This window comes from Muscardinus avellanarius (assembly GCF_963383645.1).
Source record: "Muscardinus avellanarius genome assembly, chromosome: 17".
Classification (NCBI taxonomy): domain Eukaryota; kingdom Metazoa; phylum Chordata; class Mammalia; order Rodentia; family Gliridae; genus Muscardinus; species Muscardinus avellanarius.
Window position 1 is genome coordinate 49414595 of NC_137803.1, and position 144179 is coordinate 49558773.

General features: G+C 40.2%; 1 protein-coding gene across 4 annotated transcripts; it reads left to right on the plus strand.

Annotated features, from left to right (window-relative positions):
- Nucleotides 1-18285: 18285 nt before the first annotated feature.
- Nucleotides 18286-78556, plus strand: SS18 (SS18 subunit of BAF chromatin remodeling complex; the record flags this gene model as incomplete). Of its 4 annotated transcripts, XM_080714277.1 has the most annotated exons (11): nt 18286-18354; nt 20255-20331; nt 32507-32591; nt 50501-50654; nt 55623-55844; nt 64800-64967; nt 65839-65943; nt 69501-69593; nt 70302-70424; nt 74169-74302; nt 78530-78556. In XM_080714277.1, the coding sequence occupies 11 exons, from the start codon at nt 18286-18288 to the stop codon at nt 78554-78556; spliced, it is 1257 nt and encodes a 418-aa protein (XP_080570403.1). The 4 variants fall into 4 exon arrangements, with proteins under 4 accessions (XP_080570403.1, XP_080570404.1, XP_080570405.1 ...); XM_080714278.1 differs by lacking the exon at nt 69501-69593; XM_080714279.1 differs by lacking the exon at nt 55623-55844.
- Between the last annotated feature and the right edge of the window lie 65623 nt (nt 78557-144179).

Below are 144179 nucleotides of genomic sequence, written 5' to 3' on the forward strand. Positions count from 1 at the left end.
CCAAAGACAATGTAAACAGAGTTAAAAGTTACTAATAGAATTGGATAAAATATTTCCAAATGCTATATCTGAAGGTATATTAATATTCCAACTAGAAATCCTAAAAATTAACAACAATAAAGGCAAACAATACAATTTAGAGATAGGTAAAAGACTAACATAAATAATGAATCTCCACAGATAACCAATCTTAGTTGTCTGTTGGATGGAAACTCTTGTTTCTCTGGTTCTGGTGAGTGTTACCTATTTCTTCTTTGTAGTTAATCTCTTTGAGTATTTTCTCTAGCGCTGGTTTTGAAGACATAAATTCCTTCAGTTTCTGTTTGTCGTGGAAGCTTCTTATTTCTCCATCTAATTTGATAGAAAGTTTTGCTGGATAGGAAATTTTTGGCTGGAAGTTGTTTTCTTTCAGAGTTTGGAATATGTTACTCCAAGCCCTTCTGGCTCTCATGACTTGGTTTGGGAAGTCTGGAGTGATTCTAATTGGTTTGCCTCTGAATGTCAGTTGGCCCTTTGTTTTTGTTGCCTTTAAGATTCTCTGCTTGGCTTCCACATTGGTCATTTTGACAATTATATGGCGTGGGGATCCTCTTCTCCGATCCTGTCTAAAGGGAGTTCTATAAGTTTCCTGGATCTGTGTATCAACCTCTTGCTCTATATTTGGAAAATTTTCTGTTATTACTTCCTTGAAGAGATTGTTGATCCCTTTGGTATCACTTTCTTTTCCCTCCTCTATTCCAATTATTCTTAGGTTAGCTCTCTTAAGATGGGCCCATATTTCTTCAATGTCAGATTCCTGCTGTTGGATATCTTTTTCTAGATTAGAAACTATGCATTCATTTTTGGATTGCTCATCTTCTAAGAGCGAGATTCTGTTCTCCATGTGGTCTAATCGGTTGTTTGTGCTTTGAATTGAGGCCTTTACTTCATTAATTGCATCCTTTATCTCTTTTTGGCTCTCTCTGAGTTCTTTTCGAAGCACCTCTATTATTTCTACAGTTATTTTCCTGATTTGATCTTCTAGAAATCTCTGATTTTCAGTTTTATCGGGTTCTGATGTTGTGGGGTTGTGGGCATTAATTGCTCCAGTATTATTCCTCTTTCCCATGATTTCGGAGGTTTGTGCCTTCTCTGGGTTCTTCCCTTGGGTCACTATGGCTTCACTTAAGGTGCTCTGGATCTCGAGTCTGTATTATCTCAGACCCTACTACTCCTTTACTGGGTTGTATCACAGAGTCTCCGACCCAGGGAGTCGATAGAGGCTGCTTTAAACTACGGGGGGTGCCAGGTTGCACGCTCTCCTATGGTGTGATATCTCTGCCACCACCACTCCCTCACTGGGTCAAGTCCCAGGAGGCACAATACTGGGATTTCTCCTCTGTGGCCCGCAATTTGACTCTCTGTTCTTGAGTACGTAGATGTAGCTGTACTGGACTCGGTGAATTCACTGCTGCTGCCGCCGCCGGTGGCAATATGGCGCCTCTGCCACGCCCTCGGCCATGAGGCTGGCGTATTTTTTCTTCTCTGGTTTTGATTTCTACTCTGAATCCCTGCAGCGTGTGCTGAGCTCAGCCACTGGGAGCTTTAAATGCTGTCTGCGCCGAAAGATCCCGCCTGGCTGTTCCACATCAGCTCACCTCGGCTTGCTCAAGCCGTCCGCTGAGTTCGCCGCTGCCGCCGGCAGTATGGCGCTGCTGCCGCGTCCTCGGGCACGTGTGTCTCCTCTGTGGCCCTGAGCTCTGTTCTCAGTCCGCTTTCTCTCTGGAGCCTGGTGGTTTTTTTGTTTTTCTGGTGATGGTGTTTTCTGGCTATGAAAGGCGCTCTTTTTGTGGTAATGGAGATTGGTTGTTAGCGGGACTCTTAAGCCCCGCTTTTCTCGGTCGCCATCTTCCCGGAAGTCCTAACACCAAGTTTTAAATCATCTCAATTCATGATGGGAATAAATCAGTGGCTGCTAAGCTATAGTCAATAGATCTTTGGAGGCACATGAAAAACTTTTAAGGGATTCACAACATTAGAGCCTATAATAATAATACTATGCAATATTTATCATTTCTCTACAGGAATATTTATACTGACAGTACAGAGGCAAAGGTGGCAAAACTATCAGAGCCTTAGCATGAGTCAAGGCAGAAGTACCAAGCTTGTACTAGTGTATATTCTTTTCCCCTCAGCATTTATGGGGGAGAGAGCCAATTTCTTTTTAAATGTCTTTCAATAAGCATCAAATTAGTAACTTTATTGTTTTGACTCTTGAATATCCATCTTCTTTTTATCAGGGGTGACAAAGTGGGAAGTATACATAAAGCACTCTGACTTCAAATTAAGATACTTAGTTGAAAAAAAAAAAGCACTCCTGTAAATCTTTTGAATTGCAGGCTGAACCAGCCCCTTTCTCTTTTGTACTCCATAGAATGACTGACAAGTTGGTTAGTCAGAGTTAGCTATTTAGGCAGACATTTGAAAATGAGTAAAGGAGCCTGTCACTTCAGAATAAACAACAGATACTAGATCTTACCTGCTTCCAAAGTTAAAATTCAATCATTTAATAAAAAATTAGGATTTTTGAATACTTTTATTCATCACCATGAAATTAACAATTTCACCGTATTTAAATACTTTTCCACCTAGGCTTGGTGTTGCACACTTGTAATTCTGGAACTTGGGAGGCTGAGACAGGAGGAAACTAGGTTCCAAGCCAGCTGTGGCAACTTAGGGAGGCCCTCTGAAACTTAATGAGACCCTGTTTCCAAATAAGAAATAAAATCAGGCTGGGGTATAGCTCAGAGTTAGAATGACCTTGTGTTCAATCCCCAGTGCCACACAAACAAAAAGACTCTTCCGATGAGATTGATGGTGATACTAACAAATGTGACTTTTGTTTTTTTTTAATCATAAAATAGTGCTTATATAATAAAAAAATTATTGGTGCATTATAGTCATCATCTTAATGGAGTACAAGAGGGTAGAGGCATGCATCATCCAATTAGCCCTTACCCAAATCTCACCCCATTTCCTTCCCCTCTCACCTTCTCATGTTTGGCTTAGTGATTGACTTTGATATGTTTGTTAGGCTGCATCATGTACATTAGGGAATTTCCCTCTTTTCCCCCTCCTATACCCCTCAGTTATTAGGGAGAGCATCCAATTTCTTATTTTTTTGTGACCGACTAATCTCACTTAGCATAATGTTCTCTAGTTTCATCCATTTCCCTGTAAATGACGTAATTTTTTCTTTATGGCTGAGTAAAAATTCCATTGCATACATATCCCATAGTTTTGTAATCTATTCATCTGTTGATGAACATCTTGGCTGGTACCATAGTTTGGCAATTGTGAATTATGCAGCTAGGAACATAGATATACATACATTAATTTGGTAGTTTGGTTTCATTCTTTTGGGTAGCTACCCAAATGTGGTATTGCTGGATCATTTGGTAGATTTGTTCCCATTCTTCTGAGGAAGGATTCTCCATACTGTTTTCCAAAGTGGTTGAACTTATTTGCAATCCTACCAGCAATGTACTAGAGTTCCCACTTCTCCACATCCTCACCAGCATTTGTTGTTTGTGTTTTGAATGATTGCCATTCTAGTTGGAGTTAGGTGAAATCTCAGGGTAGTTTTGATTTGCATCTCTCTAATTGCTAATGATATTGAGCAGTTTTTTATACATTTATTGGCCATTTGAATTTCTTTTGTGAAGGATCTATTTAGTTCACTTGCCCATTTTTGATGGAGTTATTTGTTTTCTTAATGCTGAGTTTCTTGAGTTCTCTGTATAGTCTAGATATTAGTCCTCTATCAGAAGAGTAGATGGCAAAAATCCCCCATTTTGTTGGCTCGTGGTTCAGGTTATTGGTAGTTTCCTTTGCTGTACAGAAGCTCTTCAGTTTAATGCAATCCCATGTATTGATCTGCCTTTAGTTTCTCTTACCTTTGAGGTCTTGTGGAAATTTTTTGCTTGTGCCTATGTGTTGCAGTCTTGGACCTATGCCCACTTCAAGGAGCCTCAAGGTCTCAGGTCTAATTTCCAAGCCTTTCATCTGTTTTGAATTGACTCTTGTGCAGGGTGAAAAGTGGAGTTTATTTTCATTTTTCTTCACATGGTTAATTAGTTGAGCAGACTATCATTTTTCCAGTGTATGTATTTGGCCCCTTTGTTAAAAATCAACTGGAGTTAAGTGTGTGGATTTGTTTCTGAGTATTATATTTTGTTTCATTGATCTATGTATCTGTTTGTGCCATTACCATACTGTCTTTATTACTATGGTTTTGTAGTATACTTAATGTCAGGTATTGTGATTTCTCCTGCATGTGTGTGTGTGTGTGTGTGTGTGTGTGTGTGTGTGTGTGTGTGATACTGGGGATGGAACCCAGGAACATTCTACCTCCAAGCTATACTCCCAGCCCAATTTTTTATTCTTTATTTTGAAACAAGGTCTCACTAAGTAGCTGAGGCTGTCTGCAAACTGTGATCCTCCTGTCTCAGCCTCACAAATGCTGAGATTACAAGCATGTGTCACCAAGCCTGGCTGGTTTTTTTTTTTTTTGTTGTTGTTGTTGCTGCAAACTACTTTGGCTATTCTGGTTTTCTTTGTTGTTCCAAATGAACTTAAGGACTGATTTTTCTCTGTCTGTAAGAAATGACTTTGCTAATTTAATGGGGATTGTGTTTAATCTGTAAATCACTTTTGGAAGTATGTCCATTTTGATGATATTTATTCTGCCTATCCATAAACATGAAAGATCTTTCCATCTTCTAAGGTCTCATTCAATTTCTTTTTTCAATGTTTTATAATTTTCTTTATAGAGATTTTTTTATCTCCTTGGTTAAGTTTATTCCTAAGTATTTTATTGTTTTCTGGGATACCCTGAGTAGAAGTGTTTCTGTATTTCTTTTTCAGTGGATTTATGGTTGATATACAGAAAAGCTTATTTTTTAAGATTGCTTTTGTATCTAGACACTTTGCTGAACTTATTGATTAGATCTATAATCCTTTTGATTGAGTTTGTTGGGTCTTCTAAGTATAGTATCATGACATCTGCAAATAGTGAAAGTTTTAGTTCTTCTTTTCTTATTTGTACCTCTTTGATTTCCTTTTCTTGCTTTATTGCTCTGGCTAGAATCTCAAGTACTATATTGAAAATAAGTGGTGATAATGGACATCTTGTCTTGTTCCTGTTTTTAGGGGGAATTCTTGCAGTTTTCCCCATTTAATATGATGTTGGCTGTGGGTCTATTGTAGATTGCCTTTATAATGTTGAGTTCTGTTCCTTCTATTCTGATTCTCTATAGTGCTTTTAGCATAAATGGGTGTTGTATTTTGTCAAATGCTTTTTCAGCATCTATTGAAATGAACATATGATATTTGTTTTTGGTTCTGTTTATGTGATAAATTACATGGATTGATTTTTGTATGTTGAACCAGGCTTGCAACCCTAGGATGAACCCTACTTGGTCTTGGTGTATGATTTTCTTGATGTGGTTTTGAATGCATGTTGCTAGTATTTGTTCAGCAGTTTTGCATCCAAGTCCATCAACGATATAGGCCTGTACTTTTCCTTCCTTGAGCAGTCTTTATTTGGTTTTGGTATTAATGTAATGTTGGCTTCATAGAATGTATTGGGAGAGTCATGTTTCTTTCTATTTTATGAAATAAATTGAGGAATATCAGGATTAGCTCTTATATAAAGATTTTATAAAATTCACTTGGGAGACCATCTGGCTCTGGGCATTTCTTTGATGGTAGGCTCTTTATTGCTGCTTCAATCACTTTGATTGCTATTGGTTGGTTTAAATTTTCAGTTTAGGAAGGTTGTATTTGTCTAAGAGTTGTCAGTTTCTTTCAGATTTCCCATTTTGTTGGAGTATAGTTTTTCAAATTAGTTTCTGATAACCCTCTGGATTTCTACACTGTCAGTGGTGATATCTCTTTTTTCTTCTCTTATCTTTATAACTTTGATTGATTTTTCTCTTTTTTTGGTTAAGTTGGCTAGTAGTTATCTATCTTGTTAATTCTTTTGAGAAACCAGCTTTTGGTCTTGTTGATTTTCTATATTGTCTTTTTATTTTCGACTTTGTTGATATCTGCTCTGATTTTAATAATTTCCTGTTTTTAATAATTTCCTATTTTCTACTGGCTTTGGGGTGAGACTGTTCCTGTTTTTCAAGAGCTTTGGGGTGTGTCATTATGTTACTATTTGGTGATTTTCTGTTCTTCTTATGTGAGCACTCAGTGCTATGAATTTTCCTCTTAATACTGCCTTCAAAGTGTTCCAGAGGTTTTAATATGTTGTATCTCTATTTTCATTTGTTTCTAGGAATTTCTTTCTTTCTTTTTTGGTGGTACTGGGGATGAAATCCAGGGGCTTTCTACCTCCGGGCTATACTCCCAGACCTATTTTATATTTTATGTGGAAACAGGGTCTCACAAAGTTGCTAAGTGCCTCACTAAGAAGCTGAGACTGGCTTCGAACCTGTGCGATCCTCCTGTCTAAGCCTCCCAAGAGTGGGGATTACAAGCATGTGACACCACGACCAGGTAGAAATTTCTTGATTTCATACCTTACTTCTTCTATGACCCATTCTTCATTCAGCAGTGCTGTGTTCAGTTTCCACATGCTTATGTGATTTCTTTGGGTCTTCTTATAGTTGATCTAGTTTCATTCCATTATGGTCTGAAAAGACACAGGGTAGTATGTCACACTTTTTGAATTTGCTAATGTTCACTTTGTGGCCCAGGATGTGATATATTTGGGGGAAGGTCTCATGAGCAGCTGAGAAATATGTGAACTCTGCTGTAGTTGGGTGGAATATTCTATATGTGTCTAACAGGTCCATTTGTTTGATGGTGTTCTTTATGTCTGAGGCATCTTTACTGGTATTTTGTTTAGAAGATCAGTCTAACGGTGTGAGAGGGGTGTTGAAGTCTCCTAGTATTATTGTATTGGGACTTCAGTGTGACTTCATGTCACAAAGAGTTTATGAAAATAGCTGCACTTATGTTTGGGGAATAAATGTTGACTATTATTATTTCCTCTTGCTGGATTTTTTCTTTTATCAGTAAAAATATGACCTGCTTTGTCTCTTCTAATAAGCTTGGACTTGAAGTCTAACTTGTCTGATATCCTAGTTACTAGTCCTGCTTGTCTTTGAGTTTCTTTGGCATGGATTACCTTACTCCAGCCCTTTACCTTTAGTTTATGACTTGTAAGGTGTGTTTTGTGCAGGCAGCAGATAGATGAATTCTGGTTTTTAATCCATTTAGCCACCTCATGTCTTTTTATTGGGGAGTTGAGGCCATTTATGTTCAATGTGATTATTGAAAGCTGATTTTTAATTCTTAACATTTTGAGCTTTAATTTCTGTTTGAGGTAGTGTTTGTTCTTCTTTGATTAGTTGTTTGCTTGATTGAAATTCTTGTTTCTCTGGTTCTGGCATGTATTACTTAGTTCTTCTTTGCAGTTAATGTCTTTGAGTATTTTCTCTAGTGCTGTTTTGGAAGATATAATTTCTCTCAGCTTTTTGTTTGTTGTGGAAGATTTTTATTTCCCCGTCTAATTTGAAAGATATTTTTGCTGGGTAGAAAACTTGGGGCTGCAAGTTGTTTTCTTTCAGAATTTGGAATTTGTTACTCCAGGCCCTTTTGGATTTCATGACTTGGTTTGGGAAGTCTGGAGTGATTCTAATTGGTTTGCCTCTGAGTGTCACTCGTTCTTTTGTTTTTGCTGCTTTTAAGATTCTCTCCTTGGCTTCTACATTGGTCAGTTTGACTATTATGTGGCATGGTGCACCTTTTCTCTAATCTTGTCTAAAGGGGGTTCTGTAAGTTTCATGTACCTGTGTATCTAACTCTTGTTCTATGTTTGGAAAATTTTCCAATATTACTTCTTTTAAAATATTGTTGATCTCTTTGGTTTCACCTTCTTTCCCTATTCTATGTCTATTAATCTTAGGTTATCTCTTTTAAGATGGGCTCATATCTCTTCAATGTCTAATTCATGCTGTTGAATTGTTTTTTTCTAAATTAAATACTATGTGTTCAGTTTTGGAATGATCATCTTCTAAAAGCAAGATTCTATTTTCCATGTAGCCTAATCTATTGTTTATAGTTTGAATTGATGCCTTCACTTCAGTGATTGCATCTTTTATTTCTTTCAGACTCTCTAAATTCTTTTGAAAGTCCTGTATAATTTCTACTGTTACATTTTTTATTTATCCTTCTGGTGATCTCTATAATCCTGTGTTGTCAGGTTATGTTATTTGGTGTTGTGGGAGCTCATTGTTTCCTTGTTTTTCCTCCTTGTCATGATTTCAGAAGTTTGTATCTGTTACTTTGATAGCTTTCTCTCAGTCTCTAGATGTCAGATGGCATATCCAGGGGCAAGTTTTGTTGTATTCAACAGTGAAGGTTGAGTGAGGAGGGAAGTGAAGTCATAAATGCAAGAATAGGGTAAAGCCACAGATAGGATCAAATAGAACGAGAGTGTGAATTTGGTAAGGTAGTGTATAGTAGAGATTAGAGATAGTGAATATGTAGTAGTATTCTACTAACCAATGTAGAGTATTTAGTATAGTGAAATGAAGTAAATTTAATATAAGGCAAAGAAGAGAAAAGAAGAGAGAAGGAAAAAAGAAAAGGGATGGAGAGAAGATAGTAGGTATGTTCAAGGGAAGCAGCTTGGGAGTGCGGTTGGGAAGAGAGCAAGCAAACAAGCATACACACTCACACATACAAAAAAATAAGAAATGAAAAACAAAGCAAAAGAAAAATAATGCAACCCTACAGATATATGAATATTCAACAGACTGGGCCTCTGCAGTCTCCCTCTGTGCAGAAACTGAGTGCCACCGGCACCTTTCCTGCTGCAAACCTGGTTCTCTTGAGTCTTTCTCAGTCTATGCAGATGGCCAGTATCAATGGGGCTGGCTCTAGTGTTAAGTGTAGGTCACCCTCCACACTGTCTAAGGATGTGGAGTCTGAGCCTCTGCCTGCCTGTTTAGGTGGCAGGTGCTTCTTGGACCAATCTCAATGTAAGAGTCTCGGGCTGGTCTGGTCTGACTTATCCCCCATTCACCACAATTGGGTGGTATGTGGCGATCCCAGAGACACTATACCATTTGGATCTAGTGTTAAGCATAGTGAAAGCATTTTCCTCCACATTTTCCATTAATGCAGAGCCTGAGTCTCTCTGAGTCTCTGCTCAGGGAGCAGACTCCACCCCACCTTTTCAGGGTTAAACCACAAAGTCTCTGACCCAGGGAATTTATCGTGGCTGCGGGAATCCCTGGGAGCACCATGTTGGATGTTCTCCCATGTGGACAATGGGTTCACTTACGATGGTGTTGAGTGCTGCTCTGGATCTCTGGAGGGTGTGGTGAGCTCAGCCATCACTGCTGCAAGTTGTAGACAGTGTTTGCACAGGAGGAACTGATGGCTTACAATTCGGATGATCTGTAGCCACTTACATCATTTCAATTCATTGGTTGTTTTCCTGTGACTCTCTGAAGTCAGTGTGTTAAGGCAAGATGGTGCCTCCATAGCACCCATGGCCACAGCCTTTTTGTAAGAATGCTATTTTTAAGGTAATGATGTTTGGGTGTCAGTAGGATTGATATGCACTGCTGACACATATCCTTTGGTTGCCATCTTCCCAGATATCTGATTTTTTATTTAGTACATTTGCAAAATATACATAACTTAGTAAGCCTATATTTTCCAAAAACTAAAAGCATGATACACAATTATGCATAAATGATTAATGGATACACAATTATGTATCCATAATTATGCATAAATAAAAAACTGATGTGTGTGTGTGTGTTCCTTGGGACTGAACCCAAGGGCATTCTACCTCCAAGCTATAGTCCCAGCCCTATTTTATTTTCAAAAACATAATCCAAATATATGCTGTTTGCAAGAAACTCACCTTACAGCCAAGACATTCACAGACTTGCTAATGGAGACCAAAAACAGGCAGGGGTAGCAACGCTGATATTCAAAAGAACAGACTTTTAAGCTAAAACACATCAGAAAAGACAAAGCAGGGCACTTCCTTTTATTAAAAGGAACAATCCACCAAGAAGATGTAATGATAGTAAATGTTTATGCCCCAAATGTGGGTGCAGCCACATTTGTAAAACAAACCCACCTGGACATCAGATCTTAAATAGAACCAAATATAATAATATTGGGAGACTTTAACACACCTCTCACACCACCAGATCGATCTTCAAGGCAAAAGATGAGTAAAGACTTCAGAACTAAAGAAAACTATAAACCAAATGGACCTAATAGACATATTCAGGATATTTCAACCAGGTTCTCAGCAGCCCATGGAACCTTCTCCAAAATAGATCACATCCTGGGCCACAAAGCAAGCACCAGAAAATTCAAAAGATGTATTATAATTCCCTGCATCTTTTCAGACTACAATGGAATGAAAGTAGAAATCAACAACAGGAAGACCAAAAGAAACTATTTAAATACATGGAGAGTGAATGATACACTACTGAATGAGAAGTGGGTAAGATCAGAAATAAGGAGATAAAGAAATTTCTGGAATTAAATGAAAATAGGGGGGCCCTGGGCCCCCGACCCTGGGCGGGTGGGCAGGCGCTGGCGGGGCGCCCCTAGGCAACCCCCTCTCCACCTGGAAGGACCCCGTGGTCCAGGCCCCCGGACCCCGACCCTGGGCGGGTGGGCAGGCACTGGTGGGACGCCCCTAGGCAACCCCCCTCTCTACCCGGAAGGACCCCGTTGTCCGGGCCCTCGGCCCGACCATGGGCGAGTGGGCAGGCACTGGCGGGGTGCCCCTAGGCGACCCCCCTCTCCACCCGGAAGGACCCCATGGTCCGGCCCCAACCCTGGGCGGGTGGGCAGGCGCTGGCGGGTCACCCCTAGGTGACCCCCCTCTCCATCCAGAAGGACCCCGTGGTCCGGGCCCCCGGCCCCGACCCTGGGCAGGTGGGCAGGCGCTGGCGGGGCGCCCCTAGGTGACCCCCCTCTCCACCCGGAAGGACCCCATGGTCCGCCCCCGGGCCCGACCCTGGGCGGGTGGGCAGGCGCTGGTGGGGCACCCCTAGGCGACCCTCCTCTCCACCCGGAAGGACCCCATGGTCTGCCCCTGGGCCCGACCCTGGGTGGATGGGCAGGCACTGGCGGGGCGCCCCTAGGCGACCCCCCTCTCCACCCGGAAGGACCCTGTAAAAAAGGAAAAGAAAAAGAAAAAAGGAAAATATCAGAGAGGGGTCAAGGAGGTGGCAGACACCAGGATACTGGAGATGCAGACAAAACTTATCCAAATGAACTGGAATTATTGGAAAAATTCACCGCTAAGGAGGACTGTTTCTTCTCTACACTGTTAAGAATCTTGGACATCACCTGTAAGGAGAGAGACTTTAACGGAGACCAAGGAGAAAGGCGGTCCTGAAAGTGGTCTCCGCGTTGGCGGTGGAGACTTGTATTCAGGAGGAGCAGAAATCGGAGCCTACCAACCTTATTTTATTTTTTTTTGGAGAAATTACACCAAAGGTTGAATGCTACCGTCGTGCATGCTTAGGAAGACTGGACAACATTCAGAGTGGAAAAAGAACTTGGGAAAGATTTGAAATGGTGGAGGCAGTGGCAATGGCAGTGGCCAGTACTCAGGGGAGGCAGAGATCTGATGCATTACACCTGGAACCTTTGAAGTAATGACCCCAGAGGCAGAATGCTACCACCACCACACACCCTCGAGAATGTGGGACAAATAGTTGGGCAAAGAGGGTGCTCAGATTAGAGCCTGCCGAGGGTTGAGGCCGGTGACGGACACAGCAAAGCTGGGATCGGAGCCTGCTGTGAGGCAAGGCCGGTGCTGGGGCGTCCAAGGCCGGGATCGGAGCCTGCAGAGGGGTTAGGCTGGTGCCGGGGCCAACGGCAGGCATTGGAGCCTTCCGTGAGGCAGGGCCGTTATTGAGGCCTCCGAGGACGGGATCAGAGCCTGCTAAGGGGTTAGGCCAGTGCTGGGGACAGCGAGGCCAAGATCAAAGCCTGCCACGAGGCAAGGCCGGTGCTGGGGCCTCCGAGGCCGGGATCAGAGCCTGCTGAGGGATTAGGCCGGTGCCGGGGCCACTGGCCGGCATTGGAGCCTTCCGTGTGGCAAGGCCAGTGCTGGGGCCTCCGAGGCCGGGATCGGAGCCTGCCGAGGGGTTAGGCCGGTGCTGGGACCAGCGAGGCCAGGATTGGAGCCTGCCGTGAGGCAAGGCTGGTGCTGGGGCCTCCGAGGCCGGGATCGGAGCCTGCCGAGGGGTTAGGGCGGTGCCGGGGCCAGCGAGGCCAGGATCGGAGCAAAGAAATGTGTGTTAATTGGGATGGAACCCAGGGGCATTCTATCCTCGAGCTACACCCTCTGCCTTATGTTCTAGTTTTTATTTTGAAACAGGGTCTCACTGAGTAGCAAAGGGCCTCACTAAGTAGCCCTAGTTTTTATTCTTTATTTTCAAACTGGGTCTTACTAAGTTGTGGAGGGCTTCACTACGTAGCTGAGTCTTGGCAATCCTTCCGTTTCAGTTTCCCAAATGCTGGGATTACGGGCATGGGCCACCATACCAGCTTTTAATTTCTTACTTATTGTCAAGTTCACCCATAAATGTTACAGTGGAAAACAACATTGTATTATTTTCCTATTGCTCTTCTAACAAATTATAACAATTCAGTGGCTTAAAATTGTATTTTTGCAGAGCATGGTGACACTCCCTTGCAATCTCAGTTCTTGGGGGGGCTGAGACTGGAGGATCACACGTTTGTGGCTAGCCTTAGCTATCGAGCGAGGCCCTCCACAGTCTGGTGGGAACCTGTTTCAAAATAAAAGAATAAAATATAGGTCTGGGGGTGTAGCCCAGAGGTAGAGTATCCCTGGGTTCAATCCCCAGTTCTGAAATAAATAAATAAATAAAATAAAATTGGATTGGGAGTGTAGCTCTGATATAGAATGCCTCTAGTTTCAGTCCCCAGTGCCAAATATATATATATATATATATATATATATATAAATATATATATATATATATATATTTACATATTGATTTTTAGTTTTTCAGGTCAGCTATCTGGGCTAACATGAGTCACCAGCAAGCTGGTAGTAGCTACTCAAGTCTTGGCTGACATTATTCCCCACTTAAGGACATAGGAGACTTCACTGCATTCACCTAGATAATCCAGGCTCATCTTCATGTTTAAAAGTCATTTGGCTAGATGCCTTAATTCCATGTGGAACCTTAGTTCCATTTTGCTACGCAATCCAACACAATCACAGTTTCTAGAAGTTAAGAGGTGTTATCTTTGTGGGGATGAAATTATTTTTCCACACTCATTCATATAGAAATCAGTTAACAGACAATATCTCATAAGCTTTCCTATAAATCATGAAGCAACTCAAGAACAGCTTTATTCTTTTACTAAGGTAAGAGTAACCATACATCATGGTGGAGAACAGGCTAAATGAGAGAAAAAAAAAAAAAAAAGAACATTTGATCTTTAAATTCTGGTCAGAAAATTTCCCAAAGGTAAACTGTAGTATCAAGTACTTTGGATCATTTCTAGTCTTGAAATGTACATTTTTCTCATTACATTTTTATGTACAAATCTTATCCTTGTAATTTACAACATCCCATGTGTTTTTACATATTTTATCTGTTAAATTGAAACAACCTTAATTAAATAATCTAATGTAAGGCAATCACTAGCATACTGGCTAGTGCATAATAAATGCTAAATACATAATTAAATACCTACTGAGGATGTAGCTCAGGGGCAGAGTGCTTGCCTAGTATGCCCAAAACCTTGGGTTCAAGCCGGGCATGGTGGCGCACGCTTGTAATCCCAGCATTGGGGAGGCTGAGACAGGAGGATCAAGGTTTGCAGCTACTACTTAGTGAGGCCCTTTGCAACTCAGTGAGACACTGTTTCAAAATAAAGAATAAAAAATAGGGCTGGGGGTGTAGCTCTGAGGTACAATGCCCCTGGCTTCCATGCCTAGCACAAAACAAATAACAAACAAAAAAACTTGGGTTTGATTCCCAGCACTACAAAAACACAAAAATTTAATACTTTTTTTTTTTTTTTGGTGGTACTGGGGTTCCTGGAAGCCCTTCTACCTCCGGGATACACTTCCACGGGCTACACTCCCAGACCTATTTTTTAACTTTTTTATTTGGAAACAGGGTCTCTTACGCCAGCACGGCTGGCTTCAAACCAGCGCGATCCTCCTGTCTCCGCCTCCCAAGCGCGGGGATTACAAGCGTGCGCCACCACGCCTGGCTTAATACTTTGTTTTTAATAGGTTACATAGGGTACCAGTTTTTTTAGGAAAGGAAGTGATATACAGAAATGATCTGCCCAATATTATGCCATAGGTGAAAGAACTGGGAACTCTAAACCAGTGTATTTTTCATATTGAGAGGTTTAGTTCTGGCTATACATAGACACTCTTTTTTTTTTTTTAAAGCAATACTTTTCAATATTACCAAACTTCAAAATATAATTGATTCACTTCAACCGTAATTCATTCATTTATAATGTAACAAGAGTTTAATGCCCCAGATAGTCTTTGTTATATTCTACTTTGAATGAAATTTTCTGGAGTATTGAAAATAAAAGTCTTTTATGTAGAACTGTGAAAAGTGATTTGTTCTGCCTGGAATAATGATTCTATAAATATATAGATGTGTGCTGCTCTCCTTATAGTCTTAGAATCTGTGGAAGCCACAACTCAAATTGACTCATCAAATGCCACAGAGACTGTGAGCAGAAATATTTTGAAAGATATTACCTGAGGGGTTTTGCTCTGAGCCCAATTATGGGCTGACAGGCTTGGTCTATGCCTTCCCAATGTATTCTAAGAATTTATGACAGCACAGGGACCTCAAATATCAGCAAATTTGGTAGTATAGATCTTCTATTAACTATAAAACAATAAGTGTTGAAGAAATTCTTGTATACTTGCCTGTTCATTTTGGGGAGATTAAGATAATTTTTAGTCTCATGATTACAGTTTCACTGAATATTGAACATATTCCAGAAGCACTTTACCAGTTCATTCAAATATATTTAGGGAATATAAACAACTAAAAATTGAAATATTTGAAAATCCAACAGGAACAGTTTCTATTACTGCACCATCAAACATTATTTCCATTTCAGTCTGCCAAGTCAATCTACTTTAATCAGTGTGAAAAATCACTTTACATTCATTATTGTGAGTAATCAAGACTTGTTAACACAAATTATTTTATAAATTATTTTACTTGTTCCGAGTTATTTCATATGTCTGTAGGATTTTTCCAAAAACTTTTACCTCTTGGTTACATGACCTTGATTCCTTTTTCAGATGTCTTATTCCAATAGCTGTCTTAATAACAGGGCTGATTTTTCTGGTTGGAGACATGGATACCTGAGGAACTTATTTAAGTCCCTACTGTTGTTTTCCCGGGTTTAGTACAATTTTCCATTGCTTCCTTAAATGCTAGAGACTGTTATCCTTTTCCTTCCTTTTCTCTCAAGACTAAGGTGAAGTAAGACAGGATTTACTGTGTTCATCTAAGGATCCCCTTAGGCTGGGCCGCCTCCACCATTCAGGCTTCCTTCTTTCTACTTTGCCAGGTAAGGCTGATAGGGTAAAACCAATGAAGTTGGAAGGTGAGTTAGGGTTCTTTTATTTTGGGGGGGCAGTAGGGGTGGAATGCAGGGGTATTCCACCTCTGAGCTATACCCCCTGCCCTTTTTTTTTTTTTTTAATTCTTTATTTTGAAACAAGTTCTCACTAAATTGCAGAGGGCCTCACTAAGTAGCTGAGGCTGGCCTGGAACCTGCGATCTTCCTTGTCTCAGTCTCAATACTGGGATTATAAATGTGTGCCACCAAGCCTGGTTCGATTTGTGTGTGTGTGTGTGTGTGTGTGTGTGTGTGTGTGGTACTGGGGGTGGAACCCAGGGGTCTTCTACCTCTGGGCTACACTCCCAGACCTATTTTATACTTTATTTGGAAACAAGGTCTCACTAAGTTGCTGAGTCTAAGTAGCTGAGGCTGGCTTCAAACCTGTGTGATCCTCTTGTCTTAACCCTCCCAAGACTACAAGTGTGCACCACCATGTCTGGCTGGAAATACTCTCTCTCTTTTTTTTTTTTTTTGTACTCAGGATGGAATCCAGGGGCATTCTACCTCCCGGGTACACCCCCAGCCCTATTTCTTAGTTTTTTTTTTTTTTTTTTTTTTTTTTTTTTTTTTTTTTTTTTTTAAGCAGGGTCTGAGTTGCAAAAGGCCTTGGTAAGTAGCTGAGGCTATGGTGAACCACCAACCTGCTCCTGTCTCTGCCTCCTGGGATTACAAGCTTGCACCACCAGGCCCGGCCTTGGAAATATTGTTAATAAGACATGTTCTTTTATACCCAGTGCTGCACTCACAGGAGTAGTGGTGGACAAGAATTGGCTTCACTTCTGAATTCAATAGAATTTTTTCAATTTGGCAGATGACATTCAGTTCAAACGTACCAAAGTGTTTTCTTCCAAGGATTAGATTAGTAAAATTATTAAATTGCTAATAATTTTTACCATTCTAAGGGAGTATAAATTTCCCTCCCTTCCTTCTGGGAATGGCTGCAGGTTTTTTTTTTTTTTTGGTGGTACTGGGGTTCCTGGAAACCTTTCTACCTCCGGGCTACACTCCGAAACCCATTTTCTACTTTTTTAATTTGGAAACAGGGTCTCTTAAGCCAGCGAGGCTGGCTTTGAACCTGCAGGATCCTCCTATCTCTGCCTTCCAAGCGCGGGGATTACAAGCGTGCTCCAGGCCCGGCTGGCTGGAGTCCTTTAGGTCTGTTAAACATATACAGGACTTTCTACATTAACTCACTTAAATGCCAGGTCATTCTCTCATTTCCTTGCTTGCTACTCTTTTTCTCTGGAACAGAGGTCTATTTAGGAAAGTGGGGAAGACATGTTCAAGAGAGTATATGAGGCCATCTTAATAGGGAGAGAGCCGCTGGTCTTCCTTTGGACTTTGCATTTATGTATATTCGTTTCTGGTCAGAATATAGATTAGAATATAAGATCCTTGAGAGTAGGTTTGAGGTTAAATTGTATCACAGGTACCTAGCAAAAATTCTGGCACAAAATAACATATCCAGATCTGCTGAATGAATGAGCTCTTCTTGAAAAGCATTTATTTGAAACAAACAGAAGCATTTTTTGATTATGTTTTTTATATAAACCGAGGTTGACTTTTGAGTCTCATTAATGTTGAGTAATAGTCTATGTAAACTTTGCCTTTGTGTATAGAAGTGTAACTTAACAGAATTATTATTATTATTATTATTATTATTATTATTTTGGTGTTGGAGATTGAACTCAGGGGCATTCTCTACCTCTGAGTAACACCCCCAGACCGATTTTTTTTTTTTTTTTTTGCGGGTTTGGGGATGAAATCCGGGGGCATTCAACCTCCGAGCTACACCTGCTGCCCTATTTTTTAAATTCTGAAACAGGGTCTCCCTGAGTTGCGGATGGCCTCACTAAGTAGCTGAGGCTGTCCGCAAACAACGATCCTCCGGGCTCAGCCTCCCAACTTGCTGGGATTACAAGCGTGCGCCTCCACGCCCGGCTTCTACGGAATAACGTGAAAACCCCAAACATCTTACCGACATCTGCCCAGCATCTTTAGTCGGCTGGCAATCGTCCCCCCACTTCCCGTCCAGGATTCGAAGCCTCGGAGCCCGGGCCTCGCTCACAGTGTCTAGGTGTACGACGGGGAGTGACGAGAGCGAGCCTTATCCCAGAAGAAACCCCAAGACGCCGAGCTGGGGAGGGCCGCGCCGTCCTGCGAAGAAGGCGCGGCGGCGGCTCGGCCTCCTCCCCCGGCCTCCCCCTCCCCCGGCGGCCTCCCCCTCCCCCGGCGGCCTCCCCCTCCCCCGGCGGCCTCCCCCTCCCCCGGCGGCCTCCCCCTCCCCCGGCGGCCTCCCCCTCCCCCGGCGGCCTCCCCCTCCCCCGGCCTCCCCCTCCCGGCCTCCCGCGCGGCGCGCACTTCCTGTGACAGGGGCGGCTGGGCGGCGGCGGCGGCCCCACTTCCTGAGTGCGGCGGCGGCGGGCGCGGCGCTACCATCCGTGCTCGGGGGCGGCGCTGCCGGGCGGCCGGGCGGGGCGGCGGGGCGGGGGCTCGCGGCCCGCTCTCGCCGCCCCCCGCGCGCGTGGTCCCGCCCGGCGCCGCCCAGACCCCGCCCCCCGGACGCGCCGAGAGAGCGACGGCGGCAACATGTCCGTGGCGTTCGCGGCGCCGAGGCAGCGAGGCAAGGGGGAGATCACGCCCGCCGCCATCCAGAAGGTGCGGCGCGGGCGGGCGGGCGGGCGGGCGCCGCACAAAGGCCGGCGGGCGGGCGGAGCGGGCCCCGGAGCCGCCCCACCGTGCCGCCGGCGCCGCGGCCTCCTCCTCGGCCCCGCAGAGGCCCGCCAGGCCCCGGCGGCGGCGCCGGCGGACTCGGCGGGCGCCGTTCAGTTCTCTTTATTTATTTATTTATTTCGAGACGAGACCAACGCGGCCGACGAGCGGCTCGTGTCGGCGTGGTTAGGTCCCGGGCGTCGGTCGCGGTCGGCGGAGCTCGAGGAGGTCCTGGCGGGGTACCGTGTGGCTCTTGGAGAACAGGAGAGCGTTCTAAGGACTGTTTTTGGCGCCCAGGGATTGTGTGTATTTGGTAGTGTTATTAGGACAGGCAGCCCCTTCCCCCGCCCCCAAGCAAAAGGGCAGAAAAGTCACAGTAAATGTTAAATGGATTTTTTTTTTTTTTTGGTGTGTGGTACTGGGAACAGAACCCCCAAGGGGTCTTCTAACTCTGGGCTACACCCCCAGATCATTTTTTTTTTTTTTTAAATCTGGAAATACTGTCACCGTAAATTGCTGAGGGCCTAAGTTGCTGAGGCTGGCTTTGAACCCGTAGTCCTCCTGTCTCAGCCTCCTAAGTACTGGGATCACAGGCAGGAGCCACCACACCTGGCTGGACCTTCATTTCTAAGGGCTACATAGATTAAATTATTGAGATGCCTGACTATGGCTTTGTGCTTTATGCTTTTATGAATCCTGGAAAACTGGGACAGTTTAGGAGGAGCGTCTCTGGTCTCTCTCTGAAAGCTCTTGGAAACTTAAGAGGTTTGTTCAGGATAGAGAAGCTGGCGCTAAAACCAACTGCCCTTTTAATTGCTAGGATCATTCCTCTTCCTCAGTGCTACTTCACTTAGGTAATTATTTAATCCTCAAAGCCAAGATTGCTTAGAATTACCAGAAGGATAAATTGATAGGTTTTTGCTTTAAAACTCTTACGACAGCGTATTCATAAGGTAAACTCAAAGTATTTGTTAAAAATTATACGTGCATAAGCATTGTATTTTATGATTATTATGCCATATTTGGAGAATTGCAAAACCATGTATAAATTTGGAAGCTCTACAACTATCTCAAACTTCTTGTCCTGAAGTTTTCGTGTATTCGTTTTGGATGAGGACAGGCTTCTCCTTACTACTACAAAGTGGCAAAGCAAATTTAACATTTTGTCTTAACTGGCTAAAGCTACTATTAAGATAGTAAAGGTAATTACATGTTTGAATGCAAAAGAAACAAAATTACCCTTCGGGGTTTCAGTTAATAATTCAGAGAGAGGGGGGGAGAGAGGGGGAGGGGAGAAGGAAAGGGAAAGGAAGAATTGGAAGAAATATTAAAGAATTATTGACTACACATATCATTCCCAAGGTATAAAATAAGATTTTTTTTTGTGTGTGTGTGTGTATGTGGTGAGCTCTAGTATGTATAGCAAAAGACCTGAGTGGATTCAGTTTTGTATACATCTCTAGAATTTGAAGGAAAAAAATAATTACTGGAAGTATTGTGCTAACAAGCTGTGTATTGCATATTATCATATGAGATTGAGAGAGTTTAGCATGTGTGTGTGAGAAGGAGCTAATTCATTAATCTCCCTTTACAACTTATTATTAAAGTGAATCTAAAATATTTTGTAACAGTAGATAGCAACATTAACAAAGAGAAATTTAAAGAGAATTAGGTTCTTGTTCCCATGCCTGCCTAAATGATTTTATACTCTATAAGGGTTGTTTTGGGGTGGCAGTATTTTATTAGGGGGTCCACTTTAATGTTCTATCAGCAGTTAGTTACCTTTCCTCAAGTTTTTGTATTTGATGCACTTGATTTACAATAGCTGTTTCTAATTTTATTTCAGATGTTGGATGAAAATAACCATCTTATTCAATGTATAATGGACTATCAGAATAAAGGAAAGACCTCAGAGTGTTCTCAGTAAGATTGACAAGAAACTTTTTTTGTATTCATTTCTTTTTGTTGGTAGTTTTTAGTTTTTCTGTTAATAACTGTTTAATTATGAAGTGTACACTTTAGTGTTTTTAATATATTCATAGAGTTGTACAATGTCATGCAGTCAATTTTAAAGCATTTTCATCATACCCACTTCAAAAAAAACTTATACCTTGCAGTCATTTCCCATTCTCCTCTCTAATATTTGACCCCTAATTATCTACTTTCTATTTGTATAGATGGGCCTTTTGGAAACATTTCATATAAATGGGTTCAGAAAATGTACGGTCTGTTTGACTGCCTTTTTTTTTTTTCTGTACTGAGGATTGGACCCAGGGCATTCTACTTTTGAGTTATATTCCAGCCCTACTTTAATTTTTAATTTTTTTTGGGGGGGGGCAGTACTGGAAATTAAATCCAGGGGCATTCTACCTCTGAGCTACACCCCTAGCACAATTTTTTTATTCTTTATTTTGAAACAGGGTCTCACTGAGTTGCAGAGGGCCTAAGTAGTTGAGGCTGTCCTTGAACCGAAATCCTCCTGTCTCAGCCTCCCAAATGCTGGGATTACAAGCTAGTCTGGCTACCACTCCCCACTCCAATTTTTTATTTTTTTATTTGTTATTTTGAAACAGGGTCTCACTAAGTTGCAGAGGGCCTCACTACTTGGCTGAGGTTGTCTTTGAACCACTATCCTCCAGTCTCAGTCTCCCAAGTACTGGGATTACAAGTATGCGCCACCGTGCCCAGCTTGACTGACTTTTCAAATGCTGGAATGTTTTCACGGTTCATCCATGTCGCAGCATGTATCAGGGCTTCATATTTATCACCAAATAACTTTTAATATTGCATTATTTATCTATCACTGGTGGATATTTGGATTGTTTCTGCTTTTTGGCTCATAATCCTGCTACAAACATCTTTGTACAAGTTTTTGTGTTTTTATTTTTTTTCTTTCTTTGCATTACTGGGGATTCAACCTAGGGACAGTCTACTTCTTAGCTACACCCCTGGCCCAAGTATGTATGTATGTAAGTATGTATGTATGGATGGATGGATGGATGTATTTGTGGTACTGGGGGTGGAACCCAGGGGCTTTCTACCTCCGGGCCGTACTCCCAGACCTATTTTATATTTTATTTAGAAACAGAGTCTCACTAAGTTGCTGAGAGCCTCACTATCACTAAGTTGCCGAGAACCTCACTAAGTAGCTAAGGCTGGCTTTGAACCTGCCTGATCCTCCTGTCTCAGCCTCCCAAGTGTGGGGATTACAAGTGTGCACCATCGTGCCCGGCTTCAATTTTTTATTCTTTATTTTGAAACAGTCTCACTGAGTTGCAGAGGGCCTCACTAAGTAGCTGAGGCTGGCTCTGAACTGTGATCCTCCTGTCTCAGCCTCCCCAAGTACTGGGATTACAAATGTGTACCACCATGCTCAGTGCTTGTGTCTTGATTTTTACAAAAGAAAAATTTTCTTTGTGAGGGGGACAGGTGTCAAGTTTTTTTTTTTTTTTTTTTTTTTTTGTAATTTTTACCTGGCATTATAAAGACTTCAGATTAGTTATATCTGTACATATGTAATCTATTTAGTTGAATATGTACTACATAGACTATATATGCTATGTATACTGCATATACTACTATAATGCATATGTACTACATATACTACATTCGACATATGTAGTATACTGTATATATAAGGATGACAGAGCAAAGCTTATGTTTAATAAATAATTGGTTACCATTTATATGGACCAAACCTTGTTTTTTCATTATTATTCTATCATTATTTAGGAAAAAGTTTTACATATTAAGATAAAGAAGTACCACCACGTGTGTGTGTGTGTGTGTGTGTGTGTGTGTGTGTGTGTGTTATAATATTTTGAGCCGGATGTGGTGGCACACGCTTGTAATTCTACCATTGGGGAGGCTGAGACCAGAGTATCTTGGTTCATGGACAGCCTCAGCTACTTAGTGAGGCCCTTTGCAACCCAGTGAGACACTTTTTCAAAATAAAAAAATAAAAAATAGGGCCGGGGGGCCGGGCGTGGTGGCGCACGCTTGTAATCCCCGCTCTTGGGAGGCAGAGACAGGAGGATCGCGTAGGTTCGAAGCCAGCCGCGCGCGCTGGCTTAGGAGACCCTGTTTCCAAATAAAAATGTAAAAATAGGTCTGGGAGTGTAGTCCGGAGATAAAAGGGCTTCCAGGAACCCCAGTACCACCAAAAAAATAATAATAATAATTAAATAAAAATAAAATTCTTGCTGGGCGTGGTGGCGCACGCTTGTAATCCCCGCGCTTGGGAGGCGGAGACAGGAGGATCGCGCAGGTTCGAAGCCAGCCGTGCTGGCGTAAGAGACCCTGTTTCAAAAATATAAAATAGGTCTGGGAGTGTAGCCCGGAGGAAGAAGGGCTTCCAGGAACCCCAGTACCACACAAAAAAAATAAAAAAAAAATAAAAAAAATAGGGCTGGGGGTATAGCTTGGAGGTAGAATGCCCCTGAGTTTCACCCCCAGTACTGGCAAAAACAAACAACAAAAAAAATAGGCGGTGTGGCGGTGGTGCAGCTCAGAGGTTGAATGCCCCTGGGTTCCATTCCCAGTACCGTCAAAAAAAATACATACATATATACATACATATACATATATACACATATACATATGAGATAAGTTCACACTTAATAAATACAAAGTTTTTTTTTTTTGGTGGTACTGGGGATGAAACCCTTCTACCTCTGGGCTACACTCCCAGACCTATTTTATATTTTATTTGGAAATACGGCCTCTTAAGCCAGCAAGGTCGGCTTCAAACCAGCGTAATCCTCCTGTCTCCGCCTCCCAAGCTTGGGGATTACAGGCGTGCACCACCACGCCCGGCGTATTAAATACAAAGTTTTAAAGGTAGTACAAAATATTTCTATGTGTTTTTTACTGAAATTCCTCAAATGAACATATTGGGCCACTTTTTCATTTCTTCCCCATATTGTTTTTCTGAAACATTTAAGGATTATTGCAGATATATATATATATTTTTATGGTACTGGATATTGGACCCAGAGGCATTCTACCTCTGAGCTATATCTCCAGACCGATTTTCTTATTTGGAAACAGGGTCTCACTAGGTTGCTGAGAGCCCCACTAAGTTTCTGAGGTTGTCCTTGAATTTTTGATTTTCCAGTCTCAGCCTTCAATCCTCCAGTTTCAGCCTCCAAAGTACTAAGATTACAGTGTGTACCACCACTCTTGGCTTTTTCTTTTAGTAACCTCAGTGTTTCCTAAAAAAACAAGGGCATATTCTTAAACTGCTAGCATATAATTGTCATCAAAATACAGTACTATCTAATGTGTGTGTGTGTGTGTATGTGTGTGTGTGTGTGTGTGTGTGTGTGTGTGTCTTACTGGGAATTGAACCCAGGGCATTCTACCTCCTCCGAGCTACATCCCCAGCCCTATTTTTTTTTTTTTTAATTTATTTTGAAACAGAGTCTCACTAAGGGGAGGAGGGCCTAAGTAGCTGAGGCTATCTTCAAACCTGTGATCCTCTTGTCTCAGCCTCCATACAGGATCAGCTGTGCATTTACTTGGCGTGGCATGTCATTATTCTTTAATCTGGACCTGTTCCTTAGTCTTTTATCCTTCACAATATCAACATTGTGGAAGAATATGGACAGTTATTTTTGTGGAGTGTCTCTCGTTTATGATTGGCTGTCCTTTATTCATGATTAATTCACCCTGTGTACTTTGGGCAGCATTACCATAAACGTGATGTCCTGTCCTTCTCAGTGCATCCTCAGTTTGTGTCAGTATTGGTGATAACTGATAACTTAGTTAAGATACTACCTGCCATTTTCCCTACCGTACAGTTGTTATAATTATTATTATTATTAATTTTTTTGTGGTACTGGGGGTGGAACCCAGGGGCATTCTACCCCCAAGCTATACCCCCTGCCCTATTTTTATTCCTTATTTTGAAACAGGGTCTCACTGAGTGCAAAGGGCCTCACTTAGTATCTGAGGCTGTCTGCAAACCACAGTCCTCCTGTCTCAGCCTCCCAAATTCTGGTATTTTAAGCATGTGTCATCATGTCCGGCTTACAGTCATTATTTTTCCTTTATAATTCGTAAATATCTTGCTGGGGAAATAACTTGAGCTATACAACATTATTTTTTATATTTAACACATTAACTTTGATATCCACCAGTGATTTTTTTTTTTTTTTCCTGCAGTGCTTGGGATTGAACCCAGGGGCATTCTACCTCTGAGCTACTTGCCCTAGGCTTATTTCCTTCATTCCTTGCTTTCCTTTCTTTCTGCAATACTGGGGATGGGACCCAGGGGCATTCTACCTCTGAGCTACACTCCTAGCCCTATTTTTTATTCTTTATTTTGAAACAGGGTCTCTCAGAGTTGCAGAGGGCCTTTCTAAGTAGCTGAGGCTGGTTCCAAACCTGTGATTCTCCTGTCTCAGCCTTCCAAGTACTGGGATTATAAGCCTGTGCCACCACGTCCAGCCATACCTACTCTTTTTTTATCATTTATCTCAAAAAACCTAAATATTTGAATGGGATTCAACCCAGGGGCATTCTACCTCTGAGCTACACCCTAGCCTGATTTCTTATTCTTTATTTTGAAACAGGGTCTCACTAAGTTGCAGAGGGCTTCACTAAGTAGATGAGGCTGACTGTGAACTTGTGATCTTCCTGTCTCAGCCTCCTGAGGATTAGGATAAAACAAGCTTGTGCCACCATGCCTGACTTTTCGGTGATTAAAAATTTTTTTTTTTTTTTTTTTACTGGGGATTGAACCCAGGAGCATCCTCCCTCTGAGCTACAACCCCAGTTCCATTTTTTATTCTATATTTTGAAACAAGGTCTCACTAAGTTGCAGAGGGCCTTGCTAAGTGGCTGAGGCTGGCTGCAAACCTGAATTCTCCTGTCTCAGCCTCCCAAATGCTGGGATTACAAGCATGTGCCACCATGCCCGGCTCTCAACCAATGATTTTGGCCTGAAGTAGTTTTTATTATAGTGCTTTTCAAATGACAAATCCATCATTCCATCTAGATTTATTTGGAACTTTACACTCTAAGGAAGACATGTCTCTTCTTCCCTATTTAGTATTTTATATTTATCTGAATGGATGCACACATTTTGTTTTCACTAGATTTATCATTTGCTACACTAATAATAATTTTTCTAATTATTCCAGGTTTGGCCACTGGGAGCCCCTCTAGCTTTCTTGAAATATCTCTATTATTTCTTGAGTATTATTTTGTACCACAAAATGTTCTAGTCTTTTTTTTTTTTTTTTTTTTTTTTTTGCACTAGGGATTAAACCCTGGGGTATTCTACCTCTGAGCTATATCCCCAGTCTATTTTTATTTTTATTTTGAAATATGGTCTTACTATGTTGATGAGTGTCACTACTTGCTGAGGCTGTCCTCGAACCTGTGATCCTTCTACTTAAACCTCCCAAGTACTGGGGTTACAACGTTGTACCACCTCACCCTGTTCAAAATGTTCTGGTCTTACCCTTTACTTTTTCTGTAAAGTCTAGAATCACCCATTTCTCCAAGCCCTTGTTTTTTTTTTTTTTTGTTTGTTTTTTTTTTTTTTTTTTTTTGGTAAGGATAATATTTAGAAACTAAGACCTAGGTGCTAGATTATCTTATTTTCTAATCTTTTTATACATTTTGAATTTTATATGGCAAATTCCATTTATATATATTGTTTTTTTTCAGTGAATCTTGTTGGTATATATTTAAAAAAATAGCTGATCTACTTCTCTAGTTTAATTGTGGATAGTCACTAGTAATAGAAGATCAGTATCTGAAGACAGCTGTGGATTGATCAAATTTGGGAAACACTGATTAATTTTTAGAGCTAAGGGATTTTATGTCATAGGACATGCTCAGATTCTTATTGAATCTAGCAGTACATCTTATGAATAATAGGTGTTAAGAACCAGAATAGTGCTTCCAATGTGAGTCAGCAAAAGTTGTAATGATTTATTTTTTATATTCTCAACTTTCAGGTTCATGTGACCATTTTCCTTATCCTCTGCATATTGGGGTACATCTGATTTTCTCACATGTGTTGATGGATATGGCACTTAAATTGATTTAGGGTCGAATTTAAAACCTTTTTTTTTTTTTTAAATGGGCTCTTGCAAGCCAAGTGTGATAGGGCATGATGCTTGTGATCTCAGTACTTAGAGGCTGAGACAGGAGGATCACAGGTTCGAGGAAAACTTCAGCAAGCCTGAGACTTTCAAAATAAAAATAAAGTAGGGCTGGGGGTATAGCTTCGAGATAAAATGTCCCTGGGTTCAATCTTCAGTACCACAAAAAAGAAAGAAAAAAGGAGATGGGTCTCTGTATATTACCCAGGCTGGGTCTAAATCCCTGGGCTTAAGCAATTCTTCTGGCTTAGCTTCCTGAGTAGCTGGAACAGTAGGCTAGTACATCCAGCTTTTATGAATTTAATTTTGTTTGTATTGTTCAGATATTCTTTTTCAAGCTGTCAGGATTGGATTGTGAATAAAGAGAAGAAAAGTTTTCTCCTTTCAACTTTAATATATATTCTTACTTCTCATAGTAGGAGAAGCAAAAGGAAAATAAAGAAAAGCTTTAAGAAATTACAACCATTAGGAAATTGATACATGAATTTTAAAAATTACTTGGAGGTGATAACTTTGCCTAAAGCAATGTTTTGTTAAAAGTAACAATTTCATGAAGGCAGCATATGCATTGTAAGATTTAGAAAACATAAATATGTTAAAATAAGAGCTCCATATTCCTCCACCCAAAGATGTTTACTGGTAATGTCTGTGCAGGTATTGCTCTCACGCGCACACACAGACACATACCTCGGCATACCACGTGTTGCCTCCATCTAATCCAGGTCCATGGTCTGAGCCGCCTGTGGACTCATCCTCCTCCCTTTACGCTTAGGTATTCTATATGTGAGAATGGACTATTACTATTATGCTGTTACGGAATTTGGTTTCAACATTTCCTAAGTCAACCCTATATTTACTTCCATTACCTCTGGTGTTTTGTATTTTAGGATGGACCAACATTTTCAGAGTGTTTTAAAATAATTCTGAAAAAGAAAATTAGTACTCGTGATTTAAGGGAATTTAATTTCTACTCAGGATGGTAACTTTTATAAAATGTATTTCTATTGTCTAACAAATGTACTATTTATACCTTGTAGATAAAGTGTGTGTGTGTGTGTGTGTGTGTGTGTGTGTGTGTGTGTGTGTGTGTGTGTGAGATTAGGGATTGAATTCAGGGGCATTCTAAGTCTGAGTAGAACCTCCAGCCTTATTTTTTTATTTTGAAACAGGGCCTCACAATGTTGCTGAGGCTGGCCTGGAACCTGTGATCCTCCTGTATCAGCCTCCCAAGTAATGGGATAAAAACAAGGGCTACCACAATTGGCTTAGGGTTTTTTTTTTCAACATGAATCTGAACTTTTCAGATTATATTTTTAATTTTATCAATAAATTATATATTAGTTATTTTATATAAGGTAATTGATGTAGTGGCTCTTAGTGGAATCTTTCAGAGGTTCTTAATAATCATGGGTATTTGAGATTATCTGTATTTATGATACTATCATCATTAAACATAAAATGTTGAATATATTTTATATCTGCCACTAGATTATAAGATAGTTTCCAGCATAAAGATAAGGTGTCTGGGCGGGCGTGGTGGTACACACTTGTAATTCCAGCATTTGGGAGGCTGAGACCAGAGATCGTGCTTTGTGGACAGCCTCAGCTACTTGGTGAGGCCCTTTGCAACTCAGTGAGACCCTGTTTCACAAAGTAAAAAGATTAAAAAATAGGGTTGGGGGTGTAGCTTGGAGGAACAATGCCCCTGGGTTCTGTCCCCAGTACTGGAAAAAAAAGTATCAAATCTGTCTTGTATCTATCCTTAGCTTATGTATTTGATTTTCTTTTACTAACATATAATACTTTAGAAATAATAAGTCTCTGTACATTAAAAAAAAAGTACAGTCAAGGCCAGGTGTGGGGTTTGGTAAAACATGTCTGTAAACCCAGAACTTGGGAGGCTGAAATACTAGGATGGCAGGTTTGAAGCCAGCCTCAGCAACTTAATGAGATTCTGTCTCAAAATAAAAAATAATAGGGCTGGGGGTAGAGCTCAGATAGAATGCCCCTGGGTTTTTTTAATTCCTAGTACCAAAAAAAAAAAGAAAGAAAGAAAGAAAAAACAGTCATGTGTTGCTTAATGATGGGGATACAATCTGAGAAATGCATCATTAGGGAATTTGTCATTGTAAAAATCATGAATGAACCCAGAGACATTCTACCTTGGAGAGACACCTCCAGCCCCATTTTTTATTCTTTAATTTGAAACAGGGTCTCGCTGAGAAGGCCTTCTCTGCAAAGGGCCTCACTAAGAAGCTGAAGCTGTCTGCAAATGGTGATCCTCCTGTTTCAGCCTCCCACATGCTGGTATTACAAGTGTGGTCCAGCATGTCTGACCTATGGCCTATTTTAATTTTTTGTTGTTGTTGGTACTGAGAATTGAACCCACAGGCATTCTACCTTCAAGTTAAACCCTTAGCCCTATTTTATTCTTTATTTTGAAACGAGGTATCACTAAGTTGCAGAAGGCCTCACAAGTTGCTGAGGCTGGCTGTGAACCTGCGATCTTCCCGTCTCAGCTTCCCAAGTATTGGGATTACAAGTGTGTGCCATCATACCCGGCAGGGACATATACTATTTAAGTGACAAATATAACAGTATAGAACAAGAAATTAAGTTTTCAGGAAAATGTTTAATATTTTTATTAACATTTTATTGTCTTAGCTGAGTCCAGATTCTTCTCTATTTGCATTTTAATGACCTATACACACGCTTTTAAATGAACATGAGTATATACTTGCTTAACTTAATGTTTGTCTTTTGAGCCTTGTTTTATTTTAGAGTAGGCTTTTTTTTTTGTTGTTGTTGCAGTACTGGGGATTAAATCTAGGGACATTCTACCTCTGAGATACACACCCAGCTCTGTTTTTTATTCTTTACTTTGAAACAGGGTCTCACTAAGTTGTAGAGGGCCTCACTAAGTAGCTGAGGCTGGTTGTGAACCTGTGATCCTCCACTCTCAGCCTCCCAAGTACTGAGATTACAAGCCTGTGCCACCACGCCCGGCAGAATAGGCTTGTGTGAATGAATGCTGTGAAAACAGTGCTATTTTACGTAAAACATATCAAAGTTAGGAAAGCTCAATTTAAGCTGGACATGGTCATTGCACAGTTGGAATCCCAGTACTTGGGAGGCTGAGAAAGGAAGATCTCAGGTTTGAAGCCAGCCTCAGTAACTTAGCAAGGCCTTCTGCAATGTAGTGAGACTCTGTTTCCAAATAAGAAGTAAGCCGAGTGTTGTGGCGCATGCTTGTAATCACGGCGCCAGGGAGGCAGAGACAGGAGGGCGCAGGTTCGAAGCCAGCCGCGCGCACTGGCTTAGGAGACCCTGTTTCCAAATAAAAATGTAAAAATAGGTCTGGGAGTGTAGCCCAGAGGTAGAAGGGCTTCCAGGAACCCCAATACCACCAAATAAATAAATAAATAAAAATAAAGAATAAAAAATAGGGCTGGGGGTGTAGCTTGGAAGTAGAATGCCCGTGGGTTCCCCCCACCAGTACCGCAAAAAAAAAAAAAAAAAAGATTTGATGGTTGGGAGAAGGTTAAGGAAATGTCTTCAAATTAAATTTACTCCACAAATGATCTGCATTTATAGATATTTAAAATGGAAGAGATTTTAGAGATCTGCGTTTCTCTTCTGTGTGTGTGTGTGTGTGTGTGTGTGTGTGTGTGTGTGTGTGTTTTGTGTGTGTATGACACTGGGGATTGAACCCAGGAATATTTTACTCCTGAGCTATATTCCCAACCCTATTTTATTTTTATTTTGCTAAGTTAATGAGAGTCTCGCTGTTACCTGAGGCTGTCCTTGAACCTGTATTCCTCCTGCTCAGATCTATTTCAACTATATAATCTATTATATCAACTATAATAATCTATTATTAATCAAATGAGACTTTAAGAGTGAAAGATTAGAGCTGGGCCTGGTGGTACTTGGGAGGCTGAGACAGGAGGATTGCAGGTTCTCAGACTTAGTGAGGCCCTCCACAACTTAGTGAGACCCTGTTTCAAAATCAAGAGTAAGATAGGGCTGAGGGTGAAGCTTAGAGGTAGAATGCCTCTGGGTTCAATCCCCAGTACTAAGAGAAAAAAAGTGAAAGATTAGGTTTAATATTATTTCAACACTGGCTATTTAGGTACTAATCAGCTTAATACTTTTTTTTGTTGTTAAAAAGTCCTAGATAAATTCTTAGCAAGATTTGGTCTTGACTAAATGTGGTGGCTTCTTGCCTGTAATCCAAGTACTGGGGAAGCTGAGACAATAGGATCCCAGTTTCAAGACCAGCCTGAGCAACTTAGCTCGACTCTCAGCAACTTAGTAAGACCTTGTTTCAAAACAAAAAATAAAAATGACTGGGGTGTAGCTTAGAAGTAAAATGATCTTGGGTTCAATCCCCAGGATGACACACAAAATAACGATTTGGTTTTATTTCTGATGGGGCTGTCAATGGTCCTTACAATATCTGAGTATAATGCAACCACATTAATACTCAGAGAAAAGGAAATTTAGATGTGTGGACTTTGAAATGAATTATGTGTTCTAATTAAAAATATCCGTTTGGTTTTTCAAAGGGAATCCTGTATCTTTTTTCTTTTTGCAGTGCTGGGGATAGAACCCAGGGGCTCATTCATGCTAGGCAAGCGCTCTAACACTGAGCTACATTCTCAGCCCTTGGAGTCCTATATTTTAAGTTCTATTAAGACCTTTTCAGTAATGAAATAGTTCAATAGTGGTTGTCAGTAGTGCTGCTTGAAGAATTTAAAAATAATAATAATGAATAATTGATGTAATATAAGTATTTTTTGATCCTTGTTTAAGGCTTATCAAAAATTGTATCATGTTTGATTTGGTACATGTTGGCCTGATGATTTGGGGCAAGTTTCATTTATCGGTTTGCTATATGCATGCACCAAGACTGAACACTGGTAATTGGATCATGACTTTAATCTAGTTTTATCTTCATTTACTCTTAAAATTATGAGGAAAATTTAGCCAAACTAATTCATAAATAAGATTACAATAAGCATTTTTAATCATATGGCATCAATATTGAGAATTTTTTAAAGTTAATCTGCAGTGGTTTTAGTTTCCTATCTTTCATCTCTGTGTTTTAGAATATCTTTTTTTCTGTAATTGGAGAGTACGTGGTCACTTTCTTCTGAATTTATTACATTCTGATAAATGAGTGTCATGGTATATCCACAGCGGGCTTAAATTATTGGTGATAGCTACAGGAATAAAAAGGGGGAAATGTGTGATCCCGTCTCCTGTTTGTATTCAGGTTTGAGGCTTTTGGCAAAAGGAAAATGGCAGAAAGAAGGGGTTAAGCATATTTTATCAAATTTCTTCATTTTAATTTTTTAAAAAACTCTAATGCACCTATGTAAATGAGGATACTACCTATATCAGTTTTCCCATTTATTAGGTATTCAGTCTTGTATAAGTTAACAACCTCTAAATCATACTTTCTACATCTGTAAAATGGAGAAAAATAAGAGCTTCTTCCTCATAGTGTTGGTTTGAGTATTCAGTGATATATGTGCATACAAAACAATCATAACAATAGGTAGCATGTAGGAAGATTTCTATTTTTTTATAAATGTTTATTATTATTAATTTTTTTTGCGGTACTGGTGATTAAACCCAGGTGCGTTCTACCCTCAAGCTACACTCCCAGCTCTATTTTATTTTATTTTTTATTTTGAAATAGGGTATTAAGTTGGAGAAGGCCTCACTAATTAGCCAAGGCTGGCTGTGAACCTGGTATCTTCCTGTCTCAGCTTCCCAAGTACTGAGATTACAAGTGTGCACCACACGCCCGGCTTAAATATATTATTTATTATTTGAAATTATTTTGCAGAGGAAATAGGAAAAAATAAATTGCTATTCATGTTTAGGCAACAATACTTTTATCAAACTTCACAGATGATTATAATGTTGTAAGAAAATTATTTTTAACATTGTTATTTGTTTTGTTTTAATAGGTATCAGCAGATGTTGCATACAAACTTGGTATACCTTGCTACAATAGCAGATTCTAATCAAAATATGCAGTCTCTTTTACCAGCAGTAAGTACCTTTAAAATAGCGTGACATCTTTATAATTATATGGTATAGCATAACTTTATTAATTTTTGAGTTTTGTTTAGTAAATCTTGAATTAGTCTGAGAACATGAAACTATTCCATGGTACCTAAAAGCTTTATTGTTTTGCTCATATTTAATTCAAATTAATTCCCCTAGAATCATTTCTGCTTCAGGAAGTTATGTCCATTCACTAATCTACCTACTTGTTTAATTTTTGATTACATAACTCATTTGTTGATGTATCTGGAATATTTCACAGCAAATAACATATCATATAATTTCACTGGCAGATACTTCAATATGCATTCCTAGTAGGAAGGACTATTATTTATTATTCAAAATAAAATTATGGTTAATTTTATTGGTAGAATAATAAATTATCATAATTTTATTAACTTTTTTTTTACTGTATTGTGGATTGAACCCAGGGGCTTACTACCTCCAACCCAAAATTCAGCCCTACTTTATATAAAAAATTTTTTTTCTAGTGGTACTGGGGATGGAACCCAGGGGCATTCATTCTACCTCCGAGCTATACCCCTAGCTATATCTTCTTTTCTTTTTTTCTTTTTTTGCAGTACTGGGGATGGAACCCAGGGACAACAGCCCTATTTTTTTATTCTTCATTTGAAGCAGGGTCTCACTGAGTTGCAAAGGGCCTCACTATGTAGCAGCTGAGGCTGTCTGTGAATGGCAATCCTCCTGTCTTAGGCTCCCAAATGCTGAGATTATAAGCATGTGTCACCATGCCCGGCTATTTTTTAAATTTTAAGAGTCTCCTTAAATTGCTGAGAGTGGCCTTGAACCTGCAATTCTCTTGTCTCATCCTCCCAAGTACTGAGATTACAGATAAACCACCATATTTAGCATAATTTTTAAATATTTTATAATGCCTACTACCTATAATACCTACTGTTTTTATTTTTTAATTTTAATTTTTTTTGTGTGTGTGGTGCTGGGTATTGAACCTAGTGGCATTCTACCTCTGAGCTATACCCCAGCCCTGTTTTTTTTTTTTTTTTGGTGGTACTGGGGTTCTTGGAAGCCCTTCTACCTCCGGTCTACACTCCCAGACCTATTTTTTTTTAAATATATTTTTATTTGGAAACAGGGTCTCTTAAGCCAGCGTGATCCTCCTGTTTCTGCCTCACAAGCGTGCGCCACCACGCCCGGCACCCCAGTCCTGTTTTTTATTCTTCATTTTGAAACAGGGTCTCACTAAGTGTGTAAGGCCTCACTAAGTAGCTGAGGCAGGTTGAGAACCTGTGATCTTCCTGTCTTAGCCTCCCAAGTACTGGGATTATAAACCTGTGCCACCATGCCCTTCTCTTTTTAGTTTTCATCATTTACCCCAAAAACCCTAAATGTTTGAATGCCTCAGAATCCAAACACAATCTATTCTTGGCATTGTTTGGTGTATGTATTAAATTTTTTTCAATCTATATCAGTTTATTTTTTTCAGTCTCCATTTACTTACTAGAGAAACAGTTATATGCTCTTACAGATTTTCTCACATTATGAATTTGGTTGATTGTATTCTTGTGATCTTTTAACATGTTCCTCTATTTCTTATTTTATGTAAACTCATATTTTGAAGACAGCCTTGAGCCAGTTGTGATAGCACACGCTTGTAATATCAGTACTTGGAAGGCTGAGACAGGAAGATCGCAGGTTAGTGGCCAGCCTCAGCAACTTAGTGAGGCTCTCAGCAACTTAGTGAGACCCTGTTTCCAAATGAAAAGTAAAATATGACTGGTTGTGTAGGACAGAGGTAGAAGGCCCTGGGTTCTATACTTAGTACCACAAAACAAAAAACAAAAAAAACAGGAGAGGTTTAATTAAACTTGGGTTTAGTTTTGGTGAAGAATATTTCATTGGTAGTATTGTGTATTTCCTTTTGTATCACATTAGAGGGAACATGTATGGTTCCATTTTTTATCAGTGTTAAGATTGTTCAGTGGATATTTGTTTAGTACTGGGGGTTGACCCAGGGGCATTCTACCTCTGAGCTACACCCCCAGCCCCCCACCTTTTTTTTTTTTGTTGGGTCTGGGGATGGAACCCAGGGCCATTTAACCTTTGAGCTACAACTACCCTGTCCTATTTTTTATTCTTTATTTTGAAACAGGGTCTCACTAAGTTGCAGAGGGCCTCAGTAAGTATCTTAGGCTGTGAACCGTGATCCTTCAGTCTCAGCCTCTCGAATGCTGGGATTACAAGCGTGTGCCACCATGCCCGGCCTTAATTTTTATTCTTTAATTTGAAACAGGGTCTTGCTAAGTTGCAAGGGGCCTAAATAAGTAGCTGAGGCTTGCTTCAAACCTGTGATCCTCCTGTCCCAGTCTTCTAAGTACTGGGATTACAAGTGTGTGCCACCATGCCCGGCTTAAATATATTATTTACTATTTGAAATTATTTTGCAGAAGAAATGGGAAAAAAGAAGTGTGGTTGATGTTTACGAAACAATGTTTAGGTCACATTTTTTTTTTGAGACAGTATCATTCTATATTGCTCAGGATAGTCTGGAACTCCTGAGCTCAAGTGATCCTCCTGCCTCAGCCTCTGAGCACTGGGAGTACAGGTAAATGCCACTGTGCCCAGCTTTGATTTTTTTTTTTTTTTTTTTTTTGGTGGTACTAGGGATGGAACTCTGGGACCTTCTACCTCCGAGCTACAACCTAGCCCTATATTTTATTCTTTATTTTGAAGTGGTCTCACTGAGTTGCAAAGGGCCTCACTAAATAGCTGAGGCTGTTCTTGAACTGTAATCCTTCTGTCTCAGCCTCCCAAATGCTGGGATTACAAGTGTGTGCCACCATGCCCACCTGATTTTTGTTTTTAATATGTTTAAATTCATAGCAATCATTCTTTATGATGATCATATTATCTTCAATCAGTGGGAGCCTCTCAATTTGGCTTCTGTACCCTTCTCATGTGACTGGTGTTTTTTATTTTTATTTTTATTTTTATTTTTTTGCGGGTCTGAGGATGGAACCCAGAGGCATTCAACCTCCGAGCTACAACCCCTGCCCAATTTCTTATTCTTTTTATTCTTGAAACAGGGTCTCACTGAGTTGCGAAAGGCCTCACTAAGTAGCTGAGGCTGTCCGCGAACCGCGATCCTCCAGTCTCCGCCTCCCAAATGCTGGGATTACAAGCGTGTGCCACCACGCCCGGCTCCCGACTGGTGTTTTTTAAAGCTGCTTTGTTTTTGGGATTTGAAAGTACTAAAATCATTAGTTTTCAAGGTATCATTAAAAAAATTTTTTTTAGTAGATATTTAGAGATATTTGAATAGTTGGGAGAATTCACTGTACTGAATTTTCATGGTTTCTAGACCTTTCTAGTGGATAAAACTAATAAATACATTTTTTGTAAACAATCAAAAAGTTGGGCATAGTGGTGCACACTTTGAATCTCAGTACTTGCGAAGCTGAGACAGAAGGATCACAGGTTCAAAGCCAGCTTCAGCAACTTAGCCAGGCTCTCAGCAACCCATCAAGACCCTGTTAATGAATAACAAAGTTGGGCTAGAGGTGTAGCTCAGAGGTAGAATGCCCCTGAGTTCAATCCCCAGCACCAAAAAAAACAATCAAGTACCGATATGTTAGTAATATTTTTACTCCAGAAAAGGCTTTTTACCTAGTTTTGATTTTATATATTAGTATCTTCTCTTAATTTAAAAATCTTTATATTCTTTAATGGCATTACTGTTGTTGCTTATTTGCCTTATACAATTTTTTTTTCTTTCTTTTTTTTACTCTTTTTGAAATAGGGTTGCTCTCACTAAGTTGCGGAGGGTCTCACTAGTAGCAGTTAAGGCTGGCTGCGAACTCGCAGTCCTCCCATCTCAGTCTTCCAAGTACTGGGATTATAACTGTGTACCACCATGCCCAGCTCTGCTTTTTATAACATATAAAATATTTTGTGTAATAATACCTAGATTACCAGTAACGGTAGGTTACTTGTCCTTAAGATATATCCTTTTGGGGGTATTTAATCAATACATTTTGTTTTGAACTTGAATAGTTTCTTGAATTATAAAGTTGTAACCTACTTTCTTCTCTGTCTTCTACTACTTTTGTAGAATCTTGCTTTGCATACTATTTTGCCCCCCTTTGTACTTTTTAAGAAGAAAGGATTTGTGTTTTCATATAAAGTTAAGGAAAGAACTTTTCATAAGTCTTATTGTTATTATAAGTCATGGTGATGGTAGCCAGTGATGATGTTCTGAGGATAAGCAAAGCTTCAGAAAAATAGGAACTGTGTTCCTGTTTGGTAGCTCCGGCGATGTTAACTGTTTTCTCCTATGAAAGCTTCCATCTTTGGCTTGGAATGATTTCTGTTTTCCACTCTGACTGTTCAGCTTATTATCTTTAAAATGCTCATCAATTGTTGATTTGTCATTCTCAAAAATGTTCTCACTGTATACACTTTCTTGGGAGATTTAGTTTCTACTCTTGGTTTCCTGTATTCTTGACTTCATTTGCAACTATAAATTTTCCAAATATAGGTTTTCTTGCCTGTGGGTGAGACGTGAATTCAGTTTTCATTAGGCATATGCATTTGGGTATTCCACAGGCCTCTTAACATAATATAAACAAAATTCACTTTTCATGAGCTCCACTTTCGCTGTTCTCTGTAAGAAGAAAGGAAAGTTACAGCCTTTATTTTCATATTTTCCATTTCAGGTGAGTATGTCAGAAAAAGTTGTCATCTCAGACTTTTCCCTTTTCTTTCACCTGCCCACAGATTGGTCTCCAAGTTTTTTTTTTTTTTTTTTTGTACTGGGGATTGGACTCAGGAGCATTTACCTCCAAGCTATGCCCACAGTTCTTACTAATTTTTTTTTATTTTGAAATGGGATTTTGCTAAGTTGCTGAGGGTCTTAGTAAATTGCTGAGGTTGACTTCAAACCTATGATCCTCCTGTCTCAGCCTCCCAAGTACTGGGATTATAATTGTGCACCACCATGCCTGGCTGCCGTAAACCAACTCAGTCCAAATGGGGCGCGAGTCCACTCGCGATCGAGAATCTCAGAAAAGATGGGGAAGGATAGGGTGACGTACTGCAGCCTCTTATCTGCAGCGATTCTTTCGAATAAGAGGCTGCAGTACGTCACCCTATCCTTCCCCATCTTTTCTGAGATTCTCGATCGCGAGTGGACTCGCCCCCATTTGGACTGAGTTGGTTTACGGCACCTGGCTTTTTTTTTGTACCTGGAATAATGCTGCATGATTAAAGGTATCTAATTCATATATTTGATATTAAAAAAGAAGGCCGAACTACAGTTGGAATGTCTTTGAAATGTTTCCTTTTGAGATTCAGTACAAATCAGGAATCAATTCATCTGATACTGAGATGAGGAAGGCTATGTTGAGAAACAAAGGGGTAAGCTATATAAAAATGTTGATTTTTAAAAAAAATTAGCGTATTGTAATTACATATCATAACAAGTTCCAGCGTGGTAGAAGCACACTGCACCTGTCACGTGTTCCCTCTGTGTCCCACCCATGCCTCCCTCCTTTCCATAAGTAATATTTTATCTTTTTTTCTTTTTGCCGTACTGGGGATGGAACCCAGGGACATTCTACCTTTGAGTTACACTCCCAGCCCTATTTTTAATTCTTTATTTTGAAACAGGACCTCACTAAGTTGTAGAGGGCCTCACTAAGTAGCCGAAGTTGTCTGCGAACTGTGATCCTCCCTTTAGCCCAACTCCCATATATAATATTAACATAGGCATTTATAACTTCATATATGAATATAGAATTGCAGAGCTGTTTTCTTCACCAAATCTCCCCTCCCACCTCCCCAACTCCCTTCTCAAATCTCCTTTCACTATTCTTTCAGTATCTCCCCTATTTATCTGAATCTTTCTTTCTTTTTTTTTTTTTTTTGGTACTGGGGATTGAACCCAGGGGCATTCTTTCTCAAGCTACACCTCCAGCCTGATTTTATATTCTATTTGGAAACAGGGTCTTACTAGGTTGCTAAGAGCCTCACTAAGTTGCTGAGGCTGGCTTTGAACTTTGGATCCTCCTGCCTTGACCTCTGAAGTACTGAAAATAAAAGGTTGCACCACCACACCTGGCGATGAAATTGTTTTGTTTTCCAGTTTCTCTCTAACTTATACATATAAGTGAAAAATTATGGGCCTTCACTTTCTGGAACTGGCTAATCTTGCTTAGCATAATAGTCTGTAGTTGCATTTGTCTTTCTGCAAATGGACTTGGTTCTTTTTTCTTCTTTTTTTTGGGGGGGTGGTACTGGGGTTCCTGGAAGCCCTTCTACCTCCGGGCTACACTCCCAGACCTATTTTTATATTTTATTTGGAAACAGGGTCTCTTAAGGCAGTGATGCTGGCTTTGAACCTGTGCGATCCTCCTGTCTCCACCTCCCAAGCGTGGGGATTACAAGTATGTGCCACCACGCCCAGCCCTGGACTTGGTTCTTTTAAAAATATAAAATGAAACTTTTTACATGTAAACAAATTCTGAAGTATATTTCCAGAAACTTTAAAACAGCCACAGACATACATAAACACATTTTGACTATTTAAAAATAAGGTAACAAGCTGGGCATGGTGGTGCACACTTGTAATCCTAGCATTTGGGAGGCTGAGAAAGGAGGATCGTGGTTGTGGACAGCCTCAGCTACTTAGGCCCTTTGCAGCACAGTGAGACCTTCTTTCAAAATAAAGAATAAAAAATAGGGCTGGGGGTGTAACTCGGAAGTAGAATGTCTCTGGGTTCCACCCTCAGTACAGGGGGGAAAAAAAATTCTGTAATCAATCCCGGCAGGGTGGTGCACACTTGTAATCCCATTACTTGGGAGGTTGAGACAGGAGGATTGCAGGTTCAATGCCAATCTTGACAATTTAGTGAGGCCCTCCACAATTTAGTAAGACCCTGTTTCCTAATAAGAGATGAAACAGGCTGGGGATTTAGCTCAGAAGTAGGATGTCTCTGGGCTAACTCCCTAGTGCCACACACACGAAAAAGAAATGCTCCAATCAAAAGAATACAGGTAGGCATTTTACAATATAATACATGCCAAACTAGGCATGGTGGTGCATGCTTATAATCCCAGCATCTGGAAGTATGAGACAGGAGGATCGAGATTCAAGGCCAGCTCCAGCTACTTAATGAAGCCTTTTGCAACGCAGTGAGACCCTGTTTCAAAATAAAGAATAAAAAATAGGTCTGGGGTTGTAGCTTGGTGGTAGAATGCCCCTAGGTTCCATCCCGGTACTGCAAAAACAAAACCAAACACATGCCAATTAGGAGGCATGATGGCACCTATATTTTAATCCCGATATTTAGGAGGATCCCAGCCTTGGCAGTTTAGTGAGGCCCTCTGCAGCTTAGTGAGACCCTATTTCAAAATAACAAATAAAAATAAGGCTGCAGTTATAGCTCAGAGGTAGAAGGCCTTGGGACTCAATCCTCAGTATCACACACAAACAAGAATAATATCTGCAATAGAATTTTTAAAAATCACAAAATAGTGTTATTTATTTATTTATTTATTTATTTATTTATTGTGATACGGGGGATGGAACCCAGGGGCATTTTATCTCCAAGATACACCCCCAGCCCTATTTTTTATTCTTTATTTTGAAACAGGGTCAGAGGGCCTTGCTAAGTAGCTGAGGCAGACTTCGAACCTGTGTGATCCTCCTGTCTCAGCCTCCCAAACGCTGGACTTACAAGGGTGTGCCACAACGCCCGGCTTATTTTGTTACTTTTTATTTATTTTTTATTTTTGCAGTACTGGGGATGGGACCCAGGGACAATCTACCTCCGAGCTACACTTCCAGCCTTATTTTTTTAAATTCCTTTTTTGCATTACTGGGGATGGAACCCACGGGCATTCTACCTCTGAGCTATGCCCCCAGCCCTATTTTTTATTCTTTCTTTTGAAACAGGGTCTCACTGAGTTGCAAAGGGCCTCACTGAGTAGCTGAGGCTGTCCACGAACCGTGATCCTCCCATCTCAGTCTCCCAAATGCTGGGATTACAAGTGTGTGCTACCATGCCCAGCTTGTTACCTTATTTTTAAATAGTCAAAATGTGTTTATGTTATGTCTTGGATTTTTTTAATTTTCTGAAAATATGCATAACAAGTTTTAGAATGGATGCCACTTGTATTTTTTCTATTTTTTATAATGATCATATTACTTTTGTGAGTTAGCCAAATGGGTATAGATATAACTATAAGTATACATAAGAAGTAAAAGATTATACAAATGTATCTCTTTTCATGGATGGAATTATTAAACCTTAAGAAAACTGAGTCCCATCTTGCCATATTTTAGGAATGGATTGCTTTTCTTCCTTTTTTTAATCTTATTGTTTTTAGTTCTGGGAATCTTAACTCATCGTGCTAAGCACTTGCTTTCCACTGAGTTACAATCCCCAGTCCTTTATTTTTTGTTTTTCTTCTCTGAATTATAGAGAATTTCTGTCTTCTGGGAAGAGTTAAGCTATTCAGCTTAGTGGGAGAGGATTTGGGGAGGGAGGTAAGGAGGGGAAAAAGGAGACTTGATGAAGGAAACAGTTCAAATAATGCTGTATTTATATATGAAGTTACCAGTGTCAGTTGTGACTGTGGAGAGCAGGGTGGGATCAGAGGGAAGCACACCAAGCGCTGTGCGCATGTCTTTATCACCTGGAACTTCATGGTGTGTAATTGCAGTGCATTGGTAGGAGTATATTTTTAAAAGATTAAACGAACGTGGAATGACCAGTAATCAATGTCTTTGGCTTGGACATAGTTAGGTTTTCAGAACGAGATAAAGTGTAATGTTAGGTTTGTTATGTTGGAAATATTTGCTATTTCACAAAACAAAGATTGGGGGATCTGATACAAAAACACGGGGAGAGTGTAGTTAGTAGGTGAATATTATGGGCCCTGAACACTTTGGGAATTTGTATAGTCATCTTCCTGCAAAAATAAGTGGGGAATATTATCATTGTAAAAGTTTATCTGTTCAGTTTTTATGGTATGGTGAAGTTCTCGGGTAGCTCTCTTCTTTGGGGCAGAGATGACATGATGACAGCTGATAAGACTGTTGTGTTGATGTAATCGGTTGGGTAGGTCTATAGCCTACATAGATTCAAGGCTTCCCTTTACAACCTCTGGGAATTGCTCATGAGAGTAAGTAAGGATTAGAGGGCATCTTCCTAAACAGTTGCAGATACATGTAGAATTCATTTTGGGGAGATTAATTTAGGACTCTAAAGAAGTAAGGCATGTATGATAACTGATAAAGTTTTGCAATCTTGTATTGGTTGGCTTCTTTGTTTTTGAGTACGGAAGCTATTGGCTTTAGAAAGGTTTTCATATGTATCTCCTATTTTGAATAATTTATTTTTCAGTCTTCTGTTTATTTTTGTGTGTGGTTTTAGTGCCTCCTTGTGGGGAACTATATTAATGACAGCTGTTATAAAGGTAGCTACACAAATCAAGGATTATTAAGCTAAAAATTGTTTAGTGGTGATATGTTTATATTAAAAGAAACAAGATAATTTTATAGTTGGAATTATTTTTAGTATTAGCAAATCGTTTAAATTTAAAAATCTATTAAACGATTTACTAATGTCTACTATGTATCAGGCTATAGTACTTAGATACTCTTGAAACATTTTTGAACACATTACATAAATGTTCTTACTTTCTTGGGTTTTCTATTCTAATGAGACAGCCATAAGTAAGTGTATCGTGTAGCATGTTGGAAGATAAGAGTTCTGGAAGGGAAAAAGCTGAGCAGGAAAATTATATGGGATCCTGGGGCAGGGTGGGGTTTGAATATGAAATGGAGTGTTCAGGGAGATCTTGTGGGGAAGGTGGCATTGGAGCAATGCCTTAACTTGATGCAGAGGACACAGGTGGTAGAAAGGTCCTGAGGTAAAACTACGGCTTGTTAAAGGCACAGCACAGAGGTTGTTGTGGCTGGAGCAGGATAAACAGTTAAATAGGTAGTGTGAGTTTATGGGCCACTGTTAGGACTTTGGCTTTTATTCCGAATTTGTAAGCTGTTGGAAGATTTTGAGCAGAAGAATGAGTTGGTATATTTTAACATGTTCACTGTGCCCTCTGTAGAGAATATAACAGAGGAGAATGATCAAAGTAGGGAATCCAGTTAAGAAGACTTAACTTGTAATAACACGAGAGATGTGCTAGTGGCTGCAGAGTGGTGTTGGAGGTGGGGGTAGGTGTGGTCAAATTCTGGGTGTGTTTTAAAGGACATGCAGAGAATTTATTTGTTGCTTGAAAATGTGGGCAGACCACTTTTATTTTTCAAAACTCAGGTGTTTAAAAATATTCACATGTACAACATGCAGTGAATTCAATGTGGGGCAGTAATGAGAAAAAGGAGTTACAGAGGAGTCCGCTGCTTTAGATGAGTAGGGAGAGACGGGTGCACTGTCACTAGGGTTAAGATGGCTTAGAGGTAGGTGGTACCAAAGATCTAGTAGACTTCTACAGGGAGATACAGAGGTGGAATAGGCAAGGTTTACAGTTAAAGGCAGTGTAACTTGCTATAAGTATACTGGTTCCTAATTTAATTTTGAAATGTTTATATTTTAGAATCATTTTTCATTCAAGTATTTATCAAGTGCTTCTATTTGATTCTAGATGATTGGAAGCTCCAATAAAAAAACAATCGTGGGCCTAGTTCTTAGAGAACTTAACATACTGCAGGGATGACAGTCATTAATCATACACACACATTTGAAAGGACAACTGTAGTAAGTTCTGTGGGGGAAGGTTTCCTGGGACTGTGGGAGCAGACGGTGGGACTTGATCATTCTGATAGGGAAAGTTTTCTGGTGGACTGGGCAGGAAGTAGCATTTGAGGTAGAATTCACATAAAATAGTCTGTTCATTTTAAGTTTATAGGTAGACAAGCTTTCACAAATCCATTTAACTGTCACTACAATCAGGTTACAGAGCAATGCTGTCACTCCACAAAAGTTTTTAATGTCCCCTTCCAGTTCAGTTTTTAATTGGGCTGTCCTTTTTCATTGACCTGTAGGTGCTCTTCATGTATTTTGGAAAAAGTCTTTGTTGTGAATATTTTCTGCTACTTTGAAAATTATCTTTTTTGTTAAATGATGTCCAATGAACAGAGTTTCCAATTTACATGAAGTTCACTTTGCCAAAAGTTTTAAGGGATAATCTTTTCTGAATCCTGTTGAATAAATTTTTCCTTTGTCAAGGGCATAAGGATATGCCCATATTTTTTTTGCTAAAAACTTATTCGTATTCCACTGAAATTAAATTTATGACCTGAGCTTAAAAAAATCAAGGTACCTATTATATTCAATTGATTTAACACCATTTATTGGAAGAACCATTCCTTAACCATTGAGTATAAGTTGTTTTGTTGTTATTATATATTTGGGTTGTATCTCAACTGTGTACTATATTTCCTTGGTCTGTTTGTCATTGCACCAACTGTCTGTCTTAATTATTGTAGCTTATAATAAGTCTGCATAGCTGGAATTGTTGTTTTTCTTTAAGATTGCCCTGGCTCTTCTAAGTTCTATGCCTTTCTCCATAAATTTTTAAAATCATCAGGCTACTGGTGTGTGTGTGTGTGTGTGTGTGTGTGTGTGTGTGTGTGTCTAGGGATTGAATCCAAAGTCATTCTACCTTTTTTTTTTTTTTTTTTTGGGTGGTACTGGGGTTCCTGGAAGCCCTTCTACCTCCGGGCTACACTCCCAGACCAATTTTTTTTATTTGGAAACAGGGTCTCTTAAGCCAGCGCGATCCTCCTGTCTCCGCCTCCCAAGCGTGGGGATTACAAGTGTGCGCCACCACGCCGGGCCTCTATTCTTATTTTGAAACAGGATCTCCCTAGGTTGATGAGAATCTCACTACTTGCTGAGGCTGTCCTTGAACCTGCAAACCACCTGTCTCAGTCTTCTAAGTACTAGGATTACAAGTGTGGGTGGGCCCCTTGCCTGGCCTGCTGAGATTTTAATAGGGGTTGTATAGAATCTCTAGGTCAATATCAGAGGGTTCCCTGAAGGTAGAATGCCCCTAAGATTCAATCTTCAGCTCCCCCAAAATAAATAAAAATAAAAACTAATGGCAAATATAACATTTGCTGAGGCTGTCTGTGAACCACGATCCTCTTGTTACAGCCTCCCAAGTGCTAGGATTCTTTTTATCTCTTGATGACTGTATAGATTTTACTTTAATAATGTGGTGTATTACATTGATTTTCAAAAGTTAAACAGATGGGTGTGGTAGTGCAGGCTTGTAATCTCAGTACTTGGAAAGCTGAGAAAGGAGGATGGCAGATTTGCAGCCAGTGTCAACTACTTAGTGACGCCTTCTGCAGCTTAGTGAGATCCTGTTTCAAAATAAAGAATAAAAAAATAGGGATGAGAGTATAGCTCAGAGGTAGAATGCCCCTGGGTTTAATCCCTGTTACACACACACACACACACACACACACACACACACACACACACACACACGTAAATCAGCTTGCATTACTGAAATAAAGTCTTGATTATAATGTATTCTCTCTTCTTAGGATGGATTTGATTTGCTAAATATTGTTTAGCATTTTTATGTATGTTCATGAGAACATGGACTATAAATTTTCTTTTCGTAGTATCCTTGTCAGGCTTTCATGTCCTCTCCAAGAACTGGGAATTGGTCCCCTTATGTGTTCTCTGAATCATTGCAAATGAATAGTGTTAGGCGTTTATTCCTTACTTGTTTAGACATGAAGCCTTAGTGAAGCCATTTACATCAGGAGAGGTTTTTTAGGGAAGATTTAAATTATGAATTAAACTTTTTGTGTGTGTGTGGGTCTAGGGATGGAATCCAGGGGCATTTGACTTCCGAGCTACATCCCCTGCCCTATTTTTTTCTTTTATTTTGAAACAGGGTCTTACTAAGTTATGGAGGGCCTCACTAAATAGCTGAGCTGTCCATGAACTGCGATCCTCAGGTCTCAGCCTCCCAAATGCTGGATTTCAAGCATGTGCCACCACGCCTGGTTTAAATTCAACTCTTTAAAATGGGATTGTTCAGATATTCTCTTTTTGTGTTAGTTTCATAGGCTATATTTTTCAAAGAATTTGTCCATTTCATATAAATTATTAAATGCATTGTCTAAATTTGTTCTTAATGTTCTTTTATTATCATTTATTATCTGTAGAATATGCTGTGATTGACCACCCCTTTTCATTTCTCTACAATTTGAATATTATTTCTTTTCTCTGGATCATTCCCACTATGGGGTAACAGTTACTAATTTTCTCAAACAACCAGCCTAACAGCTGTGTGTGTGTGTGTGTGTGTGTGTGTGTGTGTACGCACACATGTGGTGCTGGGGATGGAACCCAGGGACATTCTACCTCTGAGCTACCCACCCAGTCTTATTTATGTATTTATTTAGCAGTGCCTGGGATTGAATCCAGAGGCATTTTACCTCTGAGCTACACCCCCAGCCCTATTTTATTTTTATAATTAATTAATTTATTTATTTATTTATTTTGCGGTACTGGGGATGGAACCCAGGGGCATTCTACCTCTTGAGCTACATCCCCAGTCCTATTCTTTATTTATTTTGAAACAGGGTCTCACTGAATTGCAAAGGGCTTCACTAAGTAGCTGAGGCTGGCATCGAACCGCAATCCTCCTGTCTCAGCCTCCTGAGTGCTGGGATTGCACATGTGTGTCATCACACCTGGCCTATTTTCTTCTTTATTTTGAAACAGGGTCTAACTAAGTTGCAGAGGGCCTTACTGAGTAGCTGAGGCTGGCCTCGAATCTGCGATCCTCCTGTCTCAGCCTCTCAAGTACATGGATTACAAGCGTGTGCCACCAGGCCCAGCCTTATTATAGTTTATTTTGAAAGAGGGTCTTACTAAGTTGCTGTTGCTGGTCTCAAGCCTGCAATTCTCCTGTCTCAGCCTCCTAGCTACTGAGGTTACAGGTATGCTTCACTGTCCTTGGCTTGTATGTATCTTTATACTCTTCTTTGTATTTTTTCTTTTATATCTCTCTGTATTTTCATTTTTGTGTAAATTTCATCTCCATTCCTCTGTTTTGTTTTTCCTAATTATTGATTTCTTAATTTTAATGATTGCATTTTGTAGTTCTGGAATTTACTTTGACTTCCTTGTAAGAAATCTAGAACTGTGCAGAAATTCTACATTTTTCCGGCAGTAGTGCTTTCCCCCTTGACTTTCAAAAGTCTCTGGTAACTCCAAGATGTGAATGGATTACTTTCTTTTGGTCTATTGAGTGCTTCTATTGAAGTGCACTGGGCCCTGCCGGGTGAAGTGGTTTGTGTGAGGCTGGCGAGAGACAAGCGTGAGAGAAGGGAGGTGAGCTGGAGGCACACGGTAGCTCGCAGGTCACCGCGTCGCTTTCATACACGCCTGGCGGGGCCTTTGCTCATAGGACCCCTTGGGCCTAGGACGAGGGTCAGACTCAGTGTGGAGGTGAGGTGTCAGCCAGGACAGGCTCACCAGGCTTATGCCGTTTGGATGGAAGGTACTTGGGCTGCTGTTTGGAACCAGGCCTGAGACCCTGAGCTCTTGGCATAAATCGCATTTTTAAATTATTTACCATTCTTGGTTGTCTATCCTTTTTTTTTAATTGAGATAAAAATTCATATAAAATTACATTTCATATGAATTTTAGCCTTCAAAAATATACAATTAAGCTGGGCGTGGTGGCGCACGCTTGTAATCCCAGCATTCAGGAGGCTGAGACCGGAGGATTACGGTTCAAGGGCAGCCTTGGCTACTTAGTCAAGCCCTTCGCAACTTAGCAAGATCCTGTTTCAAAAATAGAAAGACTAAAAAATAGGACCGGGGGTGTAGCTCAGAGGTAGAATGCCCCTGGGTTCCATTCCCAGTACCCCCCCCAAAAAAAAAAGTATACAATTCAGTGAGTTTTGTGCAAACATCACCACTGTCTTTATTTTAGAGTACTTTGTCACCCCAGAAGAGGCTCAGATCTGATGTCAGTTGGTCCTGCTTCCCTTCTGCACCTTCGTTCCTTGGTAACAACTAACCCACTTTGCGTCTCTCAGGGTTTACCAATTTGGGGCATTTCATATAAATGAAATCATACAATGTATGGCCCCATTTGTGTCTAGCTTCTTGGCATATTTTCAAGTGCATCCAGTTGTAGCACATATTAGTTCTTCATTCCTTTTTATGGTTGAATAATACTCAATTCTATTTATAGACCACATTTTTAAAAATATACTCATAAGTTTGTGGACATTTCCCTCCATCTTATGAGTATTATGAATAATGTCATTGTAAACATTTGTGAATGTGTTCATTTCTCTTGAGTATATAAAGAAATGGGATTGTCAGATCATACGGTAACCATATACTGACCTTTTTGAGGAGTTGCCAAACTTTTTTCCATAATTGACTGTACCTTTTTACATTTCTGTCAGCATATATGGAAATTCTTTTTTTGCACACTTTTGCAACACTTACTATTTTCTGTAGTTTTTATTTTTATGTGATAGTAGCCATCCTATTGGGTATTGGCTGTTTATTGTTTTTTTTTTTTTTAGACTGCCTTGTGGTTTTTAATGGAATGTCAGAAATTGTGAATGAACACTTAGAGAAGCTAAGTTCATATTGGATCCCTCCAGAGAGTTTTCAACTTATATAAATTTTCACCTCAGTCTAAAGAGAGGCTCTTCTGAAGGAGAGAGAGAGAGAGAGAGAGAGAGAGAGAGAGAGAGAAGAATGAATGAATATATCAGTAAGAACAAATCTGATTATTTATGAAGGTCTCTTAACTCGGCAGGTCTGTTCTCTAATCTTTGTCTCCCTAGCTGGGGCAGCAGCTGGAATCTCTTCTTGCTCTTTGGCTTCTTAACTGCTGTTTTGTAGTAGATTTCTTGAATTCCTTCATTTTTGTGGTTTTTCCTTTCTGGAACTTTCTTTAGTTTTCTGCTAATAGTCAAAAACTGGTTATTTTCTCCTCAGTCCAGGAGGACTGCCACTTTCTTCTTGGGCTCTTTTATCCTGTGTACAGAGCAACCCAAGGAGAAGGTAATTATGGAGCAGTTCTTACATTATTCCCTTCTTCCAAGAGGTAGAGCACCTCATGTTCCTCTGACTTACCTGCTCTTTGGTGCCTTCATATTGTTTTTTACATTTTGTCAGGATTTTATAACTTATTAGCAGGAGAGTTTGATACAAGTTTCTCTTTTCAAGATGGTGATAGTGACTAGTAATGTTTTATGAGTTGAAATACAAGAAATTAACCAGGTTTAAAGTGTAAGTGAAGGATAATTTAAAAAGTTGGTGTGTGCATGTAGAAACTGAACAAAGTTAAGTTCAAAAATACAAGTTGGATAAGGAATTTACAGTGAGAATTGAGAATACAAATACCAGTTATCTGGGTTTTTATGGAGAAGAAATTAAAGTTCTGACTTTTAATTTTTTTTATTCCGGTATCGGGGATGGAACCCAGGGGCATTCTACCTCCAACCTACACTCTCAGCCTTATTTTATATTCTTCATTTTGAAAAGTTGCAGAGGGCCTCACTAAATAGTTGAGGCTGGCCAAGAAACTGTGTTCCTCCTGTCTCAGCCTCCTAAGTACTGGGTTAACAAGTGTACACCACCATGCCTGGCAAATTCTGACTTTTATTTTGTTATTTTGCGGTACTGGGGATGGAACCCAGAGACATTCTACCTCCGAGGTACACCTCCAGCCCTATTTTTTATTCTTTGTTTTGAAACAGGGTCTCACTGAGTTGTAAGGGCCTCAGTAAGTAGCTGAGGCTGTTTGTGAACCGCGACCTTCCTGTCTCAGCCTCCCAAATGCTGGGATTACACGCATGTGTCACCACATCCGGCTGCATATTCTGACTTTTAAATGGGTGATGTTAGAATAGCACTTGTTATTTCAGATACTCTTCGTGATCCACTAAGTGATTGGAGGTTTTACATGTTTTGGCTAGAGATATATTAAGTGTGCCAGAGGGAATTGTGTTTACAAAATTTGGAAAGGTAATTGGCTGGCCATCAAAAAATGGGGGGAGGAATTACTGGATTGTACATTATATCACGGAGGACTGAAGAAAGAGGGCAGAATTAGATCTATAAAGCATGATGCTTTCCTATCCTGTAGGCTTAAAACTGGGGTTTGGAAAGAAACTAGCCATTTGCTTTCTCCACCAAAATCTCAAGAAGGGAGCCAGGTGTTTCAGTTCGTCTTGTAGCCATGTTTTTCCTTTTGCCCTTTTGTGAACTCTCAAGGTTAGTCAGTGATTTTCTTCAAAATTTCATTAGGAAATTTGCCAAAGGCATCCTTTTGAGGCAGCTGTCTCTGTACCCTTGGAGGCCATCAGTAATGTTTCCAGTGTAGAGCAGTAGTCAGCGCAGAAATGTTGAACTGAACCGTTGTCTTTGTGTTTAAAAATGTTCTTCCACTGCCACCACTTTTCCCTACCTCATTATAAAATGTCATATTTTGGGACTTCTGGGTTTTTTGTAATTTTTTGTTAGTGCGTTTTCAGGTAAACCCCTTCATTAACAAATATGTATAAATATGTTAATAAGGAAATAAATTTTTTGTGTGGTACTGGGGCTGGAAGCCAGGGGCATTCCACCTCTGAACCACACCCTCAGCCCTTTCAGTGTGGTCTACTTTGGTTATAAGGTACTTAGATACTAACTAATCATCTTGTGAAGCTTGGGGGGGTACTAAATATGATGTTAACATGTACACGATTAAAATGCATTAGGAGAATTAAAATGCAATTGTTGTTCTGTTGCTGTTCAGTTTAATAATATAGGTGACTGTTATTCCATGTATATCTTTAATATATTAGTCTGTTTCTCTTGTTTTACTAAACTGTGCTCTTTCAGCCACCCACACAGAATATGCCTATGGGTCCTGGAGTGATGAATCAGAGCGGCCCTCCCCCACCTCCACGCTCTCACAACATGCCTTCAGATGGAATGGTAGGTGGGGGTCCTCCTGCACCACACATGCAGAACCAGATGAACGGCCAGATGCCTGGTAAGTTTTTCTCCTCTAAGACATTAACACCAGAGTTGCTTAGCAACTGAAACGACATGGGGGCTCAAGGGATACTAGATTGTTGATGACAAAACTGCTTTGAATGCCCCCGAGTACAAGCTCTCTTAGAGTTTGTTAGCTACAGAGCTACGTGACCTGTATTCAGTGTTTATCAGGCTGCCCTTGGGCTTTGATGTAGCTGACACACAGCATTCCTCTGATGAACAGAACTGGCTAAATTTAGTCTGTCTGAAACTGTGTAACACAGTTGGCTTTAGAAGCTTTTTTGGAGAAAAAAGGCATTGTGCCATAGCTCAAGAATTAAAATCTGTTTATTAAAAGGTATCCTAACATTTCACTGAGTTTTATTTACTTAAAAATTTATTGATCTCAGAAATAGTATCATGGGAAAAATGCAGGGGGAAATGAAACAAAGCAGTCTAAAGTGCTGGTGTGCTTAGTACTTCTTCACTGATATCACTAAAGAGAAATCTGGGTGTTTATGAGTATGTATGTTATTGAGTAGCATAAATATGGGAATTGATTTGGAAGCAAAAGTAAAAGCTGAAAAATAATGTAAACTTCTGTATATATAGAACCATTCCCTTTTTCTTTTTTTGCGGGTCTGGGGATAGTACCCAGGGGCATTTGACCTCCCAGCTACACCTCCTGCCCTATTTTTTATTCTTTATTTTGTAACAGGGTCTCACTCAGTTGCAGAGGGCCTCACTATGTAGCTGAGGCTGTCTGCGAACCCTGATCCTCCTTTCTCAGCCTCCCAAATGCTGGGATTACAAGCGTGCCCCACCTTGTCCAGCTTAGTAATTTACTTTTTGTTTTCATTTTTTTTTTTTGTAGTACTGGGATTGAACCCAGAGGCATTCTACCTCTGAGCTACACCCCTGGCCCTATTTTTTTAATTCTTTAATTGAAATAGGGTCTTTCTTAAGTTGCCGAGGGCCTCACTAAGTAACTGAGGCTGGGCATGAACCTGCTAAGCTCCTGCCTCAGCCTCCCAAATGCTGGAATTACAAGTGTGCGTTATCACGCCTGACCTGGAAGTAATTTGAAATAGTAATTTATTGTTAAAACTAATAATTAGCCTCCTTAGGTTAGTGTCCTGTGTAGATGATGGAGAGGTGTAGTAAAAGAAACAAAGGAGGAACATAGAGCAAACCGAGCGAGGTAGCCTAGTTTAGAAGACTTGACTGACTGGTCACGGAGAAGGTTAATGGTGTCTCCGTGGCTCTCTCCTGTTTCCTGCTCAGGACTGCAGTGTTGTTGGAGCATACACAGTATGGAACCAAGAATAAAGACATAAGTACTCTTTATTTACAGTGAGGTTTTAGTACTGAGAAAGGTTCTTACCAAATTCAAGTTTAGCTCACCAGGACACATTGTTTCTAGAACTGGAAGGGGGGCAGTACTAGTGTGAGTTTTAGTAACTTATGGTAGTACTTTATTTAGAATTTTGACTTAACTCTCCATATAACATTGAAGCTTAAGACCCAAGGCAGTATTGCTATCTGGAATAGTTATATTCTTTTTCTAAGCCAGAGATTGTCATTATTACCTACATTGTTCAGAGTACTGTGGAGCTTCAAAAACAACAGAAGATTTTTCTTAGAATAGAGTTATATAGTTAGGTGTAAGAAAAATTGGAAGGCAAACGACTTTCACACAAATTTGTATCTTAGTTCTTAACTCTTTTAGTTTTTCTTTCTTTCTTTTTTTTTTTTTTTGTAGGTGTGGGGATGATGGAACCCAGGGTCATTCAACCTCTGAGCTACACCTCCTGCCCTATTTTTTATTCTTTATTTTAAAACAGGGTCTCACTGAGTTGTGGAAGGCCTCACTAAGTAGCTGAGGCTGTCCGTGAACCCTGCTCCTCCTTTCTCAGCCCCCTAATTGCTGGGATTACAAGCCTTTGCCATCATGCCTCACTTCTATTTTAGTTTTAATAATTTATTTAATAATCTAATTCATAGCACTACTTATGCACTGCTCTTTGATCTTGGCCAGATCACTCAGGTCCTTAATAAAAAAAAAGATAATACATGTTATGGGACCAAAATCAAAATACACCCGAGGATGTACGTCATCCCACCTCTCCAAACACTTAGTTCTAGAGAGGCATTTGTTATTGTTTGAGAGATCACTTTGCATTAAAAAGAAAAAGAACACACACACACACACACACACACACACACACACACATTTTCCTACTCTTAAAAAAATGCTAACACATTAAATAGTCTTAGGAAGTTGTTTTTTTCTTCTTGTGGTGCTAGGGATTGAACCCAGGGGCATTCTACTCTGAGTTACAACCCCCAGCCTAATTTTCTATTCTTTATTTTGAAACAGGGTCTTGCTAAGTAGCTGAGGCTGGCTGTGAACCTGGATCCTCCTGTCAGCCTCTCAAGTACTGGGATTACAAGCGTGCGCCACTATACCTGGCTCCTTAGGAATTTTTTCTTGCCTCTTAAGTATTTATCTTGGAGACTATATGCTAGTCAGTGTTTATAGAGCTGCCTCATTCTTTTTGGTGACTGATCATATTCTTTTTTATGGTTATACTCTAATTTATTTGAACAGCCACTTTCTGATGGAAATAAATGTTTCTTGTATTTTATTTGTGTGTGTGTGTCTGGTACTAGGGGTTGAGCCCACGGCATTCTACCTCTGAGTTACCCCCAGCCCTACCTTATATTTATTTTTGAAACAAAATCTCATTTAATTGATGAAAATCTCACTACTTGTTGAGGCTTAACCCTGCAGTCTTCCTTTTCAGCCTCCTAAGTACTGGGGTAACAAGCACGCGCCACCATGCCTTGCTTTGTGCTGCCATGTTGGGTGTGATGGTGCACGCTTATATCCCTGACTTAGGAGACCGAGATAGCAGGGTCTCAGGTTTAAAACCAGCCCCAGCAACTTAGTGAGGCCTTGTTTTGAAATTAAAAAAAAAAATAGGGCTGGGAGTGTAGCTGGGAGGTAGAACCTCTGGGTACAATCCCCAGTACACACACACACACACACACACACACACACACACACACACACACACACATTTTTGTATCCATCTCTCCATGTCTAAAGGGTAACTTTCTGGGACTGAAATTGCTAGGTTAAAAGTATGTACACCTGCTGGGTGTGGTAGTGCACGCCTTTGATCCCAGCATTTGGGAGGCTGAAACAGGAGAATCGTGATTTGTGGACAGCCTCAGCTACTTAGTGAGGCCCTCTGCAACTCAGTGAGAGCCTGTTTCAAAATAAAGACTAAAAAACAGGGCTCTGGGTGTAGCTCAGAGGTAGAATGCCCTTGGGTTCTATCTCCAGCGCTGCAAAAAAAAAAAAAAAAAAAAAAAAAAAAAAAATATATATATATATATATATATATATATATATATATATATATATAGTATATGTACACCTTAGATTTTGATAGTAATTGCCCTGTTCTATATAAAAATCACACTATTTTACATTTACATTCTGTCAGCAATGTATGATAGTGCTTATTTTCCTAATATATTTGGATGAAAGTTGATTTTTGAAATCTAAAAGTTGAAAATTAGGTCTTAGAATTTCTTTTTCTTTCTTTCTTTTTTTTTTTTTTTTTGTTAAAAGTGTGGCAGTTAAGGCCAGGCATGTTGGCATATGCTTGTAATCCCAGTACTTGGGAGGCTGAGACAAGAGGATCACATGTTCGCAGCCAGCCTTAGTTACTTAGTAAGGCCCTCCACAACTTAGTGAGACCTTGTTTCAAAATAAAGTAAAAATATCGGGGTATAGTTTGGAGGTAGAATGCTATTAGGTTCAATCCCAGCACCACACACACACACACACACACACACACACACACACGCGTGTGTGTGTGTGTGTGTGCCAATTGGTCTTTTCTTATTTATGAACACATTTGTAATTTGTGTAGGAATTGGTCACTTATGTCCTGTGTCTATATATATATTTTTTACTGATGATGGTCTTTTATTTAATATGTTAAGTAATTAGTTTAGTCTGTGATATACATGTTATTATTTTCTCAGTTTATTTTTTGATTATTTTAGGTTTTTTGGTCATGTTCAAATTTTTTATGTTTGTGTGGTCTAATTTATCATTTTTTCTAGTTTTGGGCTTTCTAGAAGGCTTTTGAAAATTACCTTTCAAAATTTTTTCTTTTTTAAATTTCTTTATGAGTTTACTCTTCCTCCTTCTCCTTCTCTTTTTTGGGGGGAGAGGCACTGAGACTTGAACCAAAGGCCAATCTACCTCTGTTCTATACCTCCAGCCCTATATTTTTATTCTGAAACCAGGTCTCACTAAGACCTTGCTGAGGGCCTTGATAAGTTGCTGAGTCTGCAGCGTCCCAGGTACTGGGATTATAAGTGTGTACCATCATATCTGACTTCTTTTTTAATGTTTAAAATGTTTATATGTGTGGAAATTGGGACACATGTAAAAATTGGGGAATTCTCTATTGGGAAGAATGACGTAGTTTTGCCCCCCATATAGCCACCAATTTGTCACAGTATCATTTGCTAAATGAGGGTGTTTTTAGTTTTTGGTATTAGGGATTGTGAACCCAGGGCATTCTACCCCTGAGCTACACCCAAACCTATTTTACTTTTTATTCTGAAGCAGGATCTCATTAAATTGCTGCAGGTAGCCTTGAACCTGTCATCCTCCTGTCTCAACCTCCTAAGTACTGGAATGACAGGCCTCTGCACTACTATGCCTGGCTAGTACCAATTTCTTAATCTCTAAAATGTTAAAAGTAACATTATTTACCTCATAATGTTTTCTGTCATTCATGTCAACCTTTTAGTTTATTTGCTATTGGTTAAATATTTAAATTATTGTTTAGTGTTATTGTTACAGTAATGAGAAAAACCACACATTTTTTTAAGTACTTTGTAAAAACCATCTTTTTAACATTCATATTTTGGTTCTGATCATTTTTCTTCAAAGGGCCTAACCATATGCCTATGCAGGGACCTGGACCCAATCAACTCAATATAACAAACAATTCCATGAATATGCCTTCAAGTAGCCATGGATCCATGGGAGGCTACAGCCATTCTGTGCCATCCTCACAGAGCATGCCAGTGCAGAATCAGATGACAATGAGTCAAGGGCAGCCAATGGGAAACTATGGCCCCAGACCAAATATGAATATGCAGCCAAACCAAGGTAACTCGGCTTTCTGTCCTTCTTGACGAGCGTGCGGTATTTTGAAATAAAAAGTTCTTTCAGGTTGGTAGCTGGTTCATAAACAGACAAGTTTGAAGTAAGCAAGTCATACTCGTCAAAAGAGAACTTTGAGTTTGAATCTAGTTTAAATCTTTGTATTTACATTTAGAAATTAAATTGCCCAGTTTCTCTTTTTCAAGTTTTTGTTTTTGTTTTATTGTCATTTTTGGCATTTATTTGAGATTCTATATTGTTGAGTTTTAAAACTAATCAGTGAAGCTGGTTGTGGTGGTGCACACTTGTAATCTCAGCAGTTGGGAGACTGAGACAGGAGGATCGCGGTTCGCGGACAGCCTCAGCTACTTAGTGAGGCCCTTTGCCAACTCAGTGAGACCCGGTTTCAAAATATAAAGAATAAGAAATAGGGCTTGGATTGTAGCTTGGAGGTAGACTGCCCCTGGGTTTCATCCCCAGTACCACAAAAACAACAACAAAACAAACAAAAACAAAACTAATCATTGAAGCCAGGGATGGTGGTTCATGCCTGTAATCCAAACACTTGGAAGATATTGACAGAAAGATCCCAGGTTTGAGGCCAGTTTCAGCAATTTAACAGTGTCCTCAGCAACCTCCGTAGAATGCCCCTGAGTTCCATCTTCAGTATCACAAAGGGGAGGGGGCTGAGGGTGCAGTCTAGTGGTAGAACACTTTCTGAATTAAATCCCCAGTACCGTAAAAGAAAAAAGAAAAAAACAACATAGCTAATCAATGAATAAGCAAGCATTTTGTAAAGATCTAGAAAACCAAGAAAATGTAATTTTATCTTTACAAGTATACCCTCTTAAAAACAATTGCTCTAAGGATCATTTTAATTCACTAAAGTTGTATTAGCTTATATGCCTTTCTTGACTTAGATGAGTGTCTTTTGAAAATGCCGCCTTTCAGCATTGAGAGGTAATTATAAAATGATTTGCTGTAGAATTTCCAGTGGAGGTGTTGTAGTATCTTCTTAGAGTGGTGTGAGTTCCTTAAAGTTTATTACTGGTCTCAGAGAGTGAAGTTGTTATCATGTTTCTCTTTTAGTTATCCTGTGAATAATAACTAAGAACCAGTAAGTGACCCTCTGTCCTGCTAATTGCCTGTTAAAACATTTGGCATATTGCTAGCTTAAAGCTATCTCACATACAAAATATGGTGAGGTTAAGAACATAATATAGAAATAAGTACATTTGTAAAAGAATGTTCTAGATTTTTTGGAACTGAGGATTAAACCCATGGTGTTTTACCTCCAAGCTGTATCCCCCGCCCCCTCCCTGCCCCTTTTAATATGTATTTTGAAACAGTTGCTAAGTTGCTGAGTATATTTCTAAATTGCTGTGGCTAGTCTAGAACCTGCAATCCTTCTGTATTAGTCTCCCGAATTCTAGGATTACTTGTCTCAGCCTTCCAAATACTGGGATTACTAGGAAGCTCAGCTTTCTAGGTTGATTATAAAAGATAGATCACTAAAATGTACTCAGATAAAGGAAGCTAATGTTCTTTTGCTGAAAATTATCTATTTATTTATTTATTTATTTTGGTGCTAGGGATTGAACCAAGAGGCATATTAAATCCAATCTACACCCCTAGCCTCATTTTATTTCTTATTTGGAAGCAGGGTCTCTCTAGATTGCTGATATTCTCACTAAATTGCTGAGGCTGGCTTTGAGCCTGAAATCCTCCTATCTCGGCCTCCCAGGAACTGGGATTACAAGCATGTGCACCATGCCCGGCTTGAAAATTATTTATGATAAAACGCTCTTGCAGTTTAAAAATATTGATACAGATAAAAGGAACTCAGGAGACTGAGACAGGAGGATTGCAGGTTTGAAGTTAGTCTCAGCAGTTAAGCAAGACCATGTTTCAAAATGAAAAGGGCTGGTGGGGGTGTAGCTCGGGGGTTGAATGCCCTAGTTTCAATCTCCAGTACCATAAAAACAAAACTAAAACAAAAACAAAGTATGTGTATATTTACAAATATATAAATAAAAGCACAATTTTGATGAGGTGTGCTGAAAGCTCCGAGGAATAACAGGCCTGACAGTGCAGCTCCCTAACCACTGCTTGCTCCACTCTCTCATAGTTAATAGTGCTCGCCATGCTTAAAGGTTCAAAACACCGGCAAGATCCTCTAGTCTAGATCAGAGTTCAGATGTTTCAGAGAGAGTGAAAGAACTGATAATGGTGTTCTCATTTACAGCAAGTACAGTAAATGATAGCATACTTCTTAAAAGTCTATAGATGAAGCCAGGTGTGGTTGTGCACACTTGTATTCCCAGTACTTGGGAGACTGAGACAGAATGATCTGGGTTCATGGCCAGCCTCAACTACTTAGGCCCTTCACAACTTAGTGAGACTCTGTTTCAAAATAAAGAATAAAAAAAGAAAAATCAGGCCAGGGGTGTAGCTCGGAGATACACTGCCCCTGGGTTAAATCACAGATGCATGCACGTGCGTGCATGTGCGTGCGCGTGCATGTGCGCGCACACACACACATCTATAGATAAGAAAAGACAAGGTGTGTACCTCAGAAGGGGTTGTTTCTGTAGCATGGTTTGATATAGCATAAGAGTTGAAGAGGGAAGAACATGTGCAGCAGTGTGAATAGAAAGAATAGTTGCTCTTTTTAAATAAAATAGTTGAGATGTTTATATGGCTATTTTATAAACTCAGGAACTAACAATTTTTTTTTTTTAAATTGGTACTAGGGACTTGAACCCAGAGACATCTGACCTTCAAGCTACACCCCCAGCCCTGTTTTATTTTTATTTTGAAACAGGGTCTTATCAGGTTGATAGTGTCACTACTAGCTGAGGGTGTCCTCAAACTTAAGTACTAGGATTATAAGTATGCACTACCACACCCAGCTCCAACAATTATTTTTAAAAATGTGATATTTTGTGTGAATGTGTAGTTTTTCCTTTTACTACGTAGCTCTTATTTTTTGCTTTGTTTTCAGTTTTTAGTTTCTGAATGGAAAATAGAATTATATAAAAATAAAACTTATATAAAAATAAAATTACATAAAAATAAATTGTAAATTAAAATTATAAAAAGCTAGTAGTGATAGGAGTTGAGAAAATATGGAAATCTTTGAAGATATTTTGTTGTTTTAAAATATCTTTAGGACAAATAATATTTTTTTGTTTTCATTTTAATATCCGTGATTTCAAAAACAAAGAGGAAGTTATAAAATGTCCTAGAAGTATCCACTTAGTCATATGAATTTCTTTCTTGTGTGTGTGTGTGTGTGTGTGTGTGTGTGTGTGTGTGTGTGTGTTACTGGGAATGGAACCCAGGGGCATTCTACCTCCAAGCTACAACCCCAACCCTATTTTTTATTCTTTATTTTGAAACAGGGTCTCACTAAGTTGCTGAAGATCTTAGTAAATAGCTGAGGCTGGCTCTGCACCTTCAATTCTCCTGTCTCTGCCTCCCAAGTACTGTGATTACCAGCCTGTACCGCCACACCCAGCTTTTATTTTTATTTTGAAATAGGGTCTCCCTGGGTTGCTAAGAGTCTCACTACTTGCGGGGGCTGTCCTTAAACCTGCAATCTTCTTGTCTCAGCCTCCCAAGTACTGGAGTTACAAGCGTACTGGGGTTACTGGGGTCTACCACGCCCAGAAACTTTTATTTCTTTGGTTATTAGAGAAGTTACAGAACTTAGGAACATTTGCCATTTGCATGCTTTCTATGAATTTCAGGTTCATGTTTTATCTTCTGAATTTCAAATGTATATTCAGTATATCCATATGTATATACACACATATATATAGTATATGTATATATGTGTATATATGTAGTGGTTTATACCTATATAGCATTTTATTTTTTTGTGTGTAATTTGACATTTATATATTTTATTTAGTTATTTTTAAGTTTTTTATTTTTATGTGGAACATATTAAAAATGGTATATATTCAGACTGTGCTTGGTGCCCCCCACTCTCGCTTCCCCTTTTTCCCTCCCAACAATGAGTGTCCTGGTTGACCATGCTCTATTCATACTTTTACATATATTCAGATGTAGCTCCTCCATTAATCAACCTCAGCCTTCTTCCTCTCCTGTCCTTCCATTCTAGCTTTGCTGAGGTTTCCCCTCCATTATCTGGAGTCCCTCTGGTATTCCTAATATTCCCTAGTGAAATACACACAATGAAATTCTACTTAGCTATAAAGAAGAAGGAAAATCATGTCATTCACAAGAAGATGGAAAGATCTAGAGAACAGATTAATGAGATCAGCCAGGCACTAAACTATATAGTGTTTCAGACGAGTGAGAATTGTGTATACCCTTATTTCCTTTTACTTTTAAAATTGGTAAGACTTTGAAATATTTCCAATGTTTTTGTTACAAAGAGTTTTAGGTATACTACAATCATTACATTGCACTTAAGAGTAGACGTTTAGTTTATACCTTTTATATCAAAATTGGTAATATATGCATTTTCAAGGCTGTAATGTTTATCCATTAACATTTTTCTAGTTATAAAAATAGTGAATATCTAATACAAAAATTGCAAATATCAAAAACAAAATTACCTCTAATCTTGGTATGTAAGTTTTAAATTATTCCACAGACAAGGCCAATTTTGAAGATGTGTTTTGTTTTGTTCTGTACCTTAACCTATTTATTTGATGGATGACTGATTAATAGAAATGTGTCCCTCCTGCTTTAACAAAAACCAGTGTCCTTCCCTGTGTTAATGTTATTTACCAGCTGGCATTTCGGGAATGAAACAGAGAAGGCATTGTCAGTTGCTTTTGGATGAGATGGATGAGTGTCAGGAATACCGAAATGTTGTGAGTTTGGGAGACAAAATATAGCCAAATTTTAATTAAACAGAAATGAGCAGAATTCAGGCTTATTATTTTAAAACTTTTATTTTAAGATAGTGGTAGGGACACAGGAATTTGCAAAGGCATAATACAGAGAGGGCCTATATACCTTTCTTCCAAATATCTCTAATTTTTGGCAACCACAATTACTCTTTTCTCCATTTCTTTAATTTCACCATTTTAAGAACTTTAAATAAATGGAATCGTATAGTATATGAATATTTTTGTGTGTGTGGTACCTGGAATTGTGGTACAGGAGCAGTCTGCCTCTGAGCTACACCCCCTGGCCAATAATAAAAAAGAAATAATAAAAAGAAAAAATAGGGCTGGGAGTGTAGCTTGGAGGTAAAATGCCTCTGGGTTCAATCCCAAGTACCACAAAAAAATAGAAAATAGTCATTGTCAATTTGGCTTCATGATTTGATTCTTATAACATTGATATAGGTAAATTGAAGAAATTTCTTGTGTTTTAGGGTTTTTATATTATAGTGGTAGGGATACATTACACAGAATTGTTTTCTTTTTTCTTTTATTTTTTACGGCACTAGGGATTGAACTCAGAAGCATTTTGCTTTCAAGCTACACCATCCAGCCCTAATTCCCTAATTTTTTTCTTTCTTTCTTTCTTTCTTTCTTTCTTTCTTTCTTTCTTTCTTTCTTTCTTTCTTTCTTTTTTCTTTCTTTCTTTTTTTTTTTTTTTAGTTTTACTTTGAAACAATCTTGCTAGTTTGATGAAGAGTCTCACTACTTGCTGAGGCTGGCCTTGAACCTGTGATACTCCTATCTCAGCCTCCCGAGTACTGGGATTACAGGCATGTGCCACCATGTCTGGCTAAGAGCTTTAATATTTATAACTTTAAAATTTCTTGCCTGTAAAAGGAAGTTGATGATACTACCTGTTTCATAAGGTTTGGGAGAACATAAATAATACATATAAGCTTTTAGCCTGGTTCCTGGCTCATAATAAGTGGTCATTACTGTTAGCTGTCATTGTTTTAAATATAGTTTTTTTGTGCATTGTAATGTCACATAATGAAGTTCCAAGTGAAAGGGACGTGCTTGAGCACAGCACTGGTGCTCCAACTTACTCCACTGTCACCCTACGCCCTCCTATTGCCCGTACATGATATTGAGAATGGCATTGATAACTTCATTTATGTGCATGTCAGTGGACATGTTTTCTTTCTTTCTTTCTTTCTTTCTTTCTTTCTTTCTTTCTTTCTTTCTTTCTTCCTTCCTTCCTTCCTTCCTTCCTTCCTTTTCTTTTTTTTCTTTTTTCTTTTCTTTTGGTGATACTGGGGTTTCTGGAAGCCCTTCAACCTCTGGGCTACACTCCCAGTCCTATTTTATATTTTTATTTGGAAACAGGGTCTCCTAAGCCAGCGCACAGCTGGCTTTGAACCTGCACGATCCTCCTGTCTCTGCCTCCCAAGCGTGGACATGTTTTCTTTGTTTGTTATCCCCACTACCATACCCCACCTGTCTCCCCTGAGTCCCTGCATTGTTCTACTGGGGCTGCCCTCTTTCTGGTATCCCACTTCCTCCCTGACTTCCACATAGGAGAGAGAACATGACTCTTCACTTTCAGGAACTGGCTAATCTCACTTGCTGGCTGTCATTTTTAGCCATATTATTTAAGATAATTCTTAGATTAATGATTCAATTTAGAGAATTTTAGTGTCTTGGTTTGCATCTGAAGATGTGAATATATGTCTGTATATAAAACATTTAAAAATTGTCATTCAAAATTCTCTACAGATTAATTTAAGATTTTACTTATCTGTAAAAACATAGTTGTAAATCACTGAGACTGTAAAAGTGCCCATTACATCTTTATGTCACCATGAGTCCTGGCTTGGGGTCTGGCATATAGAAAGCACTCAAATCTAATGATGAACTTACTCTTTAAAAGACTTTTTCCTAGCAGAATGTGGTGACAGTCACTTGTAATCCCAATATTTGGGAGACGGAGACAGTAAGATCCAAGGTTCAAAGCCAGCCTCAGCAGCTTAGTGAGGCTCTCAGCAACCTAATGAGACCCTGTTTCCAAATAAAAAATAAAATCAGGGGTAGGGTTGTAGCTTAGAGGTAGAATGCCTCTGGGTTCAATCCCAGTACCAAAAAAAGAAAGAAAGAAAGAAAGAAAGAAAGAAAGAAAGAAAGAAAGAAAGAAAGAAAGAAAGAAAGAAAGAAAGAAAGAAAGAAAGAAAAGAAAGACTTCTTTCTGAATGAGGTTTGGTAGCACATCCCTTTGGTGCCCCACAGGTTGGAGGCCAGCTGTAACAATTTAGCAGTCAAGTTGTTTTTCTCCTCCCCCTCCCCCTCCCCCTCCCTTTTCTTCCCCCTCCTCCTCCTCCTATTGGAGCCAGGGGCATTCTACCTCCAAGCTAGGCCTGTAGCCCTAATTTTTAGTCTTTGTTTTGAAACCAGGTGTCATTAAGTTGTGGAAAGCCTCACTAAGTAGTTGAGACGGGCTTGGGCTGCGAAGCCGTGATCCTCCGTCTCAGCGTCCCAAGCACTGGGACTACAAGTGCATTTCACTGTGCCCAGCTTCAGAATTTTAAAGAGGGGGTGGCTGGGAAAAGGGTTGAGTTAGAATGCTCCTGGGTTCAGTCCCCAGTACCCAAAACAAAAACTTTGACTTCTAATTTAAGATAAAACTAAATAGTAACTATCTCATTGGAGTAACAATTGTAATAATATAAAGTGTAATTGAGAATTATACTTTATATTGAGAATATCTTACATACATTGAGAATATTTTACATATATTCAAGATATAGGTCATTGTTTTCATAGAATATCTAGTAGGATATAAAACTCGAAATGGGAAGAAATGTATGGTAATAATGAATATTTGTTTTGTTTTTCAGAGAATAAATTTTAAGTAAGATATTGGTAGAGTCTTTGTACATGTATTATCATGCTTTGTAATGCGTCTGGTAACAGATGAGGAGTACCCCTTAAGCATACAGTAATGCATGATGCTGTTCTTTGTAGAAAATGGTTATGTATAATGGAGTCATTTTATGATCTTATTTTACTGTGTAGTATACAGTTTTGGGGGTAGCCTTTTGAGATTTTAAACAATCAGAATTTGCTTTATAAAGTCACAATTTTTTATCTTTAATGGATGGAGATATCAAGAAAACAAAAGTGCCTTGTTTTAGTAGGTACTTGTTTTAGCCTCTTCCCATCTTTCTGTGGTTTGGGGCTTGGTCCTGAATGATGTTGGGATCCTCAAAGAGGGAAGTGACAGAAAATAAAAGAAGGATGGTAATTGAGCTCTTTGGGATTGAAACTGCTTACTGTCCCAAAGGCAGAGCATAAGCAGCAGTGGTCTTTCTGTCCAGGGCTTAAGCTAGAATTACTTTTCTCTGTTAGAACTTAGAATTTTGTTGTTATGTATCTTTTTGAACTTTTTTCCTTCTCTGCTAGTATGGTTTTGATTTTTTTCTTTTACTTGTACTGGGGATTGTACCTAGGAGCATTCTACCTCTGAACTACACCCCCAGCTAGGTGTATAGCTCAGAAGTAGAGTGTTCCTGGTTTTAATCCCCAACACCACCAAATATTTTAAAAAGGTTGCAGAGATAAATATTATATTATTTATGAAAAACATATACGTTAAGGATACTCATTGTATCCAATTTGTTTTAATAAAAAACAACTAGAATATCTAGTGGATTTCAGAATAACTACCATTTTCCTTGTTTGTATATTATTTTTGGTATGAGAACTTGAAATTAAAAAATTTATTTTTATGTCAGTTTCTATTATGTTTAATTGTGCATAGTACATTATATTGTAAAAGATTCTTCTCTTAAGATGTTAAATTTATTTTTATATTTTACTTTTTTGTGGTGCTGGGGATGGAACCCAGGGGTACTCTACCTCTGAGCTACACCCCCAGCCCTATTTTTTTATTCTTTATTTTGAAACAGGGTCTCACTAAGTTGCAGAGGGCCATACAACTTATCTCAGCCTCCCAGCTACTGGGATTACACCACCACACCTGGCTAAGATGTTAAATATATATGCCCCCAAACTGAGTGCATAATGTTTAACTTTTCAGGTCCAATGATACACCAGCAGCCTCCTTCTCAGCAGTACAGTATGCCACAGGGAGGCGGGCAGCATTACCAAGGACAGCAGCCACCGATGGGGATGATGGGCCAAGTTAACCAAGGCAACCATATGATGGGCCAGAGGCAGATTCCGCCCTATAGGCCTCCTCAACAGGGTAAGAGTCCATCTGGAAAATGTCTTGCTTAATGTAGATAACAGTAACTGTAAAGCTATAAATTTAGTAAACTTTTTGTTTAGACAAAGTCAGGGATGTTTGTGTCTTGTACTCTCTCACCCCCAAAATATTGGATATAGTAGGTACAGAGGATCATAAAGTAGATAGGAATATCCTGGCATATAGCTTTCTTTTATCTGTTATTTTCTGGGAAAAGGTTACATCAACATTTTATATCAAAAACTCACTAATTTGCAGGAAAAAATGCCATTTTCTTTTTTAGAAGTTACTAAATACACAGCCAGGAATGAACCCAATTTTATTTTAAGGTGTTCTAAAGTCAAAATAAAAAGACAATTTTCTATCAGGTTGAAACTTTTTAAAAAGCTAATGTTTAAGCCGGGCGTGGTGGCGCACGCTTGTAATCCCTGCGCTTGGGAGGCTGACACAGGAGGATCACGTAGGTTCGAAGCCAGCCTCAGCTACTTAGTGAGGCTCTCAGCAACTTAGTGAGACCCTGTTTCCAGATAAAATATAAAATAGGTCTGGGAGTATAGCCTGGAGGTAGAATGCCTCTGGGTTCCACCCCCAGTACCACCAAAAAAAAAAAAAAGCTAATGTTTATTCTGGGTTATCATTGTTTAATATTGCATGTATGGTCTTACCATTAATCTTAGTAAATGTGGTGTGCAGAGCTGCTATGTTTGTATACATGTGTGTGTATATGGTTAATTAAAAGTATTAGAAATGCCAAAGAATTGGAGGGGAATCTGTAGCTGAGAAATGATCTCTCATAACATCAGATTAGAAAAAAGCCTTTGATGACATAGAGAACAAATTATTTACATCTTGACTGGTTGTGGTTTTTCAGGCCCACCACAGCAGTACTCAGGCCAGGAAGACTATTATGGGGACCAATACAGTCATGGTGGACAAGGTCCTCCAGAAGGCATGAACCAGCAATATTACCCTGATGGTAATCTCTCCTGATGTTAACCTTCCCATCTTCTATCCCTGCCCACTATTAATGCAGATAGCTATTCAATACATTTAATGAAGAAACTATCAGTTTGTTTCTTCTGAATTTAGAAACACTTTAGTAACCTAAAGTACCAATAACAGCGTTAGTGTATAGTCTAATTCAAAGTCCATCAGGAATCATATTCAGTCACTGGAATCTTCTTAAAAGAGGATCCTTTTATATTTAGGATTGCTTATTTGAACCAAAGCAAATGTTATTGATTTATGTCTTTTAAATAATGACAGCTTTATTGAGATACAAGTCACATACCATAAAATTGACCCATTGATTAATTTTAACTTCTATTAATTCATAGAAAGTACAGTCTCAAATATTAGTTAATGTTGCACACTTCTCAAAGAACTATGGTTTATATACATTAGTACTTGCATTTGCGTAAAATGTGGAGGGCTAAATTATATCTATATATTGCTATATGTAAAAATAGTAGAATAAGACATTTAGAAATCAGAATTTTAGTTATTTAGTTGAGTGGTTGGTTTTTTTTTTTTTTTTAAGTGGGAAGGTGATTATGAAGAAATAATCAGTAAAGAACACTGCACTCTAAGAAAATCTAAGTGGTAATCTAAGCATACAAGTAGGTTTTTACTGTGCAGTTCCTTCAATTTTTCCGTTTAAAAGCTTTATAATAAAATGTTGAGGAAAAATAATCCAAGCATATAAATTTGATAAATTAAAAGGTGGTTATATTACAAAGTGATTATCTCATTATGGAAAGATTTGCCAAAAAATTCATTTAAGCTCCTTTGGTGTACTTAAGGTACTTATCAGAGTAAGTTACTTATCAGAGAAACTAAGAACTTTAATGCTACAGTGTGAGGAGCCATTGAGTTAGAAGCTAATATAAGCCATCAAGAAGATGTAATATAGTGTATTTGAGAAGTTATTTTTTGTCAATGTATAAAGCATAAGGAAAAATACAAAATACATTGGTACTTAAAAGACACTGATTTTTATTAGAGGCTCTGACTACAAAGGTAGAAAAAAGAGCTGTTGAGTTTTACATATAATATTAATTTATTAGTAATAAGGATGATATATGTGAATACTTCTTTGTTAGAAGTAGTGTATTTTTATCTCATTTTCTTGCTATGAATGATTCGGTGTTTTTCATTTCACATATAGACATCATATTAAGGGTTTTTATTTTAAAAACAGTAAGTTTATAGGAGACAAGATATTTTTAAAGAAGTGAGCTCCACTTTGTTAAATTAAGTAATTAATTAATTTATTTATTTATTTTGTGGTACTGGGGATGAAACCCAGGGACATTTTACATCTGAGCTAAACCTCTAGCCCTATTTTATTCTTTAATTTTGAAATTAAAGTTGCAGATGGCCTCACTAAGTTGCTGAGGCTGGCTCTGAACCTGCAATCCTCCTGTCTCAGCCTCCCAAGTACTGGGATTGTAAGCATACACCATCATACTTGGCTTAAGTTATATTTATTAAGAAATCTGAGCCAGGTATTGTGGCATATGCCTTAAATCCTAGGACATGAGAAGCTGAGATAGGAGGATTGCAGATTCAAGAACAGCCTTAGAAACATAGGGAGACTGAGTAACATAGTGACCCTGTTTTCAAACAAAACATGGGGGTGTATTTCAGAGGTAGAACACTCCTGGGTTTAATTTCTAGAACCACAAAAAAAGAAAAAAAGAAATCTGAAATAAATTATTATTTTTTGTGTGTGTGGTACTGGGGATAGAACCCAGGGGCATTCTGCCTCCAAGCTATACCTAAGCCCTATTTTATTTTATTTCGAAACAGAGCCTCACTAACTTACAGAGAGCCTTACTAAGTTGCTGAGGCTGTTCTCAAACCTGTGATACTGTCTCAGCCGCCCATATACTGGGATTATAGGCTTGTGCCACCATGCCTGGCCTGAAATAAATTACTGTTTTAATTTTTTCTGTGTGAATCCAGGGGCATTCTACCTCTGTACTCTATGAGCTACAACTCCAGCCCTATTTTATTCTTATTTTGAAATAGTGTCTTGCTAAGTTGTGATGGCCTAAGTTGCTGAGAGTATCCTCAAATCTGCAATCCTCCTATCTTATCCTTCTAAATACTAGGGTTATAGGCATGTGCCACTGTTCCTGTCTAATTATTTGATTTTTAAAATGCATTTTAAGTAACTAAGTTGAATCTGGCATTTATTTTGGTCCTAAAAATTTTCTGAAATGTGATACTTGCCTTGTTATAAATATGACCTTTCTATTCAAAATAGATAGGTATGTTATTTTTGTAAATAACACAACCTTAAGATAATTGTAATTTGTTTAATTATGGATTTTTTTAGATTTAAGTGGCATCATGTTGCATATGTGTATGAATATATGTCTTGAATGTACATAGAGTGTTCTGTTTGTAGTCAGTTATTTTCTTAAGCAGCATTGGTTATTTTCTCTCATGTCCAGATCTATATTCAAATAAGTGTAGATGAGGAGTTGGCAAACTTTTTCTGTAAAGGACCAGATGGTAAATATTTGTTTTTACAGGCCATAACATCTTGGTCTCAATTGCTTAATTCTTACTGTAGCATAAAAGCAGCTATCTACAATACTTAAATGAATAGCCATGACTGTATTCCAATAAAACTTTATTTACAAAAACAAGCCATTGCCTATATTAAGACTGTAAGGCATAGTTTGCCAACCCTTGGTGTAGACATTAATGAAGTAGTTGTAGTTGGGGAGCATTCAGATACTAATGCACCAAGTATAATATTTATTCATAACTATATTCTTTAATTAGGAATTCTTGTAAAATTTAATTTAGATTTTAGCAATCTGAAAGGTTATTTCCTGTATTAGTGAAGCTTAGTTAAAAGGATACAGTTCACTTATCTTACAGGTAAAATTTATTGTTTCTTTAAAGATGTACTCTAGCACTCAGAACTCTTAATGTTATGAAGGTATATGTTTATGATATTCTAGAAATATTTTCTAAAGATTTCTAAAATGACTGGTATTTTGTATCTAAAAATACTTTAAGATAACTATACACAAGAAAATGTTAGAGTGTGAAAAATTTGTTTAGGTGTTTTTCAGGGGAAAACCTTATGGAGCACTTTTATATTTTGCATTGTTTTAGCATATGCTGTGGAATTGGAGACCAGCAGAACAGGTGTTTGACAAAATACGATAATTGCTTCCTTTGTTTATTGTAATTTAATTCAGGTTATTTACATGTGAAAGGCCTAAATCCTTTCATTTTCTTTTTTTAAAATAGAAGATAGGGTTTTTTTCCCCCTCATTGAGGGTTATCAGTCAAGACTATAAGTATAATGTTTCTAAAAGTACTGCTTTTTGCTTTAAAAATATTTGCACGTTATATCAATCACATTGGTAAATATTTGGCTAATGCAGTTGAAATTATTTTTATGTGTTTCCATTTTTTTTTCAATTTTATCTGAAAGTTTAAATATTTTTAGGGTTTTCACTCAGTGGCCATTAACGTTTCTTCCTGTCTCTTGTCGAATTGATGTAGGTCATAATGATTACGGTTATCAGCAACCGTCGTATCCTGAACAAGGCTACGATAGGCCTTATGAGGATTCCTCACAACATTACTACGAAGGAGGTATCTATATACCTTCACACACATACACACATATATCCCCTTCTACAGGAATGAAAATTCTTGCATAAAACAATCTCTACCCATGCAAAGCTCTTGTAGAATACTAGTTGCTGACTGTCTTGAAAGTTACAGGGAACCCAAAACATCAAAATAATTTCCTTAAAAGTATTTAAAATGTATAACCATGACTTGCCATTTCTAACAAAAATAAAAAGACTAAAACATGTAAAGATAAAATCTTCCTCAACGGAAATTTTCTGTTTGAACATAAATCCCATCAATCCAGGTTTTTCCCTCGTGTGTGTTTACATATGTATAATTTTACATATAAGTATACTGCCTTTAGGAAACAGCTTGCTGATCTTGTGTAGCTAGTGTGTGCTCTTGTAGCTGTCTTTAATTTTGTCTTTTTTATTTTATTTAGCATAGTCATGATCTTATGACTGTGATGTTCCAGTAAATGTAATGCTCGTATGGCAGAGACGCTGAAAATGCTGCAGTTCAACCTTGCAAAATTGGCTTTAACTGCAGTTTGTTTGGCCGAAATCCTTCTGTTTGGTTTGAGTTTTTCTTTGTTTTGTTAACTCTTAAAAATCAATATGGCATTTTATTTTGTTCTTGTGTTGTTGGCTATGCATCTTAGAGGGAAGGACATTAATTAGGCAAACTTCTCAGTTGTTTTTTTTCTCTTCTCCAATTATCCTGTAGGAAATTCACAATATGGCCAACAGCAAGATGCTTACCAAGGGCCACCTCCACAGCAAGGATACCCACCCCAGCAGCAGCAATACCCAGGACAGCAAGGTTATCCAGGACAGCAGCAGGGCTATGGTAATAGCTTATTGCAGTTTTGTTTGGGTTTTGTAGGGGTATTCTACCTCTGAGCTACACCCTAGCCTGACATTTTCTTTTATTGGCGCATTACATTCATGTGTCATAATGGGATGCAAGATGGTGGGGGCATACATGCACACATCATCCATTTAGCTCTTACCCAGTTCCCACCCCATTGCCACCCCCTCCCTCCTTCTCATGTTTGGCTTGGAGTTGCCTTATTTGCTCATCTGTAGTATCTCTTTCTTTGCCTAGAGTTCCTTCTATGACCCATTTTCTCCCTAGCTTTCACATATTAGGGGGAGCATCTGATTTCTTATTTTTTGTGACTGACTAATCTCACTTAGCATAATGTCCTCCAGTTACATCCATTTCCCTGTAAATGACATAATTTTTTTTTATGGTTGAGTAAAATTCCATTGTGTACATATCCCATAGTCCAAGGACTGGCCACAAACCCAGATCCCTCTGTGTCAGCCTCCAAAAGGATTACAAGCGTGCACCACCACGCCTGGCTTGCAGTTTTAGTTTTCACTAAAAAAAAAAACAACAGAACAAAACCGTGATTATTACTGTTTTGAAATATGAAACTAGATATTTAATATATAATTTTATAAGAATTAATTTTGAAAATTTATAATTTTAGCCCTGACTACCATTAGAGAGTTTAAAATAGTTTTCTTAGATAAACTAATAGTACATTTAAAAATAAACTAATAACACATTTATAAGGAGCCACAAGCCAGGTATGGTGGCACGTGCCTGTAACACCAAAAGGATCCCAGGTTCAAGACCAGCCTCAGCAACTTAGCAAGGCCCTTAGCAATTCAGCAAGACCCTGTCTCAAAAATAAAAAATAAAAATAGGGCTGGGGGTATAGCTTGGAGGCAGAATGCCTCAATCCCTTGTACCAAAAGAGAAATAAAAAGAGAGAGAAAGAAAGAACAGACCTCAAAACGGGGTAACTTGTTGACCATAGGTAAGGTGTCTAGCCTTACGTAGACAAGAGAAATGAATTCTCAGACCTTTTTGGTATTTATGACCAGCTAATAGCTTTATATGTGCTTGGAAAACCAATGATTCTGATTATTAACCATTTGAATATAATTTGTTTAGCATATTTGTTTTTAAAAGCTAATGGCTGTTACTATAATACATTAACTTGATTTTTTTGAGTACAAAAATGTATAAAAATATTTTGTCATTTAGTGATATAGAGATATTCTCTCGGATATATATAGGAGTATATTTATCGTGGTTGTGGATTATGCAGAGTTTAGAGGACATATGGCCATATTTTCCTATTTATTATTCATCATATGATAAACTACTGCCTACCATTTTTTTGAGGCCTGTTGTTGCGCTCCAACATTGCAAATAAACAGAAAAATACTAATTGGATATTTGACTTGAAAACAAAAATTTTTTCTCTTTTCTTTTTTTGGTGATACTGGGGATTGAACCCAGGGGTATTCTACCTTTGAGTTCTACCCTCAGACCTCTTTTATTTTTATTTTGAAACGAGGTCTCACTAAGTTGTTGAAGGCCTTACACAATTGCTGAGGTGGCCTCAAACTTGCAGTCCGCCTGTCTCAGCCTCCCAAGTACTGGGATTACAGGTGGGTGCCACTGTGCCTAGCTTAAAAGTAACTTTTTATTATTAGGTAGGGAGTGGGGAATAATGAGGATCTGCTGTCTCAGTCTTAAATTTCGGCCTGCTACCCATATCCAGTTTATTTATTTATTTATTTTTTATGGTATTGGGGATTGAGCCCTTAGGCATTCTACCTCAGCTATACCCCAAGGCTTATTTTATTTTTATTTTGAAACAGAGTCTTGCTGGGTTGCTGAGTCTCATTACTTGTGGAGGCTATCCTCAAACCTGTGATCCTCCTATCTCAACTTCCAAAGTACTAGGATTGCTAGCGTGTGCCACCATGCTTGGCTGAAATAGTCATTTTTAGATAGAGGAGAATGAGGTTTTATCATAATAGAAGTAGCTGCTTATTTATACTGATAACCATCTCTTGCTAACCGTATCTCGTTTTTTATATTAGTAATGTTTTACTGTATCTAGTTATTGTTTTAAGTTCTCTGTCTACCTGTGATATAAAACGTAAGAACCCCAGGTCAGGCTGATGTTCTCTTGCCCCCTCAACATGTACATTGAAACTCATTCAGATATTGGGAGTTAGATATGTTCCTGAAGAAGTTCTATTTCCGAAGATACAACTTTAGAAATAGCCCATGATGTCTTCTTTTTGCAAAGGAACTTTCTTGCTCTTCCCAAAAGTGTTTTTTTCCCTTTCATGACATTTAGTGTTTATACTTGGAGTAAATAGAATATCCTGATATTTATTACACTGGGTGAGAACAGATAATTAAATTTTGGTTTAAGTAGTTAAATGTAGTTTTGTTAAACATCAGAAATCATAAAGGAAAAATTCTCATTTTGCTTATTTTTAGGCTTTAGTTGTCAAGCTTTTTTCTAATTGAAATTTTAGAGACTTATTTTGTGTGTGTGTGTGTGTGGTACTGAGGATTGAACCCAGGGGCATTCTGTCTATGAGCTCCATTCCCACTGTCTTATTTTTATTTTGAAACGGTCTTTCTAGGTTGATGAGTTCTCACTCTTTGCTGAGGTTTTCCTCAAACTTGCAATACTCATGTCTCAGCCTCCCAGTACTGGGATTATAGGCATGCACCCCCATGCCTAGTTTACAGTTTTAATAACTGAAATAGGGTAAACAAATAATTAACAAAATTTATGATTGAATATTTTCTTTTGTCACTTTCCCCTATAGTAGTTTAATGGCAGATTTTGAAGGCTGTAGTTGAAAACATTTATGTGTCAAAGCTTTCACCTTATGCTTTATAAAACATACTTTACAATAGACAATAGTAGAGTTTATAAAATTTTTTTTTGGCAAGCCAAATTAGTCTCTTGCCTTCTTTGGAACTTGAAATCATTTTTATGGGTAAAGTATTAAAGGTGATTGATTCTGAGTGTAACTTTTGAATCAAGTTGTTTTTCATAGCAGCCATTGACTTTTCAAGTTTTTTGTTTTGTTTTCTACACTCCCAGACCTATTTTTATATTTTTATTTGGAAACAGGGTCTCTTCAGCCAGCACAGCTGGCTTCGACCTACGCGATCCTCCTGTCTCCGCCTCCCAAGCACGGGCCACCACGCCCGGCTACTTTTCAAGTTTTTAGTTGCTATTTTAAAATACTGTGACAGTAAATTTATTGGTGCAGAGTCTAGCTATAGGATTCTTCTGGTCTTTGCGAGGTAAATCTAGAGTCATATACTTATCAATATCATTGATTCCCAATCTTTATTTAAAAATTATTTCATTATTTTTCTTTGAATCTGCCTCTTATTTTTACTTTTTCTTCTTTCTTTTACTGTTAACTCTCTAACAGATGTATAGATTAATTTCATTATTAAGCCTCTTAACTCTTCCTAACTTTCTAAGTCTGTCTTTCCCAATTTGATGTATTCACTTAGTAACACCTAGGGCATAGCACAGTAGTTACATTAAAGTAGCATTACAGTATCTTTACTCTTCACTATAACCATTGAAATTTTTTTCATACAGCATTTGAAAAAATCAAGGTTCTAAGTTAACCTTTGTAGTTTAGATTTTAAAATATAGTAACATCTAACTTTAAAGTTAGATTCTTTTTAAGTTGTAGAGATTTATTTTTACCTTAGCTTTTGTTTTTTGTTATTTTATAGGTCCTTCACAGGGTGGTCCAGGTCCTCAGTATCCTAACTATCCTCAGGGACAAGGTCAGCAGTATGGGGGTTATCGACCAACACAGCCTGGACCACCCCAGCCACCCCAGCAGAGGCCTTATGGATATGACCAGGTAAATTTTGGAACAACTGTACAATTGTCACATTGCTTGCTCACATTGATTAGGTTAATTTTTTTTTTTTTACTTGAAGATTCTCTTTTCTCTTATTCATGGTACATTTGTTAGCAAGTTTGTTTTTGTTTTGTTTTTTTACATTTGAAGTCTTTTATAGTAATAGCTACACTAACATGTAAAGCATATCTTGAAATAAGACAGCATATTTTTATGTCTTTCATCTTTACCCTCAGGCATACTTTCCATAGATATTTCTTTTCTCACCTTCATGTTTATTGTTGAAGTCTGCCTGGACCTGCTGCGATTTCAGATCCACCCTTGTAACGCTGTGTTAGCTCCCTGCTTCAGGTCCATGTATCCACCACACTTCCTTCCCGCCTTTAATAGCCCATCTCTTTGGAGTCAGACTTTCCACTCTGTTGCTTTTTTTCACACACACACACATCCATTATCTCAAGTACTATTTCTGTGTGTGTGTGGGGGGGGGGGCACTTGGGATTGAACCCAGGAGCATTCTACCTCTGAGCTATACCCCCAACCCTATTTCATTTTTATTTGGAGACAGGGTCTGGCTAGGTTGATGAGAGTCTCAGTACTTGCTCAGATCATCCTCGAACCTGCAGTCATTCTGTCTTAGCCTCCCAAGTACTGGATTACAGGTGTGTACCACCACACCCATTTCCTCCAGTACTATTTGTCTTCTATTATCTTCTTTCTTCAAGTGTGTAGAAGTATATCTCATGGTAAGAGTGTATTTCCTCTAACTGAGTGTTCGTTGAAGTTCCTTTTTTTATTATACTCCTCAAATTTATTATGGAAATGGTTTTTTATGGTAATTGCTTTAGATTGGTTTCAGGTTTGTCTAATGGGTTTCCATTGAGGGTATCCTATTTGTTCATCACTTAAGCTACCAAAGAGAGGTTATTGTATTTGTTGTTTGCAGTACTGGGGATTGAACCAGGGGCATTCTACCTCTGAGCTACACCTCAGGCCTATTTTATATTCTTTATTTTGAAACAGGTTCTCACTAAATTGCGGAGGGCCTCACTGAATAGGTGAGGCTAGTTATGAACCCAAGATCCTCCTTTCTAAGCCTCCCAAGTACTGGGATTACAAGTGTGTGCCACCATGCCCAGCTAGGATAGGTTATTTTAAACGTGGAACTGTTCTTAATTTGTAAATTAGGGCTCCTAGGCTAATGTCAATAATGTAACTTGAGGAACAACTTAGATGCAGCATTAACTAGAATTTGAGGAATAAGCAGTTTTATTCCCAATTCTCTCTCAAGTTTACTAACACTTTGCAGCTTTAGTATGGTGATGAACATTTATTTCATAAATATTTAAAATTACTTAGATTTATTTAGCATACTAAAATCAAAGGTGTCTGTACCAGACACTCTTAAATACTTGATTCATAAAGCTAGGTAGGAATTGGTCTCTGTCCTCAAGTAGTTCATACGGTAGTAGATAAGTTGTAGCTTATATTTCTGTGGCACAGCAGCTTAGCCTTTCTTTTGCCTCACATCATTTATATGCATAACTCACTTTTATTATTAACATCTCATTTTACACGTTCACTAGATAAGCATTTTCTTCCAGCATTAGGATGCAGTGATTTATGGCTTTTGTTTTGTTTTGTTTTGAGGATGGGGTCTTGCCATGCTGCCTGCACTGGCCTCTCACTCCTGGGCTCAGCCCATTTTGTCTTAGCTTCCTGAGTAGCTGGGACTCCAGGCATGCGCCACAGCATCCTGCTGACTTTTCATTCTAAAAGCCCTTTTTTGTGCCCTTGCTTATTTAGATATAATAGACAAATCAGATGGGAATTAATGTAGCCCACTACAGAAATGAAATTGTGATCCATAGATGTAGCTGCTATTCTTCTGCCTCCTGAATGAAGAAATTGAGTTTTAGATCTTTTAGACTCAAATAGAAAGTTACATAATTAGAACTCAGCTTTAGTATTTAGATACTCTAACAATAGAATAAGCTTCAGTTTGCTAAGCAGTAATGATTTTTTTTAACTTTAAACTAAATCTTTAAACAGAAAGAAAATAGTAAAATGAACACCTATGCACCCATCACATGACTTCAAGTTCTCAAGATTTCCCATTGTAGGTGGGTGTGGTGGCACACACCTGTAATCCCAGTTCTAGAGGACTGCAGGTTCGTGGACAGCCTTAGCTCGGCAACTTAGTGACACCCTGTTTCAAAATACAGAATAAAGCTGGGCGTGGGGGCGCACGCTTGTAATCCTCGTGCTTGGGAGGCAGAGACAGGAGGATCATGCAGGTTCGAAGCCAGCTGCGCCGGCTTAAGAGACCCTGTTTCTAAATAAAAATATAAAAATAGGTCTGGGAGTGTAGCCCAGAGGTAGAAGGGCTTCCAGGAACCCCAGTACCACCAAAAAAAAAAAAAAACCAGAATAAAAAATCGGGATTGGGGTGTAGCTCGGAGGTAAAATAATGCTCCTGGGTTCAATACCCAGCACCGCACACACACACACACAAAAGGTTTGCCATTGTAGTTTCATCTGCCCCTCCATACTATATATTTTAACTGTAAATATTTCAAGATGAATAATTTTAATTGTAAATACTTCAAGGTGGATATTGATTTTAAATTTGGCTAAATATAACTATGTAGAGCACATAAATATAAATTATTTAGGTAGGCATTTTGGTGCACACTTGTAATACCAGTACTTAGGAGGCTGAAACAGACTGATATCAGGTTCATGGCCAGCGTCAGCAATTTAGTGAGGCCCTTTGCAACTTAGTAAGACCCTGTTTCAAAATTTAAAAAAAAGAATAAAGAATAAAATAGGGCTGCAGGTGTAGCTCAGAGGTAGAATGAGCCAGGATTCCACCCCCAGTTCCACAAGAAAAGAGTTTTAAATTGTACTTAGAGTGCACCATATATATGGTGACATTCAAGAGTAACCGAATATTTATTGACTTCTGTGAAAATACAAACTTTGAGGATGCTGTTTCGTATGGTATGGACCATATAGCCTCTAGAACTTTTATACTTTATTGGTATATGTAGTCTCACATCATAATGTAGTTCACAGTGATAGTGGCACACTGCACACAGCACTTGGTGCGTTTCACCCAGCTCCCTCCCCACTCCCCCTTCCCCTAAAGCAGAGATGGATGTGGGTGTTCTCACATACAGAGCATTGAGATCGACACTGGTGTTCTCACGCACTCATACACACTGAGGCCACTGAAAGTGCTTCCTCCATTGGCTCCTCCTCTCTCCTCCCTTCCCGGAACCATCTCCCTGGCTCTACTGGAGTTTCTATTGAACCATGTACATGAACGTGACTTGGAGGGGGAGATTTAGCCAAAGTAAAAGAATTGTATGCTTCTAGTGAGCACTGTTTTTGGAAATTAGTATTTTCAAAAACTAAATTCCATGGCTTTTGGAATTTAAGTATTTTCCTAGTATGTCTTCTTTTTCTGTTTTAGAGAAAAATACATTTTTTTTTCTTCTGAAACCAACCTTAAACATGTCTTGTGGGTATTATGTGTCCGTCCCCCTTGTAGGATCTGCTACTTCGTCATGTCTTCTATATCTGTATTCTCTTTTTCTCTTCCATCCTATAGGCTTACAGGCCTTTAAGTTTACCTTATTAAAAATGACAAAACAAATTTCCCTAGATTTTATGTCCTAGTTGCCTGTCTGAATACCTCTGCTGATACTTTGTTGGCCGTAGGAAAAGGCCCAGAATCTTTAGTTTGACTACAGGTTCTTTGCCTTTTATCTCTCAGGCATTTTTCCTTTCTCTTTTCCCCTTGATGCTAACTTGTGCCAGTAATTAAAACAAGCTGCATACTCACAAGGGTGTCACACTAGTTTCTGATTTATCCACTAACACATACTTCATCACAGTTTAGAATTAGACCTTTCCATACATTTTGCTGAGTTCAATTCAACAAAATTCACCAACTATTTAAACTCCCACTATGTGACAGCTACTATTCAAGGCTCACTTCCTAATCTCTTGTATATTTTAGAATAAGAAATCCATCTGCTACTGAATATAATAGTGGAAGAAATTACCAAGTGATACTGTGTACCTAATATATACAATTTTTTTGGGGAGGTATAGTTGCTTTTGTAGCATGACAATATTAAAAATTACCTACAAATTTTTATGCTGAGCTAATTTAGGTCAAACTGTTACCTAATTATATTTTTAAATTTCATTTTCCAGGGACAGTATGGAAATTACCAGCAGTGAAAAAGTGCTTACATTCCAATACCCAGTATCTGTTAGCAGCCATATTGTCACCTCAGCACTGTGGACTCCTCCCTGTGAAGAGATCCTTCCATTCCATCTAGTTTTTGGAAAAACCTTGTGGATAAGTGGCTGTTTCATCAGTAAGCAGCCTTTGTGGTTTAGTTGTAAAGGCTTTAGTGGCTCAAAAATACTCAATTTCACATTTCTACTCTAGATGGCAACATTGGACAGAAAATGGACCGACATCACCAATTTGCGGTGATTTCCGAGTTGTGTTTCAAATGGACTGTTACAGACTGAAAGGTGTGAACGGCTTTGTATGTTTATGAAGGTTAAGGGAATTTAATACTTTTCCACAGAATCTTTTGTAAGGGGAAGAGGGAAATGTACACTTTTTACAGCAGCAATATTTTGTATATTATGTTTATTTCGTGTGGCGAATATGCAAGGCGGTACACTACGCACTGGACAGAACAAAACTCCTCTGTTCATGTGGACTAGAGTGGCAGGAGCTTGAGTGTTTGGCTCTCGAAGGTGTGCTTTGAAGAGAAAGGTAGGGGGGACGAAGCACACCACATGTCCACTCTTAATGTTCTTACAGAGGAGATCTAAATCTCTTTTATCTGTCAGATAATCAAGGGCACTGTGATACCATTTTGAGTAAAGAGACATTTTTTTAAAAGCCTTCCTGTTTTGTGAATTAAAACCTTTTTTATAAAGATCATTTATAATACTGTTTTAAAATGTGTGGCAATAAGAATTACTTCATGTTCACTCTGAAGAACCTTTAGTAATAGTCTGATGTAAATTAAATGGTAATCCTCTCCTAAAATAGCAATAACTGAAAATGAAAGTGTTAATTTTACTTTGAGTAATCAGGGAACTTAGTAAGTAATATCAAAATATTTTATAAATGATATCAAAGAAAAGTCAACATTTATCCAATCATTTTATTTTTTAAAATTAGAAAGATAATTGGTTTATATAACAAAATAGTTCAGGAGACTTTACAAATCTTTATTTCAAGTTCTTAGCTGGAAATAATGCCATTTTTATATAGGGATGCTTATGTTTTCCCTTTTTGTGTTGGTCAGTATAACACAGAGATGTCTAAGAAGATGTGTATTGACTTTTTTTCTTCTGTATTAAAAGCATAGAAATTATATTTTAGATTTCCTTGTTTATAAGCATGCATATTTAGTCATTATTTGAGACTGTCCTGTTTTGAGACCTGATTGTTTTAGATAAATTCAGGGATATTACATTGGGCAGGAAAGCATGCATTGAGAAATTTCTAACCGCAGTTATTTAAGCATAATCTAAAAACATCTAGCCCAAAGGTAAGTTGCTATTTTCATCACAGTTGCCTGTGCCCAGGGAATAAGATGTATTCTTTATAATTGAATTGGCTTTTCCCACTTCTAACTGGAAACAAAACAGAAGGGGTGCCATAAATTTGAATAAGCAGAACATACTGTTCTCAACATATTGTAATCAAAAGGAGAAACTTCAATGTGTCTCTGTGTGTGTGAGAGAGAGAGTGGGAGAGAGAAAATGAATATGAGGATGAACATGTCTGTGTTTTATGGTCAGGATAAGCCCCCTCCCCCAATTTGGTCAGTAGAAAATGGACATCAAATTGGAACAGATAAAGCATGGACAGCCTTATCATGATTGAAATGCTTATAGGTTCTGTGCCAATTTCCCACCACTGTGTACTTTGTTGCTATTTAAAACTGTATCAACTCTAACGAAAGAATAAATTATTTGTGATTTTAATTTTCTCATTTGTTTCTTTAAATTAGATCTCTTTGACTCTCTTGTTTTGCCTGGAGACTGCTGTGGGTTTTCGTATATGTTAGTCTGGTCTAAGCAGAGTATATTTGTATTCTAGGACTTTATCAAAATTCTCTTGCCATGCCCAAGTTAATTAGAATTAACTGTTCAGTAATCAGCATGTTGTGTAGGCTGTTTGTTTCAGAATTCTTTCTCTGAAAATGAAGTCCATGAGGCTATAATCAAGATGACTGAATTAGATAAATGAGTTGAAGAGACAAAATTGTGCTGAACCCAACCTGGTGTAGATACGTTATCTCATTTGAAATAAGCTCAACTGACATTAAGAAATAATTTGTCTTGCCAACCCATCTTATGTTGTCTTATTCTCCTTTTAATGGAAACTAGAATTGCAATTTTAATAAGCAGAATTTCCTCCAGGACTTTCTTCCTGGAGACTAGTGCATTTGCAAGGTTTAATTGTTTTATAACAGTCCTATTTCGTAAAAGTTTTTAATTGGTGGTGACAAAAATTGCCTTAGTCCTTTGATACCTAGTAAGAATAACTTTACCAGTAGCTTTCTACCAGACTTGACATTTTCATACAGATTAAATATTGTTTTTTTTTTGTTGTTGGTGGTGGTACCGGGGTTCCTGGAAGCCCTTCTACCTCCGGGCTATACTCTCAGACCTATTTTATTTTTTTATTTTTGGAAACAGGGTCTGTTAAGCCAGCACTGCTGGCTTCGAACCTGTGCAATCCTTCTGCCTCCGCCTCCCAAGCGCGGGTATTACAAACATGCGCCACCACACACCTGGCTACAGATTATATATTCTAAAACTAAAGTTTTCATGTTATCAAAATGTGTAATAATGTAATAAATATATCTCATAAATTTCCAGAAGCAAAATACTACTAGGAAAAGAGCTGGGCATGGTGGCATACACTTGTAATCCCAGCATTTTGGAGGCTGAGACAGGAGGATCCGGGTTCGCAGTCAGCCTCAGGTACTTAGCGAGGTTCTTTGCAACTCAGTGAGACCCTGTTTCAAAATAAAGAATGAAAAATAGGGCTGGGGGTGTAGCTTGGAGGTAGAACCCCCGCCCCCTGGGTTCCTAATAAGAAGAATTTCCCCCCTCAGAAAAGAGGAAAGTGATTATTGCTAAAACATTTAGAAATGCTGAGTGTGCTAGTTCAGTTAGGCTGCATTAATGTTCTGTAGCTTTATTCAGGTAGTACACTGTTTTGGTTTTAATTTTTAAATGCATTTTTAGAATGGCAAAATGAACCCAGTTCATTTACCTAGCAACTCCCGCTCTTCGGTTGTCTACCCACCATCCCACAAATCGAAGCAAATGTTGTCGTGTAATCTCTAGATGTTTCAGTAAGGATCTCTGAAAGATAAGTACTTTTAAAAAAAATACATATCAGACTTCAAGGACTCTTTCTGCTCCTGAAATTCTGCATATTCAGTATTAATATTGAGTTAGAAGCCATTTAAAAATCTATAGCAATACGCCACTGCCCTTTCTCTCAATTGAAAAAGTCATTAAAGATTAACAGAAATACAGTATAGTTTCATCCCTTAACAATAATAATTATGAAAAATTTGGTACATCATTTCTTCCAGCTTGATTAAACCCACCTAAGCCAATATATATAAAAAACAAATTTCAGCTGGGCGTGGTGGCACACGCTTGTAATCCCCACGCTTGGGAGGTAGAAACAGGAGGATCGCGCAGGTTTGAAGCCAGCCGTGTGTGCTTCAGAGACCCTGTTTCCAAATTTAAAAAGTATAAAAATAGGTCTGGGAGTGTAGCCCGGATGTAGAAGGGCTTCCAGGAACCCCCCCAAAAAAAAACCCACAAAAAAATTTTCATATATATATATACACACACATACGATATATATATATATATATATATATATATATATATATATATATATATATATATATATTTTAAATGGATTTATGCTGAATATTATTATTCTGTAATTTTGTTTTTGTGTGTGTGTGTGTATGGTACTGGAGATTGAACCCAGAGGCATTCTACCTTCAAGCAACGCCTTCAGCCAGGTTTTATTTCTTATTTGGAAACAGTCTCACTAGGTTGATTCGAGTCTTACTATCTTGCTAAGGCTGTTCTCGAACCTATGATCCTCCTGTCTCAGCCTCCCAAGTACAGGGATTACAGGTGGGTGCAACCAAGCCCAGCAATTTCTTTTTTAAAACTTGAATGGTCCTTATTCTTGTGTTGCTTCTACTTTTTCCTTTCTTGCTCCCTTTCTTTTCCCCTCCCTTTTGTGAGATGGAGTCTTGCTGTGTCCAGGCTAGCCTTAAACTAGCAATCCTCTCACCTCAACTCTACCAGTAGCTGGGATTACAGGCATGTACCACATAACTGGCTTATTCCTCATTTGTCACTATTGCAAAACAGAGTTGTCATAAGCCATCTGACAGGGTTTTTTCTGTTTGCTTTTAAGAATATTTCTGTGCAGCCGGGCGTGGTGGCGCACACTTGTAATCCCCGCGCTTGGGAGGCGGAGACAGGAGGATCGCGCAGGTTCGAAGCCAGCCATGCTGGCGTAAGAGACCCTGTTTCAAAAATATAAAATAGGTTTGGGAGTGTATCCCGGAGGAAGAAGGGCTTCCGGGAACCCCAGTACCACCAAAAAAAAAAAAAAAAAAAAAGAATATTTTTGTGCAGTACATTTCTAATATGCTAAGCATAAGGCTAATATTCATTTTAAGAAGTATCATCCTAAAAGGTATGTCTTTACCAACACGTTTATTAACCTCATTAAATTTTTGCAGTTTTATCAGACTTTTTTTTAAATAAATCATCTCTGCACTTATTTGAGTTACATTTGATTTATTTGTAAGTTGAGCATCATTTCCAATGCTTGCTGTGGTTTTGCTATGCAATGCCTTTTAATGTTCTCTTTTGTTTTTCTATGGTATTTGTTGTAGTGAGAAATTTTGCACATATACATACCTATCTAAAACTACATTTGACTACATATATTAATCCTGTCTCTTGTATATATGTTCTAGGTCTCATTTGTTTTTGTTTGTTTGTTTTTTGGTGGTACTGGGGTTCCTGGAAGCCCTTCTACCTCCAGGCTACACTCCCAGACCTATTTTATACTTTTTTATATTTGGAAACAGGGTCTCTTAAGCCAGCGTGGCTGACTTCGAACCTGCACGATCCTCCTGTCTCCGCCTCACAAGTGCAGGGATTACAAGCGTGCGCCACCACGCCTAGCTCATTTCTTCATTTTTAAACTCTGGTTATGATGTTTTTAACTATATTAAACTTAAGGGTTTTTAGCTGGGTGTGGTGGCGCACGCTTGTAATCCGCATTCGGGAGGCTGAGACAGGAGGATCACGGTTCGAGGACAGCCTCAGCTACTTAGTGAGGTCCTTTGCAACTCAGTGAGACGCTGTTTCCAAATAAAGAATAAAAAAATAGGGCTAGTGGTGTAGCTCGGAGGGAGAATGTCTCTGGGTTCCTTCCCCAGTACTGCAAAACAAAACAAAAAACCTTTAGGGTTTCTTTTCCTTTTTTGTGTGGTGCTGGGAATACACTAACCCAGGGGCATTCTATCTCTGAGCTATACCCCAAGCCCTATTTTTAATTTTTATTTTGAAACAGGGTCTCACTAAGTTGCTGAGGCTGGCTGTGGACCAGAGATCCTCCTGTCTCAGCCTCCCAAGTACTAGGATTATAGGTGTGCACCACCATGCCTGGCAAGTTTTAGGTTTTCATATAGTAAAAAATATGTTTGCAAATTTACAAAAATATCATACTTGCTTTCATTTTTCTAAAACTTTACGATTTAGTGCACTAACTTTTTTTTCTAGTAAATAGCCTTTTGTTTTGGTTATACTGGGGGTAGAACTCAGGGGCTTTCTACCTCCGGGCTATACTCCCAGCCTTATTTTATATTTTATTTGGAAACAGGGTCTCTTAACTAAGCTGCTGAGAGCCTCACTAAGTAGCTGAGGCTGGCTTCAAACCTATGCGATCCTCTTATCTCAGCCTTTCAAGCACAGGGATTGCAAGTGTGTGTCACCACGCCAGACTGGTAGCCAATTATTTAAACATGATTTGAAGAAACCCTTCTTACTCCTTTTATCAAAAAATTATTTAAAACATGTTATATTTCGAAGGACAGATTATAGTTAAAGCATTTTAAAATTTATTCTATTTCAAAGACTAGATTCATTTAAATATAACTAATTTGATTGCCATAAAAGTTAGATTCCTATTTAGATAAGCTATATGCAAAGGCATAAAACATAAAGATTATTAAAATGTGCTTTCTATAGCATGACTAGAACCTTGTATACATCTTTGTTTGAAATTCAGAAGTCTTTAAATTTTTGTCCCCTGCTAATTAATTATCTCTGTAACTGCCCAAAAGTATCTATTGGATAACTAAGAAAAATGTTAAGAAATCAATAGAAAATCTTGTTATATTGTTTACAGATTCAAGTTTTAGAAATAGACAATAAATTTTCATTAGTTCAATAGAAATCTATAAGCAGGGTGATCGTGTAATTTATTGCTCAGTCTGAGAAACTTGAGAATGAAAGGGGAAGTGTTCTACACAAACACCCATATTTATGTGTGCGTCTGTATATTATATATGTGTATATGTTACATATGGATAAATTGTGTGTATATATAAAATATTCATATATATTTTGGAGGGGTGCTGGGGATAGAACTTAGGCACATTCTACCTTTGTGCTATATCCCCAGCTCTATTTCATTATTTTTATTTGGGAACAGTCTCACTAAGTTCCAGAGGGCCTCACTAAGTGGCTGCAAACCTTGTAATCCCCCCGCTTGGGAGGCAGAGACAGGAGGATCGCACAGGTTTGAAGCCAGCCGCCCTGGCGTAAGAGACCCTGTTTCAAAAATATAAAATAGGTCTGGGAGTGTAGCCTGGAGGTAGAAGGGCTTCCAGGAACCCCAGTACCACCAAAAAAAAAAAAAAAAATTCCATTTTCTCCATTCCATTTTCTGTAGACTGTAGCATGGCATGTTGGGGGACATAGCCTTACAGATAGAAAAATATTCTGAGAGAGTTGCCCATGTGACCCTGGATGAGCGCATGAAGCCTGGTCTGGTGCTTCTTGGGCACTAACACAAGAGAAGTGGCTCTCCTGTAGGGCCACGGAGTGAGTGGCCAGTCCTACTGTGACTTGCTTTAGATGGAGTCATATTTTTAATAACAAGTTAGTGTATTAGGTGGAAGCACGCTTCATAATCATTCAGTTCATATTCTTGACTAATGAAGCAGACAAAATTCTTTAGTATTGTCATTCAAGATTATCTCATGCTTCCCTTCATTTGAATGAGATAGCGTGCCACATGTAATAAGAGATTTTGTTAATTTAAAAGTTTTGGCTGGGCATGGTGGTACACGCTTGTGATCCCAGTACTTGGGAGGCAGAGACAGGAGGATCACAGGTTCGTAGCCAGCCTCAGCATCTTGTAAGGCCTTCTACAACTTAGTGAGACCCTGTTTCTAAGTAAGGAATAAGCTGGGCATGGTGGCACACACTTGTAATCCCAGCATTTGGGAGACTCAGACAGGAGGGTTGTTTGCGGACAGCCTCAGCTACTTAGTGAAGCCCTCTGCAACCTAGTAAGACCCTGTTTCCAAATAAAGAATAATAATAATAAAGAGGGAGGTTGGAGGGTGTATCTCAGAGGTAGAATGCCCCTGGGTTCTATCTCTAGTACTGCCAAAAAAGAAAAAAAAAAAAAAAAAAGGAATAAAATAGTGCTGGGGGTATAGCTTGGAGTAGAATGCCCCTGGGTTCAGTTCTCAGTACCACACACAAAAAAGTTTTGGTAAAATATAACTTATTTAAATCTTTTTTGACATTTTTCTTGTTGGATCTAATTTTTTCTGATAGAGAATTGAATAGGACCTTTAAGATCTTTAAGGTTTTTTACTTTATTTCAGCAGCTATCACTTTATTCTTTGGGTTTTCTTTTTCTTTTTCTTTTTTTTCTTCTTTTTGGTGGTACTGGGGTTCCTGGAAACCCTTCTACCTCCGGGCTACACTCCCAGACCTATTTTTGATATATGTTTTTATTTGGAAACAGGGTCTCTTAAGCCAGCGCGGCTGGGTTCGAACCTGCGCGATCCTCCTGTCTCCGCCTCCCAAGCACGGGGATCACAAGCGTGCGCCACCACACCCGGCTGGGTTTTCTTTTTTTAAAAGTGTTTCTTGCTGTTACCTTAATTTTTTGGCTTTCACTATCAGCATGTGTGCTTTGATTCTAGATAATGTCCCAACCTTTCTTTGGAGGAAGAAAAAATGTACTGAAAACATTTTGAGTTTACATCAAGAGTAGTAACTATTCAGCTTGTGACAAGTGTAAGGAACTTAATGTCTGTAGATCTAGCTACATTATCAACAAAGGGGAATTTTAGAATAATTTTTATATGCTATTTTTTTTTCACGTGATCAAGTTATGTGTTTTTAGGACTTTGATAGTGGACCAAACCTGTTTATAGTCTCACAGATTTTTATGTTCTTTTCTGTAAATGGGGCTATACCAGGGAATTTTGTTTATTAATGCTTAGTAAATAAGAACAAGAAAGTGTGGTTGTGGCTTTCTTTTGAGTGCTAACATTCTACCCAAAGAAACCCTAGCTCCTCTTCATTAATTTCAGTATTCCTTTCTTTCCCAGGACCTCGCGTCACAGTAAGCTTTCATACTTGAAGCCCTACATGGTAGTTCTCAGTCCCCATTCCCACAGAAACACAACCATTTTGAAAACATGAACTGATATTAATTACCCCCTTGGCACCAAAAAGTCAGGATTTCCTGATGCGGCACGCTAATGTAAAATGCATTAGTGTGAACGCTGGCTCCAAGGGGTGATACTCTAAATAAAAACAGCAACGCTTTTCTTTATTCACAACTCTCAGGCTATTCTGAAAGTCATCCATCCTCCACGCCCCCCAAAAAGCATTTTGAGTTTTAATAAGTTTTAACTGGATTTTCATAAAAAACAATTGAATTCCAAGCTACAGATCTTTAGTACTTAACTCTGGTTCAGTGAAACACAGTCTACCTAAATGTTCCAGTGATTAAATGGCTTTGAACTATAATTTTTAGTAGTCTATTGGAAGATAATTACAGCTTATGTTTAATAATTGGCATCACTAAAAATGTGTGCTTCACATTTTGGCTTAATTTCTTGAAGGAAATAAGACTAAAAGGTCAGTCACGGTCAAAGTATATGAGTGAATGTTTCGGTTGGTTTTGGGGGTATGTGTATGTTGGTTTGACTATTTTATGTAGGCCTTTTTTTTTCCTCCCCTGTGGCACTGGGGATTGAACTCAGGGGCATTCTACTACACCCCCAACTCTGTTTTTCTTTTATTTTGAAACAGGATCTCAACAGGTTGATGAGAGTTTCACTACTTGCTGAGGCTGTCCTCAAACCTGTGATCTTCATGCCTCAGCCTCCCAAGTACTGAGATTACAAGCCTGTGCCACCACACCTGGCTTCTTGAATGTCTAACACATAACAAGTATTGCTACGAATACGACTAATAGAAAGCAAACAAAATCAGACTAGAGATAACCAGTTCTAAGTAAGCTAAGCATCTCTATAGGCCAAAAATAGAACAAAAATACAAATTGTTAACTAAAGCTGTAGGCATGGGCCCAGAGGTCTGAGTCAAGGAGTCGGTTGTGGCATTTGGGGAGTTGGGTTCTCTACTAATAAAGTCAGGTCCTGGAGCCAAGCCTGCTGTTTGAAGGCAGGGGAGGTAGAATGTGATCTCCCAGTCCCCTCCTTTTAAAGCTTCCCTTTAGAAGCTTTAAAAACAAAACGAGCCCTTTTGCTTGTCAACAACTACACAGGGCTTTGTTTTGAAGGAGCTGAACAAAATGACCCTAGAAGCTATTCTGAAGCTTGTGATTATGTGTAAAACAATTCCTAAAATGATTAGGAGAAAAATTCTCCCAAAGTTTGGTTTACGGTCCACTGGAACGAAGTAGATCTCTCTTTCTCTTTCCCTGTACAGAAGGAAAGAGAGATAGTAGGAAAGAGATTTTTAAAAATAATAAAATGAAACTCGGCGTGGTGGCTCATGCTTGTAATCCCAGCATTTGGGAGGCTGAGACAGGAGGATCCCAGTTCATGGACAGCTCAGCTACTTAGGCCCTTTGCAACTCGGTGAAACCCTGTTTCAGAATAAATAAAGAAAAAAAAATAGGGCTGGGGGTATAGCTCAGAGGTAGAATGCCTCTGGCTTCCATTCCCAGTACCCCCCCCCCCACACACACAAATAATAAATAAAGAATAAAAAATAGGACTGGGAGTATATCTTGGAGGTAGAATGCCCTTGAGTTCCATCCCTAGAACTGCAAAAAACCCCTTAAATCCATGGACCAAAGTCTCAAAATTATGTCAACAAACTCCCTTGGGAGTTTGTGGATTTAAAATTTTATAGAAAAATCAAATTTTAGAATATGTTTAGAATGTTTGAAGCCGGGCGTGGTGGCGCACGCTTGTAATCCCAGCATTCGGGAGGCTGAGACCAGATGATCGTGGTTCGCGGACAGCCTCAGCTACTTAGGCCCTCTGCAACTCAGTGAGACCCGGTTTCAAAATAAAGAATAAAAAATAGGGCAAGGGGTGTAGCTCGGAGATCAAATGCCCCTGGGTTCCATCTCCAGACCCCCACACACAAAGAAAGAATGTTTGAAATCATTATTTACACAGATTTTCAAATTTATATGAAATTACAATACAAAATATGAAATAGCACATACATATAGAAACTATAATTCTTACAAATGAAAGACATAGTCATTGAAACACAACTCCAGGCACAGTGGCACACACCTGTAATCCCAGTACTTGGAGAGGTTGAGACGGGAGGATTGCAGGTTCATGGCCAGCTTCCACAACTTAGACCCTGTATCAAAAATAAAAACATAGGGCTTGGGGTGTACCTCTGAGGTAGAATGCCTCTGAGGGGGTTGATCCCCAGTTACACACAAACACACACAGACAAAAGGAAAGAAAGAAAGAAAAAGTTGTTTAAATTATAGAATGAACGCAAAGAAAATTAGATGCTAGTATGAGAAATTGTCCCATATCATCGCATCAAAAAACATTTTTAAAAATACATATGAAGGGACAAATAGGAAATATAAAGAATGCAGTTTTAATATGGGACCTCCAGAAAAAAGTGAAGAGGTAAAGCAAGATATAAACAAAAGCTGACACTTCCCCATAACTGAGTCTATGAATACACTAAGTTCACTAGTCCAATCAAGCAAATAATGAATATAAATGCCTATCCAGACATCAGTACTCTGGAAAGAAAAAAAAATCTAAGAACTGCTCAAAAGAAAAAGCACATTACCTGTTAAGAAATCACATTGAGCCCGGCATGGTGGCGCACGCTGTAATCCCAGCATTTGAGAGGCTAAGACAGGAAGGTCACGGTTTGAGGACAGCCTTAGCTACTTAGTGAGGTCCTTTGCAACTGAGACCCTGTTGCAAAATAAAGAAGAACATATAGGGCTGGGGGTATAGCTTGGAGGTGAGTTCCATCTCCACTACCGCAAAAAAAAAAGAAAAAGAAAAAGAAAAAAAAAATCACATGTAAGCCGGGTGTGGTGGCGCATATAATTCCAGTATTTTGGAGGCTGAGACGAGGATGGCAGGTTTGCAGCCAGCCTCAGCTACTTAGTTCCTCCATAACTTAGACCGTTTCAAACTGAAATATAAAAATAGGGCTGGAGGGGGGTGGTGAGTTGGCCCGGACCACCCCCCCCCCATGCCGTTTTGGCATGGGGCTGTAACTTTTCTGCTTTTCTATCTTGTTAATAAACTTCTTTAAATCTTCAAATAAAAATAAAAATAGGGCTGGAGGTAGAATGCCACAAAGTTCCATCCCGATACTACAAACCCTAAGCAAACAAACAAAAGTAACATTTAGACAAAAGAATTATCTGCAACGATCCAAAGACATAAGTTAAATATTTTGGAAAATAAGTCAGCTTAAATGTCATACTCGGCTAAAATTCAGTTCAAACGTGAGGGCAAACAAAACATTTTCATGTTCACACACACAAAAAGAATTTTATCATCCAAAGATATACCTAAGCAAAAAGTAAAGGGTTATATAAAACATGTTGGCTATGATTGTTGATAGGAAACATCGCTCTGTCAGGTGTCATGATTTGAGGCATTAGCGGCCTCAGTTTCCACCCCTCTCAGCGTGCGCCCCGGTGGCCTGGGACTCTCTGGTTCTTAAGGAGCAGAGCCCTGGCTGGGCCCTGGGCCCCATGACAGGACGCGGCCAGCCGGTTGTTAGGCCTGTGCCTCTAGCTGAGCCTGTGAAGTAGGTAGACGGTTCCGCGTTCACTGATATTCTTCTGCCTGCTGGAAGAATATGAGCGGTCTATAAGGGCAAAGCTGAGCTGACACACCAACACCCGCCAGCTCGACCCAAACCAGCAGAGCCACCCAGCCCCAGAAGGCCACGGATGCAGAAACCAGCCGGCCCAGGTCAGCTGGATCTGCAGGCCCTTTGTGTGTGGGTGGGGGAGGGCATCAAGGTGCTGGGGGCTGACCCAGGGCCAGTCTGCCTCTCAGCTACATCCTCAGCATTTTTACTTTGAGACAGGGTCTTGCTAAGTTGCTGAAGGTCTCAATAAATTTCTGAGGCTTACCTCAAACCTGTGATTCTGTCTCAGCCGCCCAACTAGTTGGGAGTACAGCGATGTAGCCACCACACCTGGGCTCTCTGCAGGCTCTTAAAGGAAGTGTTTACTGTTGTACAAGCCACTGGTGGGTGTGTGTGTGTGTGTGTGTGTGTGTGTGTGTGTGTGTGTGTGTGTGTTTCTTTATTCTGCGGCATTGTTATAAAAGTGACAAGTGAATAGCTGATACAATAGCAAGATGGGGGCCTGATAAAAATAGATTATAGTGTGCTAAGGGATTTTGTGGTCAGAAGGACAGGAAGACTGAAAAACTTTATACTTTCTTGGAAATTTTCAGATAAATAACAATAAGTTAAAAGTATTAACATAACATGTGAGAGTCATTAAAAGACAAAATTCAGATACTGTAGTCAGAAAAGAAAGAAGATGAAAACGGAGAAATAGATCTATTGAAATCCTCCAGTTAAAGAAATGAATGAGGAAAAAGGGAAGGCTATTAAAAATATAAGAGATGATAGGATCACATTGAAATACATTAGGAATAATAAACGTGAACATTAAACTCATTTATTGAAAGACTTCAGATTGGGGAAACCCAACTTCTGCTTACTAAGAGATATTAAAACAAAATATAATAAAATGTAGAAAATAGATACAGGCATATTAATATTAAAGTGCAATTTAAAGCGAAAGCATTAAAGGGAATAAAGAATGATCTTAAAATACATTAAAATCATTTAAGATATGATTTTGCATTACATACAGCAAAAATAATTGCAAGGAAAAAATGTAAAACTGAAATTATAGTGGAAAGATCTTAATGCACATAGTGCAGAAACAGCTCAAACAGAAAAAAATAAACGTATAGAATAGTTCAGAATTTAAATTTATCTATAACTACGTCTGAAATGCAGAAACATAGAAATTTAATTTTAATATATCCAGAATGCTATTATTTATTTCAACATGTAAAATTATGAGGGATTTTATATCCTTTTTTTCATAGTCTGAGAAAGCTGGTTTCTATATCATGATGACAGCATACTACTGGTCACATTGCAAGTGCTGAGCAGCCACATCTGGCCAGTGGTTGTGGACAGATATTGGAGAGCTTGGTACAGAAATTATTATAGAAATATATATATATATATATATATATATATATATATATATATATGGAATCTGTACTTGATAGATTACAGTCTTCCAAATGCATGTGATATTTTAGCAAATTAACTTTACGTTTACTTACAGAATATGTCTGATCAAAGTTCAAAGGATCCATATTATACAAATGACTTTCTCTGACAATGTATGTGGTAGGAAATTTTAAAATTTATTAAATAGTTTGTGGTTAAAGGAAAAAGGAACTTAGGAAATTTAGACTTGAGCTACACTGAAAATACTCAATCAAAACTTATACCGAGAACTTGGGTGTGATGGCACACACCTGTAATTGCAGAACTTGAGAGGCTGAGATGGGAGGACATCAGGTTTGAAGGTAACCTTAGCAACTTAGGCCCTCAACACTTAGTGAAACCCTGTTTCAAAAATTGGAAAGCCAGGCATACTGGCACATGCCTGTACTTGGGAGGCTGAGACAGGAGGTTCAGGCAGGTTCAAGGACAGCCTTAGCAAGTAGTGAGACTGTTGTCAACCTAGTGAGACCCAGTTTCAAAACCCAAATACCAAACTAATGCATGAGTAACTATGTTTATAGATGCACAATTCACCATTGCCAAACTATGGAACCAGCCAAGATGTTCTTCTACAGATGAATGGATCAAAAAACGATGGGATATGTACACAATGGAATTTTACCCAGCCATAAAGGAGAACAAAATTTATAGGGAAATGTCACAAAAAATAAGAAATCAGGTGCTTTCCCTAATATGCGAAAACTAGGGAGAAATGGGTGACAGGAGGAACTCTAGATGAAGAAGGGACTCTATAGAGGAGCACTGAGGGTGACCTATCTGAGGGGATGGAGGGGGAAGAGGGAAACTCTTTAAAGCACACGATGTACTCAAACATATCAAAGTCAATCGGGAAGCCAAGCATGGGTAGGAGGGAGGGGGAGGGAAGGGTTAGGGATTGGGTAGGGGCTGATTGGATGATGTGTGCATGTATATCTCCACAAGTTTTTTATCCCATTAAGGTGTATGACTACAATGCACTAATAAAAATTTATTTTAAAAATTAGGCTAGGAGTGTAGCTTAGAGGTAGAATGCCCCTGGGTTCAATCCCCAGCACCACACTAAATAAATAAATAAATAAATAAATAAACTTGTAGCTCTTGTAAACAATAATATGTTGCATTCTTAAAAATGTAAGAGAGAAAAGTAAGATGCTGATGCTGCACTTCTCAGAAGTAAATTGATAGCTTTATTTTTATTACTTATTTTTTGTGGTACTAGAGATTTAACCCAGGGGCTTTCTTCTTCTGACCTATACCCCCAATCCTTTTTTTTGTGGTACTGGGGTGGAACCCAGGGGCTTCCTACCTTTGGGCTACACTCCCAGACCTATTTTATATTTTATTTGGAAACAGGGTATCACTAAGCTGCTGAGAACCTCACTAAGTAGCTGAGGCTGGCTTCGAACCTGTGGGATCCTCCTGTCTCAGCCTCCCAAGCGCAGGGATTACAAGGGTGCACCACCATGCCTGGTTTTATTTTATTTTTTAACAGAGCCTTGCTAGATTGATGAGCATCTTACTACTGTAATCCCAGTACTTGGGAGGTTCAGACAGGATGATCATAGCTACGAGGCCAGACTCAGCAACTTAGCAAGATCCTGTTTCAAAATAAAAAATGGAAAGGGGAGGGGGTGTAGCTCAGAGAAAGAAAGCTCCTGGGTTCAATCCCCAGTACCAACTAACTAGATACAAGAAAGACTGAAATTCCACTTACGAATGTAGGAAAAAGGAACCAAAATTAAATGCTATTTACAGGAGATAATGAGGATAAGGCAGATAAAACAAAACTTAGAAATAACAAAACTTGCCGGGCGTGGTGGTGCACGCTTGTAATCCCCGCGCTTGGGAGGCTGAGACAGGAGGATCTCACAGGTTCGAAGCCAGCCTCAGCTACTTAGTGAAACCCTGTTTCCAAATAAAAAATATAAAATAGGTCTGGGAGTATAGCCCGGAGGTAGAGAGCCCCTGGGTTCCACCCCCAGGACCACCAAAAAAAAAAAAAAACCCAAAAAACAAAAAACAAACAAACAAAAAAAAGAAATAACAAAACTTAGAAAGAAGAAAACTTAGAAATAACAAAATTTAGAAATTAGAGGACCACCAGAAAGAACTAAAGCTGTTTTTTTTTTAAACAAAACCTGTAAATTGATCAAGAGAAACACATAAAAGCACAAGTGCCTTAGTCCACTTAGACTGCTGTGACAAAATCGCATAAATGGGGAGACTTAGGAAAACCAGAACTTTTGGAGTCTGGAAGTCCCAGATCAGGCGCAGGCAAAATCCTTGTCCGGTGAGGACCCTTGTCCTGGTCCATAGATAGGCTCATATGCCACCCATGTGTCCTCGCGTGGGTGCGGTGGGTGGGTGAGGGGCCCTCTGAGTCTCTCACAGGGCACAGGCCCATCATGAGTGCGCTTCATGACCCACTCCAAGGCCCTGGATACCCCCACCCGAGTGACTGAGGTCAGTGTGTGAGTGTGGGGACGACGAGCATTCGGGAGCAGCCTCCCCACCTCGCAGATCCATGTCCTCAGGCCCTGTGCAAAACACATTGGTTCTCTCTCCATAGTTCGTAATTCAGCATCAACTTTAAATCTAAATCCTAAATATCTAAATTAAATGTGACTCATGTCAAATTCACCCAGAAGCAGATTTTCATGTAGCTGTGAGCCTGTGAAATCAAAATAAGTTAATAGTTTCTAAAATAAAATGGTGGGATAGGGAGAGGGTCAGTATTCTCATCCCAAAAGTGAGAAACAGGGGAGATGGGGCAAAGGTCTTAGGTTTAAAACCCAACAGGGCAAACAACATTAAATCTGAAATTCTCAGAATAAAGTCCTCTACACTGCTGGTGGCCTGCGAACTAGTTCAACCATGTGGAGATCAGTGTGAAGATTCCTTAGAAAACTGGGAATGGACCCGCCATACGACCCAGCCACATCACTCTCAGAGAACTACACTGATAAATGCAAACGCGTATTCCTAGAACACAATTCACAATAGCCAAATTATAGAACCAACCTAGGTGTCTATCAGCAGATAACTGGATTACAAAATTCTGGGATATCCATACAATGGAAGAGTACTCAGCTATCAAGAAGAACAAAATGTTGTCCTTTGCAGGAAAATGGATGGGCGTGGAGAACATTATCTTAAACGAGATTAGCCAGAGAAAGTGAAGAAAGTTTCAGTCTCAGAAAGTGAAGGGTCATGTTTTCTCTCATATGCGGAACTTAAGGAGTAATCAGGACACAAGGCGGACTTCAGATAATGGAGGAGAACCCCCAGTGGAGCCAGGGAGGGCTCTTGGCGGGGGGCGGTGGTGGAGGAGGACGGAGAATGAATGAAGGGGACGCTTCCGCTGATGTTATGCACATACGTGACATTACCAGCGCCCACCTCGGTGTCAGGTCTGGGGAAGCGAGGGAGCTGGGGAGCCCGAGGCTGTGTGCATGTATGTCCCTAGCACCCTGAACTACTTCATGATAAGCTATAATGCACCAAGAAAAGTATATTTAAAACCCAAACCCAAACAATTCCCAGAATAATCTTCTTTGACTCAAAGTGTGGCCTCTGGACAGCCCAGGGAGAGGCTGGCGCCACGTGCTTTGGCCTGTGCTCCCGTGCGTGGCTGCAGCCCGCCTGCCCCTCTCGAGGCTCGCAGCTGAGCTGTGGTTGGGCACCTGTGTCTCTGCAGGGCTGGGGCTGCAATGCCAGTGGCTCTACCACTCTGTGACTTCAGGGTGGCAGCTTTAACACACACACAGCTTTAGGGAGGGGAAGGGGAGTATGACTACACATGTGCTATATTCTAAATATTTGATTAAACATACAGCATAGAAGAGCTGTATGACAAGCCTGATTTGACCCTCTTATACTTGACATTAATATATATGTATATATTTTTTTGCGGGTCTGGGGATGGAAGCCAGTGGCATTCTACCTCTTAGGTATACCCTCAAGACCTATTTTTTCTTCTTTATTTTGAAACAGGGTCTTCCTGAGTTGCAAAGGGCCTCACTAAGTAGCTGAGGCTGTCCACAAACCACGATCCTCCTGTCTCAGGCTCCCAAATGCTGGGATTACAGGTGTGTGCCACCATGCCCGGCTCTGACATTAATATTAAAAAAATACAAAGAGAGTCCATTTGCAACTCAGTGAAACCTTGTTTCAAAGTAAAAAATAAAAAATAGGGCTGGAGGTATAGTTTGGAGGTAGAATGCCCCTGGGTTCCATCCCCAGTGAAGAAGAAAAAAAAAAAAAAAAAAAAAGAGGGCTCTGGTCCTTGTGGAAACTGTGCCTGGTTGTTGAGTTCCATATTTTCCGTATTCATCCATAGCGCCTTCATGATTTCCTCAGTGCCTAAGGGGAGTCAATGTCAGTCAGTCAGTGTTGGCTTGCTGAAGGCAGGGACTTTTTTTGTATGCCGCTAATCACTGCCTAGAATGGAGCCTGATATGTAATCGGAGTTCCATAGATACTGGTTGAGCTGGATGTGGTGGCACAGATCTGCAGTCCCACTACTTGAAAGGCCTAGACAGGATCACAAGTTGGAGAGCTGTGTGAGTAACTTAGCATGCCTCCTTTAAAATAAAAGGGGGAGTGCTCGGGGATATAACTGGGAGGTAGAACGCTACTGGGCTCAATCCCCAGTACCCAAACAAACAACAACAGTAAAACCTGTTTAAAAAAAATGACTGTCAGAAATGTTGATGATTGAGCCGGGTGTGGTAACGCATGCTTGTAATCCCAGTACTTGGGAGGCTGAGACAGGAGGATTGCACAGGTTTGAAGCCAGCCTCAGCTACTCAGTGAGGCTCTCGGCAACTTAGTGAGACCCTGTTTCCAAATAAAAATATAAAATAAATCTGGGAGTGAAGCCCAGAGGTAGAAGGCCCCTGGGTTTCATCCCCAGTGCCACTAAATAAATAAATAAATAAATAAATAAATAAATAAAATGATAATTGTTAATTAGGATTGATACAGGCAATTATGATTCTCGTATTGGAAATGAAGTGGTAAAATAGGTTAGAGGTAAGAGACAGGGCATTAACCCAGATACAAAGTGCTCTCTCCACAATTCCGGAAACCTGCCCTTCTCTGAGGCCATTTGACTACAACACCTGGCCTGACCCAGGAGGAAGGTGTTGAGAGTCTTTTTGTGACTTGTAGTCTCTTATAGGTGCTGTGTAATGTACTGAGTATGCACATGTCTTGCCCCTGGAGGTTTGGATAAGGGATTGTGAGTCTGTATAAATGTCTATAGTCAAGCTCGATAACAGAGGATATATTTCATCTTGAGTAGTTCAGGAGTAGTGACTTGGGTAATTCACTAGTAATCAGGAGGAGTAGTGACCTGGCAATTCACTAGTGAATCATAGCATTGCAATAATTTTATGGTTATAAAATGATAAACATAGCTACCTTTCCCCTTGTTAATAAGAAAAAGTCTCCTTGGTGGGCTGTATTTTTGTGGGAATGAAGATGGAAGAATGAGGACGTCGATAACAATATTTCCTCCTTTTGGTCTCCCTGATCCTCGATTCCAGGCCCAGGTTAAATCATTCCAGTCCTGCTTGCTGGGAGAGCATGTGCTCTTTGGCTTGTTCCTGACTGGAGCCCACTCTATGAGACATCAGTGGTCCTCCCATCACGAACATCATTGCCACAGCTTTGGCCACATGCTAGTTCTGACTTAGCGAGGCTCCTCCTATGTCCCCGCATTTCTACTTCCCTCTTTAGAATCCCCCAAAACATTCTGGTACGTCCCAAATGGCTTTCTTTACTATGTACTATTCACTCAACCATCTTCAACCAAGCCCTCCCCATTAAACGTGTTTCATTTTTAACCTTTTATGGCTGCTAATAATTTCCAATTGCCTCCAGTAGACAGTTCCCCCATATTCAGGGGATGAGATTCTTGCCTGTGTAATTATTAGTAGTGATTTCTCCTCTTCTATGCAAAATAGATAGCAAGAGCCCCTTTGTAAGCAGGCGAGAGACTTGTACACTTTACTGGGGCTAATGCATCAATAAAGATGCCGAAATGGGGAAAGGATGATGTGTGAAAATTCAGGCTGAAAAGGACAATCCATACTTAGCACTTCATAGTTGGAAATTCAGATGAAAATTATCTTCAGAAAAAAATGAGCTGAGCATGGTGATGCATGCCTGCAATCCCAGTACTTGAGAGGCTGAGACAGGAGGATGAAGGCTTGAGGCCAGCCTCAGCAACTTAATGAGCCTCTCAAGCAGCCTAGTGAGACCTTTCAAAACAAACAAGCAAACAATCAAAGAAATAAACAAACAGGGCTGGGAATGGAGGTTAGAGGTAGGAGACCCTATAAGTCCCCAGTATAAAAAGAAAAAAGGGAAAAGAAAGAAAAAACAATGATAAGACATCTTAATTTTAACTAAATATATTTAATCTAACGTGAGACAAATTTAGTTCACATTTTAATATCTCTGAAATTGGGTGTTTTTTACTTTATAAAACATAGAGTAATGATATAACTTATTTTTACAATCAATAGTGCTTTAGTCTAAATGAATTACAATATAAATGTTTTAAAAAGTACACATTATTTTCATCTTCTTAATAGACTAATATTTCTTAGGGTCTCTAATAATGTAAATAATTAAAATCCCATATATTTTAAAGTATACCCTATCATCCATCTATACTGTATTTTGCTTAATCGACTCATAGAGTTGGGTAGACATCACCACCAACCCAGTTTTAGAACGCTTTCATCACTCTAAAATGTTTTCTCATACCCATTTGTAGACAATTCCTGTCTCCATTCCTGGCTCTAACAGCCACTAATATGCCTTTTGTTAATACAGTTTTGCCTGCTTTAGAAATTTTATTTAACTATGGTCACATAGTTTGTAGACTTTGGTTTCTGAAGTTTTTGACTTGGCATAATGAATTTGAGATTCATCCATGTTGTGTGTATCCAAAGTTGTTTTTAATCCCTTTTTATTGCTGGGTAGTATTTCATTGTATGATCATGTCACATTTTTTCCCATTTATCATGATTGAATATCTATTTTTTTTCAGTTTGAGGCTATTATGAATAATAGTCTATAGATATTTGTCCATAATCCTTTTGTGTGTCTGTATCTTTTCATTTTTCTTTTTTTTTTCTTTTTTTTTTTTTTTTTGGTGGTACTGGGGTTCCTGGAAGCCCTTCTATCTCCGGACTACACTCCCAGACCTATTTTTCCATTTTTTATTTGGAAACAGGGTCTCCTAAGCCAGAGCGCGCGGCTGGCTTCGAACCTGCGCGATCCTCCTGTCTCTGCCTCCCAAGCGCGGGGATTACAAGCGTGCGCCACCACGCCCGGCTGTATCTTTTCATTTTTCATAGGTGAGTATCTTGGAGTAGGATTTCTGGGGTTTATGGTAAAAGTTTTTAAGAGACTTCCAACAAAGATTTTAGAGAAGAGGAAGGGTTCAAGCTCGACTTACAGGCAATTGGAAGACTAGCTACAGAATAGAGACCAGCTGGGGCAGGAGCTAGTGAGTCAGTAACGCACAGGGTGACGCGGAAGCTGCAGGAGTGGATGGGACCGCCTGAGCCATCTGTGTAAGAGGAGGAGGACTGAATCCTTGGTCCAAAGGCACTTGGGAGGAGTGGGGAGATAGAGAAGAACCGGTAAGGAACCATGAGACATCAAGAAGTAGGAGGAGAGCCAGACATGGTGGTGCACGCCGGTGACCCCCGCACTTGGGAGGCTGAGACGGGAGGATCACAGGTTCGTAGCCAGCCTCGGCAACATAGTGAAACTCTCTGCAACTTAGTGAGACTTTGTTTCATTATAAAAATAAAAAAAAATAAAATAGGGCTGGGAGGTAGAGTGCCCCTGGATTCAATCCCCAGTACCACAGAAGAAAGAAAGAAAAAAGTAGAAGGAGAACTAGGAGAAACTGTCACAGAAACTACTAGAAGAAAATTCAGTAAGCAAAGTGGTGCCTGTGTCAACTAGTCTTGAGACTCTGTCTGCTGCTGCTGTCTCCCCTCGATGTTCACATTCAAACATGCGTCCTCAGCCTTTCCGTAGAGGTCTCCCAGTTCTCCAGCAGAGGCCTCTGAGGCTGGACACTCTCTAACCCCCCCACCCCAGGCTGGGCGTCCTATTAGAGGAAGTACGGTAGCCTCTAACATGGCCCTCTGCTCTGAGGCTGCACACCACTTCAGCCCGCCTCGCAGGAGGATGAGTCCACACCAGTCCTCTGTGTCCCTGGCCTCTACAGAATTCAGGAGACAATGTCCCAAAAGGGTCCAGATGGCATCCTGGGCTCGAACACTGGGCATGGAGTTGCGTGGTGGCGCACGCTTGTAATCCCCGCGCTTGGGAGGCGGAGACAGGAGGATCGCGCTGGTTTGGAGCCAGCCGCACTGGCTTAAGAGACCCTGTTTCCACATAAAAATGTTATTAAAAATAGGTCTGGGAGTGTAGCCTGTGGGAGTGTAGCCCAGAGATAAAAGGGCTTCCAGGAACCCCAGTACCACCAAAAAAACAAAAAAACAAAGAACAGGATCTCTATAGGTTTCTGAGAATCTTGCTTAGTTTCTAGCGTTCAGATATAATAGGCATATCTAACCTAGAAGAATTCATGATAAGTAAGTATATCAAAAATAAAAAGAAAGGAATTACAAAATTTCTGAAATTTTAACAGTTGGACCTCATGAGATGGTGCAACATCTTGAACTTGTAATCCTCTTGTCTCAGTCTCCTGGGTATTGGGATTACAGGCCTGTACCACCATGTCTGGTCACTACTTGCCCTTTAAGTGTGGGTATCCTCCAGGTTTGATCCTCAGCTACCTTCTAACTATATGCTTGGAAGAATTTCCTCCATGTTCCTGGTTTTACTACTACCCATGCACTTTATGCCTAGCCCTGACTTCTCCAAGACTCACTCCTTCCTTCCTTCCTTCCTTCCTTCCTTCCTTCCTTCCTCCCTTCCTTCCTCCCTTCCTTCCTTCCTTCCTTCCTTCCTTCCTTATTTCCTTCCTTCCATCACTCCTTCCTTCCTTCTTTCCTTCCTTCCTCCCTTCCTTCCCTCCTTCCTTCCTTTCTTCCTTCCTTCCTTCCTTCCTTCCTTCCGTCCCTCCCTCCTCTCTTTCTTTCTTGTGGTACTGGGGGACTCACTAAGTTTCTGAGGCTGGTCTTGAACCTGTTGTCCTCCTGTCTCAGCCTCCCAAGTATTGGAGTTCCAGGCCACCATGCCAGACTCCAGACTTCACTTTAAGCCAATGATATGTTGTGCCATCTCATGAGGTCCAACTGTTAAAATTTCAGAAATTTTGTAATTCCTTACTTTCTATTTTTTGCTACACTTTCTTATCATGAATTCTTCTAGGTTAGATATATCTATTGTATCTGAATGTTGGAAATATTATATAATAGTGTGCGATTGCCATTTTGTCCAACTGCATTTGGTGATAGTATGTTGGCTCCTTGGAAAGGGTCGCAGTGGGAATACTTACACCACGACAGTTGGGAAATGCAATGCAAGGCTTAGTTTATTATTTTATTGATTGTCTAGACTTGAAATGATCTAGAAAATGTTGATAAATAGATTAAGCTGGATAGTGTGTGGTATCTACAACTGTGATTAACATGATAAATGAAGGGAATTTTCCTGTAATACTAAAAAATGAGCGTCTAACTCAGCCAAAAGGCGCTGGAATTATTGATGAGCAAGAGAAATTTTGATCCACATCGTCAATTTCACTTTTTCTTACTCTTAAACATAAACCAACATTTATGTTGCAACTATACTAATTCACATCACCAATGTTCGTATTATAATTGTACTAATTCATCGATTTCAACTACAAATTTGTGGATACAAGAGCTTGGCAAAAGTCAACAAAAACACTTTGAGAAATGAGTGGGGGAACTGAATGGGGCTTACACTTGAGAGCATTGTGCATTTTATTATTTTGGTAAATTATATCCTTCATATCGATGAGCTATCTGGAAACATATGTGCGTGGACCTGCATGTGTCTCCCTCCTCTGGAGACCCAGTTTAATATTTACCAGCATGTCACTTTCTGAGACCCTCATTATCAACTGCCTAGCAGACATTTTAAATTCAAAATGATAGGCATCTCAGACTTATGTCAAAAAATGAATTTATTTTTCCCCTAAAATATTTTTCTCTTCTGTTATGCTGTATCTTTAAGAATTATACTACCCTAAAGAGGTAAGAATAGAAACAATAGCCGTGAATTGCTTTTTCAGTATGTCCTGTCTGTGAAGCCAGAAAGAAGGTGAGAGGGGATGAAGAGTTTGTGGGGCTTTTTGTTGGGGTTAATTTTAAGAAAGGGTCCTGCATATATGTTCATTTTGTAAAGAGGCTAATTGGACGCTGCAAGAGACGGGAGGAGGTGTGGGGATAGACTACAGAACCAGGTCTCCATGAGGCTAAAGACGTGGGACTCGGAACACCCTGGCTCTGGGCAGAGACTCATGGGAGAAGGGTTGATTCCGTAAGTGTCTGGGCAGTTCCCAGCGGGGCAGAGAGGGGAGCACAGCTCAGGATTGCGCTGGTCCTCGGCTTAAATGATGGGGAAGTTCAGCATGCACCGGTCAAGACACAGATGGAGATTTAATGAGGAGAGTAAGAAATACACATTGAAGGAGCCGGGCGTGGTGGCCCACGCTTGTAATCCCAGTATCAGGAGGTTGGACCAGAGGATCACGGTGTGCAGACAGCCTCAGCTACTTAGCCCTTTGCAACTCAGTGAGACCCTGCTTCAAAAAAAATAAAAAGACTAAAAGATAGGAGCTGAGGGTGTAGTTCAGAGGTACAATGCCCCTGGGTTCCATCCCCAGGACCACAAAAGGAAGGAAGGAAGGAAGGAAGGAAGGAAGGAAGGAAGGAAGGAAGGAAGGAAGGAAGACACATTGAGGGGGGAATGTGGACCATCTCTGGAGTGAGGCACTAAGGGGTGCTTGACCCTTCAGGTACAGGAGACTTCTGTGAGGGGCTGGGAGGAGGAGCTATGTGGAGATGACACCAGTCATTACTACATTGCTGAGGCTGTTTTCAAACCTGTCATCCTCCTGTCTCAGCCTCCCAAGTACTGGAATTACAGGTGTGCGCCACTATGCCCCGCCCTTAGCATAATCTTGGCTGGAAATTAACTTTGCTCTCATCCTGGGAGGAGGTTTTGGAGGTGTTTTGGGTTTGAGGCAGGGGCTGCCATTTCACCCTGTTCTGGTCACACACTTGTCTTCCCTTCAGGGGAAGTGGGGTCTGTCTGGCTGAGGGCAATACTCCAGGGAAGGGGTAGCTGTGAATTTTTGTGTGGTGAGTACTGGGGATTGAATCCAGGGGCAATTTTTTTTTTTTTTTTTACCTCTGAACTAATCCCCAGCCCTATTTTATTATTTTTATTTTTAAACAGGGTCTCATTAAGTTGTGGAAGGCCTCACTAAATTGCCAAAGCTGGCCTTAAACCTGAGATCCTCCTGTCTCAGCCTCCCAAGTACATGTGTTACAGATGTGTTCCTCCACTGCTGAACCCAGGGGCATTTTACCTCTGATCTACACCCCCGGCCCTTTTGAAACAGGGTCTCTCTAAGCTGCTGAGAATCTTGCTAAGATACTGAGGCAATCCTTGAACCTGTGGTCCTCCTGTCTCAGCCTCCCAAATACCAGGATTACAGGCCAGCGCCACTCAAATGCAAAATTTAAAAATTTTGCCCAGTTGCAAATTCTAAACAACAGCACTCAAGACAGCTGAGGGTCAGAGCAGCTGCCAGCAAAGGGAATCTGAGCAGGTGGCAAGAGCCTCCACTGTAGTGCGGCTACACACAGCTGTAAATTTGGGGGTGGATACAAATGGGAGAAGAATTTTCACAGTTTCCGATGCATGGTCTTTCTTTTCCTCAGAGGCTTGTTCAGGTTAACTGCTGTGGTTGGGGTTGGGGAGGGACCCACTGCGGTATGAGCTGGACTAGGGTGGGACGTTTGGAGCAGCCGCCATGTGTGGGTCAGAGGAGAGGGCTGCTCTGGGCCGGCTTGGGCGGAGGTACCAGGGCCTGGCAGTGGCTCATTCTGCATTGCTATCCATTCTCCACGTAGGAGAAAAAGGCGGTTGGTTGTTTTGGCCCAGTGCTGAGGTTGTGCTGGGTGTGTAGCGGAGCATCCGAAGATGGCGGGAGGGTTATTGAAGCCCCTTGGCTGCGTGTGGGGAGGGCACATATGTGCACAGCAAAGGAGAGGGCCAGGCCGCCTGTTCTCAGCGCAAGGACAGAAGCAGAAAGTGGTCTCAGAGAGAAAAGCGTTTTCTCAGAGCTGAGGAGGACTTGCTATGGCTTTGCATAAAGGAGATTCCATTTGAACTGGCTTTCAAGGGCTCACAGGGAGACGGGGACCTCTCTGGGAGAATTTGGAAGAGAATGGAAAATGTGCACGGAAGCCATGGCGTTGGGGGCGTTGGCTTGGAGGTGTGGGGAAGCCCGCAGCCGGCACCTGCGAGAAGCAAAGTCAGATGGTGTGGCTGGCACTGGCTCTTGTCCGCCCTCATACATCGGCAGCTTCTCGTGCTGGGCTCAGGGGGGACAGGTTGGGGCCTGGCCAGCAAGGGGGCAGGTAACATCGTCACTGGAAGTGGGAGGCAGAGTATATCACGGCGTCCCAGAGGCCTTCTAGACTTACCCCAAAGCTGTGAAGTGACACCATCAACCAGGAAACAACAGGACTGTTGGCACTGCCTTGGAAGTCTCAGCCAGCCCAAGAGACCAATACTGTCCCCATTAATATCTGAACCAGAGGAGACACTACACAATAGGTGGCCACAGACACAGGTGAACCACGTCTGGATCTGGCACTTGACCCAGAACCACTTGTGGCTAGCTGCCGCTCACCCAACCTTTCGTTAGATTTATAATGATAATGATATGCTTCACTCAGTCAAATATTTTGATGTATGTATATATGGAATTTGGGCAGGGTTTTATTGTGTTTAGATGGTATGAGGAAGAGAAAGTAAAAACAACTGAAAGGGTATGTTTTAGTTTAAAAATTATAAAAGTAATACGAATTTTTTATAGGTAATCTAAACAATGTAGGAATGTACAAAGGAAAAAATGAAAGCAATCATTGTTCCATGCCACCAAAATAACCCTCTCTTACAAACTGTTGACAGTTTGACATGTAGTTTTATATGCATACATATTAACATATGAAATATGTGAATGTTATGAAAATATACACATATATTCTGACCATTAATTGGCCACCTTTCAATAAACGATATATCCCGGGCATTTTTGCATGATTAGATAGGTAGCCTTGTCTTATACAGATGCCTAATATTACATAGTACAAAAGTACTATTACTTATTGAACAAATTTCCCATTGATGAGAATTTAGATAGATTTTGTCTTTTTTATTATTGTAAACCATGCAAGAGCAAACATGGCACACATACTTCCTTTTTGCACCATCGGGAATGTTGTAGTCAGACAACTTAACGGGGCTCAAGATGGCGGAGGCATACACGCACGCCACTCATCGGCCCTTCCCCAAGTCCCACCCTTGCCCTCCCCTCCCTCCTCCTCATGTTGGCTCAGTGGTTGGCTTTGATGTTTGTGAACGTACATCATGTGCATTAGGGAGCTCCCCGCTTCCCCTCCCATCCCTCAGATAGGTCGCCTTCTTTGCTCATCTCGAGTTTCTCCTTCTTCGTTTAGTTTCTCCTCTGACTCATTTTCTCCCTAGCTTCCACATGTTAGTGAGAGCATCGGATTTTTTAGTTTTATGACTGATTAATCTCACTTAGCATAATATTCCCAGTTTCATTCATTTCCCTGAAGATGACGTAATTTTGTTCTTTATGGCTGAGTAAAATTCCATCGTGTACATAGTTCTGGCAACAAAAGAGGACTGTTTGCACCAGGAGAGTTGGTACTGAAGATGAAAACTGTTCTCTGCGTGGTTAAGCCCAGAGACTGTGTTCAGCAGTTGACTTTTCTAAAGCCCGCTGTGAGCTTTATTGGGTTGGTGAAAGGGTATAGATGTCCTGGGGCTGCCATTTCCAATTCTTGTTTAGTTTGAAATTTGTCCTAAGTCCATGGAGGCAGAAGTTACCTCTGTGGTTGGAGAAAGTAACATGGTAGAATATTTCTTAAGAATTTGCTGAGGACATGCAGAAATAACAGGATCAAAACATTTCAGAAGGCGAGGAATGTTTCTCACAGAACTAATCTCTACATATTTTTTTGTTTTTTCGATTTTTTTCTTTTTCTTATTGGTGTAGTGTATCATTGGGATACAAGATGGTGGAGGCACAGATGCACACGTCATTCAGTTCCTAATTCCCACCTCATCCCCTCCCTTCCTCCTTCTTATGTTTGGCTTAATGATTGGTTTCGATATGTTTGTGAGTATACATCACGTACATTAGGGAATTTCCCTCCCTCTCCCATCCCCCTCAGTTAGGTCACCTTATTTGCTTATTTATAGTTTCTCCTTCATCTAGAGTTTCTTCTATGATCCCTTTTATCCTTTTACATATCAGGGAGAGCACCTGATTTTTTACTTTTTTGACTGACTAATCTCACTTAGCATAATGTTTTCCAGTCAGTTCCATCCATTTTCCTGCAAATGACATTTATTCTGCCTATCCAAGAGCATGGAAGAATTTTCCATCTCCCAGGGGTTTCTTCAATTTATTTTTTCAACGTTTTATAATTTTCTTTGTAGAGGTCTTTTACCTCCTTGGTTAGGGTTATTCATAAATATATTTTTTTTGTGAGATATCCTGAGCGGAAGTGTTTTCTGGATTTCTTTTTCAGTGGATTTATGGTTAGCATACAGGAAAGCTTCTGATTTTTTAAGATTGGTTTTGTATCCAGACACTTTGCTGAATTTGTTGATCAGTTCTATAAGCTTTTTGGTTGAGTTTGTTGGGTCTTCCATGTATAGTATTATGTCTTCTGCAAATAGTGAAAGTTTGAGTTCTTCTTTTCCTATTTGTACTCCTTTTTTTCCCTTCTCTTGCCTTATTGCTCTGGCCAGAATCTTAAGTACTCTATTGAAAAGAAGTGATGATAACAGCCATCTTTGTGTTGTTCCTGTTTTTTATATTTATTTATTTATTTATTTTTGTGGGTCTGGAGATGGAACCCAGGGGCAATTGACCTCCTAGCTATACCCCCTGCCCTATTTTTTATTCTTTATTTTGAAACCGAGTCTCACTGAGTTGCAGAGGGCCTCACTAAGTAGCTGAGGCTGTCCGCGAACCACGATCCTCCAGGTCTCAGCCTCCCGTATGCTGGGATTACAAGTGTGTGCCACCACGCCTGGGATGTGTTGTTCCTGTTTTTTAGAGGGATTCTCTCACTTTTTCCCCATTTAATGTGATGTTGACTGTGGGTTAATAGTATATTGCCTTTATGATATAGAGGTATGCTCCTTATATTCTGAATCTTTGCAGTGCTTTTAGCAGAAAAGCCTGTTGGGTTTTATTGAATGCTTTTTCAGTGTCTATTGAAATGATCATGTGATTCTTATGTTTGGTTTTATTTATGTGATGAGTTACATGGATTGATTTTTGTATGTTGAACCAGCCTTACATGCCTGGGATGAACCCTACTTGGTCATAATGTATGATTTTCTTGATGTGTTTTTTTATTTTATTACTATGGATAGAACCCAGGGGCTTTCTACCCCTAGCCCTATTTTTATTCTTTACTTTGAAACAGGGTCTCACTGAGTTGCAAAGGGCCTCACTAAGTAGCTGAGGCTGTCCGCGAACCACTATCCTCCTGTCTCTGGTCTCAGCCTTCAAAATGCTGGGATTACTTGATGTGGTTTTTAAAATTTTTATTGTTGCATTGTAGTCATGCATCTTATTGGAGTACAAGATGGTGGAGGCATACGTGCACACATTATTCATTTAGCCCTTCCCCAAGTCCCATCCCATTCCCTCGTCCTCCCTCTTCCTCAGGTCTGGCTTAGTGGTCAACTTTGATATGTTTGTGAATGTACATCATGGACATGAGGGAATCTTCCTCTTCCCCCTTCATCCCTCTCAGGTCTCCTTATTTTCTCATCTATGGTTTTTCTCTTCTTCATCTCCCTTTTTCATTCCTCCTCTGACCCTTTCCTCCCTAGCTTCTGCACATTAGGGAGAGCGTCCGCTTTTTATTTTGTGATAGATTAATCTCACTTGGCACAATGCTCTCCAGTGTCCTCCATTTCCCTGAAAATGACGTAACTTTCTTCTTCTTTATGGCTGAGTAAAATTCCATTGTGTACAGATCCCATAGTTTTGTAACCCATTAATAATTTCCCATCTTCTATTGGCTTTGGGGTTCGACTCTTCCTGTTTTTCAAGGGCTCTGAGGTGTGTCATTAGGTTACTTATTTGGTGATTTTTGTTCTTACATGGGCACTCAGTGCTATGAATTTCCCTCCTAATACTGACTTCAAGGTTTCCCAGAGGTTGGATATGTTGTATCTCTATTTTCATTTATTTCTAGGAATTTCTTCATTTCACCTCTTACTTCTTCTATAGCCCATTCCTAATTCAGCAATATAGTGTTCAGTCTCCACAAGTCTGTGTATATTTACTGTGGGTCTTCTTATAGCTGATTTCTAGTTTCATTCTATTGTGGTCTAAAAAGATGCAGGCGAGTGGGTCACATTTTTTGAATTTGCTAGTGCTCACTTTGTGGCCCAGGATGTGGTCTATTTTGGAGGTTTTGTGAGCAGCTGAGAAAAATATGAACTCTGCAATAGTTAGCTGGGATATTCCGTATGTGTCTAATTTGGTGTATGGCATTCTTTAGGTCTGAGGCATCTTTACTGACCTTTTGTTTAGAAGATTGGTCTAGCAGTGTGAACGGAGTCTTGAAGTCTCCCAGTATTATTGTATTAGAATCTATGTATGATTTAATGTCACAAAGGGTTATTTTATGAAAGTGGCTATACTTATGTTTGGGGCACAGATGTTGACTATCATTATTTACTCTTGCTCAATTGTTTCATTTATCAGTAAAAAAAAAATTACTTGCTTTGTCTCTTCTGATAAACTTGGGCTTGAAGTCAATTTGTCTAATATCATAATTGCTACTCCTGCTTGTCTTCAAGTTCCATTGGCATGGATTACCTTACTTCAGTCCTTCGCCTTTAGTTTGTGACTATCTTTACTTGTAAGGTGTGTTTCTTGAAGGCAGCATATAGATGGATTCTGGTTTTTAATCCATTTTGTCACTTTATGTCTTTTTATTGGGGAGTTGAGGCACTATGTTCAATGTGATTATTGAAAGATGATTTTTTTTTTTTGGTGGTACTGGGGGTTCCTGGAAGCCCTTCTACCTCTGGGCTACACTCCCAGACCTATTTTTTATATATTTTTTTAAATTTGGAAACAGGGTCTCTTAAGCCAGAGCGGCTTGCTTCGAACCTGCGTGATCCTCCTATCTCTGCCTCCCAAGTGCAGGGATTACGCCCGGCGAGAGATGATTTTTAAATCCTAATATTTTGAGTTTTAAATTCTGTTTGAGGTAATGTTTGTTCTTATTTGTTTAGTTGTTTGTTTGGTGAAAATTATTATTTTTATTATTTTTATTTTTTATTTTTTGGTGGTACTGGGGGTGGAACCCAGGGGCTTTCTACCTCCGGGCTATACTCTCAGACCTATTTTATATTTTATTTGGAAACAGGATCTCACTAAGTTGCTGAGAGCCTCACTTAGTAGTAGCTGAGGCTGGCTTCAAACCTGTGCGATCCTCCTGTCTCAACCTCCCAAGTTGGGGATTACAAGCATATGCCATAATGCCCGGCTTGTTTTTTTTTTTTTTGGTGGCACTGGCGTTCCTGGAAACCCTTCTACCCCCAGGCTACACTCCCAGACCTATTTTATACTTTTTATTTGGAAACAGGGTCCCTTAAGCCAGTGCGGCTGGTTTTGAACCTGTGCGATCCTCCTGTCTCCGCCTCTCAAGCACGGGGATTATATGTGTGTGCCACCATGCCCGGCCCTGCCCGGCTTATTTGATGAAAATTATTATTTCTCTGGTTCTGGCTTTTATTACTTATTTCTTCTTTGTAGTTAATCTCTTTGAGTATCTTTTCTAATGCTGGTTTGGAAGACATAAATTCTCTCCACTTCTGTTTGTCATGGAAGATTTTATTTTCTGCCCAATTTGAGAAATATTTTTGCTGGGTAGCAAAACATTTTTGACTGCAAGTTGTTTTTTTCAGAGTTTTGAATATGTTGCTCCAGGCCCTCCTGGCTTTCATGAGTTGGTTTGGGAAGTCTGGAGTGTTTCTAATTGGTCTGTCTCTGAATACCACTTGGTCTTTTGCTTTTGTTGCCTGTAAGAAAGGAGGGTTGCAGGTTCAAGGCCAGCCTCGGTAACTGAATGAGACCCTATTTTGAAAGAATAAATAAACAAATAAAAATAGTTCTGGCTGTGCTGAGGGTGTAGCTCAAAGATAGTCCCTGGGTTTAGTTCCCAGTACCTCCCAACACAAAACAATTAAATAAAAATAAATAAATTTTGCGGATCTTTTAAGTTTTATGCTAAGGTTGTGACAATGAGAAATGGATAGTGGATTTAAACTGCTTCCTTTCTGTATTCAGTTCTCAGAATCCTCTTTATGCTGTATAGTGCTGGAAGGTTAAAAGTAACTGTACCTTCTGATGCTCCTTCTTGGTCTGTGTTCTTTGGGACGCTAAGCTTTTCCCACTCAAACCGGGTCATCATCCTCGCCTATTCTGAAAATCCCCCAGATCCAATGTTCTACAAAGATCACTGAGATCTTCCCCATCAGATTATCCCAGCAGCCACGCATTATATTCTCTGGTCTGATACTGTATGAGTTTGATTGTATATACTCTATTGTAATAATTTATTAACTTGATAAAATCTGCTGCCTCCTCGTGGAAAATATTCTGTTTATATTTTATATTTCCCACAGCTTTCTTTTCATAACCTTTATTGTTGAGCATTTACATAAGAATAGGGCCTTTGTTTTTTAAAAGTTCCTCTGTGTCTGTTGTTTGTTGTGGCCCCCAAAGTCACAGCCTCTGCTTGTGACATACATCGTGCTTTTCATGCTGAAAGCACTCCATGAACCCTGAATAATTAATCTTCCCATCGAATGTGGCTTGTCTAGGCAGATTGAATTGGCCCCGTTTTACAGGAAGGGCGACCTAGAGATACAGAAGTGGCCATGTGAGAGGATGTCCACGTCCAAGTCTGAAGCCCTGGCACCTCTGTCTCCTGGGGAGGCCCGTGTCCGTGGTCACAGTTAATTCCACCGGGTTATTATAATGTGCATTATATTATGCTTGCTTTTCCTGTGGAACATTTCTGAAGGAACGATCAATGGAAAAGGAAAGACGCACATTGGATGAGGAAGTAAAATCATACTCTATATATCTAAGGGGAGGGCTTCCGTGCATCCTGCTGGTAAAGTTGAGGCAGTGTCTTTACACGGAAGCACGTTTGCGTGGCTGAGGGTGCATGCTGGCTTTGAGCTCCGCTTACACATGGTGTATTCCTGGACCGCAGCTTTGGGTCAACTGGAAAATAACACAATGAATTATTAATAGAAGGTCCAGTGTATTCAAATTAGCAGTTAAACTAGCTGGATCTCTTCAGATTCTTTCTTTTTATGTTATACTCACTGATTTAAGACTTTGCTTACTAACTGGTGATCAACAGCAGTATGATTGAGAACCAATTAAAATTTATTTTATTTCATTTTTTTTTTTTTTTTTTGGTGGTACTGGGGTTCCTGGAAACCCTTCTACCTCCAGGTTACACTCCCAGACCTATTTTTATATTATTTTTGTTTGGAAACAGGGGCTCTTACGCCAGCAAGACTGGCTTCGAACCTGCGTGATTCTCCTGTCTCCGCCTCCCAAGCGTGGGGATTACAAGCGTGCGCCACCACGCCCAGGCTTATTTTTTATTTTTTGTAATGAAAAATTTTAAAGCCTATGGAACAGTTTTAATATTCAACTTAGTTTTCTTTCCTCTCTCTCTCTCTATCTCTCTCTCTCTTTCTTTTTCTTTTCCTTTCTTTCTTTCTTTCTTTCTTTCTTTCTTTCTTTCTTTCTTTCTTTCTTTCTTTCTTTCTTTCTTTCTTTCTTTCATACCAGGGATTGAACCCAGGGGCAATCTACCTCTGAACTACATCCCCAGTTCTATTTTTTATTCTTTATTTTGAAACAGGGTCTCACTAAGTTGCATAGGGCCTCACGGTTTGCTGAGGTTGGCATCAAACCTGCAATCCTCCTGTCTCAGCCTTCCAAGTACCAGGATTGCAAGCGTGTGCCTTCACGTTTGGCTTTAATTTTGGGGGTGGTTACTGGGGATGGAACCCAGGGGCATTCTACCTCCAAACTATACCTCCAGCCCTATTTTATTATTCCAGCCCTATTTTATTTTTTATTTTGAAACAGGATCTCATTTAGTTGCAGAGGGACTCACAAGTTGCTGAGGTTGGCCTTGAATCTGTGATCCTCCTGTTTCAGCTTCCCAAGTACTGGGATTACAAGCGTGCACCACCATGCCTGGCTTCAACTTAGTTTTGGGAAAAAAAAAAAAGTCATGTAGTTCTTACAGAGCGACAGGATGCGTTCCTGGGTTCTTGCCCTCTGAGATGTCTTCCACAACTTTCTATTCCTCTCATTCCCCTTAATAGATTCCTGTTAAAAATTCTTCAAGGCCCTTCTCAGTTTCAGCAACCTCTCTCTCTCAACCCATCCTTTTTTTTGAAACCACATTATATTTAGTCTGAAGCTCTCTTATGTAAGTCATCGTAGCCTACTGTCTTATCCTCCTGCAAGATTATAAAGTTCTTGGGGGCAGGAATAGTAATTAATTCATCTCTGTGTTCTCTGAAGGCCTAGGGTCCTTCTGTTCTCTTTGTTTGAACAGTGTTCAGTTCAATGTTAAAGTAACTAGTGAAATATAATACCTAAGATATGTATATATCCCTTCCCCTAGTTGGGTTAGAATGGGATAGGGAATCTAGTCTTAGGCTGAATCCCTTGAAGAAAACCAAACATTAGCAAAATGATATTATTAGGAGCTTATCCAGCTTAACTCCAGGATCACAGTTTTGGTGAATCTCACAATTTTTGCAGTGTTCATGTAATAGAAACTCCAAAACCTTTTAGCTCTGGCTTTCAGAAGGATCAGGTGACCTTAGTAAGAAAGCAGGGACTGTGCATGGAAGCTCTGCTTGACGGTCTTTCAGCAGGACAAAGCACAATGGGGTAGGAGTGGAGGAGAACGTGGCCATGCACGTTCTCCTATGCACTCAAAAATTAATTCCACTGCTATTCACCAATCTTTAGGAATCTGGAAATAATATGCCCGTTGGCTATTTGTGTTAGAACAGATGTAAAAAATCATCGTTCTCATTACAGTATTAGCTCTTTCTCAGCAGTAAAATTCTTAAAAATAGTTCTCCCAAAGAGAAACCATAACAAAATCCTCCAAATCAGGTGATGAATAAGTCAAAAGATTGTCATTGTGTCATATGTATTCATGTTTCTGGTCTTATGAGCCATTTTAAAATTCTCCTAGGAAACACGGGCTCATTTTCCCTGCATACCTTGCCCTCTTGAAAGGCACTTTCCCTGCACCACGCAGGGAGATTTCCAGCCATGTTCGAGTAAGGTCAGCCGCTGTCCCTGGAAGACGGGGTGGCAGGAGTGGCTCATGGGACCGCAGAGGACATAGGTGCACTCCATTTGCCATGGCATTTGAAGCAATGTACCTCCTAAGCCTTCTGCTTTGCCACCATTTTGCTGCTAAAATAAAAGCGAAGATTTTTATTTTGGTAAATATTCGATTTCAGGTTTTTCTGTGGTACTGGGGATGGAACCCAGGGGCATTCAACCTCCAAGCTACACCCCAGCCCTATTCTTTATTCTTTATTTTATTTTATTTTATTTTATTTTATTGTGGTATTGGGGATGGAACCCTTCTACCTCCGGGCTACACTCCCAGACCTATTTTTTTATATGTATTTTACTTGGAAACAGGGTCTCTTAAGCCAGTGAGGCTGGCTTCCAACCTGTGCGATCCTCCTGTCTCCACCTCCCAAGCACAGGGATTACAAGTGTGCACCACCACGCCCCGCTATTCTTTATTTTGAAACAGGGTCTCACAGAGTTGCAAAGAGCCTCACTAAGGAGCTGAGGCTGACTGTGAACCTGGATCCTCATGTCTCAGCCTCCCAAATGCTAGGATTACAAGCGTGCCCCACCATGCCTGGCTCGGTAAATAGTCTATTTCTACACTGATTTCCTAATCCTCTTCCAAGACTGGGTTGTATAAAAAGGTTATTAATTAAGCTTTTAAACGAGAATGACATCTATAATTCATGAAAGTAGGTTAAGGAAGCCAAGGGCGTTGTACCTTCAAAGGTAAACAGTATTTGACTCTGAGGGAGAGGATTCAACTTGAGTCCTAACTGGAATATTTTCAGGTCAGTCCACCCATTGCCATTTTATTTATTTATTTATTTATTTATTTATTTATTTATTTATTTATTTATTTATGTTTTTGTGGTACCAGGGATGGAACTCAGAGACATTCTACCTTTGAATTATACCTCCAGCCCAACTTTATTTTTTATTTTGAAACAAGGTCGCACTAAGTTGTGGAAGGCCTCACTGAATCGTGGAGGCTGGCTACAAACCTGCGATCCTCCTGTCTCAGCCACCCAAGGACTGGGATTACAAGTACGAGCTACCACACCTGGCTGACATTTTACTTCTGAGCTACATCCCCAGGCTTATTTTATTTTTATTTATTTATTTATTTATTTTTAAACAGAGTCTCCCTAGGTTGCTGAAAGTTTCACTAAGTTGCTGAAGTTAAGTCTTGAACCCGCAATCCTCCTGTCTCAGCTTCCCAAGTACTGGGGTTACAGGTGAGCGTCACCAGGCCTGGCAGCTGAGATTTTTTTTTTTTTTTACTGTAGCTAGTAGAGCTGTTTCCTCTCTCCTTGAGTCACTCTGCAGAACGGATGCAATGAAGTTGGAGGTATTCTGCAAAGACATAGTTCCACCGAAGGAAACTTGTCACTACGGCCACTTAGTCACTGCTTCCACCAGCCAAGTGAACTGGCTTCATGGGGATGGGGGTGCCGGGCACAAAACTGAGGAAGAGAGAGGCCTCCCCACCCTGAAGATGTTAGGACAGCAGCTGTAAAGGCTGGCGAAATTAAAAATCTCAATTTTCCCTCCAGTGTTTATGTATAAATTTACAATTATGTTTTGCTAAGTATAAATGAGTTCATTTTGCCTTTGCTCAGAACCGGTTTATGAGAGAAATGTTACAAATCACCCTTTTGTATTTGCTAAATCTGGACCTAATTCCATTTTTCAAGAAATCGTGTTTGCAGAAATAAGGCCACATGGAAATGAACAAATAATGAAAAATTGAATATAACAAACCCCTGAAGTCCTAGAGAATTAAAACTCTGCCAGAATTATTTATAAAATGTTCACTAGTATCCAAAAGTATTTACAATTTGCTTCATGGCTTGTAAAATCTGGTGCAATCCAAACATACTTGGTGGTTCCATGAGACTCAAAACATGTTTCTGAAATCCTGTGCCCAACTCCAGAGCAAAGCAAAGAGCCCCAGATGGCGGGATCATAATCCTGACATGCAAAATTCTTCGTGTCTGGAGACCTCCAGGGCCAGTCAGGATGGAAGTAGGCTTCTTTCTGTGACTTTGGGTTATTCTCTAGCAGGACTGAATGTCTATGGGCATCCTGTGAAGTGGTATAAGATGGGAAACCAGATACTCTGAATTTGGAGTGAGTGAGGAGAAAGGGACGAGACTGCACAGAAATCAATGTGGGAAGAAAAGCAAATTAAATGAAGATCGTATGGGTCTTTGAAATAGCAAGGGGGATCCTGACACGGAGCAGTCAAGTGATTTATTAACGTTTGAGCGAAGACTCAGATCAGGCTTTGAAAGTTTCCCGAGACATAACAAGGTCAGGAGGGACACCTGGGAGGGATTTTGGCACCCCCTCCGCTTCGCCAAAGCACACGTCCCTTGCTCCTGCCACCCATTCAGATAGCGGCAACACGATGCCATCCATCTGGACCTCTTTGAAACAAGAATCGCGCGTTCCAGCGTCCTTTTTAAATGGTGGAGGCAAGAGCCAACTCTTGCTGCTCACACAAGGTCTCACAAGACTGTTAATCATCAAGTGCTGATAGCTACTGTTCAGTGTTGGATGAATACCAATTAGAGAGATGGGGCGACCTGAGGAATGGAGAGGAGCGAGCGGTGGGGGACTGGCTTTGTTGTTTTGGGGAGGGGTTGCCAAAAAATTCTTTCCTGGGGCACCAGCACTCTTCTCGCCAACCCTGAGGGGCGGCTGATGAGAATGGCAGGCAAATTTACAAAGGATGGAACAGGGAATGCATCTGAAGCGTCGTATTATTATTAATAAGGTTTGTTTTCCTAGATAGCAATGACTGCATCTGATTTGCTGGTGGTGTTAGCATCAGGCAGCATTTGTCGAAACTTTCTAATTCTGTTGGCGTATTCTCTCGTGGTATCTCCTTTATAAAAGAGGTGGTGTGGTGCTTCGGGCAAGCTTCGAACCAAGGGCTCTAGAAACAACAATGACAAAACTTAACACAAGCAAAAGAAAGAATTTACCAGGGAACATTTGGGAAGTATAGAATAAGGAGCCTTCCAAGTTAAAGAACATCTCTTTGGGGCACATAGTCTAAACCAGAGCAGGTAGTTGAAATGGGTAACACTTCTGGCAACATGGGATTTTATTTGCCCATCTGCATCTTTCTACTCAGCCAGTAGCATTCCCACCCAGCCTTCGGTGTGGAGAGTCGTTCCCCGGAGTGTCCCTTCTTTGTTTCTTGCAGATCCCTGTCTGGTATCTGAAGACTCTCAGTATCTTTGGAGGCATCTTGGGGGCAGTGATTCTCAATATGATGATAAGGTTTTATGACTGGCTACTGTAGCAGAAGCAAACTTGTTGAGAGCCAACTACAGTTTTGGGAATAGGGAAGGAAAAGCATATTTTCCCCCGATTCATTTTAGCGCCGTCTTCCACTGCCCCAGAGTGCTGCGAGCACAGCGTGGGGCTGCTCAGAAAACTTGATTAGGTCCCACAGTGCTGAGCGCGTCGGGTTTCAAGAGGCTGGGAAATTGTTCCTGCCATTGAAAGTTGTATGAAAAATGGTCCGTGTGGAGGGAGGACAAAAATTAAACAGAGATGACTAAGAAACATATTAACCAGAATTATGTTTGATTTGCCATCAAGAGCTCTACTCTTTTAGATGGTTGGGAGAGTGCCCCCGTGGAGAGCTGAGAAGCCGAGTTCAAGGCTCCTCCTGAATCGGTAGTGTTCCCAGGGCCGATGTGAACGGTTCCTGGAGTGGTGTGGGGGAGGCACAGAGAACTTTCCACTGGATAGGAGTCCCTTGTGGTGGATTCGAGAAAAGCCTTGAAGAAATAAGAGAAAAAGAACCGAACTGTGGAAGATGGCCCTTTATTTTTGTGTTCTTTGCACATAATAAGCACTCAACAAATATTTGTTGACTAAAAAAATGTTTATTCTTCCAACATATTAAGATAGGATGTAATTGGTAACCAAGCAGTGGAGCTGGCTAGATGCTGTTTCTCAGATCATTATCCCATGGCAAGAAACACCTCACTCCGTGAGGAAATAGTGCCATAGATCTTCTCCCTGGAACTGGACTTATTGCTCGTTTGCCAGGATCTTGAGATCATGGAAGTTGTAGTTATGATGAAATTGCCAAGAGGAAATAAAAGCAAGACACTGTATCTAGCGAAATCTTGTATTGAGCATAATCATGGTGGCAACTGGCAAGCAAAACTTTTGGGAGCAGAAGAAGAATCTATAGCGCCTGCCTTGAGTACAACGCCAACGTTGACCATTTGGTTGATACACTAGTTACCGTAGTGGTTGGTTGGATTTTATCATAATTAATTTTTTTGAGTCTTTATGAACAAAATGCTATGGACCTCACATAGCTAGGTTTGTAGGGTTTTTTTCCTTTTTCTTAGTGACCATTAAATGGGATATGCCTTCATGTATTTATATTCTTATAACCTTCTAACAAAATCTCAGAGAACGGGAAATATGATTCCATCTGAAATAAAAGGTATTATTTCTATTTCCCACTCCATGAATAAATCTGCCATTTCAGGGTAGAACAAAAAAGTAGGAGCCTAAGAAGGCCATGGAAGAAGAGATTTGGAATTATTCTGTGGGAGGCAGATTCCTGATTGGCTTCCTTTATAACATTTTATAAGTGTCACTCCAGAAAGAGTTTCCCTTTGTGTAAAGACTATCATATAAATATGGATTTAATTGAGACTAATGAAAAAGAAAAAAAAATATGTAGAGGAAAAACTGAAAGAAGCCAGGTGTGGTGGTGCATACCTATAATCCAGTACTTGGGAGGCTGAGACAGGAGAATATCAGGAGGACAGCCTCAGAAACACAGAGAGATGTCAGCATTCTAGCAAGACTTTGTTTCCAAACAAAAAATAAAAAGGGCTGGTGGTGTAGCTTGGAGGTAGAACGCCCCTGGTTCAGTTCTCCATACAGAAACAGCAAGAAGAGAAAACAAATAAACAAATTGAACCAACAAGCAAAAAAACAAAGAGAAAGAAAAATTGAAAGGAGAATAGGAAACTTTATACACAGGGGATGCCAAATAGCAGTAGACTGTGAGATGAGGGGGACAACATGTCAGAAACATGAAGAAGTGTTTATAGCAGCACCGTTCTCAACATCCAGATTATGGAACCAATGTATGAATCGATGTATGAATGAATCAATGTATGAATGAACTGTCCATCAATGTATGAATGAACTGCAAAATTATGGGCTATCCACATGATGGAATTCTACTCAGCAATAAAGAAGAAGAAGATTATGCCCTTTGTAAGAAATTGGATGGATCTGGAGAACATTATGCTAAGTGAGACTAGCTAGTCACAGAAAGTGAAGGGCATATGTTTTCTCTCATATGTAGAAGGTAGGGAGTAATCAGGATACCAGAGGGACTTCAGATAATGAAGGAGAGACTCCAGTGGAGCCAGAGAAGTGGTCTAGGAGAAGGATGTGGGGGAGAGGGAAGATCAGTGAACAAATCACTTCTACTGACACTAGGTACACATTGAGAATCGATGCCAATCTTACTCTTCTATACGGGGGAGGAGTGGGGAGCAAGCCAGGGGTAAGCTCACTAAGTCAGTGTGCATATATGCCACTGTCACTATGAAATGCATTATAATGTGAGAATATAATGCATCAATAAAAGCATTTTAAAAATATGAAGAAAAGTAATTCATCCTGATAATATTCCAGGTGCAAGTAGATCAGTCTAATGACTAAGTTGAAAATGTTTAGAATCGACATCTTATCAAGAAGCCCAGTGAAAGCAGCTCTTGTGTAAAGAAGAGATGATATTCAGTTCTCTGGACCAGTGGGTATTCCTGAAGAATCCTGGACAGTTGCCAAAATGGAGTGTAAATTTTTTTTTTTCAGTACTGGGGATGAAACTCAGGGGCATTCTACCTCCAAGCTACACCCTCAGCCCCCTTTTTTTTAAAATTCTTTATTGGGAAACAGGGTCTCACTGAGTTGCAAAAGGCCTCACTAAGTAGCTGAGGTTGTCTGCAAACCATGATCCTCCTGTCTCGGCATCCCAAGTACTGGGATCACAAGCGTGTGCCACCACGCCCGGCTTGGAGTGTGACTTTTGAGAGTCACCCACTCATGAACATCAAGGAAGTGAGTGAGAAGAGGGGAAGTAGAGAAAGGATGAACTAGACACCGCTGGCCATTGACTCAAAGGCTCTGTGAGTATACGCTGCTATAGTTAGATGGGAAATGTCCCCTAAAGAGCTTATTTATTAATGTTTGGAGCTGATCTAATTGGGTTATGAGGGCTGTAATCCCAACAATGGATAAATCCATCGGAGCGGATTTATCTGTGGTGTGGCCTGGGCTGGTAGGGTGTGGTTGGGGGGTGGGTCCTGGGATGCAGCCTTGGTGGTTACTTTGGTTTCTCCTTTCCCCGCTCGCTCTTGCTCCCGGCCCCCATGATGTGAGCACAGCCATGATGTGAGAGAGCTCTTCCTCTCTCCGCTCCCACAGCCATGCCCTGAGATCCGTGGCCCCCAGCCTCACATGGACTGACCTGAAACCGTAAGAAAAGAAATCTTTTTTTCCGCTAAGTTACACAGTCAGTCTTTTAGATCATAGCTCCAAGAGTGCTGAGCAGAACAGATGTCAACCGAAGTGCCCGAAAGCAGGCAGGAACCAGAGGGGAGAAGCCAGTTCTCTTTTCTGCCTATCAGAAAGGTTTATGGCTGACACGCCCGCAGCAAATGACAGGTTAATAAGAGAAAAGCATAACAAATTTATTTGATCAGAGCTGCCCATTTTTATGCTTAGGTTTGATGAAGCATGGAAAGCCAGGCAGAACTATGATTGGACCCAAAGAGTATCATCTGATAGCACAGGGTGGGGGAGAACCCAGCGGGGGCTGTTTAGATTCTTCATGGCTGTATCATGTCCACCTTCACTTCTGGAATGAGGAGGCCCTTAATTTCTTTATGACTGTGTTATCTAGAAAGGTGCTGGGGGAAGGTATTATTTTTAGTCTTTTAGGGCTGGTTTTGGGGCAGAGGGTTGCTGGATGCTATGACCTGCCTGTCTTGGAGACAGGGAATTATAGTTCCTTTATCTTGCCTCAGAGGAGAATGAGGAGTGAGAAACAGCAAGGGAGGAAAAGGTCAAAGACTTTACTTCTGAGGCCTTCACAAAGGGCTGGTGGTGGTGGTGTCATTTTTTCTGAGCATCAACAAAACTTATATATGCATGTGAACCACTAATGAATCTTGTTAAAATATAGGTTGTGATTCAGTAGGCCTTGAGTGGAATCTAAGATTTTACATTTCCAACAAGCTCCCAGACTGTGCTCATGAAACTGTTCTAAAGACTAAGGTTTGAGCCGGGCGTGGTGGCGCACGCGTGTAATCCCCGCGCTTGGGAGGCAGAGACAGGAGGATCGCGCAGGTTCGAAGCCAGGCGCGTGTGCTGGCTTAGGAGACCCTGTTTCCAAATAAAAAAATGTAAAAATAGGTCTGGGAGTGTAGCCCGGAGGTAGAAGGCCTTCCAGGAACCCCAGTACCACCACCAAAAAAAAAAAAAACAAAAAACAAAAAACTAAGGTTTGAGAAGCAATGGCTAGATAGGTCATTAAGGCTAGATAGGCCTTACTCAGGTCAACTTAAATTGTCTTTGAAGATAGGATGTTACCATGGTGGGGTGTTCAAGTTTATATATTTTAGTTCATTAGATAATTTTCTAACATGTTTTTAATTGTTAATATTCTGAGATATGGTATTATAGATGGCTTAAACTGCCTTTGGTAGAAACTATTGTATCAATGTCTTATTCAGATTATTGACAATTTGTATTTTGGGCTTTTGGGATTTGACCATCTCTCTCTAGAGCAATGGTCAGAGAAAACAGAAAATTCCAAGAAGTGACATTACCTTTATTCAATTCTAATTGCAACAAGATGTACTAGGACTTTTTTCTTTCTTTCTTCCTTCTTTTTTTTTTTAAAACCATGATTCAATGGAACCCAGCCAAATCCCTGGAAAACATCCAGACACACACATTTCTCTTGCCCATTACAGCTGAAACAGTAGTAGCAAAATAGAAATAGCTCTATTTACAACAACATTTTCCCCCTACAATTTAAGATTACAACTGGCATGCCAAATCAATATTAGGGACGTGTTTAATACACTTATGTATTTGGGGGTGGGGAATAGGAATAACACCTTTTATTTCAGAATCAATTTGAAGGGAGCTGACTTCATACACTGAATAGAGATCTCAGCCCATAATCTTGGGTTCCTGAGCACACAGCACCCGTTTAGTTTCTAATTTACTCTCGGGTGACTTAATGGTATTGCTTAATTATAACAGTTGCAAATTCCATCCCCCGAAATACATCACAGGCAGCCAAACATCTGCAGGGTTTTGTAGTAGGGAGGATGCCAAAATGAAATGCTCATTTTTTGTATTATTTTGCTTTTATTAGTTTTTAATACATATATGTAATAAACAAGACGAGCACGACACCACTTAAATATGCACCAGTGGTAATCAAATGTAAGATATTAAGTTGCAAAAATGCCCATTCTATGGAAAGGAATATGCTCCTCGGGAGAATCTAGGCTGTGACAGGGGACATTTTAAAATAACATTAACTTTTCAGTGATAGAATAGAAGTAGGAGGAGTTCTCAACATGGGAAGTATAGATCAGAGTCAGAGAAAACCCTGCAGAATGCATTGAACACCCGCAAAAAAAAAAAAAAAAAAAAAAGTTGTTTTTCTGCAAAAAGGAAATGCAACTGCTGAGTAATTGAAACACTTCTGCCTCTCAGTCCTGGAACTTCCAGAAAGGTGAACAAAGGCAGGGATGTCCACAAAGTCAAAAATGATGTTAGCTCTGGTTTGTCTCAAGCCTGTGATTGACAGATAATAGTGAAAAATAATGTGTTGTTATCAATAAAAGACGTTTCCAAGATTAGCATAAAATATATGACTATCATTTTCAAATATTAAATTTATTCCTAATGTGGTAAAGTAATTAAAAGATATAATTTTGCATGTACAATAATGTTCAAAAACTGTATCAGGCTGTCTCCCTCCCTCCTTTACTACATGACATGAAGATATCTTCTGTCATTTAAAAATGCATATGTTTTTTAATGAATTGTATGCTATTAAAATGAGAAGAGTGTATTTTACTCTTAATGCCTTAAAAACACCCTAACAAACAAAACTTCAAATTTCACCAGTGACTCATCTCCCTGGTGCAATAGTATTTGTGTAAATTTTTAAAAAGAAAAAAATGAAGAAAGAAAAGAAGAAAAGTACAAAATATTAAGAAAATAGCCAATTAAAAAAATTGCTTCTGTATATGCTCAGCAGGGACCTGGTAAAAATTAAGCTGAGGCTCACCACGCTCCAAGCCCCCGCATAGCGCCACTGAGGGAGGAAGACAGAATATTGCCTGCTACGAAGCAAACTGCTTTAGGAGCTGTGTGAAAGTCTCGCTGAAACCAGCTTAGCACATGCTCCTGTCCCACGGCCCTTATGAAGATCACCTCGACTCTGAGGCTGTTGCTGCCCCTGTGGGGCCGGCTGCCACTCCAGGGCAGGCTTACAGCTGAGTTACCCCAGCAAGGGGTTAACTTGAAAGTCAGGGGAGCCTGGGGAGAGGACCTCATTAAACTCTCCAGGGCTCTAGGCCCTTCTGGATGCCCAGGTGGGTGGTAGGCACATAGATGGTTTGTTTTAAGATTCCCCGTTCCCTTGGCTGAGCCCCAGCTGTGTGTGCTTTCCAAACCGCAGCAGCTTCCAGGCGGAGTTTTGGCTGCCTGCCTCCTCTGTGGCTCAAGACACTGGTGTCCTTTCTTGAGGATGTCCAGAGCCTGCCGCCAGAGGAGCCCCAGGGCCTGGCCTGCCTGATTCTGGAGCTTGCTGAGCCCTCAGGGCCACATTCAGCCCAGCCGTGTGTTCTCTTCCCCCTTATCTTTTCTGAAGACTTATGTGCTTATTTCAGATAGACACTCAAAGGGTACCTCTCAGTACAGCAGCCTCACAACATCTGAGCACTAGATAGAAATGCAAAGACCCACCTGCCCAGAAGTACTGAATCCCAGGTTGCCCAGAGCCCAAGGTAAAGGCTGTGCACAGTCAACTTTGTAAAGCAGTTTCTAATTTACTTTGGAAATTTGAGTAACTGAATGAATCAGCCTACCTAGGAACATTTGCATTAGAAAATGTGACTTCTGCTGGGCTTGGTGGCGCACGCTTGTAATCCCAGCACTTGGGAGGTGGAGACAGGAGGATCGCACAGGTTCGAAGCCAGCCGTGCTGGCTTAAGAGACCCTGTTTCCAAATAAAAATAGGTCTGGGAGTGTGGCCCGGAGGTAAAAGGGTTTCCAGGAACCCCAGTACCACCAAAAAAAAAAAAAAAAAAAAAAAAAAAAAAAAAGAAAGAAAAGAAAATATGACTTCTGATGATGTAAACTTTTGTATTAAAAAGACCAAAAGTCATAAGCAGATGTGGTGGTGCATACCTGTAATGCCATTGCTGGGAGGCCAAAACAGTACGATTGCAAGTTTGAGGTCAGCCTCAGCAATTTAGTGAGACCCTGTTTAAAAATAAAAGGACTAGGGATATAGCTAAGTGGTAGAGCATTCCTGGTTCAATCCCCAGTAAAGCACGCACACACACACACACACACACACACACACACACAGTGACACACACACACAGTGACACACACACACAGTGACACACACACACACAGTGACAGGAGTTTCTATAAAAACAGAAACTGAGCGCTCTTAAATGTTAACCATAGCTACTTGGCTCCAACTCCCATCACCTAGAGAACCTAGCTCATCTCAGCTTAAGGCCAGATATGGGAAAAGTCAGGGTAGCCAACTATGGCTGACCATAAGCTGAAATATTTTCCTTAAAATATGTACCTATTTTCCCATGAAGCAGAAGGTTAGAAAAATCATTGTGCAAATATTTATTAAACTCAGGGCCCTCAGAACTGTAAGCAGTGTGACAAGGGCAGTGGTGACGTGGTCTGGGACTCTAGGTTCTGGTCCAGCTTGGCCACAACCAGCTGTGTGATCTTGGGAAAGAAGCAGAATGAATTTGAACAACATTCATGGAGTTCCTATGAGAGCCCAATGATAGGTCAGGTCCCTCCCTTCCCCCACAGGGACAGGAGGCCGTATCCCGGAAGCCAGGAGCAGAGACGTCATGAAACTCCAGACATCGCTAGATAGATGCCAGGGGCCATGAGACTCCAGATGTCGTGAGAGGACCAGCTGCTAGCTCCACCCCAAGACCCCCACTATAAATATTTGTACTTCCTCTCTGACTGCATGACTCTGCCAAAGAATTGTGACTCTGCCGACCACGCCACTCGGTCATCGGTCTCTTCCCCCATGGTCGGCAAACTTTGCCCAAAGATGCCGATTGACTAAAGAGGCCTTTAATAACTTGGCTGGTGTTTGCCTTCTTCCCGACCCCCAACTCAATCTCAACGTTATACATAAGACAGTAAGGGCAATAAGGAAGCAGAGGTCATCAAGTGGTTTTTGTAACAAGTGTTATTATCAATTGCTTTTATTTAACGTTTTGTTTCCCAGTCTAACCCTTAAAAAAAGAAAACATTTACATTGTTAACAGACAAAAATTATAGCGAATCTAGTATTATAGTTCTTAATGAGCTTTATTTGTAACTCTAGGATTGGACAACAGTTTGGACCAAAAATGGTTGAGAATGCGCTACCTTACCACACGGGCAGGTTCTACTTAAAGACAGAGGGAAGAAAGTGACACACAGGAAACGGAAGTGGGTGGAGAGAGCCCAGTTGACTCCAGACCATGCCTGTCAATCTTGAACATGGTTTGAATAGTTGGCCCCTGGGGATTAGCTGAGACTTAGCACTTGTTAAAAGTGTGTGTTACAGCCTGCTTATACATCAAGTTAAATTACAGTTCACTTTGTTTGGAAAAGCCTTTAGGTCAAACTTAAAATATATACAGACACAGCTTTAGGCCAAATAAAAACTGATACAGCAGCAACTCTCCATTTCTCTTCCATTGAGAAGTGGTGGGAGATCATCCAAGACCCTGCACTAAGGATCTGTTTGGGGGACGAGGAGGCCATGAGCAGGGCCGGATGGCAGAGGGAGCCGGAGGAGGGCGAAAGCTCTCAGCCTAGGACGGGACTGTCTCTAAGGCATGGGAATTGCAGGGTAGCAGGAAAGGAATCCCCTATCGCCCCAGATCTGTTGAAGAGTCCAGGAGAGAATGAGTTGGCTGCAGGCATTTTTCAGAAGCCAGTTTCCCATGGTCCTGCTGCTCCTAGCCCTCTCCTGCTTGCACTCCCTACGATCCTAAGGGTCTGGCTTGTCCAGCGTGGGTGGGTGGTGGGAGGAGTGGGACATTGCTGGCAGAGTGAGTCACCGTGCCAGCCACGGGCGTCTTGGCCTCTGTAGATGTTTAGCCTGAAGTGTGCCTGGCTGCAGAAGGGAAGAGAACCCAACTTTAAACATAGAGAATTTGGCAAGTATTAGGGATGAACATTTTATTAATGAGCTAAGATCAGGGAATTAGAATAGCCAGTTATTACCCAAGACTACTCAGAAAAGCTATGGAACCTGCCCTGATTTTTATCCTAGGAAGAGGAAAAACTGATTTAAAGGACAGTGGATGCTGAGCATAATTGATGCCTGCCTGTAATCCCAGGTTTTGGGAGGCTGAGACGGGAGATTTTCAGGTTTGAGGCTAGCCTTAGAAATTTAGCAAGGCCCAGCCGGGCACGGTGGGCACGCTTGTCATCCCCGCGCTTGGGAGGCAGAGACAGGAGGATCGCGCAGGTTCGAAGCCAGCCGCGCGCGCCGGCTTAGGAGACCCTGTTTCCAAATAAAAATGTAAAAATAGGTCTGGGAGTGTAGCCCGGAGGTGGAAGGGCTTCCAGGAACCCCAGTACCACCAAAAAAAAAAAAAAAAAAAAAAAAAAAGAAATTTAGCAAGGCCTTCAGCAACTCAGTGAAACTTTGTTTAAAAAAGTAAAAGTAAAATAATATATGGCTGGGTATAGCTCAGAGGTAGAACACCATGGTGTCCAATCTCCAGTAACACCACCACTACACCTGGCTTAAACTTGGTAAGCTTAACATTTTGTAAGTCTATTCCATGGTTCCATGTTACTATAGAATATTTAGTTGAGGTAATTTGAAAACGTTATAGAAAAGCCTCAAATTAGGTCATGAATTCCATTGAAACTTTTCAAATCATGTGGAAACTAAACATCAGACGGGCCACGTTAACCAAATTGAGTCGTGTGAGGGTAAAAAAGCCCATACGTTATTTTTTTAAAAACGTGCTTGACCTTAGGGGTTTCTATAACTCAAAGAGATGAAACCATAAATTCCAGCTGAATGGAGACTGTAGAGTTAGTGTTATTATTGAGAAAAGGAAATGAAGCCAGATTAGGAAAAAATGGCTTTGTATTTTTTAGATGGGAATATTAAAAATTTAAGCCTGTATCCAGACCTTTAGATAATGCACATGGAGTTGCTCAGGTAAGGCTGGAATAAGGCACCATTTGCATTCATTTTGGACTCTGTTTTTCTACTGAAGAGTTCTCTAACTCAAATATAAAATGCAAATATATATGTTAATAAAATGTTTAGATTGGAAAATAAAGGAATTTATTTTGAAATTTTATTGATATGGAAAAAAACCCAGAATTGGTAATGTGGCCATATTACTCATATTTTATGATGTGTTCCTCTTATTTTACTCTGGGGAACTTTATCTGAGGGTCTGGAGAGACCAATCCATTACATTACACATGAATGTAAAAACTGGGGCCATTTAAAAACCCATGTCATTAAACTCTTCTGACCAAATTACTAATATTAAATACATAAAAACAAACGACACAGGAGGTTTATGTTCTTCTTGGTTCTGCTAGTGGATTTTGCAGGATGTCCAGAGCTTGACTTTTTTTTTTTTTGCTCCTCACACATTCATAGTGCTGAGGTTTTCTTCAAAAAGAAGAAACCAACACAGAAAATGTGTGATTTGGAATTGAAATAAAAGAAAGAGAGAACCCATTCTTCGGAGGAAGGGATTCAGCAACTGGTGTGAAAACATTAGAGAACTTTTATATTACTCTAGAGAACCATTTGTTGAAACAAATGGACTGGTGAACTCAAGTGTAGGGCCCAGCGTAGGAGCATTTTGTGCTGGGTTTTTCTATCAATGATGAATCTTGTTGCTTCCATTGCCATCAATTTCTTCTCTTCAAATTCCGTTTATATTGCTGGGCATGGCATATCCCAGTACTTGGGAGGCTGAGACAGAAGGATCGCAGGTTCACGGCCAGCCTCGGCTTCTTAGTGAGGGCCTCCACAACTTAGTGAGATCCTGATTCAAAATAAAGAATAAACAGTAGGGCTGGGGATGTAGCTTGGAGGTAGAAGGCCCTTGGGTTCAATCTCTAGTACTGAAAAAAAAAAACTTTCATGCTTATCATAATAAGAAATGTGTAGAAATCTTGCTTTTATAAGGTACTGATATTTTGGGGGATAATTCTTTACTTTGGTAACATTTTTCCTCCTTTTAAAATAAACAAGTTCCAGATTTTATGATATGGTTATTGTTAGTCCCTAAGAAACCTGTTCATATTCTGTTTTTTTTTTCCTGATACCAGGATGCAATGATCATTGGCTTTTATTTTTTTACTCTTTATTGTTAGATATTTTCTTCCTGAAATACAGCTTTCGTACACATGCTTTTAGGATAAAAACCCTTATAGGAATCTGGACCCTTTAATATATTTCTATTAATTAAATGTTACTAAAGGCCATGTAGGATTGTATGAAGTAAAAATTTAATGTTATATATTTTTATTTTAAAATACTGTCAACTTGTTTTTTTTTTTTTTGTAGTACTGGGGATGGAATCTAGGGGCATTCTACCTCCAAGCTACACCCCCAGCCCTATTTTTTATTCTTTATTTTGAAAGAGTCTCACTGAGTTGCAAAGGGCTTCACTAAGTAGCTGAGGCTGGCCGCAAACCTGGATCCTCCTGTCTCAGCCTCCCGAATGCTGGGATTACAAGCATGCGCCACCACGCCCGGCTTTCAATTTGCTTTTGATTTTGACAGAATTTCAGTTCTCTGTAGAGAACTTGGAAGCATGGTGCAAAGAATTGCCATATAAATCTTGCCCCTTAAAGTTTCCAGGTATTTATATAATATCACACTTGCTTTATCCTGCCTCCTGGTCTGTGTGCGTGCGTGCATGCTCATGCACGTGTGTGTGTGTGACACACACATAGATGCATTTATATTTTTCTAAACATTTTTCTGAAGAGTAAGAAGCAACATGGTGTCGCTATCCCTTAAGTGTGTCCAAGCGCAGATACTCAAGGAAGGACATTCTTTTACATCACCACCCTGCAGTCGTCAAGATCAGAACACTAGCATTGATAAGGCACTACTATCTTGTACCTTATTCAAATTTTGCTAATTTTCCCAATGTTGTTCTTTACAGCAGGAGAAAAACCCTAGCTGATGCCTGGCATCCAACTATCAAGTCTCTTCAGTCTCCCTCAACCTGAAACAGCCCCTCGTCTCTCTTTGTCATGACCTTGACATTTAAAAAATATTGGCGCATCTTAATTATGCACAACAGTGAGATTCACACTGCTACAGTCCTGTGTGCACAGAGCGTTCATTCGGTGTGTTTCCATCTCCGACCTCCCCTTTCCTTATCTGCCTCCTCCCCCATCCTTCCACTACTCTGCTGGCCTGTCCTCATCCGTCCCTTGATGTCCCGTCCTTTCCTTTTTTTCTCTCCAGCGTCCACATAGGAGAGAAAGCATGCGGCCTTGTCTTTCTGAGTCTGGCTGGTTTCAGCATGATGCTCTCCGTTTCACCCATTTTCCTGTAAAGGACATCATTTTGTTCTTCTTTACGGCCGAGTACAACTCCGTTGTGCATAGATAGGTATACCGGATTTTCTTGATTCCTTCATCTGTCTACAGACACCAAGCTTTGTTTCTAACTTGGCCTCTGTGAATTGTGCCATTATCCATGGGTATCGCTGTGGCATTCTGACTTTAACTCATGACCTTGACGTTTTTTGAAGAGCACAAGTCAATTATTTTATAGAATGTCTTTCAACTGGGGTTTTCTTATATATTTCTCTTATTTCTTATATATTTCTCAGAGTATAAAATATTCACTATGAGGGAGTTATAAAATTCGTGTTGCTCCAGAAACCCATAACTTCAAAATTTATTGATTTACATGAGCTCAAATACATGAAATAGTAAAGGGATTTAATCTCTGAAATTATATGTATGTTCCTGAGCCATTTGTTCATATGTGTGCATTCTTCAGATTCTGTACAACTTGTTCTTAAACAAAAATAATGAATAGCCAAAGTCATGATTTGAAAAATGAATAACTTATTTGTAAGGAAAAAGTTCTACGTTCTTGACTTTAGTAAGCACTGTTAATAGAATTTTGTTCTTTTTCCTGTTTCGGCTATTTGTCTCACTTTGTCTTGGAGAATAGAATGAAGTGAACAGTTGCTACTGAAAGGTTCAGGAGAGGTTTAATAGTAATTGAACTAGTGTGCTGAAAAAGTTCACAGAGATGTGCTATCGACCAAAGGCCTTTCTGAAGGCCCATTGTTACCCAGGGATTCTTTGTCTTTTTATTCCAAGACTTACTTCTCTTCTGTTACATCTTTGTGAGCCTATACCATTTATGCCTATTAGACTGGGTAAACATGACTTTCCACACTCCATTTTCCCCTCCCTTCCTCTCTCTCTTTCTGGCTGCTGGGATTGAACCCAGGGGCGCTCTACCTCCCAGCTATACTTTCAGTTCTTTTCATTTTGAAGCGGTGTCTGGCTAAGTTGTTGAGGGTCTCACTAAATTGCTGAGATTTGCCTTGAACCCGAGATTCTTCTGGCTCAGTCTCCCAAGTGTGGGGATTACAGGCATGTGTCACTGCACCCAGCTGTTTTTTTTTTTTTTCCTTCCTTTTTTTCTAAATCCAAGATCAAGTTTTAGATTCTTGAGATCCCTGAGAAGTGCAGTGAGGCCTCGGGAAAGCATTCTTTCTCCTCTAGTGCGAGGAGTAATCGGAAGCACTGATGACTAGTCAAAGAATCACAGAAGCGATTTATTTTTAGAGCCGAGGAGAGGGCTGCTTGGGTAGCACATATACAGTTATTATTGGGATGACATATTGGCATAAAGCTTTTTCCTACTGAAATTAAATTTTACCCATGTAGGATACAAAGAGTTGACTTTCTCCCTCCTTCCCTTCCTTCCTGAAAAGCAAAAAGATATTATAAATTAAAAAACAACAACAAACCCCACTATTGCTGTGTGAGGCTGCCACCTGGCCTCCTTGTCCACCCAAGACCAAACCAACCAAGCAAGGTGTGGTGCCACACACTTGGAATCCCAGTACTTGGGAGGCTGAGACAGGAAGATAGCAGGTTCAAAGCCAGCTTCAGCAACTTAGTGAGATCTGATTCCAAAATAAAAAAAAAAATTAAAAAGGCCTGCAAGTGTGGCTTGGAGGTAGAATGCCCCTGGGTTCAATCCCTAGTACCCAAACAAAAGAAAACAAACAAACAAAACCTATAATAACAACAAAACAAACAAAATAAAAGCGAGTGGCATTCATGGCTCAGATGGCTGACTGTGGTAAGACTATCCTCTATACTCCAGGAGTACTTTGTTCTGGGGGCCTGCAGGTCTGTGTATCTACAATTACCAATTCCCTCTCTCCAAAGATTTTCTCTCTAACAACAAACAGTTAGTGTAAGAATTATTGAATAACTGTCTTGAAAAAAACAATCACTGCCCCTTTCACCACTAAAAAATGTGACTGGTCACTTAAAATACTGGACTTCTGATTAAAAAACCCCACAATGACCTATTGTGTACACCTTTCTTTTGGATTTATTCTTCTTTGTGAGTGAAGCAGTTAAGATGAGGATTCTTTTAATTGGGTTCAGACATTGCAGCATTTCCCTTCTAGAAAATCAATGTAAAAAACGCCTTTGTTCTCCTCTTAATTGCTGTCACCTGCCTTCAAGAGGTAACTAAGTTATTGTTACTGCTGTTGTTGGGCGCTCTTGATTTTCCCCTCCCTCTGAGCCACAGCTGCTTGCTTTGGGCAGCGAAGCACCACTTACTTCCACCACCGAGCGTCGAGCGTCGTCCACCGTGCTCTTGCTAAATCAACTTTTCCAGCTCTCAACTTTCCTTTCGTCGTCCTCACCTCTGCTGCTGATCCGCCAGGCCTAGGGATTCGGCTTTGTTGCACCAACGCACACTTCAAAGATGTTTCAGAATTCGCACTTCAAAATTAAAATATACATTTTCTTTTCAGCGACTGAGCCATGAAACAGAATCACATGGGATAGGAAGTGGTAGGGTAGAACAGAAAAAAAAAACAGTAAAGCATAGAAGCAAGTACTTCCCAGGGAATTAACTTTCTCAAACATGTGTTTCCCAGAGCTCCAGAAACACTAATTTCTGTGTTGTTGGTATTGTTTCTTTGTTCTACTCTGCCACTTCCGTATCCCACATGATTCCATTTCACGCCTCAGTCACCAAGTAAGAAAATGTATATTTTAGGTTAGATTTTTAACTTTAAGCACATTTTTTGAAGGAAGCCCCTGGCATTAAAACTGCTGGCGCTTGGGGTCTTAGCTAGAAGCTGGGTGGTACGATCTGAAGGACTCCTTGCCGTGAGGAATAACTATGTTGCTCAGAGATGTAGATGAAGGCTCCTTCCTTAAGCCATAGATGGTTTAACCAGAGTCCTGTAGGGACCAATGGAACCCCAGCATCTGAACTGCCGGACATCCAATCTGGAAGGCTCCGTGTTTCAGGACAACTGCCCAATTACAAAGCTGTTATCATTGGAATATGTTCCATCACTATGCTGCTGGGTGGCTGACTTCAAAATATCCCATGTGGTCGCTTCTTATTAGAGGACTTTCTCTCCTGCCACTCCCTGAATATGATACTGTTCACGCTCCACTCCGAGAGCAGTTTACTCGTGTCCTGGGCATTGCAGAATAAGGGCCGTGTAGGTGGATGGTAGGGAGAGGGAGCGTCCCTCTGAGAGTCACCCAACCCAGAGGACGTCCTTGCGATGGCATGGCTGCTGTCACCCGAGGGTGCTCACACACAGACTGACAGGGCGGGCTCAGGCACTGGCTCTAATGCTTTTCTTCTCAAACACTCCCGGCATGGTTCTTTCTCTTTCTTTTCTGTATTTCTCAGATGGGAAGGGAACATTTTATTTTTCTAAGAAAAGAAAACCCCACTTTGCAAATATGCACTGGCATCTTCCCCCTTAGGTCTCAACGAGTTGGTTTTTCGAACCCGCAATAGTCAAGTGAGTGCCCAGACATTTTCCTTCTGGTTCCTATGGCATGACCTATGGCTACTTTCATAAGCTAGGCAAAAATAGGCACTTTGAGTAGAAATGGAAGAATTCAGTGGAGTTGGGGTGGGAATGGGGAGGATCAGGGAACAATAGAGATAAATATTTCCAAATATGTTCCTTCAACATGTTTTATAACCCCACTCAACAGTTCCTCCCTCTCCCAACTTATCACCAGTGCAGGGTTTGAATTCTAAAAGATTAATTCTAACAGCTCTTAATTTAACATGAATTATGGGAGACAGCATTGGAAGTAGATGGACCTTCCAAGGCCGTCTGGGAGCCAGACTCATCCCTAGCGACACGTTGGGAATTTTTGACCATGCTTCAAACTCTGTTCAGATAGTTCAGCAACTGCGATTAAGTCCTAGAAATGGTAAGCAGGGGTTGCGGATTACAACGAGCAGTGAGGATCTCTGCCTCGTGGAGTTTAGAGCCTAGCACAAGACAGAACCACGAAACGACAGCAGCAATAAGATCTGTACAACGTAAAGAAATAGAGCAAAGCGGAGGTGATTTATCTTCATGGAGAGAGGGGGTTGCAGGGAAACATTTGCAGAACTGATAATGCCTGGCCCAGGTTTTGAAAGAGGGATAGGATGTTGACAGACGAGCGAGGGGAACGCGGGTCCTTCCAAGTGGAAGAGGCACGTCTAACCTTCTAGCCTGCACTCCTGCTGTTGGATCTTTGAGGGACTTAGAGAAAAAAAGTGTAAAGCTCCACCCTGAACCTTGTGCATCCTCTGCAAGGATCTAGGGACCTCCAGAGATTTCAAGGTGAAAAGTGGCTTCTAGATTCTCTGGAGAACTCTTGGGAAAACAAGTGTGGACAGTAGTTGTTGGAATCCCATCTTGCGCTGGAAGTTTCACTTTTGGTCTCCAAAGTCCTTGTTCTTTGAATGGCACTGGGTGCTGATCGCTGCTGCTCATTTTGGGAGTGAGAAGCTAGGTAGTTGCTGGTGGTCAGAGTTGGAACAAGCCTGTGATGTGCAGGGAAAAAGCCAGAGTCTGAGCAAAGGACTAGAGAAATCCAGGCTCCTAACTCTTGGATAGAAAAGGAAGCAGCGTGACCCTGGTCTGTCATCTGGCATTGTGGAAAGGCACTTGGTTCTTGTGGGAAGATTTTACAGTGCTGCTAAGGGCTTTCAGCAAAATTCAGCCAGGAAGGGCCAGTCCAGGAAGAGCCAGCCCCAAAGGAAGCCTGTTTCAGTGCGAAGTGATGCGTGGTGGGGCTGGCAGTTGAACTTAGGGCGCTCGGTTTTCCAAAAGTGTTCCAAAGACAGGACATCATTCCATCTAAAGATAGGTTTCTGTAGTTCACAGTGATATCATATTAGGTAGTTCTACACAGACTACAGTTTGGCTTTATACTTTGGTATCTTTTGAACCTTGAGTTAAGGTATATCTATATGTAAATCTGCTCTTGCATGTATTATTCTCAAATTGTTCAATATCCCATTTATAAGGATCTCTACAATAATTTCTCCTTAGGTTTTAAAAATAGATTTTGATAATGGATATGCTTTTATTTATTTACTTATTTTGGCAATACTGGAGATTGAACCCAGGGGTGTTCTACTTCTGAGCTACACTTCCAGCCCTATTTTATTTTAATTTTGTTTTAAAACAGGGTCTCTCTAAGTTGCTGAGGGCCTTGCTGGGTTGTTGAAGCAGGCCTCAAACCTGCCATCTTCCTGTCTCAGCCTCCTGAGTACTAGGATTATAAGACTGTGCTATCACACCTGGTCTGGATATGTTTATTTTTTATCAGGCTTTGAGAATTGTATAGCTAAGGATGTTTTGCATTTAGCTACCAGAAAGCTCAGAGGCAAATGTGCCAACGAATTCCATCATTCTAATTTATTTTTCTAAGCCTCACGCTATGTTATCCTTTACAAAATTCTCATATTTTATAGATGTCTTATTATAAAAGACTTGGAAATCATTTTTAGACATCGGTGGGGGTGTAGAAAACAAATATGTGCAACAAAGCCATAACATTTTGTTAAGTAGTGTCTTACTGTCTAATGAAATGTATATGCAGAATCTCTTTTGTATTAAGCATAAGTCGGGGTTCTAAGTGTGGCTGTTATTCACTTGAAAGTGTTATTGACAGGAAAGCACTCTCATTCCTCCAAATGCCTATGTGGGTAGTTCCCCTGTCCCCGCCTTCCAGATTAACTTGCTCATCTGCAGACACTCCGATCATCTCAGCGCTCATGTATATGTGTCTGGGTAACCATAACTGTCATTGTTTATGCATTTCATGGAACACAGAGATTTAGAGCTGGGAGGAATGTAATCACCCAAATCCCATTGAGCTAAAGTGATAGACGGGCATTTTGAAGCCACTGAGCGACTGCAGCAGGAGCCAGCACGCTGCTGTGGTTACTGCGTGGGCTCCGTGGGGCCCTCGTGGAAATGTGCGGGCTGGGCCTGGGAGCCTCTGGGTGGGTTTGCATTGCTACTCCTTGAATGGCAAGCAGACACTTGGCTTTGGGACTTTATTCTTGAAAATAAATTTCCATCTAGTTGTTTCTGGTTTCTTTACATGTATGTCTTCCCTGCTGGAAGGGGTGGTCCTTGAGGGCAAGGCCGTGTCTCAGTCATCTTTCTGTCTTTGGCCCCAGGTCCTGGCATACACCAGGTATTGGGTAGTTATATAGGCACGAGCACCCGGAGGCATGCTGCTGGAACTCCCTGCCCTGGGCGTGAGTGCTAAGAAGAGTGTTGCTAAGCACCCCCCCCCCCCCCCGCCCAGGGCTCTGCACCCTTGAGGACTTTCCACCTTCTAAGATAGCTTTCCCATAAATAAGCAGACCTCCAAAACTTAAACAATGTTTTCACAAAACCTTCCACACTCTAGGTCCACTGCAGAACTGCCTCTATATAGATCTTCCTCTAAACCCATCCAAATGAGGTTAACTTGTGCTCAAAACTCTTATTTCTAAGAACTAGAACTTCCTCGTTTGAGTACTTAGTGGAACACCCCTGGACACACTTGCACAGAGAGGAACCCAAACCAACCTAAAGTGATCTGTACATAATTATAATGCTTTTTACATCTCATTAGCATTGTATTTTTGCTCCCCCCGACTTCACTTGGGTAATTATGGGTGAGCACATGCTCTTTGACCAGAATAGACTTGTAAGCCTTCTGCCACTCAGCCCTGTCAATCAAATGATCTCAGAACCCCTTAAAAATCAGGAACGAAAGCCAAACGTAAGCAGACATCTGCACTTCTTCCCGGAGGCTCTGACCATTTGGTTGAGATCTGCCCTTGTTCTCCTTTGAGGGCATACTGTTGCTTGCCATAAATCCTCTTGCTTACACTATGCACTGCTTTGGGGGTCTCATCTGAATTCTTTCTTTTGACCACATAAGAACCAGGGAGGAGGGCTCCACTCCTGGGACCCCTACTCACAGCGATAACAAGCACACAATTAAAGTTGGCTCAGTGAATGAATGACTGCTTACTGTCTCGGTGGAAGGTCTTAGCCCGGTCATTTCTTTCTGCCTGGTAAGTTGTGCTGTTCATGGAGAACATGATGAACGTGGTTGACAAAAGGCAAGGGTGCAGCCAAGTGTCAAAGGGTACAGCCAACCTGTCAGCGAAGCGTTGCTTTCTGAGTAGCCTCGGTTCCTGCTGTCACTGTCACTACAAGTCAGAGCTGCTCAGCTGGAGCCGGGCTAGAAGGGGAGTGCCAAGGGCGGGAAGGACCAGAAAGACTTGGTGAAGGGCTTGGCGTCCATGACAGAAAAGGGGGTGGAAGGCAATGCTGTGTTGGAGGAGTTTTGCATCAGGGAGTGGAAGCAGAAAGGGCCAGACTGGGAGGTAAATCAAACCATTTGTGGACAGTTGTGCAGAGTGGTCTGAAGCCCAGTTCTGTTTCATGTCTGTGTGATCCAAACTGGCTGCCAGCCCTCTGGCTGTCAGTGGAGTCAGCACCAGGTGAGGAGGGACCAGTAGGGGGAGAGAAAGGCCCAGGGTGAACACGGGCTTGGAAAGAGGCCTCCTGAAGATACTCTTGTGCTTACGTCTTTTGGCCAGAATGTTGAGACATTGCTAGCCCTTGCTGCATTAGGAAATGTAGTGTTTTACTTAAGCACATGCCCTAACTAAAACCAGGAGGCCTTTTTATTATGAAAAAAGTGAATCGATATTGATCAGTCCTCAAGAGTCTATGGCGTATAAAGCTAGATGCAGGACATAGTCTCTGGCTCCTAATCCAGTGCCCTGTTATGAATTGGAGATTTGAACTCTATCATAAAGGCAGAATAGGAGAGCGAGAGCTGCCCCAGGTTTAGCGATCAATGTTCTGGCTCTGCCATTTACTATTATCTTGGACATAGTATAGTTTCTCTGAATCCCTGCTTCTTAATCTGAGTAGGTTATTGGATAAAATTATCTCTGGATGTCTATCAGCTAGAATATCTTATGATTTAAAAACCTATGGTAGCTAAATCTAGTTGTACAAGTCAAGGAATCTATAGATTCTCATGTGTGAGATTCATTGTGAGGTCTCATGTTTTGGTATAGTATTTATTTTCAATAAAAATTGTTAAAAGAAAAAAATAAAATAAAATATTAAAAAATTAAAATGTAATGACATTCAAGGAATATAAGTTTTGATTATTTTTATAAGAAAGAAAATATAAAATATCAAAAAACTGGAAAAAAAAAACCATCTCTGCTGGGTGGCTAGCCTCAGCAACTTAGCAAGGCCCTCAGAACTTAGTGAGACTTTGTTTCAAGATTAAAAAAAATAGTTGCTGGGGTTATAACTTAGAGAGAGAATATACCTGGGTTCAATTCCAATACTACAATGGAAAAAAAATGTACCTTTTCTAAGAGAAACTGTCAAATAAAGGCTAAAGATAAAGACCTACACAAAAGTTGTTTCTCTGCCTTCTCCTTGTCAACAGGATTTCGATTTAATTTGAATGTTGGCCAGCAATCCTACCATAATATAACTATTTCAAAGATGGCAGCTGTCAATTCCATTTCTTCTGATATGTGCATTCCACTTCTCCATTGAGAGAGAGAGTCTCTAGGATCCAGATTGGACTAGTTTGACCTGTAGAATATGGAAGACAAATGCGGCATAATAGAATATCATCATGTGCCACAAAATGATGTCTTGGTCAATGATATGCTATCTGTACAATGACAGGTCCATGAGAATATAGTGGAACTGAAATCCCTATCACCTGGTGACCTCATAGCTGTCAAGTGCAACACTTGACTCACGTGGTGTGGTGATGCTGGTGGGGACAGCTGACTGCATTGCCAGTCATATAAGAAGTAGACTCACACAATTGCATACAGTATGTAATATTTGATAATGATAACAAATGCCAATGTTTGTAGTTTATATATTTACTGGACTATTATCATGACTTAGTGGTGATTCCTCCTATTTATATAAAGAAATCACTAAACAGTGTGTTGTGTTGTGTTATGTTGTGGAGCCCCATACTTCTCATGTTTGGTGGTCTCTGGATGGCATTGAACACATTGAGTGGTTGACTTATACCATCTAGGTGCATGTAAGTGACCTCCATAATGAAAAAACACTGGCTAAGGGTGCATTTCGTGGAGTGCTTCCCTGTCACTAAGCGGTGCATAATTGTTACAGCTAGCTGCAGGCTTAGCATTCAGAAAGAATGGCAATTTCTGCTGCTTGTCTCTTGGAACTGCCCTGTAAGTCTAGAGTACTCTGTCAGAGACTGGGTGGTATGCACAGGCAGGGAGGTCCAGGTGTGTGAATTGGGAGGTACCTTGTGGAACTACCTTGAGTGTCCAGCTGAGCCTTTGGCAGACTCTAGCCCTAGTCCTCTGGTGGCAGCCTCATGAGCCCCGGGAATGCCCTGTTGAGTCCGCTCAACTCATAAAACTTAGATCATAGTAAAATTGCTATTTTAAGCTGCTAAGTGTTTGGGTGCTTTTGTGGGGTCCTAATAGATAACCAGAACAAATGTACCCCGGATACATCTCCTTTCTCAGCCCAGGAAGTGAACCATGATGAGTTTAGACCAATCTTGTATTTCAGTTCCTTGTCAAACTATTTAAGGGCGTTGTACGTGATACCCAGTTAATGAGATGCTAAGTGTCATTTCCTTACAGATCAAAAGATGCTCAAAAGATTAAATGTCTGTGGTTTTTTATTTTTTGGTATTGAGAATTGAACCCACAGGCACTCTACCTCTGACACATACCCCAAGCCATTTTTTAATTTTGAAACAGGGCTCACTAAGTTGCTGAGGTTGGCCTTGAACCTGTGATCCTCCTGCCTCGGCCTCCCAGGTACTGAGATTAAATGCACACATCACCACACCCTGTGAAACGTCTTTGGTTTTCAGCCTGAGATTGTCATGTCTACATTGATTTCTGAAACTATGGCCACTATATTGTGACCACAGGAACAGCTCTAAGGACGAAGCCAGTAAACTAAGGATGATGGAGGGATAAAAAGGTAGTTTGTGTCTAGAAGTCAATTCTAAAAGCTTCTAACCTCTAGACTCCTTGTTACATGCTCTGATAATCCCTTTTTGTTTAAATCAGTTTGAATTGGATTTTCTATTACTTACAGATGAACTCATCTTAACTGATACAATGGGAAAACAAATCTCTGTACTATTCCCTTCCACCGATGGGAGTAAGAAAAATTGCAATGACAAACTCTCTCTTATCTTAATGCTATTAAAGCGTGGGCTCCAGAGTAGACAGGCCCTGCAGATATTGGTGGATCCAAGGTGGTAGTTGAGTTGGGGATAAAACTTAAATTGCTTTGCATACTGAAATTAAGGAATTGAGTTTTAGGAAAAGAGGACCAGAGAACAGAAACTCACGGAGGTAGGAAGAGAGGTGTGTGTGTGTGTGTGTGTGTGTGTGTGTGTGTGTGTGTGTACAGGGAATGAGAAATAAGGGGGGAAACTGGGTCCCTAGGAAAAAGGAGGCCTTCAATAAGGTGTGGTATGCATGAAGCCTTTTTGATGGGAGGAGGGGCCCATGTCTAGTTTACTGTGAAGGAGGGACAGTGCAATTAAAAACGGAGACTTAGTAAAGAGGCTATCAGAGTCAGAAGCGGCCCTGGGATGCGAGGACCCGGGGTTTAAAAAACCTGCAAACTGACTTTGGGGAAGAAAGGGGCAGGCCAGTTTTTTAAAAAATCTTTTCCTCTGGAAGTGGACATATTGGTTGAAAATTAGCTTCTTCAACAATAATTATACTCCAAAATGTATTTTAATTTTTTTGCCAAATTTTAAGTTTTTAAGTATTACATTCCATTTTCAGGTACCTTCAGGTCTTTGCTATTGTTATTTAATTAATGGGCCATAGCAAGACTTTTTAAGCTAGGCCTGGATTGCCTGACATTACAGTGTACGACCGGAGTGCACGGGAGCAGCATGGTTCAGTGGAGAGCACCGAGTTTTGTCTGGAGGGCTGTGCTCTGCTGCGATCCTCTCTCTGAGGACCTAGGAGACCCTGAGCAAGTGCTCCCTTTTCTCATCCACAAAATAAATTAAATAGCTAACCTGCATTAGTTCGTGTGTGTGTGTGTGTGTGTGTGTGTGTGTGTGTGTGTGTTACTGGGGATTGGACCTGGGGCATTCTACCTCTCAGCTACAACTTAATCCCTATTTTATTCTTTCTTTTTTCTTTCTTTCTCCTTCCTTCCTTCCTTCCTTCCTTCCTTCCTTCCTTCCTTTCTTCCTTCCTTCCTTTCTTCCTTCTTTTCTTCTCTTTCATTTGTACTGGGAATGGAATCCAGGAGCCTTCTACCTCCGGGCTATACTCTCAGACATATTTTATACTTAATTTGGAAACAGGGTCTCACTAAGTTGCAGAGGGCCTCACTCAGTAGCTGAGGCTGTCCACAAACCGTGATCCTCCAGTTTCAGCCTCCCAAATGCTGGGATTACAAGCGTGCGCCACCACGCCCGGCTCTCAGTTTCTTTAAAAAAAAATTTAAAACATTCAAGCATGGTGTTTTGTGCCTGTAATCCCAGTACTTAGGAAGCTGAGACAGAAAGATCATAGGTTGGAGGCCAGCCTCAGCAACTTAGTGAGACCCTATTTCTAAATAAAAAAATAGGACTGGGGGTATAGCTCAGAGGTAGTATGCCCCTAAGCTTAACCCCCATTACTACCAAAACAAATAAATAAAAGTAATTTTGAAATTGCCAAACTAAGCTGGGCTTGGTTGGCACATTTCTATAATCCAAATACTTTTGGGAGGCTTAGACAGGAGGATTGTAGGTTCAATGCCAGCCTCAGCAACTTAGTGAGATCATGTTTCAAAATAAAAAAATAAAAAAGGTTGTTTGGAACACTCCCGGGTTTCATCCACAGTACCAAAAAAGAAAAAAGAAAAAGAAAAAAGGCTAGGTGATCACTGTGGTGATCACTTTGCCCCTGGTTACACAACTACCTTCTATCATAAAGTTAGGAGAAGTTTACTGGTTCATTGTATAAAAACACTAACTAATACATATGGTTACCACAGTCTCCAGGGGAATTTAGGGTGAACTCATGTAGTAGACGGTGTGGCCAACTTTTTGCTTTTGAGGAGGGTGCATGCCTAACGGCACTTGCTGGGCTCCACAAAAGGGCGTGCTTTCTTTCTGTCCTGTACCTTCTCAGTGGATTGTCCCTGGTACTCATATTTTGGCTTAACACTTATTCACCAATAAAACTGTTTTCTCTCTTTACTACCTAGGTTGGAAGATGTTTTGTTTTAAATTACATTTCTCTAACACATCCTTTTTGTGTCTGTGTGGTACTGGAACCCAGGGGCATTCTACCTCTGAGTTACACCCCCAGCCCTATTTTATTTTTTATTCTGAAACAGGGTTTCACTAAGTTGCAGAAGTCCCCACTAAGTACCTGAGGCTGTCCCTGAAACTGCGATCCTCCTGTCTCAGTCTTCCAAGTACTGGGATTACAAGCGTGCACCACCATGCCCAGCTCCAACACAAATATACCATCGTAATGAACTGGAAGATGGGATTCCAGTGAAGAATTCCTGGACTCCTCAGCATTCTCTCTAAGCATGCTTGGTTCTGGAAGTTGCCAAAACCCATTTCCCTTGTCCACCTTCTTGTCCTATTGCAAAGAGGCCTTGTATACATGTATATAAAAGCCCAGTTTGTGCAATCCAGTTTCATCCTTATCATCCACCCTCCAGCCACACAAACACCTGCATTTGAACCCCTCTGGAGGTTGGGGATACACATACCCGAGGTGGTGCAGCTGCCCTTGCAAGGGTGGGTTTGGGAAGGAACCCTGCACGAGCCCTGGCTGCTTGACATGCGCTCCCATATTGTGGGCTATGACTCCGGGCAAGCGTGTGCTTTTGGCCCTTAGAGATGGGGCTAGAGAAGGGTCAGAGTGAAGCTGCAGAGAGGTGAGAGTGTGAGGCTGCCTGTGATGCGGGGGCAGAAGCAGACGCTTGCCCCTTACACACTTGGACACTTGGGTCTAAGGGTGAACAGTGTAAACCTGTCTGGAGAGCAAGATCCCGCTTAATTTCTTTCCATCCACTTCCTGCCTGAAGGTACCCAGTCACTGTCTGTAGTTTGGTGTGTATTCTTCTGTGATGGTTAATTCTACATGTCAAGTTGGCTGGGCCATGGTGCCCAGATCTTGGTTCACCATTATTCTGGATGTTTCTGTAAAGGTGTTTTTTGGGGGGGATGGAATTAACATTTAAACTGGTGAATTTTGAGTAAAGCAGATTACTCTCCATAAAGGCGAGCCTCTTGCAGCCAGTTAATGGCTTTAATAGAAGCCCCTTGGTACAAGAAGGAAGGCTGCCCCCAGATGAGTGCAGCTCTTCTCTGGGCCTCCAGCCTGCGGCTGAGCCCAGCAGATTTCGGACATGACAAGCCTTCACAATCGCACAAGCCAATTCCTTAAACCAAATCTTGCTTTCTTTCTCTCTCTGTCTATATACATCCTGCTGTTTCTGTTTCTCTGGAGAATCTTACCATCCTTTTCTTGAGTGTTTTCAGATATACACACTCAAACACAGACACTTACATGGAATTCGATTGCCCCGCAATTTGCTTTATTCACTCGCTGTCTTCTTTCTTCCGCGGTGTTTGCAGTTTAACTGATATAATGCAATAAAGTGTTCAGCGCTGTGCTCGGCAAAACCAGCACGTGATAAATGTTAATGCATCGTTACTGGAGCGTGCGGGCTATCATCATAAAGCCAGTGTTTGTTATCTCCTGACCCTTTGACCTCTACTCAGCGGGGATGCTTTCCCCTGCTCCTGACGAGAGTTCTGCGAACCTCATGAGTCTTCTGAACACCCTTAGGAGCACCCTTAGGTAACACAAAGTCTGTACATTAAGCTGTAAACATAGTGTCAGTTCAGAAATCAAAATGTCCAGGACCACGTGAGAAGCAACCGCACACTTGACTTCCACGTGAGCTTTGGGTTGAGTGCAAGTTCTTCGCTTGCCACATTCTTCGTCCATTTCATCCTCTCTCTTTCTTCTGGCAGCTTCTACGATCTCCAACACTGCCAGGGTCACAGCAGGAATCGGGTAGCTGTAGGAAGCGGGAAAGTTATTTTGTGTTTGGATGGCTTGGTACCTTCTGAATCTTTTAACCAGGGGCCTTTTCTTTTATGGATGTTTGCAAGGACTCTTTGGGATATCTTCCAACCACCAGGGACTTCCCACCTGCATTTTCCTCGACAAGAATGATGAACTCCCTTTCAGCTGGCTGTTTTCCGTTATGCAGCTACTGG